The sequence below is a fragment of the Rattus rattus genome, chromosome 15, assembly GCF_011064425.1.
Source record: "Rattus rattus isolate New Zealand chromosome 15, Rrattus_CSIRO_v1, whole genome shotgun sequence".
Lineage (NCBI taxonomy): Eukaryota > Metazoa > Chordata > Mammalia > Rodentia > Muridae > Rattus > Rattus rattus.
In genome coordinates, this window is record NC_046168.1 from 75,312,091 (window position 1) to 75,433,139 (window position 121,049).

At 44.0% G+C, this 121,049-nt stretch overlaps 1 protein-coding gene across 2 annotated transcripts; it reads right to left on the reverse strand.

The window, feature by feature from the left end:
- Window positions 1–13,924: 13,924 nt before the first annotated feature.
- Window positions 13,925–112,277, reverse strand: Gramd2b (GRAM domain containing 2B). 2 transcript variants are annotated; one of them, XM_032885401.1, is made up of 14 exons: window positions 112,028–112,277; window positions 44,571–44,690; window positions 40,453–40,564; window positions 38,448–38,514; window positions 36,529–36,632; window positions 33,090–33,185; window positions 30,367–30,438; window positions 30,198–30,278; window positions 26,711–26,822; window positions 25,923–26,045; window positions 24,754–24,841; window positions 23,385–23,489; window positions 18,160–18,253; window positions 13,925–15,127 (listed from the first exon to the last, which is right to left on the reverse strand). In XM_032885401.1, the coding sequence occupies exons 1-14, from the start codon at window positions 112,147–112,149 to the stop codon at window positions 15,086–15,088; spliced, it is 1,338 nt and encodes a 445-aa protein (XP_032741292.1). In that variant the 5' UTR covers window positions 112,150–112,277; the 3' UTR covers window positions 13,925–15,085. The 2 variants fall into 2 exon arrangements, with proteins under 2 accessions (XP_032741292.1, XP_032741293.1); XM_032885402.1 differs by lacking the exon at window positions 112,028–112,277 and adding an exon at window positions 80,795–81,049.
- Window positions 112,278–121,049: the final 8,772 nt, after the last annotated feature.

Genomic DNA, 121,049 nt, shown 5'->3' on the forward strand with positions numbered 1-121,049 from the left:
CAAGTAGGACCATAGAAAGAATCAACAGAACCGAAAGTTGGTTCTTTGAGAAAATCAACAAGATAGATAAACCCTTAGCCAGACTAACGAGAGGACACAGAGAGTGTGTCCAAATTAGCAAAATCAGAAATGAAAAGGGAGACATAATTATAGAATCAGAGGAAATTCAAAAAATCATCAGATCATACTTCAAAAGCCTATATTCAACAAAACTTGAAAATCGGCAGCAAATGGACAATTTCCTAGAGAGATACCAGGTACCGAAGTTAAATCAGGAACAGATACACTATTTAAACAACCCCATAACTCCTAAAGAAATAGAAGCAGTCATTAAAGGTCTCCCAACCAAAAATATCCCAGGCCCAGATGGGTTCAGTGCAGAATTCTATCAGACCTTCATAGAAGACCTCATACCAATACTATACAAACTATTCCACAAATTGAAACAGATGGAGCACTACCGAATTCCTTCTATGAAGCCACAATTACTCTTATACCTAAACCACACAAAAACCCAACAAAGAAAGAGAATTTCAGACCAATTTCCCTTATGAATATCGACCCAAAAATACTCAATAAAATTCTGGCAAACCGAATCCAAGAGCACATCAAAACAATCATCCACCATGATCAAGTAGACTTCATCCCAGGCATACAGGGATGCTTTAATATACGGAAAACCATCAACGTAATCCATTATATAAACAAACTGAAAGAACAAAACCACATGATCATTTCATTAGATGCTGAGAAAGCATTTGACAAAATTCAACACCCCTTCATGATAAAAGTCCTGGAAAGAATAGGAATTCAAGGCCCATACCTAAACATAGTAAAAGCCATGTACAGCAAACCAGTAGCTAACATTAAACTAAATGGAGAGAAACTTGAAGCAATCCCACTAAAATCAGGGACTAGACAAGGCTGCCCACTCTCTCCCTACTTATTCAATATAGTTCTTGAAGTTCTAGCCAGAGCAATCAGACAACAAAAGGAATTCAAGGGGATACAGATTGGTAAAGAAGAAGTCAAAATATCATTATTTGCAGATGATATGATAGTATATTTAAGTGATCCCAAAAGTTCCACCAGAGAACTACTAAAGCTGATAAACAACTTCAGCAAAGTGGCTGGGTATAAAATTAACTTAAATAAATCAGTAGCCTTCCTCTACACAAAAGAGAAGCAAGCCGAGAAAGAAATTAGGGAAACAACACCCTTCATAATAGTCCCAAATAATATAAAATACTTCGGTGTGACTTTAACCAAGAAAGTGAAAGATCTGTATGATAAGAACTTCAAGACTCTGAAGAAAGAAATTGAAGAAGATCTCAGAAGATGGAAAGATCTCCCATGCTCCTGGATTGGCAGGATTAATATAGTAAAAATGGCCATTTTACCAAAAGTGATCTACAGACTCAATGCAATCCCCATCAAAATACCAATCCAGTTCTTCAGAGAGTTAGACAGAACAATTTGCAAATTCATCTGGAATAACAAAAAACCCAGGATAGCTAAAACTATCCTCAACAATAAAAGGACTTCTGGGGGAATCACTATCCTGAACTCAAGCAGTATTACAGAGCAATAGTGATAAAAACTGCATGGTATTGGTACAGAGACAGACAGATAGAGCAGTGGAATAGAACTGAAGACCCAGAAATGAACCCACACACCTATGGGCACTTGATTTTTGACAAAGGAGCCAAAACCATCCAATGGAAAAAGATAGCATTTTCAGCAAATGGTGCTGGTTCAACTGGAGGTCAACATGTAGAAGAATGCAGATCGATCCATGCTTATCTTCCTGTACAAAGCTTAAGTCCAAGTGGATCAAGGACCTCCACATCAAGCCAGATGCACTCAAACTAATAGAAGAAAGAGTGGGGAAGCATCTTGAACACATGGGCACTGGGGAAAATTTCCTGAACAAAACACCAATGGCTTATGCTCTAGGATCAAGAATCGACAAATGGGATCTCATAAAACTGCAAAGCTTCGTTGTTAGGACAGAATGACAACCAACAGATTGGGAAAAGATCTTTACCAATCCTACAACTGATAGAGGGCTCATATCCAAAATATACAAAGAATTCAAGAAGTTAGACCGCAGGGAGACAAATAACCCTATTAAAAAAATGGGGTTCAGAGCTAAACAAAGAATTCACAGATGAGGAATGCCGAATGGCTGAGAAACACCTAAAGAAATGTTCAACATCTTTAGTCATAAGGGAAATGCAAATCAAAACAACCCTGAGATTTCACCTCACACCAGTGAGAATGGCTAAGATCAAAAACTCAGGTGACAGCAAATTCTGGCGAGGATGTGGAGAAAGAGGAACACTCCTCCATTGTTGGTGGGATTGCAGACTGGTACAACCATTTTGGAAATCAGTCTGGACTCAGAAAATTGGACATTGAACTACCTGAGGACCTAGGTATACCTCTCTTGGGCATATACCCAAAAGATTCCCCAACATATAACAAAGACACGTGCCCCACTATGTTCATAGCAGCCTTATTTATAATAGCCAGAAGCTGGAAAGAATCCAGATACCCTTCAACAGAGGAATGGATACAGAAAATGTGGTACACCTACACAATGGAATATTTCTCAGGTATCAAAAACAATGACTTTATGAAATTCATAGGCAAATGGATGGAACTGGAAAATATCGTCCTGAGTGAGGTAACCCAATCACAGAAAAACACACATGGTATGCACTCATTGATAAGTGGCTATTAGCCCAAGTGCTTGAATTACCCTAGATGCACAGAACACATGAAACTCAAGAAGGATAACCAAAATGTGAATGCTTCACTCCTTCTTTAAAAGGGGAACAAGAAAACCCTTGGAAGGGAATAGGAGGCAATGTTTAGAACAGACACAGAAGGAACCCCCATTCAGAGCCTGCCCCACATGTGGCCCATACATATACAGCCACCAAACTAGATAAGATGGATGAAGCAAAGAAATGCAGGCCAACAGGAACCAGATATAGATCTCCTGAGAGACACAGCCAGAATACAGCAAATACAGAGGCGAATGCCAGCAGCAAACCACTGAACTAAGAACGGGACCCCCATTGAGGGAATCAGAGAAAGGACTGGAAGAGCTTGAAGGGGCTCGAGACCCCATATGAACAACAATGCCAAGCAACTAGAGCTTCCAGGGACTAAGCCACTACCCAAAGACTATACATGGACTGACCCTGGGCTCCAACTACATAGGTAGCAATGAATATCCTAGTAAGAGCACCAGTGGAAGGGGAAGCCCTTGGTCCTGCCAAGACTGAACCCCCAGTGAATGTGATTGTTGGGGGGAGGGCAGTAATGGGAGGAGGATGGGGAGGGGAACACCCACAGAGAAGGGGAGCGGGAGGTGTTAGGGGGATGTTGGCCTGGAAACCAGGAAGGGGAATAACAATCGAAATGTAAATAAGAAATACTCAAGTTAATAAAGATGGAAAAAAAAAGTAGTCCTTTGGGATTGAGTAAAAACCCATACACAGGGCCCTTTACTTAGAGGAAGAGATTCTTTTGTTGTTATTGTTGCTGGCTCTCCTGTCTAAAGTACAAACAGAAGGCAAAATCTAATCTGTATTAATAATAATATAATCAATTAAATTATAATACCTAAAAGCACTATAACGGTCTACTCTTGTTGCCTTTAGAATGTCATATGACTTTGTTTACCCAGAGCAGTGTAGTCTTCCACACGCTGGTGTGAATGTGCCTTTCTGTCTTGCAGTTGGTAGACAGGGGCTATGGGAGTGGGTGGGGGTGGGGGTCTTGCTTAGCCTCTCTTTCCAGGTAAACCAGAGGCATGGGACAGGGGGATGCTCACTTAGCCCCACACCTTTGGTCAGTTTCCAACTGACTCCTGCATGACCTCAGGACCGCCACATGTGCCAACCAGTGCTGGGATGTGGGCTACTGTTTCCACAGTGAGAGTCACCACAGCAGTCCTGCCAGGTCAGATTCTGTAGACTCAAGAGAAAAAAAAAATCAAACAGAAACCATTGTACTGTTTTGAGAGACAAGCTTGGCATATTTTAGTGGCAGGTTATTACCTAAAACAAACTGTGGGCTCATTCACTCATAGCGTGTCACTGCCCAGAACCTGCAGGAATCTTAGGGAAGATGAGTGATTTTTCAGGTTGGTTTACTGGAAGACTTTCTCTCATTTAATCTGAGAAAAGCGTGGCTCTCAACCCTAGTCAGGCTGGAATTCCCCACCTTTTTATGTCTTGGATCTAGGATGAAACTGCTGGCTTCCGCTACTGTCCCACGAGCTTAGAATAATCATGAGATACGTATGCATGTGTGGGCATCTGTGCACATGTGAGCCTTCGTGTGTGTCTGTGGTAATGGCCGTACAATTCTGTGCAAAATCAGGCCTGTCTAAGGTGTAAAGGTTTGGGACTATCGCACTTGGTCGTTGTTTTATGAAGTGATTATAAGAAAAAAAAAATAACTGGAGCTGAAGAGACAGCTCAGTGAGGAAAGGCCACTGAGCAAGAGGCCGCTGGGTCCAGTTCTTTCCTTTTTGTGCTAGGGTCTTATTATGTAGCCCTAGTTGGCCTGAGACTCTCAGTGTAGACCAGGTTGGCCTCAAACTCAGAGAGATCTATAAGCTTCTGTCTCCCCAAGCTATGGGATTAAAGTGTGAATTACCCCTCTGGGTAGGAAGAGTAGCTATCGCAGAATATCTTACAGCAGTGGTTCTCAATCTTCGTGATACTTCAAACCTTTAATACAGTTCTTCATGTTGTGGTGACCCCTCCCCAACCATAAATTATTTTCATTGCTAATTTTATAACTAATTTTGCTACTGTTGTGGATCATAATGTAAGTATCTGATATACAGGACATCTAATATGCAACCCCCAAGGGGCTTGTGACCCACAGGTTGAGAATTACTGTTTCAGTGGGTGAAGCCTGGCCCACATTCCACAGTTCAGCAGCAACAGCAGCCTTGGGCTTGGGATGACCCTGTATTATGGTATTACTGCAGTCAGTATCTTGTGGAATTTCCTTCAAGTCTTCAGAAGTGTGTCATTCTCCCCATTACAGTGGACACAATAAATACTTCCCAAGACAGAAAGCCTCCAAATCTCGACATTAGCAACTCACAGAAGAGAACTTTGAAGCCTGTAGGCTTAGATTTTTCTAATTCTACCTTATTTAGGGTTCTCAAATGCTTCAACCTCCCTTCTAGCTCACCAACTATAGGTAGGGGAGAAAGACGGTTAATAGGACAAGGGGGGTGAGCCTGTTTAGAAGTAGTTCTTTGGGGGCGATTCCAATCTTCATTGTCAGGGTATCAGCAGTCCAGTGAAAGAGCAAACACCAAACCTGAATCAGTAGCAGCTAGACCCGGCAGAAACTGCAACGGTCTACCAGATCCGCATGAGTCAGCAGAAGCCGTAAGGATCTCCTGAATACTACGAGAAGTTCTTTGGTGCCTTTCTCTGTTCGAAGTGAAGACCAGCGAAGACCAATGAAGTGTTGCATGGCAGTGTGGCAATACAAGGGCGTCCTCTCAGTTTGTGGGGTTCATTTTGCAATACAAAGGCATCCTCTCAGTTTGTGGGGTTCATTTTGCAATACAAGGGCGTCCTCTCAGCTTGTGGGGTTCCATTTCCTTTCCTTTTCAGATATCATGCACCTTCTCAAGCATCTGCTCCATCCCACCATCACATGCCCTCTCACATGTCTGTTTCAGCAAGACATCACATGTCCTCTCACAGAAAGCTTCCAGAAAAAAAAAATCCAAAGATACCAGAAATTTCCACTTCAGAAGCTAGAGATTTGGGGTCCTGGATCTGTGATCTTAACTTTTGAGATTATGTATTCCAGCTTCCACAACTCTGGGTTTGTGAATGTTGTTTTCTTCAGGGGTTTGGATTCGCAGGACTTGTGGGGGATGTTAAGGTCCTTTGGCTGGTCAGGATATCCAATCTAAATATACAGAATCATTTCTAATTTTGAGGTAAAGGATAAATGACAAATTTTCTTGGGGAAGGAAAAAATGTCCTCTACACTCTTAGTTTAGTAGTTTGCTGTGAATTAAACTGAGAAGAAAAACAAAAAGAGACAGTTCGAATAGGGAAAGGTGTTTGATTTTAACGATTTGCTTTTATTTTAAATTATGGGCGTGTGTGTGGGTGCGTAGCGTGTGAGTGCTGGTGCCTGTGGAGGGGGATTTCCTGGAGCTGGAATTATAAGCGAGTGTGAACATTCAGTGTAAGTGCTCGAGACTGGATTTGGGTGCTCTGCAAGGCAGACAGGTGCTCCTAACCACTGAGACGTCTGTCCAGCCCAGGGGTATACGATTTTATAGGTGTTAGTTTTATCACCCAAGAGCTGTTAAAAATCAGGCTGGCAGACCTTAGCTGGTAGGGGAAAATATAGATGTGCACCGCTAATCCAGTTTCTGTAGCTCTGTGAGTGGAGGAGAGGGCTTTGAGCATGCTAGGCAAGCCCTCTGATTGAGCCACGTAGCCAGCCTCAGATGGTGGCAAATTCACTGTAATTAGGCTGTGCTTTTTCCAGGGCGTGCATTAGGTCAGGAAAGCCGTGTGCTTGTGACACTCAGAAAGGCAGCCGCCATGTAAGAAATGAGTTAGCTGCTGGGCCTTCAAGTATTCCGACCCCGAAGAGACTTAGTTATCTTTGGTGACACCGGCTGTCGTTTGGCACTTTTCTGTCGCTTTGAAGAGACACCACGACCAAGGCAATTTGTAAAAAGAAGCACTTAATGGGGGGTTTGTGTACAGTTTCAGAGGTCGTCCCATGATTATCGTGGTGGGGTGCATGGTAGCAGGTAGGCAGGCATGGTGCTGGAGCAGTCGCTGAGAGCTTACATCTGATCCACACACAGGAGGCAGAGAGTGGGGAGGGAAAACTGACTGGGAATGGCTTGGACTCTTGAAACCTCAAAGTCCATCCCCCAAATGACATACCTCCTCCAACAAGACCATAGCTCCTAATCTCTGATGGTTTGTATAGGCTTGGGCCAGGGAGTGGCACTATTAGGAGGCGTGGCCTTGAAGTAGGTATGTCACTGTGGGCGTGGGCTCTAATACTCTAATCCTAGCTGCCTGGAAGCCAGTCTTCTAGCAGCCTTCAGATGAAGATGTAGAACTCTCAGCTCCTCCCGTACCATGCCTGCCTGGATGCTGCCATGTTCCTGCCTTGATGATAATGGACTGAACCTCTTGTAAGCCTGCCCCAATTAAATGTTGTCCTTATAAGAGTTGCCGTCGTCATGGTGTCTGTTCACAGCAGTAAAACCCCTATTGAGACACCAATCGTGAACCAAACATTCAACTATATATGAACCTATGGGACCAATCTCATGCAAACCACTGCAGACGCCAGGCATACTATTGGTACCCAATACAATTTTTTAAAAAAATATAATATTATTAAATACTAAATAATGGAATCTTTGGGAGATACCATATATTTCATAAGACCAAATTCATGAGATAAACAATTTGAATCTAAACGTTCCCTCACAGACTCATGTACTGACTGTTTTGTCCGCAGTGGGTGGAGGTAGTACACGTTTCTGGATGTGCGCCTCTGAAGCTTATGCCTGGTTGACAGTCACTTTCCTCCTGGCCATGAGGTGGACGGCCTCCAGCACATGCTCTTACCACCATGACGTTCTGTGTAAGGGGCCAGGAAACCATGGACTGGATCCTGTGCAGTGCTGAGCCCAATTACGTTTTCCCTGTGCAAGCTCTCAGGTTCTTGGGTCTGACACAGGGAAGAAGACAAAGGCTGTGCTCTTGCATTTTCTCACAGCCAGGATTTGAACAGCATAGGTACTCATGAGGACCAACTAACATCTGCACCAGGAGCGTCTCCAGACTTGAAAGGAAGCAGGATGGTCTAGTGTTAGTCCTATCAGCGGAGCCTGGCTGCCTGAACACCTTTCGTAACTCAGGCACTGTTTGTTTTTATTTAACTCCTTAACGTTTATCTTCACATGGGTGGACATCGTGCCTGGCATTTCTCTGAGCACCTGGAAAACCCGAGGCTAGAGAGGGCGTCGGACCTCCCGGTACTGGAGTTACAGATGGTTTGTGAGCGGCTGTGTGGGCAATGGGAATCAAATCCAGGCTGAGAGAGCAGCCAGATCTTGACCACTGAGCCATCTCTCCACCCGTCCAGCACCGTTTATGACTCTGGAAGCAGAGGATGGGGGTGGCGTGCTTTGTCCTTTATAAATGTCACGGTCTGATTCATTAAAGTTTACCCAAATGTCAGGAAGCGACCCATACATAGAAAGCCTGAAAGTGCCAGAACAAAAGATTATAAAAACATTGATTTCGAAATAGAAAACCTCATATTTTTTTCCAGGAAGAGCATGGATCTGGTTTTACACATCTACTTTAATAGCAGGTACGGCCATGTGCAGACATTTACCTGGCGGAGAACCAAGAAGAAAGCTGAGAGCTTTTCAGGCATCGCCCTCAGAGAGCAACAGTACATGCAGCTTCCCCAAAGACCCACTGTGGCCAAGTTCAGTGCCGTGTTTGCTGTAGCCGTGGAGTCCTCACGATTCATTCTTCTTCATCACCTCTTACCTAGACAGAATTCAGACCTCGGACCATTTCCAGATCCAAGTGGAAGCTCCAACACTCCAGGCACCTTCTCGCCTTCTTTGTCTGAGTCAGCCCAGGAGATGATAGCTCCACGACCTTTCTTCTTGAGGCTGTAGTTGAAGCAGAGATTCGATTCCCACCCACCATTCCGTGGCCCCTCGGAAGGGGAAGGGGGGTTTGTTTTCCATGTGACTTATGCCAAATGACTACCAAATTCTTATGTATTTACTCACTTTCATATCATGTTATTTTATTATTTTTTGTATGTGTTTATGTTATGTGTGTGTTGTGTATGTGTGTTTATGTGTGGTGTATGGTGTGTGTGTGTGTGTGTGCACAGTTGAGTCTGTGTGTGTAGTGTGGTGTAGAGGTTGGAGGTGAATGCTGAATGTCTTTCTTATTGAGACAGGCCTTTCATCGAGTCTGGAGCTCACTGATTCAGTGAAACTGGCCAACAGGCACCAGGGATCCATTAATTCTGCCTCCCCAGTGCCAGGATTATAGGATTATTACCATGTAGGTGCTAGGGATTCAACTGAGGTCCTAATGTTGTGAGGCAGCCAGTTGCTGACTAGGCCGCCATCCCAAGCCCACACTTGCTCTTTGGAATGACTAATTATTGCTGATACAAAAGCACAAAGAGGGTGAAGAGTTGAGCCACTCAGGCCGAGATATTTATATACTGTCAGATTCTTCCTTTTTTAAAAAAAATTATTCTTTGTGTGCATTGGTGTTTTGCTTGCATGTATGTGTGAGAGTGTTGGATCCTCTGAACTGGAGTTGCAGACAGTTGTGAGCTGCCATGTGGTGCTGGGAATTGAACCAGGGTCTCCTGGAACAGAGGGCAATGCTCTTAATCTCTGAACCATCTCTCCAGCTCCTGATGATAGGTCATCAGGTAAAGGCACCTGCAGCCACAGCTACTGTTGACCTGAGTTTACTCCCTGACACTTACATGGTAAAGAGAGAAGTGATGCCCACTTATTGTTCTCTGACCCCTGCCATGGCACATGTGTGTCTACACACACACACACACACACACACACACACACACACACACACACACACACACACACTATAATTAAAAACTTCACATGGAGACATGCACACTAAATGTGATTTTAAAACTCCACTCAAAAATCTATTTAGCCAGGCTGGAGAGATAGCTCAGCAGTTAAGAGCACTGAACACTCTTCCGGAGACCCAGGTTCAAATCTCAGCATCTACACTGCAGCACGTAACTGTAACTCCAAGATCTGACACCCTCGTACAGGCAAGACTCTAATGCACATAAAATAAAAATAATAAATTGTTTAAAAAAATCCGTTTCACATCTAGGGATGTGGGTCAGGTGGTAGAGTAAGTCTGGCACTCAGAACATTGCATAAAATGGATGTGGGAGTCACACATCTGTAATCCAGCACTCACAAGGTGGAAGCAGGAAATGAGGTGTTCGAGGTCAGCCCGAGCCAGCCTGTCTCAAAGTCCGTTTGCCCACAAGCCCATTTGGACAAAGGCAGGGAAGACCTGCCTGAGCTCGATTCCGTGGTGCAGGGTTAGAGGAAGTGGAGCTAGGAGGGAGCACCAGTATCTCGTCCCTCTTCCTGATGCACAGAGGGGTGCAAATCACCACGGACTGTAGCTTGAGAGGTTTCCCAAGACTCAAAAGGCTGTGTGTGCTCACAAAAATGCATGCACGTCTCCTATCAAGTGTGCTAATAGGATTCTGGTCACAGGGCAGCCTCTGAGCTTACACAGGGATCACATGACTGAATTTAGCACACTGATTTAAGACTGCATATTTTGTGTGGGTGATGACCGGGTGAAGTAGTTCATACAGTGATGGTGGGAATGTATATTAGGGACAATAGCCTATAGTTTTGTTCTTCGTAATATTTTTTACATTTTAATTTAAATTTAAGTGTGTGTGTGTGTGTGTGTGTGTGTGTGTGTGTGTGTGTACAGGTTCTCAAGAAGGCCAGGGGGTGTTAGATACTCTGAAGTTATAGGTGGTTGTAAGCTACCTGACACAGATGCTGTTAAGTCCTCTGAGAAAACAATATGTGTTCTTACCATGGACCCACCTCTCCAGTTCAGTTTTATAACTTCTTAAAAAGTCAAGCATATTATTGCCATGAGATGTAGCATTTCAATTCTTAGCTTTTTTTTTCAGGGAAAAAATGAAAATACATACCCATACAACCTTGTACTAGAATGGCTATAGTAGTTTTATTTATTTTTAAGAGATTGATTTTTATCTTTATTCCATATGTATGTGTGTTTGCCCACTTGTATCTATGTGCATTGCATGGTTACAGTGCTCATGGAGGCCAGAAGAGGGAGTTGTATCTCCCGGAACTGGAGTTACAGTTGTTGGCTGCCATGTGGGCACTGGGAACCACATTTGGGTCCTTTGCAAGAGCAGTAAGTGTTCCTTTTCTGTTGTTATTTGAGGCAAGGTTCTCTGGGTAGACCTGGCTGCTCTGAAACTCACTCTGTAGACACAAATATTCCCTTTTGTGGTCAAGGAACTGACTTCTACTCAGTGTTATGGCCTCAGACGTCTGGTCAGGTGTCTCGTACCTGGGGCAAGCAGCTTCTTGGAAGTTTGTTTGCTTCTTTATTCCTTTCTTCTGGGATCTTTATACACATAGACAGGAGAAGCTAAGAGTTCACTGTCATAGCGCTCAAATGAAGGAACAAAGGGCCAAGGCGATTCCTACAGGACCAGAGCCCGAGACTGCAGGATGGAAGCCTGAATATGGTTAGGGTCAAAGCTTCTTAGTCTCTCATTGTCAGATGACAGCATGGAGCAGGGACATGGAAACAGAAGCAGGGATTGCTACACTAATGTAAGTACACATAGCCGAGGAAGATCCAGAAACTGACAAGGCAATATTCTCAGGGCATATATGTAGCATTCCGAGACAGGAGGAAGACACTTCTACACTGTCTACAAGATGCTTAAAATAGGTAGACAGGGCTAGAGAGACAGCTCAGTGGTTCAGAGCACCTGCTGCTCTTACAAAGGCCCGGAGTTGGATTTCCAGGACCCCACGTTGGTTCACAGTCATCTGTAACTACATTTCCAAGCAATGTGCTGCCCTCTTGGTCTCTACAGGCGCCAGGCATATATGAGGTAAACACACATATATTCAGACAAAATAACTCACATATGAAATAGGAAAAATAACTCTTTAAAAAATTAGGTTGAGTGATGGTAGGACAGACGGATGCATGTGTCTCCATGTTGTATTTTCTCATACTTTTGTGTATTAAGGCCACTTTCAGAAATAGTTGTCAAAATGAGGCTTTCTGGCAAGATTCTTTTTTTTTTTAATTTATTTATTTTATGTGAGTACACTGTAGCTGTTTTCAGACATGCCAGACACACATGGCATCTGATCCCATTACAGATGCGGTTGCTGGGAATTGAACTCTTAACTGCTGAGCCATCTCTCCAGCCCCTTCTGGCAAGATTCTTAAAGACCTAAAGGGTAATAAGTTGTGTGATTTGTAAAGACCCATGTATATAGCAGCTTCATCTGCAGTCAAGAGTCACTGTATTTGTCATTATCACATGTAGAGCATTGGTGTGGTAGATTGTGCGTGTGTGTGTGTGTGTGTGTGTGTGTGTGTGTGTGTGTGTATGTGTACAGAAGGAAAAAAAAAGAAACTTCATTAAGTGGTTAGGAGCACACAAGATAAGAAAAACCACAACAGGAAAAAGTGGTTTTCAGTCTTTCTTCCCACACTAGAAAAGGCTTTGCATCTAGATACAGCAGAGATGGCCTGAAAACTCAGGAAACAACGTGCTGCATTAAGCTAGTATGGTGGCGGCATGTGCCTGAAACTCCTGAACCAGGGAAGCTGTGCTAGCGGATAAGTGCGAGGGCAGCCACAGAAGGCTTAAAAACAGCGCCTGAAGGGCGGCCAGGATGGCTCAGAGGGTAAAAGTGCTTGCTGCCAAACCTAATAACCTGGAATGATTCTGAGGACTCTTATGTTGAGAGACTCGACTTGTGCAAGTTGTCACCAGGTCTCCACACATCGCTCATCTTCACACAAAATATGTATGCTACCCCCTCCAAACAGAAAAAATGTAATAAAAATGGCGACGGCGGGGGCGGGGGGACGGGACTGTACATAAAAGGATATTCCGAGCTGGTGAGATGGCAGGGATTTCTAACAGGGAGCTTGTATGGTGGGCAAACGATGGCAAAATTCCACCACGTACTTTCCTTAGCAACTGTTCTCTCACTGGTTCAAGGAACATTCTTAGGGGCTGGATATGGTGTGTGCTTCTGATCCCAGGGCTTAGGAGGCAGAGGCAGGCAGATCTCCATGAGTTAGAGGATAGCCTGGTCTGGCAAGACAGTAAGACTGTCTTAAAAACAAACCAAACCAAACCAAACCAAAACAAAACAAAAAACCCCCCAAAAAACCAAACTAAACCAAACAAAAAACTATCCTTCCACACAAAAACTGACTTTAATCTGAGTATTGCTTTAAGATGGATTGCTAGATGGCAGAGCATTAATAGTGGAGCTGGTGAAATCCTCGTGGGTAAAAGTGCTTGCCGAGTATGCTGGGCAAGCCAAGTTTCATCCCAAGCAGCCATGGAACCGATACCGGAAAGCACGCACGCACGCACGCACGCGGGCGCATGCATAAAATTTAAAAAATGATCAAGGGCCAGGTGATGATGGTGCATACCTTAATCCCAGCGCTTGAGAGGCAGAGGCAGGTGGACCTGTGGGTTTGAGGCTAGCCTGGTCTACAGAGTGAGTTCTAGAGCGCCAAGGTTGCTCCACAGAGAAACCCTGTCTTGAACCCCCCCCCCCAAACCTCCAAAACCCATAGTATCTGTTATGAGGTAAACTGTGTGCCCAACAAAGCTGTGGGCTTTAGAGGTTCCACCAGCTTCACAATGACACTTTTTCCTTGGTATTTTCAGCCTCATTGATAAAAAACAGGGAAGAGGATGGCAAAGAATTATGTCTGAGGTCGAACACCTCTTAAAATCTCAAACCTAGGAATCAAACACTTGTCTACTAATTTCAAAGCTCATTTTCTTTCCTTGATAACATTATAATCGAAAAAGCCTTAAACTTTCTTTTGACTTATGAAATAAATACTCCGTGGTGGCGGCGGCGGTGGTGGCGTTGGCGTTGGTGGTGGCGGTGTTGGTGTTGGTGGCGGCAGCTGAGTATGAATGAAGCTGAAGATGCAGTATGAAGGTGAGGAGACGTAAAAACCACGGCAAGTCTCAGGTAAGAGAATTACAAACGCAGGAAACAGCGTTAACTAGGGTGCCTTAGGCAATGAGTATTTATTAAAAGCCGGGGGTGCACCAGGCACAGTTACCCAGTACGCAGACCAATACACAGGACACGACCAATCCGCTTATTAGCTTCTCTGATTAAACAAAATACATTTCATAGAAATGATTATAAAATGCATCGCAGATAGAATGTTTTATACTTACAGATCTTATGGTACCCTAAATCATTATTAATAAAAACCAGCCGACCCATACTGTAAGTAAAGTTAGCAGACCACCACTTACGCTTTATTGTAGGAGAAAGATATCCAATTACCATGCTGAAATGGGTTTTAGAGTCCAACACAGACATCCTGCTTCAAAGCTCCCACTGTACTTACAACCCCAGGAACGGGGCTTTCCTTCCCATATTAAATTACTAGGACAGCTTTGGGCTGAAAGATTAGTTTTGGTTTCAGAGCGAATCTGATTTAGTATTTCAGTGTCACACCTCAAAGATTCCTGACGGGAGGTTGGGGAGAATCACTCCAATTACGTACTAGTCAGGGGCGCAAGACAGCACAACACAGATGGGACATTTAATTCACTTTACCGGACATGCTCACCCAACCGAATTGGAAAATTTAAAGGCACAGATGAAAGAAACCAGAACATAAGAGTAGAAGGGAACACGAAAATAAAAACAAAACCACAAACGTGAAGGTGTCAGAAGCAAGCCTGCTCATGGGAGAGATTCGCCACCTTGTTGGAGGCTCGTGACTAATTCTCTATTTTGACCATTTTGAGTTTGTTGGTATACAATGTACCTCCCCTTAGGTCTGAAGGCTGATTGGGGTGGGTGAAGGCAGCAATGGCTGAGAAAGAGCTGAAAAGCGTGGAGTGCTGTGTTTACTGATGTTACCATAACCCAAGTGTTACAGTTGTCCTCCAGGACCTCGCTCACCTCCCGAGATGGGTCTGTTATCTTCAGGCAGCAGCAGAGACAAGGTCAACTTTTATTGCACGAAAGCAAACTCATTCCCCTCCCCCCCTTCCTGAGCTGGAGACCTCCAAGCGCAAACACATCTGGATTCTCAGCATCTTGCGCCTCTGGCCAGCAGGGGGCGCACAACAGACTCTCGAGAAGCACCTTCTTCAAGGGAGAACTTGAGGTATTATGTTGGCCCCAGCAGCTGGTCACTCAGTCCCCATTCTCAAGCAGCTTCTGTAAGTTGTTTTGTATCTTGAAACAATAAAAAGAGATGGTGTTATTATAAATAATATGTATCTTCCCCCCCTCCCCCCCGGAGCTGGGACCAGGGCGTTGCACTTACTAGTCAAGCGCTTTACCACTGAGCTAAATCCCCAACCCCAAATAATATGTATCTTAAGAGTGCATTTGCTATGGCCTGGAAATTCTGGGCATTATTCTGATTAGAATAAAAAGCTACTCGCAGGTTAAATTTAAATAAAGCTCTGCCCTGTGGCTTTAAGTAGATGTGTCATAATGTTTAACAATTGTACCACACATTCTTATGCATAATATCTACAGAGGGAGAGGGAGGGGGAAGGAGGAAGGGGAAGGAGGAGAGAGAGAGAGAGAGAGAGAGAGAGAGAGAGAGAGAGAGAGAGAGAGAGAGAGAGAAAGAAGGAGCAAGGCAAGCCAGTAAGCAGCAGTCCTTCTTTCTCTTCTTCAGTTCCTACCTTGCTTCCCTGGATGACAGGCAGTATCTTGTAAGTTATATTAAGCCCATTCCCACCTTTCCCACCACTGCAAGTTGCTTCCAGCCAGTGTTTTTTTAACAGAAGCAGAGAAGAAAACTAGGCACTGACCCAGCATCATTTTACCCATGAATATCATGCAGACAATGTAGTTAATTCTCAACTCTAGGTAGGATGTTGAGTGGCCAGTCCTGGCTGCCCAGCCTGACCACCTGATTCTGATCCCTGGAACCCATGATGGCTCCCACAGATTGTCCTCTGCCTCCTACATGTGTACGCACGCACACGCATGCAGGCACGCATAAAACAACAACAAAATCCAAAGAAATCTAAAAGCCTTGCCTATCCTGCATACCTTCTCCTTCATACCTGCCCTAACTCTCAGGAAAAAGGATTGGTTGGAAAAACAGGAGCAGAAAGGTTGAAAAGGAACTGAACTCACACCCATTCAAGTGATAGACACATTTACCATTGAGCCATCCCAAGCTCAAAACACCAATGTCTAAACTATGTAGACACACCTATGAAGACAGACAAGCCAGAAAGCAAAACCAGACAAAAGGGATAAATAAGCAAACAATAGCCCAGACCCCAGTGGTCAGTAAACATACAAAATGTTGACTTCTAGAAAACGTAAATAGAGCCATGGTGATGGGGGTGGGTGGGTGAAGATGCTGGCAGGTCAAGCTTTTTGACCTGGGATCTGTTCCTGGAACCCACTGAAGAAAAAACCGAGTCCCAAAGGCTGTTCAGGGGTGCGTGTATACCCCTCACACCCCATACTAATAAATAGAAAATAAAGAAAATTCATGAATTTCACAGTGTCAGATGGGCAGTCAGGACCAGCGAGGTGTGTCTGAAAGAGAATGTGGAGACATCTGAGGGCAGACCTCATGGCACTTGAGGTGGGAAGCAGCTGGGGGTTACCCCTGGGTTTGCTGTGAGGGTGACTGAAGGTGGGGTAACGACCATGAACATAAAGTGGATCGTCCGGGTTGGGGGATGGTCATGAGGTCAGACATGAGCATCTCTGATGGCAGAAAGGAGTTGCTGAGTCATGACTCTGGGTTTCCCACAGTAGATCATGGCTTTGTCATTCCCAGGCTGTGCCAGGCCACCGCTCAACAGCCTCGGGGAACATTTTGGCCCAAATCTCCTTTTTAACAGACTCCTTTCATTTCTAGCGGCCTCCCTCGCTGCCCAGCTGGACTGGGTTTGAGTCCCACAGGGTCAGGCCAACTGCCGATGGTACAGGCCAACATCCTTCTGTTTTCTGTTCCCTTTTTAAAGGGTGTGCTGTCCTGACAGGGCCTGGTGGGAGATGAGGAAGAGGCCAAAGCGTTCTGTGTGTTCCTGATACAAGGGACAAATTTACAAGTCAGAATGAGTAAAACTCCAGAACAAGAGTGTGTAGCTCTGGAGAGCGGCAGGTAAAGGATTAGTGTTAAGCCAAGGGAGCTGCTGGATGGGGAAGGATGGAAATATTTGAAAGGAGAAATAAATCTAAAAATCAGGTGGAATGGTTACCCCCTCCTCCTTCATCCACTTATCATCCTAATCTACGAAGGCTCTAGGCTAAGCACAGAGTTAGCCAGGGATGATCCTTTGGAGGGAGAAGCATGAGTATACTCTTAACCTGCAAAAGCAGATTTATTAACTAGATAGATAGATAGATAGATAGATAGATAGATAGATAGATAGATAGATAAAGGTTGAACTCACACCCGTTCAAGTGATAGACACATTTACCATTGAGCCATCCCAAGCAGAGGACTCCCTCCCCACCACCCCTCCCCCCTCAGCACAGGGTTTCTCTGTGTAGCCCTCGTTGTCTTGTAATTCGCTTTGTAGTCCAGGCTGGCCTCAAACTCAAGAGATCTTCCTGCCTCTGCCTCCCAAGAGCTGGGCTTATAAAGGCATGTGTCACCCACCCAGCTTTTTTTTTTTTTTTTTTTTTTTAAAGATTTTATCCTTTTTAAAAATTGTATATGCATTGGTACATATATAAATTTTGTATGCATATATGTCTGTGTGAGGATGTTGGATCCTCTGGATCTGGAATTACAGACAGTTGTGAGCTGTCATGTGGGTGCTGGGAGTTGAACCCATGTTCTCTGAAAGAGTAGTCAGGGTTTTTAACCACTGAGCCATCTCTCTAGCCTTAAGCAAGAAGACTTGGTTCAAATTCTGGGTCCCTAAACCTTCTGTCTCTGCCACCTTAAACAAGGTAATTTAAAACTTTATTCTCTCCTTTGAGCCAAGGTAGTAACAGGGATTAAACATGTTTTATGTGAGCTGGGTATTTACTCTGTGGCTACTCAGCAGTCTCTAGTTGACTCCCAAATGCATCTTTCCATGAATCTCAGTGTCACTGACCACTCACCAGTGGTCCCATGTCCAGCCAAGGACACAAACAATAGATCAATCTTATTGTTATTTTGCAGAAAATGAGATTAAATTCTGTTTCTTTATAGAAATAATAATAATAAAAAGGCCAGTAGCACTTGCAAGGAATGCCCAGATTGCTCCTGTACACAGGAAAAATCAACTTACCTTTTCTAATTTCACTATGTTAGCTGTAAGTTCTTGGCAGAGGACCTCCACATTTAACTGTACTTGTGATCCTAGGCTGGAGGGGGCTGTCTGGCTGTAAGGAAAAAGAGAAACCCCGTTCACAGCATGAATACAGGTTAAGTTTGAACAGAAAACTGGGCTAGGAGCAGGCTGGCCTCATTTTGCCTGTGACTGTCACAGAGGCACAGCAGTGATCCTCAGCTCTAGGCTGGGTGTTAGAGGCCAGTTCTGAGTTTAGTTGGACCTCTCTTCAGCTACTTTCCTTCAAGTACCTAGAGGTGCCTTGGCTTAAACTTGAAACGCAGACAACTGTTCTTAAGTACATGGTGCTCAGAGTCTTTGTTTAAGATCTTAACACTCTACATCCCTCACAGCAGCTACGTGTGCATGAAGGCCTGGTGGCCTCAGCCATGGGAGAAAGAGCCATTTATACTAGAGCGTTCAAAAAGAGTACCTACTCAGTTAAATTTCCACGCAGCCACGATCCCTCCCCACCCCTTCTTTCCTTAAGACTTGTCGTATAACAATACAACCAACCAGAGCTCCCAGGGACTAAACCACTATGCAAAGAGGACACATGGACAGACCCATGACACCAGCTACATATGTAGCAGAGGATGGCCTTATTGGGCACCAATGGGAGGAGAAGCCCTTGGTCCTGCAAAGGCTGGAATCCCCAGTGTAGGGGAATGTCAGGGTGGGGAGGTGGGAAGGGGTGAGTAGTAGGGGAGGGGTACAGGATAGGGGGCTTGTGATGGTTTGCATATGCTTGGCCCAGGGAGTGGCATTATTAGGTGTGGCCTTGTTGGAGGAAGTGTGTCACTGTGGGGGTGGGCTTGGAGACCCTCCTCCTAGCTGCCTGGAAATCAGTATCTGCAAGCAACCTTCAGATGTAGGCTCACAGCTCCTCCTGCACCATGCCTGCCTGGATGCCGCCATGCTCCTGCCTTGATGATAATGGAATGAACCTCTGAACCTGTAAGGCAGCCCCAATTAAATGTTGCCCTTTATAAAACTTTCATTAGTCATAGTGTCTGTTTACAGCAATAAAGTCTAAACTAAGACAAAGGCTTATGGACAGGAAACCGGGAAAGGGAATAACATTTGAGATGTAAATAAAAAATATCCAATAAAAATTATTATATAAAAAAAGACTTGTATAAATATGTAAATATAACTCTTTGTGTCAATTGACTGTTTATGGCTGGAATCCTCTACTGCAATACTGTACCAACTAATCCCATAGGAACTTTGGAGTAAGAACATTTTCCAGGAAGACAGTCAAATATTACTTCTCCATAGTCTGCGTCAGCTGTAGTTTTCTTGGTTGTGATTCTTTAAAATAATATTTATTTTTAAAAATGAATCTTTATTTTACATGAATGAGTATTTTGCATGCATATATGTCTGTGTATCATATGCATAAAGTGCTCTTGGGGGCCAGAAGAGAGTACATGGATGGTTGTGAGATGCCATGTAGGTGCTGGAAACCAAACCTAGGTCCTCTTGCAAGAGCAGCAGCCTTGGGGCTGAGAGATGGATGGCTCAGTGGTTAAGGGCATTGACTGACTACTGCTCTTCCAGAGGTCCTGAGTTCAATTCACAACCATCTGTAATGGGATCCAACACCCTCTTCTGGTGTGTCTGAAGACAGCAACAGTGTGCTCATATACATAAAATAAATAAATCTTTAAAAAAAGAGCAGCAGCTGTGCTTTTAACAGCTGAGCCACCTCTTCAGCCTCTCCTGTTAGGATTTAAATTCAGTGATTCAGTGTTTAGATCTCAATAACTGGTCCGATTTATTTTCTATCTGATTCATTTTTTTGAAACAGAGGCACTTAGAAAATCACTGATGACGACTTATATCATAAGAAAGCTGTTTTTTTTGGGGGGGGTTGGGGATTTGGCACAGTGGTAGGGCGCTTGCCTAGCAAGCGCAAGGTTCTGGGTTCGGTCCCCAGCTCCAAAAAAAAAAAAAAGCTGCTTTTTATGAACACATAGTATTGTTTATAAATCATTAATTCCTGGAAATAGGATGGCCATCCTTGAGTTTCTAGTTGAGGAGATTTGAGGCTCAGAGAACTGACTTAGGGAATTCTGAGGGACAGAGATATTCTCACCATCAGGCATGGAACCGGTGTAGAGGAGTAGGCTCCCAAGGAGCCTGTAACCTGCTGACAACACCAGCCAAATGGATGGGCTCCTCAGAGGGTGCAGAGTCAGGTTACACATGAGGATTTAGCTACCTGTCTCACTCTGAACAGAGGGCCAAAGGAAATCCAGGGTCTGGAATGACGTTGTATCAACAGTCCTATCTTTCACAGGCATCCTCTGACCTTATGTTGTATGTGGGGTGTGTGTGTGTGTGTGTGTGTGTGTGTGTGTGTTTCATTTTTCTATGCAGACTTTTTTTTTTAGATTGCATTTCTTCTTGGAATGAACTCACAAAGGGGAATGAACATTCTGTTTGTCAGAACTCCCCCTTCTGTATTACTAAGTTAATTATACAGTGGTAAAACATGAGGTATATTTTTCCAAGAGGATAGGCATTAACAGTCTACAATCATTTGGTCTCACCTCTAATACCAATAGAGAGTTGCGTTATCATTTTGAACATGGTGGAAGAGCAGGGGTAGGGTATATGGATCTGGGCTAAACTGTTGTTAGGATTCTGTATTTGCTTATTGGTTCAAATATGCACTTATGGCCCCCAAATGACCTGCATGTAGGCATACGCATAAGCCAAGGCCTGGAGGTAATTTACACAGTGAAGAAGGCCCTAGAATGAGATATGACACAGTATGGGCTGGAGAGATGGCTCAGCGGTTAAGAGCACTGACTGCTCTTCCAGAGGTTCTGAGTTCAATTCCCAGCAACCACATGGTGGCTCACAACCATCTGTAGTGGGATCCAATGCCCTCTTCTGGTGTGTCTGAGGACACCTACAGTGTACTCATATATAATAAATAAATCTTTAAAAAAAAAAGATATGACACAGTAGAAAGTACAGATTGCAGACGAGTATCATCAGTGTCACCAGGGAAGCCCCACTGCAGCCCGTTCCTTCAGGAACTCTGGGATGGGCCACGTGATCGGCTTTAAGCAGTTCTGTGGTGGACTCTGACATGCACTGAGGTATGAGAGGCCCTGGAGAACCAGGAATCCAGGTGCTCTGCAGTTTACAGATCTATGTTTGAACCCTGGAGTCATTATAAAATATAAGACATTAAGTATTCCAGAGTCTCACTTTTCTCAGTGATAGGAGTTGGAGAGATGGCTCAGCAGCAAAGGGTACTAGGGTCTGGGTGCATTTCCCAGTACCCACATGGTGGCTAGTAGCTATTTGTAACTCCAGTCCCAGGAAATCTGCCCCCCCCTTTGACTTCTGGTACACATACATGCATGCAGGCAGAACACTCATATACATAAAATGAATCTATAGGTTTTTTTTTTAAATGGAGTAATAGTTGTCTTATAAAGCTGTGGTAAAACATAATGAAGGAAATTCTGATTTATATATGTATGTATCCATTCTATTTTATTTATTTATATTTATTTTTTTGAGTAAGGGTCTCTATAGTTTTGGCTGTCCTGGAATCCATTATATAGACCAGGCTGTCCTTGAGCTTACAGAGACCCACCTGCCTCTGCCTCTCAAGTGCTGGGATTAAAGGTGTGAACCACAACACCAAGCTCAATATATATATATTGAATCCTCTAGAACTAGAGTACAGATGGTTTTGAGCAGCAATGTTGGGCTGAGAAGAGAATCCAGGTCCTCCGGAAGAGCAGCCAGTACTCTTAACCACTGGGACATCTCTCCAACCCTTGTATCCATTTTAATGGGGTCTCTAGCAAGTGGTTCTTCAAAAGGAATCTCTCTTGCTAAAAGCATGATTTCAGTCAATGTACAACAATTCTCATGAAGACAGACTTAAAGAATAAATGGGTTGGATAGATTTGATTAGGACAGGCATGTTGAAAGTTGTAGAGGAGTTTTAATTCAGTAACATGGTTGCTCTGGCAAGGGATCACATTCAAAGACCTTCTAGGTCTGTGGTGATCAGATAGAATGACTCATTTTTAATCTTTAATCCCTCTGACTGGAATACAGACATGCACTTAGTACATGTCTTTGATCTCAAACAAGGGAGTTAATTTGGTAACGTGACACATCAAAAAAAAAACCATCTTGAGAGAATGAGTCAGAGAGAGAGAGAGTGAGGGAGGGAGGGAGGGAGGGGGGAGAGAGGAGAGGAGAGAGAGAGAGAGAGAGAGAGAGAGAGAGAGAGAGAGAGAAAGAGGCCAGAGTTTTACTGGGATAATTTTATAGAGACAAGTTGGAGGTGAAGACAGAACAAGCCAGAGAATAGGAAGGAGTCATAAGATTAGAACAGATTGGCAGTTTGAGGCCAAGCAGAACAATTCAGTCAGAAGCCAAGAGAAGCCAGTTTGAATCAGTCAGCTTGGAGAGATGTTTGAGCCAGCACAGCTGAGTTGAACCAGCCAGCCAGAGCTCAGAAAGATCTAGAAAGGGTGAACATATTCAGCAGTAGGCTTCCCAGATGACATATCTGGCAAGTGAACGTTACATTTATGGAAAGTAATGAATGAGGCTAGTGTGATGGCTTATGCCTTTAGTCCCAGCACTCTAGAGGTAGGCAGATCTCTGTGATTTCAAGGTCAGCCTGGTATACATTGTGAATGGTAGGATAGCAAGGGCTATGTAGAGAGACCCTGTCTCAAAAAAAAAAAGTACAGAAGCAAATCTTTACAGACACACATTCAATTAGTTAGTAATCAGGAATATGGGCAAGGGTTCTGTAAATTAATTAATATAAATAAGTACATATGATGACATGTGCTGAATCTCTTTTTAAACAAATGTTTTAACTCATTACTATTTTCTAAAAATGAGCGTGAACAGTTTAAGGTCAAGGTCAGAACCACCGTCTTAGGATAATTAGGTGAACGACACAATATTCCGTATGTTTCTTGTAGTGTTGCTGGAGGCAGAACAGCAGCACAGGGGTCATGCAAGGTCAAGTCACTCATTTCTAGAACTCTTCTTCTGCTTTACCCAACCACTCAGTTAACTGATTGCCTCACACAGAACAAATTCATAGTGTTTACTGAGGAGGACTCTAAACTTAGGTCAACTGTCAAACTGATCTGAACAGTAGCATTGGAAGGCCATCTTACTCAGTACTGTGGGGATCCATGATGGACGTCAAGGACCCCAGGCGCTCCTCCAGAGTGTTAATCCTGTATCTCATGTAGAAGGTAGAGATGATCAAAGCACAGACACTAGAGAGGGGCAACGAGAAATTTCTATTATGTTAATAGCCAGGAACTGACACTTAAAAACAAGGAACTTGGAGTCATTTTTTCATTAATGGATATTTTCAGAAAGAACTAAATAAAGGATTAACAGACTTTAATATGGTTTAAGTGGAGGGGCTGGAGAGACGGCTCAGCAGTTAAAAGCATTTGCTGCTCTTCCAGAGGTCCTGAGATCGATTCCTAACACCAACAGGGTGGATCATGGCTACCTGTAATTTCAGAGGATCCAATGCCTTCTTCTAGCCTCCAAGGGCCCCAGGTGTGCACACACACAGACACACACACAGACACACACACAGACAAACACGCACACACAGTTAAGGCAAAGCATCCAAATAAAATTAAAAATAAAAAAATAATCAATTAAAAAAAAAAAGAGAAAAAAACAGATCAATGCATGTTACAAAATCTCACAGCAAGAAGACTTAAAATCCTGTCACAAGTTTCTCAAAGTACAGAAACGTGGCCATTCTTAAAGGATTGTTCAAAGCTAGACTCAAGCTGGATGTCTAGGCCAAAGCTCCCATCCTTTTTGGTATTCTCTTTGTCTTCCAGAAGCCTGGGCAAGATCAATAAACTTTGTTCCCTAGAGACTTGCAAATTCCCTGCTCTAATGGCGACCAGATGGGCATATGTATTTCCCTTGGGTATAAGAGACACCTCAGAACTAAACTGGGGGGGTTGGGGATTTAGCTCAGTGGTAGAGCGCTTGCCTAGCAAGTGCAAGGCCCTGGGTTCGGTCCCCAGCTGCGAAAAAAAGAAAAAAAAAAGAAAGAACTAAACTGGCTATTCTCAGAGCCAGCAATTGGTTATAGACTGGAAGCTGATGAAAAGTTAAAAAAGTCTGTGTCTGAGCTGTCACTAAAGATGGATGATATCTTGTAGAGATGAATGATGTCTTGGCTTCTGTTCAGAAGTTGAACAGACAGAAAAATAAGCAGAACAAAGACGTGTCAGGAGTTACTGACTGTCGCGAAGAACTTGGTTCTTGGGTCGATTCAGCACAATGGTTATAAAAAGGAACCTAAGATTAAGGGGGGGGAAGGGCAGGTGGGGGACAGGGGAGGGGGAGAATGTCCAAAAAAGAAATGAAAATTGCCAAGGAAAATATGTGGGGTTTTGTCAGCACAAGTGGGATTTACAATGGCTCTTGGCAATGAGAAAAGATTATTCATCTGTAAGACAGGATCGTTTGCATAAACCACTTATAGTAAACATAGCTACTTACATAATGGCATAGAATATAAGGATATGACGGAGAGTTGGACACTTCCGAGACTCCATTTTATGTAAAATCCCAATAGTTTCCGATTGACCTGTTGTGGAAACCAAAAGTAGCAATAATTTTAGCACCCCTGCATACGTCTTTCTCTTAGCACCATTTCAGCAGGGAAGAGTTACTTGAGGTTGGTTTATACCCACGGGGAGGAGAAAATATTCGTGGAGGCCTCCTTGTTGATATTTGAACCAGTAGGTTCATTTTGTTTTCAGGTTATCTCATCAAATACTAGATATTCGAGAGGCTTATTTCTGCCAAGTATTGTATTGGGGTCAGTGGAACAATGTAGCACCATCCTTGCTATTACTATTACTACTACTACTACTACTACTACTACTACTACTACTACTACTACTACTACTGCTACTACCACTACTACTACTACTGCTACTACTGCTATTACTACTACTACTGCTACTGCTACTGCTACTACTGCTACTGCTACTACTGCTACTACTACTACTACTACTACTACTACTACTACTACTGTTGTTAATAAATAAGAAACAAGTCAGTAACTTGGTTTTTATCACCAGCTTTTTGTTCATAGCACAAAGAAGAATGCATCAACTTCCATTTGTGGCCCCCAGCAAAGCCTAGAATCAGGTACTACTTATTGAATAAGTAAGTGGGATTTAACATTCAAAGACAATGTGGTGGTCTGAATAGGTGTGGCTCCATAAACTCATGCTTTCGAATGTCTGGCCCATGGGCTATGGCGCTTCTAGGAGGTGTGGCCTTGCTGGAGGAAGTGTCAGTGTTGGGGCTGGCTTTGAGGTCTCCTATGCTCAAGCTCCGCCCGGTGTAGAATACAGTGTCCTTCTGCTGCCTGTGGATTAAGATGTAGAACTCTTGGCTCCTCTAGCACCATGGCTGCCTGGGTGCTGCCATGCTTCCCAGCATGAAGTAAATAGACTAAGCCTCTGAACCTGTAAGCCATTCTTAATTAAACATTGTCCTTTATAGGAGTTGCCTCGGTCATGATGTCTCTTCACAGCAATGAAACCCTAACTAAGACAGACCAACAACAGGAAGGAAGGGAGGGACCATGAGAGGAATTGTGTGAAACGCTGGGGCTTTGAGCGTGTTACTAGCCCATCAATAACCCCAATCCTCACCATGGGCAGGCAGGATCTTGGCTTTTCCATCAGGCGCTCTGCTCCCGTGGGTATCTGTCCGAGGTGGTTTTGTTTCTCCCTTTGTGACATTCAGAACTGTCTGAGATTCGGTCACATGGAAGTCTGCTAAGGAAACGAGGCAAGGTCATTTTGGTCCCTGATATACTTAAAACTCATAGGATCCGCTACAAAACCCTTCATCTGCATATTGGCTATGTTGTGGCTCTCTCATGAGTGCCACGTGGCGCCTGGAGACTGGAACCCCACGTGCCCAGGAAAAGGACGCAAGCGTGCTGGGCTGGCATCCACAGACACACGCTGCCACTCCTACTGTTATTATTACTGACATAGGTGAGGACCCTTTAATACAGGTCCTCATGTTGTGCTGACCCCCAACCACAAAATCATTTTCCTTGCTACTTTTTAGCTACATACATATAATTCTATAAAACACAACTATAACTAATTTTGCCACTGTTATGCATTGCAATGTAAATATCTGGGTTTTCTGGTGACTGCTGTGAAAGGGTTGTTTGACCTCTAAAGGAGTCTTGGCCCACTGATTGAGAACCATTGACCTAAGTGATATCTGTTAAATATGGACGAAGGAGAGGATGGATTTCGCCATGGAGGCAACTCCCTTTCTTAGGATCCCTTTCCCCAGATTTCCTTTGCAACCATTAACTGGGAAGAGAAGGGTGGGCCTTGTTTCTGTTTTGAAGAGGGTGAGGGGAGGGTGTTTGTTTTGTAGGGCATAAAACTTTTATCAAAACGTAAGTTCCTCAGACCTCGCGAGTTCTCAGACTCTGGAGTCTGGGAGCCGGAACTGCTGTATCCTTCCAAGTCTTGCCTTCGTTGTTGAACCACTCCGTCCAGGTCTGAGAATTCATCATTGAAATCCTGAGGGGAGACAACGAGAGGAAGAAAACAGGCAGGCCTTTATAAACGCTAGTCCTCTTGCTTAGGGCTGACCCATAAAATATGGAAATGAAGCACGGGTTACCCCACATCACAGGATTTCCTAGCCTGGGAGTCTCTGGTGACAGAAACTGAGAGCCTCCTACATGGTTAGAGTTCTGTACACGAACAGCTCACAGCTTGTTTGAAACAAACATCTAGAGAAGAAGGTTGATGGCTGGCGACAGAGAAACTGCTTAGTGTGAGGCAGAGACGTCTCAGCGGACTGCGGCAGACAGCACAAGAGAAGGCTGGACAGACAGCTCAAGTCCACGTTCAAATATAGAAAAAAAGTATAGCAAATTATAATAAAAATGACATTGGACACAGGAAAGGAAAAAAAAAACCACCACTGCTGGAAAATTAAGACTGAGTAGAGAGAGTAGTCTTTTGAATTAGATCTGATCAGGGTCGACTGCGGTACAGAGGGTAGGAAGCAGACAGGAGTAAAGAACACAGGCGGAGAGAGGAGTTTTAATTTGTATTCCACTGGCTTCCCTGAGGTGCTAAGGAGGTGCATGGTGTTCCCAGCTGACCCTGGCAACGGCCGAATTACAGAATTAGACTGAGCTCTTAACAGTTTAGCTGCCAACTGAGGAAGGACCCTAATGGTAAACAAATGAGCAAGTTGTGTGCTTGAGTTTGCTGTCTTTGGGCCATCTCAACATTCATTTGCTTCCTTACAATGATTGATCGGGAAAAGAAAGTTGAAAATTTGATTGACTGATTCATATTTATTTTGTTTCTTTGAGCCACGATTTCCATCTATCTCAGGCTGGCCCCAAAGCCTCAGTGTAACTGAAGTCCTTTAACCTTGGACTCTCTGCCTCCCCCTCAGAGGTGTGTGCTTTCACGCCATATTTGTTTGGTCCTGGGGATGGAACCCAGGGCTTTGTGCACGCCGGGCTAGCACTCTACCAACTGAGCTACATCCCAGTCTGAAAAGTGAAAAAAACTTCAGTGTCTTCCACTTAATAATGATTTACTGGGGGCTGGAGAGATGGATGGCTTAGTGGTTAAGAGCACTGACTGCTCTTCCAGAGGTCCTGAGTTCAAATCCCAGCAACCACATGGTGGCTCACAACCATCTGTAATGGGATCTGATGCCCTCTTCTGGTGTGTCTGAAGATAGCTACAATGTACTCACTAAATAAATAAATAAATAAATAAATAAATAAATAAATAAATAAATAACCAACCAACCAAATCTTTAAAAAAAAAAAAAAAAAAAGAACACTGTCCTTAACTGTAGGACCTGGAAGGACCTGGGTTCAATTCCCATCATCCACATGATTCACAATTGTCTGTAATTCTAGTTCAGGAGATCTGACACCTTCACACAGAAATCCATGCAGGCAGAATACCAATACACATAAAATAAAAATAAATAACTAAAAAATGATCTACTAAATGCTTATCATGTATGGGGTAGTGTGTGAACCACCTTGCACACATGAATGCATTGACTCTCTCCCAGCCACATGGCAAGGCTAGCATTCCAGTGGATGGAAGGAGTGGGTCCGCGTGTAAGGAACTTCCCTGAGGAGAGACCCCAGCTGGGTGGCCTCAGATCAGAAACCACGTCCGTTGAATTCTAAGTATTGTATGTGCATTCTGGACTGCTCTGCCTTTCCCCTCCCAGTGCTAAATAGCTCATTATGATGGGTTTACTGGGATCAAAAATCTATCCTAACTCGAGAAGCTTCAGTAAACACACTAATGTCATACACAGCCTTTTGTGTTTGACTTTCTGTCTATCGTAATCATTCAAGGTCCATCTGTGTTGTAGCATGTTTCAGCCCCTCATTCTCTTTTTTCTGACGTTTCTTTTAATATTCCATTTGTGTACTACAGTGAAAACATTCCATTCATTAGTTGAAGAACATCAGGGTTTTCTCCTGTTTTGGGGCTGTTGTGAAAAATTCTGCTATAAACATTCTCTTCTGTCTTTTAGAGACAAAGTTTGGTTATGTATTCTAGTCTGGCCTTGAATTCCATGTGTAGCCCGGTCTGGCCTCAAAGTCAGAGCAATCCTCCTGTCTTAGCTCTCTAATACTGGAATTATAGGTGTGTGCCACCAAATCCAGATGAACCTTCTTGAGTTTTTATGTGAAGATATTTTAATTACACATTTCCCAAAGTGCAAAAGGAGATGCACAGATGTTCAGACTATCGGCTTGTGATTGACCCAAGGCAATCGCTGACCAACAGTCAGTGCGGGTCAATCTTTAATAGATATGATTAGATCTCTCTCTCTCTCTGAAAACCAAAGTCCTATTATAGGTACTCACTGTGCACCAATGAAATAGACCACAGGAGGTTTTCATTGTGGTCTACAAAGTCCAAGGGAATCATAATCTCTCCGCCTGCCACCTGGTCATAATAGCTGTGCCTAGTTATTTCTGAGTTTGCCTTATCTTTTCTAAGCTAAAGTCTCTGATGGTGAGAATTAATTTTAACTTTTTCCAGTTTTTGATAGTGTACACCAGTATAGTGCCATGAATAGGCCTTTGTGAGCTGAGTCATGGACGGCCTCAATAAGATTTATGAATCTCGTTAAAGGAGCACTGGTGCCTGGGACGTGGCTTAGTAGAGACCGCTTGGCTGGTGTGTATGAGGCTCTGGGTTTGACACCCCCGGCACCACACATACAAAACTGACAGGCAAACAAAGCGAGATCTTATGTATCTCCAATCTCACTATCACATTTCTTAGATTACTAGAAAACGTGTTAGTGGCCTTCAGTTCCCCTGCTTCTGCAGAGACAAGCTGTGCTCTGCAGCTGTCCCTCGACTACTCTGGTCATGAGCTCTTCCCAAGCCCTGGCTGTGGTGTGAGCACACGTAGCCCTGGCTTCATCCTTTGCTTGCACACCTTGATCATTATCTAAGTTGAGAGACCAGATCTTGGGTTCGAACTCCATCTCAGAGAACCTGTCCTAAGGCTGAACTCTCTAGCATCAGTTTCTAGATTATTCTCCAACGAACCTGAGTCTAACACCAGTTTCCAGGCTATTCCCCAATAAACCTGCACCTCCAGGTTACAAGCCCGCCCCTGGCACTTCCCTTCCTAACAACCACCAATCAGAAGGAAAACAGAAGCTATGTTTATGGTTTGGCTCCCCCTCGCTTGCTTGCCATTTCTTATAAAACCTTGTCCCACCGAGAGCTCGGGACTTCACCTTCCTTCCCTGCTACTTCACAGAAAGTGGTGTGGCCCAAGCTTGAGCTTAAATAAAGACCCTGGTGCAATTGCATCGGATTCGGCTCCTTGGTGGTCTTTTGGGGCTTGAGAATGAGGCACAACAAGGTGACTTACCAGAGGCAGAGAGGAAGGGCGATCTGCCCGGAAGCTATTTTCAGCAGAAGATGGGTTGGGACTGTTACCGACACTTGTGTTCTGAAATCAGGCACAGAATGAAAACCCAGGTCAACCACAGACCTTAATACCGAAGAAAGGCCGCACGGGATTCTGATGTCATACGCACCTCTAAGTGTCCGCAAATAGATTTTAGCAGTTTGTAGGTTGAGTCTCTGGACAGCAAGGAAACGAATATGTACTGGAAAATAAGATAGAACCAAGAGTTCAGAGCTCAAGTAGTTTTTGTGTTTTCTTATGAGTTTTCTATTACGTTTCGTGTGTGACACATGCACACACATGACGCAGTGTCCCTGTGGAAATCAGAGGACAACCCTTTCCAAGATGTGGTTCCTGAGGACTGGCCTCAGGACACCAGACTTTGATGCACATAAATGCCTTCTAAATGCCTTTGCCGACTAAGCATCCTTTCCTCCCCTAACTTTCATATTTGCAAATGACATAGACCATCACCTTAACTATAATGATTCATCTGAACATTCACATTTTATTTCATTTCTGGAATGAAGTAAGTATATATCCCTATGTGCCTTTTTCCCCTTTCTTTTGAGGCAGGGTGTCATGTGGCCCAGGCTGGCATCAAACTCACTGTGCAGCCAGAGATGGCCTTGAACTCTCGTCAGTTCTGCCTCTACTCCCAAATACAGAGATTATGGGTGTGCATCCCCATACCCAGTTATGTGATATTGGGGATGGAATCCAGGGGTTATGCTCCTAGGCAAGCGCTACCTACTGAGCCACATCTCCAGCCCCTCAGGTCCCGCTTATTATAGTAACCAAACCCCCAAATTCCACTTAAGTACAATAAAAAAATGGAGCGAAATGAAGGTTCCCAAAGGATGACATGGGTGTCCCTAAAGAGCATGATGGGATAGGATAGGGCAAGGCTGTGATACCAGCTGGGACCTCTAAAGTCTCCTCGCCTTTCCAGTATTTTGTGATTCCCGGAGGAGACCTGCTTCTCTGCTCTGACCTGCCTGTCTGCAAAGGACTTGCCCGCAGTTATCACAGGGTGGTTCTTTCTCATGACCCTTCCAGGTTCTTCCTTGTACTAATATGGAGATTACCCTCACCAGATGTTTGTTAGTTATGGTAAAAAACAAAACAAAAACCCCAACAATCAAAGCTGGACAAATATTTTGGAAACAAACGGCATATGGAAAGGTTTTTACTTCTGTGCAAATGGTACATCTACAAGATCTAAAATTTTTTTGGCTTTCTCAAGGTCTGTGCCACGGAATGCTCTCAGACCTCCTTTTCATGAGTTTGAAGGATCCCTGTCATTCGCCACCAAGAGAATGACACAGCCTCCAACTCGGCACCACTGCATTGCAGAGGAGTGGGCACCATGGGCTCCGGCGCTGGGCAGGTCTGGGTGCAAAGCCCAGCTCTGACACTTACTAGGGGATAATAATGGGAAACTGCTCATGGAGATAAATTAGAAAACATAAAGAAAGCACTTGATGTATACCTGGCAGAGAGTAAGTAAGTGCTTGATAGCAATTGTTTTTAAAATAATAAATAGCCATGTTCATTCATTTTCTAGTTTATCAGAATATCTATCTATCTATGTATCTATCTATGTATCTATCTATGTATCTATCTATGTATCTATCTATGTATCTATCTATGTATCTATCTATGTATCTATCTATCTATCTATCTATCTATCTATCTATCTATCCATCCATCCATCCATCCATCCATCCATCCATCCATCCATCCATCTATCCATCATCTGTCTATCTCACTATGTAGTTAGGGGGGCCTCACACCTATGATTCTCCTGAATTAGCTCCCATGTACAGAGATGACAGGTGTGCCCACGAGGCCAGAATAGCTGTTACTTTTTCTTCTCAGCTCTACTCAGTTATCTAGCATGGTTAGAAGTTTAAGGTAGCATCATTCTTTCACAAAGATAGCAGGTGAAACAAATGTCGAAATGGAAATGGTTCTGGGTGTGCATACTCAGGGTAGCCCAGTTCAGGAGTTACTCTGACACCTTGGTAAAGAATAGAGGCTGTGTGTGTGTGTGTGTGTGTGTGTGTGTGTGTGTGTGTGTGTGTGTGTGTGTGTAGGCCTGTAACGTATGGGACTGGGGGTCAAACTCAAGCTGTCAGGCTTCCACTGGCTTCTCTCCCTCTTTAGGTTTTTGAGACAAGGCATCTCTCTCTCACTCCCTCCACCCTTCTCTCTATAGTCCTGGAATTCTATATTTAGATCAGGCTAGCCTTGTACTCATAGAGATCTGTCTGCCTTTGCCTCCCAAGTGCTAGAATTAAAAATGTGTGCCACCACACCTGGCCTTAAACTTAGTTTTATCTGTTGTTGTTATTATTCTTATTGTTATTGAATGTGTGTGTGTGTGATGTATGTGTGGAGAGATGAGTGCTATAGTGCACACATGAACAGGTCAAAGCACAGCGTTTGGTAGGTAGTTCTCTTTTTCCACTGTGGGATCTGGTGACTGGATGCTGGTTGCTATAAGTTTGCATGGTTAGCACTTTTTATCCATGCACCATCTTGCCAGGCCCCTGGGATCTCTTTTTAATGGATTAAGTTCTTAGTGGTGTCATCTGGCTAGTGAGGGGAGCATTTTTAGCACACAGTAGGTTTCATGCATTTGGCAAACTTCGAGGGGCGGGGTTGTCCTACATCAATACATGCTTAACGATGTTTGCCTTCTGCGCTGCTCCTGTAAATTTACTGTTGAAATGCACCAAATTATAGCAACACCAATAACAACCAAACCTCAAAAGAACAAAAGCAAACAAAAGGGGCAGGAAAACAACAACAGGCAGAGCACAGGTGGTCCTTCTGTGCTGCACTCACCCTGTCTGTGACCGTCGCTATGATCAGGGCATTTGGCACCAGAAGGGCAGTTTTGGTTTTCTTGATCAAGGTCACCGAGAAGGCTGGGATAGAGATCTGAAAGAGAGCCAGCAAGTCAGCAGCAGCTAGACTTTACACACAGCACATCGAAGCTACATCTGGCTAAGGACACCACCAGCAGGTAAGTCCTCCAGGTTGCATGAAGAGGAGGGAACCTGGGAGTGAGAGGAACACATCACTGAACTGTTCAGACTGGGGGCTACAGGACACAGCTGGGAAGTTCTAGACATGATAACAGAACACAGCATTCACACTGATGTCCACAGATCCGAGCTCAGGGCTCCATGGAAACCTGGCGCTTACAACGTGTGCTCTGGACTTAGTTCCTGGGTTGAGCACATGTGGATGGGGAAAGCATACTGGACAGAAAGTCTTAATTAATCCTGAATCCAGTCCTGTTACTATTTACATGGCCTTCTCAGTCTGACGGGCAATCCACACAGTTTCTGCCTACTGATTTATAAGTGCAGACAGCCTTCTTACTAATGCTTAGATGTTTGGATTAAAGAAGGTAGGGTTTGGAGGATTGAGAATAAAAACATTTACCAAATTTCATCACTGTCTCATGATATCAGAATGCTCAACATTAAAAAAAACCCATCATTTATGCCTCAAATAAAACACAGCAACAGATTTAGTGGTTAAGAGTGCTGACTGCTCTCCCAGAGGTCCTGAGTTCAATTCCCAGCAACCACATGGTGGCTCACAACCATCTGTAATGGGATTGGATGTTCTCTTCTGGTGTGTCTGAAGACAGCTACAGTGTATTTATATATAATAAATAAATAAATACATCTTTTAAAAATTAGCAACAATGGTATTAATTCTTTATCAAGTGAGGCTGCCGTTTAATTATGGCGATCCTTTAAGGCTTGGAGATCAGATCATGAAATTTGTTTGGGAAGGTAACGTGGCTCATTCAAGATCCTGTACATCGGAGCTTAGAAACATCGGAATGGGAACTGCTCTGACCCCACCCGTTCACTGTATGATCTGCTATAAGAATAGATCAGACAACACAGAAAACAGTGACCACCACTGTTTGGCTTCTCCAAACAATCTCACATAAATGGTTTTTAAAAAAATGATTTGACTCGCTGCAGGGGAACACACGCTTATGTGAACATGTATTATTATCATTATTTTTTAAAGCTTCATACATTCTTAAAGAGGTCAGTGGGGAGAGGGGGGGCTTGCACTGCTTCTGTAAGTTTAAAGGAATGAAAACAAACATTTAATTTTTAATATTTGGGTCTGTGGGCTGGGTTTACCCACTGCTGAGCCGAGTTCTCTGAATAATGAGGGACTAATCTTGCTTCGACACTTCCCTAAAAGCTACTGTTTCAGAGACATTGCCAAGGGCAAGGGATGATTTTGAGGTTGGGATAACTTTGGAAAAAAGAACTTGGGATCTACTAAGGTAACAATGAGGTCGGAATGAGTCCAATCCGGTTTCTAAGACAGAAACACAGTGAAATACAAGGGGCAGCGCATTTAGGCTTTTCTGAGACACAGAAGACCCATAAGGCATTTTAATCATATATTCTGTGACTATAAAATTATAAGGGAATAACTTGTGAAGTGACGATAAAGTGACTTTTCGATGGGACTAGAAGGGACGTGTGGTAGTTCGACCAGCAACTGAAAATACCCCCGGCTGAAGTCCCTCACTCAATTAAGCAGCCCGTAACCTGTTTTCAGGGGAGACATTCAGAAAGGTCCCCCGAGAGCAAACTGGAAGGCATTAGTTTACAGAACATCATGTTGGACTGAGGTCTGTTGACCCATGAGGGAATTCTGTAAGATTTCTGAATCTTTCTTGACACCATCTTTGGGTGGGACGAAGGTTCAACAGTTCTTATTCTTTCTCCTGCTAATTTGAAGGTTAGATATCGCTCATACAAAAGAAACCCAAGTGTGTCCGTGCATTAAAAAGCTCATTTTACCTTCTTTTTGTCATTGGAGCATTGTTGAACCACCCTTAAATCACAGTAGCTTGAAGCTCACTCCCTGCCTTTGTGAACTCACACGTTATTAGAAAAGAAAATGCCTTTGTTCAGATTGTCGTTAAGATTTAGATTTCTTAGAGACACAGACTCACTCTGAATTTAGAACGGTGCTTAATCCCACTGAGAAGCAGGACCTGATCCCCTCCAGACCCCATGACCATCTTCTTACAATCCCGAAATCTAGCGCTCTGAGGCAAGACTACTCTGCTCTGTACTAATGCAGAGAATGCCTAAGAATAGCGTACGATAACCATATACAGAAAGCAACATGGAGTATGCTGCCCTCCAGAGCTGACGTCAGCCACTAGAGAATGTCCTTTGTGTTCGTTGATTGGTTCTTACAGGATTACCAGTGGCTTTGGGGAGAATGTTTAGATATAGTGGAATCACTTCAAAGAGTTCATAAATGGCTACTTCACAGGAAGGAAAACTGCTTATTCATCATCTCCAGGCATAGTCCCTGAGAACCACGGAGGCCGTGAAGAGAGGGAAGGTACTTCTCAGACCTCTGGCTGCCTCAATGAACTGTGCTATGAAACCATAGCAAGGACTGCCTTTCCCCTCTTTGTGTGACAGTTTCAGAAAGCGGAGCCCGGGGAAGCTGCCGCTTCCTTTGTCACTGACGCTGTTCTCAAGCTCTGGGTGTCTCACAGCTCAGCTCAAGCCTGTGTTTAATAGAGACCTAAAGGTAGCCACACCAGAGCACACTTGAGGATGTGAGGGTCTGACTTCTGCAGACGGAGCCTTGTACACTCGTGTTCCAGCTTCCTTGCGCTGGTGAGGATAAGACACTCACTCACAAACCTGTCATCCTAGTAATTGCTATGGATACAGCAAAATATGGGTAATTTTTTTCGGGGGGAGGTTGTTTGAAGCAGAGTCACATATAGTAAGTTAGGTTTGCCTGGAACTCACTTAGAGCCCAGCCTGCTGTCAAACTCCTGGCAGTCCTCTCGATAGGATTATAGAGCTGAGCTACCGCCCGGCCATGTGTTTTGGTTATTAATGAATGCCTCTGAAACTGACTAGGGCATATTTCCCAGAAACACACAGGAACAACTTTGGTGTCTCTGACGATGTGTGTGTAAAAGGGATTCAGACAGAAGGGTAGGGCAAGCACAGGGTGATGTGTATAAGGTAAGGAGTGATAAGTGTATAAGGTGGGGGGTGGGGTGGGGGTGGGGGTGGGGGTGGGGGTGGAGGAAGAAGCCTGCATCACCTGGAGGCATTTCGAGCAGTCAAATTTGGAAGCACAACTAAGGAAACTCCATATAAAATCAGACTCATGATGGAGATATTTATAAATACAGTTAATGTTAAGGCAATTTTTAATTTATGATATATAAAGAATACTGTGTAAACACACCAACCTTAGTGTCTTTTCCAAAGACCTTGGAATGAAAACAAATCCAGTTTTCCGACACAAAGAGCTTTCCTTGGTACAGAATTTCTTTCTGGAGAGCACAGGTAAAGCCTAAGAAACAGAGAGGTAGAACAGCCCGATTTAGAACAGTGGACTTAGCAAACCACTATTATTTCTGTGATCTCTATTTCAAATAAACACTGGCCTTTATCTCAGTTACTAAATATACACTCATATTCCATAGTTACACTGATAGTGACTGAGAGAGGCGAGCCTCTTCAGGGCCAACGCCTACATTGAATGCAACTTCAAAATGGCCTGTCTTGTTTTGCTGTTAATATTGTGTTTGTTTTTCCCTAGAACTTTTTAAAGAAAGCTTAGTATGGCCAGAGACAGTCTTGTCCACCATCTCTGTGTTACTGACTGTGCAGGCCTCCAAAACCTTCAGGTCTGCCACTTTAACGTTCAAACGTGTGCTCAGTGAGTTTGGGTGAAAGCACGCCCAGAAGTGTGTCTGCAGTCTTTTCTTTATGAACTATGACCTTAAAACGAGGATGCCCAGACACACGCCCACCTCCAAAATGACTTCCTGTAAGCATCATTCCCTAGAATAAAAGCCCTGGGCTTCCTTTCCTTTCTTTGATGGGGCATTGCTTTGGAACTAACTCCTGTGTTCTTTACCCTCTGCGAGTGAAATTGCTCTTCATTCTCTACTGTCCTGGCCCTCCATGCTTTTGCACTCACAGAGATATGTGATTGTTCCACACTTGGCTGCACCATCACCTCCTGAGCAGCTAGTTTTATTTTATTATTTTTTATTGACTTCTTTTTTAGATAAGGTATTGCTGCACAGCCTAGGCTAGCCTGGAATTAAAGAGTTAGACCTGGTTGGCCTCAGGCTTGACATCCTCCTGTTCTAGTCTCTCGAGGGTTGGGATTACAGGGGTACAACCACCAGACAGGGGGCTCAAGAGACATCCTTAGTAGAATAAAGTGATGGTGATTCAAAGTCTTAGAATAAGACTTACAATAGGAGTCAAAATGCGAGGCCAAGTCTACATTGCCCCCTCGAAACCAAGCTTGATGTTTTAGAAACCTCTCCGATCACCAACTGTGTGTCACCTGTGTGTGAATGAAAACGCTCTTCCCAGGATCCTAATGACTCACTGATGAAATACATGGTCTCACAAGGGGAAGATCACATGACCACGCCTTCTGCCAGGGGATCACAGTAGGAACCAACCTCTTGACTTATCAAGCACACACCGAGGGAGAGGCTAGAGCTGTGGGTCCAGGGATGAGCCGAGTGCTGACCTGGCCCACTGCGTTCTGCATAACTGGGCTTTCTTTTAGCCTCTTGTGGCAGCTTTTCCTGCCCTAGGCTCATTGTCCCAAATCTCGGGATGAATCATTCACAAACATTCCAGCATGATTGGAATGGCAAGGGGACCTTTGTGGAACCTCCCTGGCTGACTCTGCATCTCGAGAGCTGGCTATTCCTTCTGTCTAATGCTCTAAGGTCTTAGGGAAAGGCAAGCGTAGCTGGCATTACTGTCATGACATGACCTATCCCTTTCAGAAACCTTTTCATGGTGACCGAGTCCTTGAAATGTCCTTTCCTTCTCTCATACTGCTTAGACAACTAAAAAGAAGGCTTTTGAAAATATTATTTTGAAGTGTATGCATGTTTTGCCTGCATGTATGTCTGTGCACCACGTTCACGCCTAGTGACTTTGGAGGACAGAAGAGGGCATTGGTTCTTTGAGACTGGAGTTACAGACAGTTGTGTGATGCCACGTGACTGCTAGAATTAAAACCCAGGTCCTCTGGTACCGTTGAACCCTGTCTCCAGCTCTCTCAGCCAGCCATTTAAACACGTATCTTTAAAAACAACAACTGAACAGGTTTAACTTAAATAGGACTTACTTTGTCTCAAGGGCTCCTCAGTTGGGACATCAAGGAATAGCTTGTGAAAGTGCATGTTTGCCTTGTACTGCAGGAGGAACACAGGTTTCGACACCATCAATATTTTTTTAAACCATCACACATTTTTTTTTCTTTTTTTGGAGTTGGGGACCGAACCCAGGGCCTTGTGCTTGCTAGGCAAGCGCTCTACCACTGAGCTAAATCCCCAACCCCACCATCACACATTTTAACCCTCATTTAAACTGATCAATTTTCCAATTCGATCCTTCAGCGAGACCCAGGGGACACAGGGTCACATAGGTTCATGTTCCAACATCATTAACACCTTGCTGGGAGGTCAGCTGAGCATCTGATAGGGCAAAGGTCCCCTAATAAGGCAGGAGGTGACATTCGAAGGACTCTGGCCAAGGGAATGTGACAGTGACACACACCTAAGCACTGTGGGAAAGTTCAGGGCTCGGAAACTTTGCACTCAGATTACCCTGAACTTGAAGTCTGTGGTTCTACTTTGCTTTGCTGTGTGGTCATGCCCTCATCATTTAGCTTCTCCGGGCCTAGTTTCTTTTTTTCTGTGCCTGATGTCAAAAGAATTCTGTGCCTTAGAGGGATGCCCCGGTTTAGGGAAAGTAAACCATTGGGAGAGCCCAGGACAACTGTGGCCCATGAAAGCACATGAGGTCAGAGGCAGAAGAGCGGGGCTTACCATGCCAGGGCAGCACAAGGCCCAAGGTAATGCCCCATCCCAGGGTTAGGACACCGTGTATCAGGGATACTGTGGAACATGGCTGCACAGCGACTGAGAGACAGATCTAGGTCTTTTAGTGATAGAGGGATCAGCCTCTAGAATGCTTCTGAGAAAATATGTGGTAAAACAGCGGTTCTCAACGTTCCTAATGCTGAGACTCTTTAATATGGTTCCTCATGTTGTGAAGGCCCCAACCATAAAATTGTTTCTGTTGCTACTTCATAACTGTAATTTTGCTACCGTTAAGTATCTCAATGTAATTATCTGGTATGGAAGATGTCTGATATGTGACCCCAGGGAAATGGTCATTCAACCCACAAAGGGATTGGGACCCACAGGTTGAGAACCACTGTTCTGGAAAGCAGGCCTTACAGGGTGTGCTATCTGAACCAGGAGAGCTCTCAACAGCAAAACCAGCCCTTCTATTGGGTCAGGTCATCAAGATGGCAGACGGCTCTGACAAAGCCAGCCTGGGGTGGGGAGAGAGAGAGAGAGAGAGAGAGAGAGAGAGAGAGAGAGAGAGACAGACAGACACCCTATGGAGGGGTGCAAAAACAACCTTTATAAAACACCTTGTTAGGACAGCTGTGGAAATTAAAAATACTTAAATTTCATGTCTCTGCCAACTGTTTTATTTAGTTTTTGTTCAGTTCTTCACGTATTTAGGGGAGATGTGTATAATAACAACAATAACAACAGCAACAAACTTCAGAAAACTGGGGTCAGGGGTTTTGCTCAGTTGTACAGTGTGTCCTTGGCACAAGGGAGGACTTGGGTTCAACTCAAAGCAACAACCCCCAAAATAACCCCCAAACTCCCGAAAGCTGGCCCCAGTAAAGGTGTTGCACGACGTGGACCTGGATTTTGTTGCCTCTCTGGGTGTATTTAGCACAGAGCTGATGTGACTCCTGACCAGGTGTGACCTGTGTGTTCATAAGCCTTGCTTCTCTGTCTGTGTGCTGGGTACCTGACGAGACTGCATTATGGTGCGTGGATGCCACACTCCCCACGGTCTGTGAGATGTCAGACAAGTGCGTGACCGCCAGCCCCAGTTCCACAGCCAGGCACTCTGTCTCTCCATGTGTGCTGATGGGTCAGCTGTGGAATCTAACGGCGTCCATCTGTCCTTCTAAATAGTCTAAACCCCCTGTCTGCCTTGGCCCTGGTTAGTAGAAAGCTACATTTCTGGATTCCTCTTCTCCATCGGTTGCAATGTCCGCGCCACCCTCGCAGCCAATGCCCACTGCCGTCCCTCATTACCTGGCTGGAGGAGGAAGACTTTTTTCTTTCGGTCTTAGAGTCAGCCTTGCTTTCGGTTTTACAGTCATTCTTATCGCTCAACAAATTGGAGCCATCAAAACTGGATTTTGACCTGGGGAAATAGAACCCACGGAGATTATACAAGGGACGGTTTATGCTGCTCATTCTAAGTCCCCACCGTTGTGCCATGTCACGAGAAAGCTCGACACGTGTTTATCTCTTCTACATACTGATCGGTGCTCACTACACTCGGAGAGCATTTGCGAATCGCGTGATCGGGATGATCCCAGCAGGCCTCCGTGATGAACTGCAGAGCGGGCATTCGAGATGCGAGGATCATTATATCAGCCCCAAAGTGTTTTAATCAATACAAAGAGGAGTCCTTGAGGCCGATTACCAAATAAAATTACAGCTGTAGCTCAATCAGAGCATTAATATTTAATAAGAATTAACTAAGCGAGGCATGGTGCTAAAGGCCTTAGGCACACAAGACAGCCTTTATCTTTAGGGAGCTTGTGGGCATATGCATCAAACCTTTTTTTCCCACTTTCTTTTTGCTAAAGACAGTGCATGCTGGGCATGGTAGCACAGGGGAGGCTAAGGCATGAGGCCTTGTATAAAGTTCATTTTACATTGGCCTTCTGGTCCCGCTCTTGGTGCCTACGGGGAGTGAGAACAACACATTGAGAAGACCCAGGAAGCGTTACTGTGTAAGAAAGTGCTCCACCCACAGAGGACAGTGCTCCACACGGGAGCCCCTGTGCTGCTGTGCCTTTCCAGACCGTCAAAGGCAGTCTTGTTCTCCCTGTCTCCAGCTGCCCACAGTCTACACTTCTTCAAAAGATCTGCCTGTGGTTTGTTTTGTTTGTTTGTTTGTTAGTTTTGCAATTTGGTTGACAGGAATAAAGACATTTGAGGCCACCCTGGGCTACAATCCTTCAAAATAACAAGAGTGGGGTTTGGGAAGATGGCTTAGTGGGTAAAGAGTAGGTGCTACTCCAGTGTGAAGACCCAATCGTGGATCCCTGGGAGCCGCGTCTGTGTGTGTAACCTCAGCACTGGGCTGGGCATTGCCTGGGTTTATTGCTGCTGACTAGCTGAAAACAATGGGCTCCCTGTTCACTGAGAGACCCTGTTTCAAGGGAGTGAGATGGAGAGCCAACAGGATACCTGAGTCCTCCTCTGGTCTCTCCATGTGTACACATGGACTCAACCCTCTCCTAACCCCCATGCATACACAAGGCATAGTAGACACACACACACACACACACACACACACACACACACACACACACACACACACACAGAGAGAGAGAGAGAGAGAGAGAGAGAGAGAGAGAGAGAGAGAGGAGAGAGGCTGATAGTCACAGAGAAAGAGAGTATATGACTTAGCTGTTACAGAAGTTAGACTGATTAAAGACAACAGCAGAAGAGGAAACCACCAGAACAACATGATCTGCCTTTTCACTTATCATTTTACAATGCTGGAGATCCAGCCCAGGTTCTGGAGTTCAGCAGGGAGGGAGAGAGAGCTCTACCCTTAAGTGACCTCTCACCCCACAGCATGACTCCAACATTCAGGGCCCTAGAGAAGGGACAGGAGGAGAACAGGCCCTGGAGAAGAGAGACAGAACATCCAGCCTCGGAAGACAACGAAAGTCACGTGTGACAAAATAAGAAAAAGAAATAAAAACGAACATCTCTAAACCCAAGCCTTCCCTTCCCCTCACGGTTAAAGGCAGAATTCTAGAATTCTGGGATTCGATTGCAGGAGATCTTAAACCTGGCTCTCCGCCTCGGCAGATGAGTGAGTCTGCCCGCCTTCCACTCTGTGGCGGAGAGCAGCCATTTCCACATGGAGAGGATGTACGCGTTCTAGAGTTGGCGCACGAACGCGCTTCATAACTGTGCGGTTGCTTTACTGCTAGGGCTCGACACATCAGACAGCGTTCACACTTTTTAAACACCATTTGAAACCTTTACACTCGTGAAGCCTTTGATCTAAAGCAGGTTTGGAAGGAGTCTGAGGGAATTCAAATGCCACAGGGGACAGACATAGCGGAAGTGGGGAGACAGTAGGTGCTGGTTTCTCTGCTCTGAGAACAACTTAGGATGTCTTAGGGCTCTCCATCAGTTTATGATCCATAACACTGAAATCTCAGGAGAGGCACCTCTCAGTAGCTCTCTCTCTCTCTCTCTCTCTCTCTCTCTCTCTCTCTCTCTCTCTCTCTCTCTGGGTTAGCTAAGTACTTTCTGTGGGAATTCTGTAGATTATTATTTTTTGAAACTATGAGTTTATCTACCTATACTGGACTTCAAATGATAACTACTTTTATAAATGTTAAAAATAATAATGGTATGTAGATAGGTATGATGGTGACTGAGGCAGGAAGATCAAGATTTAAGGCCATCCTGAGGAATACAGTGAGTTTGGGGCAAGCCTTAGCTAAACAAAGCCTCGAATACAAACAATATCAACAAAACAATGCTGGATGGTGTGACACACACCTTCCGTCCCGGTGCTTGGGAAGAGGAGGCAAATGGATCTCCGTGAGTTCAAGGCTAGCCTGGACTACATAGTGAAATCCTGTCTCCAAAGAAACAACAAATAAGCACTAAGAAGACAAAATCCCCAAGCAAATAAAGTATGAATGGCAAGCATGGCTTCTGTTGATCCAACACATGCTAGTGGCATTACAAGGCAGATGTTCTGAAGGACTGCACAGTAGGCAAATGCGGTCCTCGCTCTGAGGGCTTGAACAGTGGCACAGACACTGCTCTGTGGAGCAAACGGGAAGCTTCTTTGCATAGTACCGATTTCTCTGTGTCTTCTCAGCCACGCTACTCTCACTTCCTATAGCTGCCCACAAGCAAGACCAAAGCCCAGTGCAAAATGAAAATGTACGGAAAAAAAAATGGTTAGGAGTTTCCAGACTGAGTGAGCAGACCAGAGCAGAGCCCTCTACGCCGTGCCAGGCAGCCATCCCCGTGGTTTCCCACAACTCCTACCCAGGCACGCAGAGTTCTCATTTGAAGCCTGGGCAAGTCAGAATGAACCCAAGTGTTTGCCAGGTGACTGCCTGGTCCGTCACAGCGAAAACTCTGCGAGAGCGCACACCTTGCACTCTTGTTGGGGGAGTCATTTAATGAGCAGGGTGGGATGTTCTGCTGGGAAAGGGCTATAGAAAAAAATGGTGAAAGATGAGACACCACCAACAAAGGTATACAGAGGTGACGGGAATAACTGAAAAAGAAAACCGGGGTGAGGAGTTATGACTCAGGCATTGATTTAGAGTGGAGAGCCAGGGAAGAAGGGAAACGCAGGATGTGATTAACTGTCTTCTGGTAGAGGTCAAAAGTGGGAGAAGGCAACGGTTCTAACAGTTCTAACAACGGGAAGGAGGTCACTCGCCCTTGCTGGAGAGTTCTAGAATCCACATTTAGGACTGGGGATGTAGCTCAGTGGTTGAGCAGTTGCCTAGCGTGTGTTCAGTTTGAAACCCCAGTACCAAAAAACAAAACAAAATGAAAACAACAACGACCAGACTCCTCTCGCATCTACTCTCCTGGCTGCAAGCATCTCTAAGTTCCTCCTTGGTAGCTTTTGTCTCTGAGAGTGATGGAGCCTACAGCTAAGTATTAAAAAAAAAAAAAAAAACCGACATCTCTCCTCCTACCTCACAACCAAACCAGGTCTCTTCTAAAGCCCCAGCCCCAGGTCATGGAGAGCTCAGCAGATCCCTGGGACATGTTCTCCTCTGTTCTTTCCTGTGGCTCTCAGGAAAGTGGGGGCCAGGTGTGCACGCCTGGAGGCTGAGCGGACACGGGTGCATTCTGTACTGAAAGGAGACCCCGTGGCTTCCTTGGTCAGCAGATCAATGTCTCCTCAAAGAGGCAGCCCTTCTGCAGAGGCTCGGGATCGGGAGCAATAGGTGCTGCTAGGAAGACATGGGAATACCACAGCAAAGACCAGGGCCGTGGTATTAAAGAAGAGCGCACCAGGCTTTCTTAGGGCAAGACTTGCCTACAGTTGAGCCACACTCTTAAAGACAACCACAAAACTAGCAACACCAGTGCTCTCTAAAGGCTGGAGAACAAAGAACCCACTGAAGACTCACCACAGACCGAGGCTTCTCTTCTGGTCCGGGGACTCGGCCTCCACAGATGAGGTAGGAGATTGGGCTGTTGGCGACTTGCTGAACCTCTTTCTGTCTTCCACGCCATTCTCAGCCTCTGAGCTGGAGAAGAGAGAAAACCGCTTCACTTTAAACATCCAGAGGGAGGTGGAAAAAGAAAAGAGGAAGTGGTCTCGAGTTCTGGAAAGAGGAATAATCTTCATTCTTCACTGGCAGCCTTTGTCCTTCTCAGACTCCATCCCCAAGGCTCTCTGTGCAATGGCAGTAGCTGCAGGCGACACCTGCTTCACTTGTAAATGTCTGGCCACTTAGAACTGCTCAGCTCTTGGTCTGTGCCTGTGGGTCCCAGCTGCTCAACCCTGGCCAGCCTAGGCGTGTGCTGTGCTGCAGATCACCTGGAGGCTGGGAGAGCCCCTGTGCGCAGGCGCGTGGTGGCTGGCACACATGGGTGGCCTCCTGCAGGTGCTGGGAACCCCCACCCTCTTTGTTTGCACTTCTCTTAAGTCACTTATCACCTTTTGTTGTAGCTTTGACGTCCAGTTTTCGGTTGTTGTTTTAACTACGCACTTCCCTAAGCAATTTACCAACTGTCATCTTTATAGCCACCAAGGCTAAGTAGGAATTATTACCTTCGTGTTATAGGTGGGAAATCTGAGGCTTTCACTGAACATCTTGCCCACAGAGCTCACATCTGAGTTCTGTCCCTCCATAAGGTGCTTGTAAACACATCCCTTTTCTAATTCACTCACTCACTCACTCCATCCATCCATCCATCCATCCATCCATCCATCCATCCATCCACCCATCCACCCATCCACCCATCCATCTTCTTTTCCTTTCTCCCACCCCAACTCAGCCATTTCTTCACCTCATTCAGCGCAAGAGTTCCAAGATGGGGAAGAATTGCATTCATCTTTACGAATTCATATTCATCCTCAACAGAGTCTAAGATGGCAATCAGCTCTGATCAATAGGCCATGAAGAAAACTAGACCTGACCTTGGGTGGGGGGCTTAAGAACGTTTGCTCACTGAACCACCAACAAATGGATGACTGCCAGGGCGGTGACTGTAGGAAGCAAGCATCGCGGTCGGCGGATAAAGACAGCACCGGATGCTTTTCAAGGTGGGACGTGAGGGAAGAAGGAAAACTGAGGGAGAACAAAGGTGGTATTCATGGTCCTGACCGGCTTTGATCTTAGCCTGTGCAGTAAAAACTCAGGAGAGACACCTCTGAGGCCTGAGAGCACTCCACGGAGGCTGAGCACACAAGCAGATAACAATAAAATGGCGGGGTTGTGCCGCATGAGATGGTTTTAGTCCTAATCTATCATTTGGTATTTCTACTTGGAGGTGAGCAGGCAGGAGCGTGCGGGTGGGCTCCCTGTGGGCGCTCACTAACCACGTTCCACAGTCTGTGGACCACGCCCAGGGGGAGTCATGTCCTGGTATTGAAATCAAGACCAAGCATATTTGACAAGGAGAACCAACCAATAATTCTAGAAATGGCTGCCGTTCTCACTTTATAGTTAGTGCTTCCCCTTTTTCTAAGGAGGTTAAGTACTGAAGGACAGAGGCCCGTCCTCTCCTCTGCTTTTCCTCAAGGTACACTGAAATGGCTTAGTACACATGGCACTGCATTGCATGACAAAGGATGCTTGGGAAAACTTTGAACTCTGGTGGCTCCGTCGTGGAGGCACCCACCTTCATCCCAGCACTTGGCAAGCAGAGGCAGGTCTATCTGTGAGTTTGAGGCCAGCCTGGTCTATACAGTTAAACAAAAAGCTTTGCTTTAAAATTATAAATAATAATAAGTACTTTATTACCTCAGGATCAATTTAATTGAGGTCTTAAAACCTATGCATTTTCTGTATATGACTGCTCTGTCTTCATGCACACGAGAGGGAGTCGGATCCCATTACAGATGGTTGTTAGGGAATTGAACTCAGGACCTCTGGAAGAGTACTCAGGGGCTCTTAACCGCTGAGCCATCTCTCTAGCCTCCCGTCTGTTCTCTCTGAACCCCTAAGATACCACACTTCATCCCCTTTTCAAGCTCAGCAGACAGAAACCCTCTGGGGGCTCTCCTTTCAAGGAGGGAGACCGATTGTGTGGCAGATGACTACATTCACTTAAAATACTCTTAAGTTTTACTCAGGGTCGGAGTGCCTCCTGAAGGCACAGCCATGGCTGTCTCGTATCGCACCGTTGCATAGATAGAGCTGTTCCTCCCAAGCGTCACTCGGAAGGATACTCAGAGTACTTGGCTCCTCGGAGATAGACGCGCCTTGCTCTGAGTGCCCAGTGAGTAGCTATAGAGGAGCCATCCTAAGATGGATTTCTGCCTCTCCTGGACATGACCTCACTTGGGAAGGCACTTTTGGACAGGGGAGGGTTCTGAGGGGTTCATCTCCCCTTGTCTGGGACTCTAGTTTAGCACTGGACTCTTCAGCACTCATCTCTAAACACCCATCCAAACAGTGATGTTCTGTGGAAAACACATCTCCATTCTCCTTGATTATGTGCCAGTCTGAGCACTGCTTCTAATTGACAGACAGACAGCCCTACTGGGGACACACTGGCTTCAAAGCGTTCTTTCTGCCTGGCCCCCTTCATGGACCTGATGGTTTCTTTCCTTCTTTTTTTTTTAAAGGATTTATTTGATTTTCAATTATGTGTGTGGGTATGTGCATGCGAGTGTAGGTGTCCCTAGAGGCCAGAGACATTGATTCTCTGGAGCTGCAGTTAAAGATGGTGAGGAACTGACTTCTGGTCCTCGGCCAGAGCACTCCATGATCTTAAGCTCTGAGCCATCTCCTGCTGGGTTCTTAACTCACCAGGTGCCCACTCTATGTCTTCCTCCATTCTCTTTCCTCCTGGTTCTTCCTTACTGCATTAGTACTCAAAGTTCCTTACAATTCGGGCACTTTCTGTTTTTTGTCCCTGGCACTCAGCTAAGCCTTTTATTCTACTGGTCATCTATACATTGATGGATGTGTGCATTGTCTCAAAGAGGAAGTTGAGTTCCATCCATGGGCCAATTCAGTTTCAGGGTGTTTCTTATTTAAAGGTTGCTGAGGTGTTTAAGGGAGCTAATTCCCAGCCAGCAACTTTCCTGCAGGTGCCTTTCACCTTGAAGGCCTTGTCAGCAAAAGACTAAAAGCCACAGGGAATCCAAACAGCGGAAGGCCCACCCTGCCATGCTTGAGGGAGTAGTGTGTGGGAGGACACCAAATGCTTTCCTAAGGCTCTCTGGGGGAATTCTGGGGAATTAGTGAAAATTTAGCTAAGTGGGTTTAACTTGATCATGAACATAAAACATCAAGGTCCGTTGTTGTTTCTAAATGAGAAGACAAACCGTTTTCCTGGACAAAGACTGAAAGGACCAGTTGGGAGATCCAATCAGTCTCCTTCAACAAGTATGTCTCAGAAAGGTCTTTATTAGAGGGGGCTCAGAATTTCCTAAGGGGAAGAGATTAGGATTCAGACCTAATCTGAGTACCAGAGAAGGAGTGGAAACTGCTAAAAACACAGGACTTATCCCCGCCTGCAGGTTTCGTCTTTCCTCATTTCCAACCCAAAGTAAGCATCAGGTCCAAGGCCTCAAAGACTTGCAGTAGGATTTTCAGATGTCTGGTTTACACAGACAAGCCTGCCCTCGCCTATCAAGAGACTGCATTTTACTACTAGCTGGGACAAGCTGGCTTTCACACAACTCCGCCACACATTGTTACACAATCCACAAATAAAAACAGGCTGGGCCGCCCTTCTCAGCAGGTTGATGTTTGTCATTTCCCCGACCTCATTAATCAATCTGTCAATGACTGAAATTCAGATTTCACAGGTTTTCAGAATTCAATTTCTTTGGTAGGGGCTAGTAGCATTTCTTCCGGTGACTGTCCCTGGTTGTTTAAAGGACATTCAACATTCCTTTCTCTGGGGAGCACATCTTACACTAGGCAGAAGCTGTGATTAAACTGCTTTTCAGGGGAATGAAATCAAGTACCTTCCTGTGGTTTAGTCCAGGAAGCTATGATCCTTTCTAATTATAGTGACGATTCCGTGTTAAATTAGTCTAAGTGAAGGCATTAAAATAATACATCACTGAACTTTCTTGTGCTGGTAAAGATTGGGGTAATTTTCCAGCCACCTCTTTTTAAAACCGTAGGCCTTTTCCCACCAAAGAGGATTATGCTGGCTAAGTTTCTGGAAATGGAACTATACCAGTCAAAGCCAGATCAGGAGCTGCCCTGTTGCCGAAGACTGAACCACTGGACTGGGGTCCTTTTAGACCCTTGTCTGACGTGCTGCCTGCAGCCTTGATGGGCAGATGAAAATTGGGCAGAACTGCATTACCTGGGAAGCAGAGTTCTCCTCTCGGGATGGATGAGGGTTCTGGGAATTGCTGGGTTACACCCTCTGTAAAAATTAGGCAGATGTTCTAGCTACCCAAAGGAGGAAGCAGAGTGTGGGTGATCAGCCCGGCAGAAGAGAAGATCTGAGAAGACACTATACTCTTTTTATGGCTGTCAGACGATTGAAAAGACAGTTCCTAAGGAGCTGGAATTTCCTGAAGAATCTCGCAGCAGCAGAAGAAAAAGGCTGGAGTCCATGCCAGACAGAGGAAGTACTTGCCTCCTAGAAAGAGATCTCGCATCGTTCCAACATGAGGCAGTCTTGCGGGAGAGCTTGGAGCTGAGTCAACAACAGTAGGATCACACCTCAACCAACACTGCCCAGTTAGGCTTACCTTTTGTCTTCTGTTTAAGCCCAGACCTCCTATTAGGACCTCAAAGATGGCCTGGAGTCTGGCTGGGGATGAGGTGTCTACCGGATCTCTTGATTTGCTCTTTTCCCCAAGGTGGTCACAATGAACTAATCTCTTTTCTCTGGTTTTCACCACTATGCATCTCTTTACTTGGAGTATTGAGAACAGTGGCTGAAACTATCTTGTTAGGGCTAACAGGGCCCAGTTTTTGACCTTAGCAACTCCAGAAACATGAGGTGTGCAAGTGTAGAAGTTGGTAGCAGACAGAAGGACAGCTGGAAGACCCTTCCGCTTCTCCAGTTTGGTAAGGGCAGGATATCTCAGTGTAGACAGACTGTAGACCAGCTGCCTCTGTTTACAGTTCTAACCTAGCATGTCTTTGCCTAGCTGAGCTTAAGTGTCTCCATTTCTACTTCAGAATGGATACTGTAAGCACCAATGCCATCTATATGTCTTTCTTGTCAGACTGCAAATGAGTATGCGCATACTCTTAATGTAAGGGACAGCATACTATTTTACACCTTGCCTTTTAAAAGTTTTAGTTGTTTTAAAGTGTGTGTGTGTGTGTGTGTGTGTGTGTGTGTGTGTGTGTGTGTGTGTGTGTTGAGAACATGAGTGCAGATGCCCACAGAAATTAGAAGAAGTTATCAGATACCCTGGAGCTGGAGTTTTACATAACTCTTAGTTGCCTGACATGGGTGCTGGGAATCTTTGTTAAGGGCAATAGGTGCTCTCAACCACAGAGCCATCTCTCTGCCCCGTAACTTTAAGAAAAGTACTCATTTACCTATTTATTTGTGTGTGTGTGTGTGTGTGTATGTGTGTGTGTGTGTGTGTGTGTGTGTGTGTGTGGTGTGTAGCTGGCAGTCAGAGGACAATTGTGGAACTTAGCTTTTCCCTTCTACTTATGAGCTGTCATGTCAGCTCAGCCAAAAATTTTAAATTTTGCTTTAAAAACAACAACGTAAGTATTGTATCTTGGTGTTCTTTCTTTATCTGTATGCATAGATTTTTCTCATTAGCCCCTCCCTGCCTCTTTCCCTCCCTCCCTTGCTTCTCTCCCTTTCTCTATTAAACAGTCTTGCTATGTGACCACATCTAGGCTTTGATTTGAGGTCTGCCTCAGCTTCCTGTGGTGTATGACAGTAGTCACCATGCTCAATCTCTTCATTCATTTTCACCGAGACAAGGTTTCCCTATTGTCTTAGTTAGGGTTTCCATTGCTGTAAAGAAACACCATGACCAAGGCAACTCTTATCAAGGACAACATTTAGCTGGGCCTGGCTTACAGGTTCAGAGATTTAGTCCTTTTTCACCATAGCAGGAAGCATGGCCTCATCCAGGCAGGCATGGCGCTGGAAGAACTAAGAGTTCTACATCTTCATCCAAAGGAAGCCAGGAGCAGACTGGCTGTTTCCCAGGCAACTAGGAGGAGGGTCTCAAAGCCCACCCTCACTGTGACACACTTCCTTCAACAGGGCCACTCCTCCTAATAATGCCACTCCCTGGGTCAAGCATATACCTGTATAGCCTTGGCTGTCCTGGAACTCACTCTGTAGACCAGGATAGCCTTGAACTCGGAGACTCACCTGCCTCTTCCTCCTGAGCGATGGGATTATATCTTTTTAATGATTACATAGAGTTCCATTGTAACAAATGAATTATAACAGAACCAGTTCCTTTTTGACAGTCATTTGGGTAGATTTTAAGTCTTTGCAAATACAAAGAACACTGCAAGTTCTGTCTTTATAATTGTGGTATATATGAATATATCTACAGGAGAGTATACATGCAACTCCAAGTTATGTCTCTATACTTGTGGTATGTATGAAATGCACCTATAGGGGAGAATATATGCAACTCCTGAGCTAGACACTATGAGGTTTATAAAGGTTATGGTAATTGCCATACTGCCTTGGTAAAGCTTCTGGCATGTACACCCACAAGACAGAGCCATACTTACTCATCCCTCTGAATGAAGCATCAAACTGTGTGCGTGTGTGTGTGCGTGTGTGTGCATGTGTGCGTGTGTGTGCATGTGTTTGCGTGTGTGTGTGCGTGTGTGTGTGTGTGTATTGAAAGTACATAGCAGAGTCCCTAATACATAGACTAAGATTAAAAACTTTAATAATGACTAATGTTAGGCTTTTTGATCTTTGCAAATATGAAGGATAAAACAAATCCCATTAAAACTTAATCTTTGGGGTTGAGGATTTAGCTCACTGGTAGAGCGCTTGCCTAGCAAGCGCAAGGCCCTGGGTTCGGTCCTCAGCTCTGAAAAAAAAAAGACTTAATCTTTATTATTTTACTTATTAATTTCTAAGGTAAGCATATAGAGGAATGGGCTTCATTATTGAGCTTCCTAGTGTGTGTGTCCTACATTATCCTTATTTGTCCCTCTCCACTGTCCTTTTAATGTCCCCTGCCCTCCTCTGGCTGGTCCCCACTCCTCTTTTGCTTTCATGACACAAGTATTCATATTCCAACATCTTGTCCCCTTGTCCTTAAGATTCTTTTCCCACTCATGATGACGTGCTAGATTTATGGCCTCAGACATTCATATAAACACACACATCCATATATATATAATTTCAAATCCAACTCCACATATGAGAGAAAACATGTTATTTATCTTTTGAAATAAATAATCTTGGGGCTGAGGGATTGATCAGCAACCAGCTAGTAGTCCTTGCTGCTCCTGAATTGATTGGACTTTGTTTCCAGCACCCACACTGGTGGCTGACAACCTCCGGTAACTACAGCTCCAAGAGGATTTGGTCTCTTTTGGTCTCCACAGGGTCTGAAAACACAACCGAACACACATGCACACATGCACACATGCACACACGCACACATGCACACACGCACACACGCACACACGCACACATGCACACATGCACACATGCACACATGCACACACGCACACATGCACACATGTACTTTTAACAACCCTTAAACATTTAGGAAAGTTAAGTGAATATTTGTGACCAGCCTGACAGTAAAATAAGCCATCAATGAAATAAATGCATCTCTTTTTTGATAGACTTATAAAGAAATAAATAGCACGCAGAGAAACTTCCCAAACAATGTTTTACTTCAGCAAAGGTGTCAATGACATCAGACAGGCTTCTAGTTCAAGATGCCAAAGAGGAAAGGAAATTACCTGTTTCTCCTTTTCCAAGGCCTTTAAAATGAATACTTCTCAAAGCCCTGATATAATAATGGTATAAAACCACCAAAAGAAGAATGATTTCATCAACATGTCTGAACAAGGAGATGCAGAAAAGTAAGAAACAATGTGCAACTTATGTAGCCCTCCCCCCGAACACCAGTGTCACTGGCTTGGACCAGAACAGAGACCTGCTTGTCAGACTGGGTACAGAAGGAGGAGTAGGCGAGAAGTTTCTGGAGACAGTAGATTAATTCAGGGTGTGCCTGTGAAGGATCTTTGACAGCTCTCCTCCACTGCCTATGCTCAGGCAGTCAAGAGCAGAAGAGGGGAAACATATCAGAAAGATCATCACCGAAAGATACTAAAACCTGAAATACAGGAAGCAAGGGTCCTAGGCCTGGAATGGGCCCCAAGCACACCCTCATCCTTCTGGGGACAGTCTTGTCCTCAAGCAGGGGTCACACTCTATCCACAGACAACAAAGATCTGGGACAGACTTGTCTAGTGTCTTTCTTGTATTTATTTTCCTCTCTGCCCAGTATTACAGCCTGAACCGGAGCTTAAGTATGCTATGTGAGTCCCGTCCTCAATTCTTCTTCATCTTGAGACAGGGTCTTGCTAAATTACAAAGGCTGCCCTTGAATTTGTAATTCTCCTGCCCCATTCTCCAGAGTACCTGGGTTTACAGGCTACTACACTTGACTGAGTCAAGTTAAGATTTATTTTTCCAGCCAGTAGTGGCATACACCTTTAATTCCAGTACTTGGGAGGCAGTACAGAAGGATCTTTGTGAGTTTGAGACCAGCCTGGTCTTCAGAGCAAGTTCCAGGATATCCTGGACTATACAGAGAAATCTTGTCTCAAAAACCAAACCAAAACAACAATAACAAACGCCCAAAACAAACAAAATACTTATTTCCTTTTTAATTGTGCATTCTCCTCACCCCCGCATGTGTCAATGTGCACATATGACTGCAGGTGCCTGTGAGGTTCAGAAGAGGGGGCTGGATTCCATGGAGCTGGAGTGATACTTCCTTGTGAGCCACCTGACGTGGGTACAGGGAACTGAATACAGGTCCTCTGGAAGGGTAGGACTTTAATAACATTTCCATTCCTCATTCTTAAATAAGAAATGTAAATGACATCAAGAGATGGCTAGATTTTGTAGGGGTGGGGAGAGAAACCTAAAGTCTGAAAGGAAGAAAGAAAGAACAAAAAGAAACAGTGCAAGCAAGCTGACTTTAGTGAACAGATGAAAACAAGACAAAAAGACTCAAAGCCTTGACAAGCTCGCCCTCAAAGAAAGAAGACGGAACCCTACCTCCATGAGACAACAATGGAACTAACAAAAACTCTCAGTTCAAAACCTGGTCATAGTTTGTAAGAAGTCTGTAAGATCCTTCAGGACCTGTCCTTCGACCTTTCAGGTCTCTCTGATGCTTACACACTCTAGCCAGCCATCCTGCCAATCCCCAGGGTGACCCTCTGCCTGGGCTGCTCCTCCAGGTGGACACCCTCCTCTTCAAGTCTTTACTAGTCAGTCACCTTCTCCGTGAAGCCTTATTATTAGCAAGAACTGGAAGACAGCATCAAGATAGAAAAAGTCAAAAGGAAATAAAAATTAAGATGTGTACGTCAGATCCTTTTGCATGAAATGAACATGGATTTCAAACAGAAGACATAATCAGTAACAATAACAACCAGAGAGAAAAAGAAAAGCTGGGTAAGGTGCATTAAAGAAGGAAATGGGAATCGTAAAAGCTGTGGCTATAGTCAGACCCGTATCTCAACAAAACAAAACAAAGACAGAAAAAGAAGCAGGGGGATCTATAGTTATACAATACAGAGTGCATATTAAAAATAAGCGGATTTCTTCTTATTGTGTGTAAGACCGAATGACACATTCTGTTCTTTCAAGTAGATGCTCTTATCGTCAAGCCCTGAGGAGTTAGCCTTTGTTGAGAATAATTTAATTTAGCTGTAAGTGACAGCTACCATGAAGCTGTGTGTAAGGAGTCAGAGTGTCGTCTAGGTGTCGTCGAGGTGTGTGGAGAACCAGAGAAGCAGCAGTGAGCTATGAGGCCTTGAGGCTTGACCTAGGTAAGCAGAGAGGAATGTCTCAGTCTTCATTTGATTGGCAGTGGGGATTACTGAGGATTAATTAATGAGGATTAGGTAGGAGGAATGACTTGAGTCTCTGGAACACTATACTGAACTTGAGCACTGTATTTACATCAGTGGGCCAAGATGGCACCCGTGGAGGTCGAAGACAAAGAAAATGGAGAAGTGAGTGGGAGATGAATTTGAGGGCAGGAAACAGACTGCACTGGGGAGGTAATCCTGAGGTAATGTTGAAATGGGGGAGAGGGGAGGAAAGTAATGAGAGAGACATCAGAGCGAGCCAAGGCCATTGGCTGAGGGGAGGACACACTGCAGAAGCTGTCCTCGCCTCCCAAGAGGAAACAACCTCTTCGGGAGGATTTTGTGAATCTGGCGTTAGCTATGACAGACAGATGTAGTCAATGGGTAGAAAACAGTATCTAAAAATAAAACAAAATCAAGAAAGCAACAATCAGAGGCGTGCACGATGCTGTGGGGGGTGGGAGGTAGCCGGTCTGGAACACTGGGTTGAGTGTAGGACACAGCCACGCAGTCTCCCAGGAGTCCTACAGAACTCCCTCTGTTCCAACTGATGTGGGAGAGGCTCTGTCCCTTCTCACCCAGCTTCACTCCCCATCCGTCTTCCTCAGATGGCGTGTCTCTCAAAGCCTCAGGCAGCTCACGCAACTACTCTGGTGTGTTTAATTTTCAGGATCCCTACTCTGGAAGTGACCGAAAAGCAGCTCATATTGAAAACAGACTCTCCTATTGAGAGCCAGCCTCTAGGAGCAGCACCCGGGAGTGAGGAACAGCCACAGCTGTGGTCGCCTCCACCCTAGGGTCACCCAGCATGATGTTCAGAGTCTGCTCTCTTCAAGGCTTCTAGGACAGCAGCCTGGTTCCTCCTCCTCAGGCTCTGCCTCTACTACATCACACCACAGCTTGGGAGTCAGCAACAGCCTTTCGCTGAGCCCCGGATGTCACCCAAGTCTCTCTCGGGTTCTCCATTCTCCATCTACTTTCCATCCCACCCCGCTGCTCTTCCTGCTATGGCCTCTTTCACCGCCCATTCTCCCTCCGCATACTGGTGCTTGGTTCTTCTAGGGCCCTCAGTGTGCTCTCTGCTCCTTCTAGGGGCCCCAGGACAGGTCCCATTAATTCCCCTTTAGCTATCAGCCTCCTTCTCTTTGTTCCCAATATCTGGTTGGCCGGACAGTGGATATAACAACCCAAGGACAAGAATCTACATTTTAAAGAAAGATTATCCTTGAATTTTGTGTTACGTGGCAACTTCCTTCTCAGTTGTGGGTGACAAGTCCCACTGGCCCCACTGAGGTAAGGGGAGAATAAAAAGCCAGTCTCTCCAGGCTTTCTTCTGATTAATTAGTATTATGCAAACTTCTTTTTCAAATAGTTATCAATTTGGTGAGTAATGATTTCAAACCATATGGAAATTTGAAAAACTGTCTTCATTATTAGTAGGAGCCACAGCAAGGAAAACCATTATCAAATGGAACAATTTCTTGGCAGCGGCAGTTTGAGGCCAAGCACAGCTGGAAATAACACGGAAAAGTAACAAGATTCTATATCAAGGAGGTAGCAGCTGACACGTCCAATTTCCAGGGAAGGTAGACCGATGCTTCTGACCGAGTTCTCTTGCTATCTGTGTCTTCTGCGTGGGAATAGTAGCTTGCATTGCTTAGTACCAACAAAATATACCACTTATATTTCAATTGTAAACCAGAGTGTAATCGTCTTAGTTGCAGGAATAGTACTGGTGGGCCTAAACAAGGTAGGTAGAGCAGGCTAGCCCCAAACTTGTAGCCATCATCCTACCTCTGCCTCCCACGCCCAACTCTTTTTCCCAGTTTTTGGAGGTTGTTCATTTACTAGAGATTGCCAAATATCAGAATAAACCACTTTTTATACACTTATATATTGGAGGACATGTATTTGATTAAGCTATGTTTAGGGGAAGATTGCCTTTTGAAATATAATAGGCCCATTAGTCAAGAAAAGCAGAGTGCATAAAATGAAGGGGGAAATGGGATAAAGTAAAATATAATATTAACAAACCTTCAGCTCTTAAACACTGTAAACGTCAGAAATATCAGACAAGATGGAAGATGGACAAGGTTGGTTAGAGGTTTCAGACATAGCTAAAAGCTGAGGCTTAAATTTTAGAAAGCATTAGGGTCTTTGGGAATATTCGGGGGGAAGGAACATAGGAAGAGTTTTAATAGGTGATTAAATCAAAATAGCCACTTGGAATTAAGCTGTTCTTGAATGGTAAGATGCAGAGTTTATACAAACCAGATTTGCTACAGGTCCCGTTTGTAAGCGAGCCAGTTGCTAAGAGCAGGGACAGCGGAGTGCAAAGGTAACTCGGTGATTTCATGAGGCTCTAAGGCCATACCTAAAAAGTTCATGTGAGAATTTGGTCTACACCAAAAGAAAGGGATCGTGAATTCATGATGAACAGCCAAATGCTTGCACTCGGACTTGGCGCATCCTGCACATAGGGGGAAGAACACACATGTGTGAGATGGGCTCCGGTCCCAGTCATATTAACTCCACTTAAATCTAAAATAATGTTAACCCCTCTTTTGGATTGTCAGAATTAAGCAGGGTTCATCAGAGTGGAGATGAATCTGGAACCTTCTCTTAAAGGAGAGAATATTGGCTCTCTCCTCCAGCCGAGCAAGATGCCCAAAGGAAAGAAGGCCAAGGGGAAGAAGGTGGCCCCGGCCCCCGCCGTGGTCAAGAAACAAGAGGCCAAAAAGGTGGTCAATCCTTTGTTTGAGAAAAGGCCTAAGAACTTCGGCATTGGGCAGGACATCCAGCCCAAAAGAGATCTCACGCGCTTCGTCAAATGGCCCCGCTACATCAGGCTGCAGCGGCAAAGAGCCATCCTCTATAAGCGGCTCAAAGTACCTCCTGCCATCAACCAGTTCACCCAGGCCCTGGACAGGCAAACAGCGACTCAGCTGCTTAAGCTTGCCCACAAGTACAGGCCAGAGACAAAGCAGGAGAAGAAGCAGAGGCTGCTGGCCCGCGCTGAGAAGAAAGCTGCTGGCAAAGGGGACGTCCCAACTAAGAGACCCCCTGTCCTCCCGAGCAGCGGTCAATACAGTCACCACTTTGGTGGAGAACAAGAAGGCTCAGCTGGTGGTGATTGCCCATGATGTAGACCCCATTGAGCTGGTGGTTTTCCTGCCTGCCCTGTGTCGAAGATGGGGTGCCCTACTGTATCATCAAGGAAAGGCCAGGCTGGGGCGCCTGGTCCACAGGAAGACGTGCACCACTGTTGCCTCACACAGGTGAACTCGGAAGACAAGGGTGCTCTGGCTAAGCTGGTGGAAGCTATTAGGACCAATTACAATGACAGATATGACGAGATCCGCCGCCACTGGGGAGGCAACGTCCTGGGTCCTAAGTCTGTGGCTCGCATTGCCAAGCTGGAAAAGGCAAAGGCTAAAGAACTCGCCACTAAGCTGGGTTAAATGTACACTTAAGTTTTCTGTACATAAATATAATTACAAAGTTAAAAAAAAAAAAAAGGAGAGAATATTGAAATACAAGACCAGGAAGTTGGGGGCATCAGCAAAAGTCATAGAAGGCTGAAAGGATTGCAAGAGAAAATCAAAGACCAGCTGTCCCAGGAGTGCTGAAGCAGGGGAATGCCCGAGGAGGGATCTGTGGCTAAGAACTGGTCATATGCTGCTGCCGTTTCCCTTGAGTATGGATGAGGGTGAAGTGGGCAGAGTTCTGATTTTAGGTCAATAACAGGTTCCCCGACCTAAGACGACATCGTCGCTTACAATCATGACCCTGCTGGGTTTGGTACCCTTCCTGAGAGCAATGTCTGTAATCCTACAGTCTACCTGTTTGTGCTTTCACAAAACTCCTGGTCTCTGTTGAGACCTTGACTCCTTATACAGCCCAGGTTGTGCTTGAACTCATGATGCCCCTGCCTTAGCCTTCCCAGTGTTGGGAATCACACGCGCACACCACAACGCCCTGCTCTATGTACAATTCTTTTGTTGAAATGCAAACCCCCAAATCTGAAAGTGAGGAGGTACAGTCTTTGGGAGGTGACTAGTTAAGAGAGTGCGACCCTCACAAATGAGACAACGGTTCTACTAAGGAACAGTCCACAAAGTGTACCCAAACCAGTTTCCTCCTCCAGGGAAAGAATGAATGAGGCCCAGGTGGGAATTCAGAAAGAAAAGAGAATGGGGCTGAGACACCACAGACAGAGCCACTAAAACACTTTATGTGCAGAGCATCCCCTCAGGCTAAAATACATTCTTTCAAGTCTCTCGCTGAGACCTTTGTGAAATTAAATCCATGACAACATTTAAACCTGGGCAGAGCATGGGTAGGAGGGCAGAATGTAAAAATACACATTATTTGTCTGGAAGAGAATATTTTACCTATTAATGCAGCCAAAGCATTTGAAGTTTAAATAGACACTCAAAAGCAGGACCGCTAGATAGGAGCAGGCAGAGTCTGCAGGGACAAATGTTTGCTTTTGTTCTGAGGGCTGCCTCTCTCCCCATGGAGCCCAGCTGCCCTGTCCTGACCTTAGCCTGTGGGAGTGGACATCTGGACCTGAAGCACAGGAGGGGAAAACTGCTCTCTGGGAGGTGGCTTCTCAACACGCAATCTCTAAGAACTAAGGCCTCCTGCCCTTTAATTCCTATGACTCTGTCTCTCTGTTTCCTGCAGGGAAATAAAACAAACACTCAAAGACCAAAAATACGCGATCACTCTAGCTGAACTGAAGGGTACCAAATCCAAAACAGCTCCAGAGTGTTCCAGGAGCCCCCGAGGCTTTGCTCCCTGTTCCCTCAGCCCCCCCCCCCCAACCTGCTGTTACTGTTTCCTGTCTCCGTGTTCTGATCTCCTACTTCCGTCAGTTAGTCGGCGGGTATCTGAGGGAAGCATAGTGTGTTCACCACCCAGGAATTTCCCAGAGTCAGGTTCATCTTACGGCACATGACACCAGATAATCAACGCAGCATGGGAGGGGACGGTGCCATGAGGAAACGTACTGTGTATAAAGACTATGTATGCATTATTAAAACACAGGACGCCTTTTCTAACAGCCAGTCAGGTGTGGAAGCACCTGCTTGCAGTTCCGGCTGCTTGGCGGTTTGAAGCAGGAAAATCACTTGAGCTCGGGAGTCTGGCCCGCCTGGCTGAGACCCAGTTAAGATAAAATAAAACAAAATAACTAACCTGAGTCAACTTTTAGAAAAATTACTGTCAGTTCTTAAAAACAAGATATCTATACATTAGCGAAAACAGTTTTCTTCAAAAGGCTTTGGTTTAAACCGAACTAGATACTCAAGGGGGAAAAAAAGCAATTCATTCTACTCCTATAAAAAAAATAATAAGTACTCGCTCGCCTTCAACCCCAGGACCCAGGGGACAGAGGCAGGCAGATCTCTGTGCGTTTGAGACTACCCTGGTCTACATAGTGAGTTCCAGGACAGCCAGAACTACATAGTAAGACCCTGTCTCAAAAATAAAAAACAAACAAGCATACAAAAAAGAAAAAGAAAAAGAAATGTAAGACAGTATAGTTTTCGGGCTCTCAAGTTGTAAGGGAAGTTTCAAAAGTTTAGTTACATTTTTTTAACTATATAAAAAAGTGAATATCTCTCACTTGCTTTTGGTTTTCCTAGAAATTTATTGCCATACATTGTACATATTAATATCAACAATAATTCTATGTTTTACTTAATTTATTAAAGCAATAATATTTAAATGCTCTATTAACATTGTTACAAATTTTGAATATATTAAGACACGGAAAAGGCATAACTAATGACAGCTCTGTATTACTGTGGGGAAACAGGTGTCTGCTTCAATATCTTAAATACAATCACCACACATAACAAAAGAATTAGATTTAATTCTAATTCTTTATTTGCATGTGTGTGTGTGTGTCTGTCTGTCTGTCTGATCGCATCGTCCCCCTGCCTCCAAAGCTCGTGCAGTTCTCTGCTGCCATTAGGCTGCAGCTGTAATGAGGACAGCAGGAAGTGCTGTGCAAACTGACACTTGGACTCCTGGCTTTGAAGCCTAAATACATTTATATGAAGTTGCCTCTGCTTCAAGGTCTCCTGAGAGATTGCTATTTTTTTTTAATTTAGCTCTCGTTGGGGTCACACCCTAACTTCTCAAGCTTTCTGGATCCTGAGGACTGATGGAAGATCCCTTCCATCTTTGTCTCCCCTTCTCACACCCCTATGGAAACGTTGGCCACGGAAATATCATCACTTTAGTACTTGATTTAAAAGTTACAAGTGGGCTACTGCTTTGTCTTTTCCTGCCTGGGCTGTCCATCAGCCTCTGAAAGGTAGTGTCCTGGTCCTGTCGCGTCTGTGTAACCTGCAAAGCTGTAGAGTCATTTGCCTCAAGAAGTGCACGGCCCCTAAAGTCCAGGCTATCTGATTTCTGGCCCATAGCCCTTTCCTGGCCACTCACTGTCATCCGCAGGAGTGAGGAAGGGGTGGATTTCATTTGGAATTTCCTGGGTTTAGCAATATCAGCATAGGAAGGGCAAAGATATTTTCTGTGGGGAGACGGCTCCTGCTCTGAGTATGGGACTAGTGGGGGCGAGTCACAAGGAGCCAACACCTGCTCTCCACTTCTTTCAGGCTGGGATCAGACATGAGGAGCCCAGAAAATTGATGGGTAAGGAAGCTCGCCTTCGCTGAGGAAACTTCCCCAGCCTTTCCCTATAACTGGGTGAAAGGTAGTGGAATCAGTCTGGTGACTAAAGCCAGGTGATCTTACCACTTTGCTGGGTGGGGCCATCTGATCACCCTATGGACTTTGAGTGGAAAGGGCAATGTTCAGCTACTGTGGGCTGCAGGAAACTAGAATCAAAAAGGTAGATTTTCTTCCTTTATTCCTTTTTGGTCATGGAGAAAGCCGCAGAGAGCAATTTCTCCATGATCCATGGCTGCCTAAGCAGAGCCTAAGGCAGTTTCTGGGCGTGTCATCTTCACAAGGATGCTTATCATATTTCAGAGTCTTATTAAGGGGTGGGGATTGCATATAACCAGGCCCACAGACTGTGTCACACTGGCATGGCCCTGGCTGTTCTTTGTTAAGTTTTCCTCCGAGTTAGAGAGCAGATTTCTAAAAAGGCTTTTCAGAGGCTATGAACCGTCCATCTGATTGGAGAAGCCAGGTGCCACAGCTGAGAGACCGGTGGCAATGGAGTTAGTTCGCTGGAAAAACCCAGGCTGGCCTACTTTTTGAGGTTACTAATAAATTGACATCATCGTGAGGTCATAATAGAAGGCAATCGTTCAAGAAAGAGGAAAAGCTATAGACTCTGGAGCTGAGCCTGCTTCATCAGGATCCCTGCCAACTGCTCCCACTTCCTATTTATTTTGAAACCAATCCCCCACCTTATTTTTTCATCTGGGGCTACTACAGCATGTAGCTGGAAGGTAGTTTCTCTATAACCAGCAATGGGGCTGGGTGATGGAACAGAGGATAAAGTGCTTGCTGTCCTAGGGCCAGAGGTTGGATCCCTAAAACCCAAGTAAATGTTGGGTGGGTACGATTGGCCGGCTGTGACCCCAGAAGACAGAGAAAGGACAACTCCAGAGCAAGCCAGAGGCATAGATTTGCTGCATCTGTGAAGTCTGGGTTAATAAGGCGGAGAACAATTGGGGAAGATTCTCAGTATCCAACTCAGGTCTCCACAGATGTATAGGCAAGCCCCACACATGGGAACACACATACATATATGCGTGTACACCCTGACCCCCCAACACATGCAAAGCAAGTAAGTAAAACCCAACAGCAAAACCACAGTGCTGGTCTGAAAAGAGATTAGAAACTGCCTGTGATATTTTTCTTTCCTTCCTTCCTTCCTTCCTTCCTTCCTTCCTTCCTTCCTTCCTTCCTTCCTTCCCTTTCTTCCTTCCTTTCTTTCTTTCTTTCTTTCTTTCTTTCTTCTTTCTTTCTTTCTTTCTTTCTTTCTTTCTTTCTTTCTTTCTTTCTTTCTTTCTTTCTTTCTCTCTTTCTTTTTCTTTGTTTCTTTCTCCAAGACAGGCTTTCTCTGTGTGTCCCTGGCTGTCCTGGAACTCACTCTGTAGATCAGAATATCCTCCAACTCAGAGATTCTCCTGTCTCTGCCTCCTGAGCACTCCGATTAAAGGTGTGTGTCACCACTATCTGGCTGCAGATAGTCATTTCAATAGAGTTAAATCCAGATTTTTTTAAAGGATGGTATACTAATGCTGTGCTGGGACCAATGGACTTGAGTATCTTTAGACACACAAGTAGGCACTGGGTACCAATATGAAATTTGAGGGTCATATTTCCTCACTACTCCACAGAGCTGCTGTCAGGGGCCAGAGACCCTATCCCAGAGGATAAAGTGCTTGCTCTTTGAGGATCAGAGTTTGGATCCTCAGAACCCAGTGCTGGGTGGGTGTGGCTGGTCAGCTGTAACCCTGGAAGGCCGAGAAAGGAAAGAGGAAGAAACAGAAATGCTACTGCCTACTCTAACATCTGGGCCAGATTAAGCTTTTTTGGAGGTAAAACAAGAGGTTCTAAGTACACGGGTCAACATGAATTGAGTCGTAACTATAAACAATATATCAAAGAACATGGAGTATCACGATGCTAGGCTGGAAGATGGAGCTATACACAATGCTACAGCTGCTCCTTGTCCTGTGCCAAAGGGACAGTGGTGAAAGAAACCCAAGCAGCAGTAGACATCAATCTATCAACACTTGATCTGAGCGAGCCAGCAGGCTGGGCTGGTTACCAAGTCTGTTTGGGCTTCTGCATAGATGCTCTCATCTGCCTCTGACATTGCAGGGTTAGGTCAGACCTCCTGAACACAGTCCCACACCCATCTGAAGAATTGGCAGTATGTGGGTTTCAAACGAAACCTGGAGGTCTAGGTGCAAAAGCTCAGCTCTCTAGGGAATTTGTATCTTCAGAATTGATGAGCGTAAACACATGTCTCAGTTGAGACCTGTCCTCTTGTCCTTGTCAATCAAACACAGAATGGTGTTTATAATAAATAGCCCCTATGCAACCACAGTGCCCAATCTCTCCCTGAACGGCGTCAACCAGTGGATACCAACGAGGCGGGCTATCTTAGAAAAGGCAGAACCAAGATACTTTGTAACCTGGAGAGCCAGACTGTTTTTAAGGGAGGTATTTGCATAGTATGGTTTCAGCAAAAAGCAGGAGATAAAGAAGGGCTTCTCTGGATTGTCCTTGAATCTTCCTATCAGTTACCTCTTTGTCTCCAGATCCCCACCCCTCATGCAAATTGCCCCACTAACATTTCTTAGGAATTATCTTAGAAAAAAAAGATAGGTCAGGATCATGTATGGGATAGTGTGCCCATAGGGAGTCAAACGACCTCCGTGTCCTTTGTAGATCATTTTATGTTTGTAGTACCACAGCATGAATATATAAAGTGGGGTCTCCATTACAGCGGAGAGAAGGCCAGTGTTATTGGGGAGACAGCCGTGGTACAGTAGTCCCCTGGTGCTCAGAGGATATATGTTTTGAAACTGCTAATAGATAATTTAAAGCTGCAGATGAGAGAGACCAGATATTTTGAGTTCAGACTCCATCTTAGAAAACTTGACCTAAGGTTGAACTCAAGTTAATTAATAGGCCAGTACCTAGCACCAGTTTCCAGGCTGCTCCCCAACAAGACCTGTGTCTAGCACCAGTTTCTAGGTTATTCCTCCACAAATCTTCAGGTTACAAGCCCACCCCTGACACTTCACCGCCTAAAAACACCAATCAGGAGGAAAGCAGAAGTTAAGTTTATGGTTTGGTTTCCAGCACCAGCCAATTATGTTAAAGGTCATAATGTCCCCACCCCTCCTTCCCCAATCAGATGTGTACCAGGCTAGATATCCCCTTCTTGCCTCTATAAATGCTTGCCTAAAACTAGACTCAGGGCTCCACCTTTCTGCTATGTCAGGGTGGGTGGGGAACCCAAGCTTGAGCTTGAATAAAGAGACCCTAATACAACTGCATAGGAATCAGCTCCTTGGTGGTTTTTTGGGGTTCATGAAGATTTCATGCCACAACATGGACAGCATTTGATTTCTCTGTGTACTATGTTTTCCCTATACCTACATGTGACCCAGTTTAATTTATAAACTCGGCACAATAGAAATGGAAATAACTACTAAAAATAGGTTGCATCAAGACACCAGTGTCATTGTTCTTGTAGTTTGGGGCCCAGTGTAAGAGTCTTCTGCACTTTGTCACTCTGATGTCGTCACAGTAGCCACAGGGCTACTGAAGTGACTAACAGGTGGATGACGTATACTACTTGGATGTCCCGGAAGAGGTGTCTGCTTGGGAAAGGGTGCACAGCTGGAAGAGTTCACCTTGTTACTCAGGACTGTGTACCATGAAAAATGTACCCATTGTTTACTTCTGGAATTTTCCATTTAATATTTCAGATTGTAACTGAAATTTCAGAAAAGGACGACTATCACATTGTATACAAAAGTTACCATCTGCACTGTGAGAGCAGTGGGCAACTGGGCCAAAGTGTCTTTGAAGAGCAGGAAAGAAAGAGGGAATGAGTGGGAGACCAGGAGGAGTGTAGATTTTGCCTGGGAGGAGGGAGCTGTTATTTTTATCTAATTGATGGAACTCCAGTACAGCAAAGAAATGCAGATAGAAACAATACTTAGTAAAACTATAGCTGGGAATATAAATAAGGCTGAAGAATTTTTTTCCTCTTCTCTTAAGGGTTATTTCATGTGAGCTGGGACTGCACAGTAAACTGCCTCTGAACTCAAAGGACACTTTCTATGTCAGAGTCACTTGGTGCCAGGGGTCTGTGAAAACGCACTTCTTAGTTCTACTCCGTACATCTGGCAACCCAGGGCCAAGCAGGGCCAAGCAGGGCCAAGCAGGGCCAAGCAGGGCCAAGCAGGAAGAGTGTTACTGTGCTTCTTTTATGCGGAAGCCTTGAGGGTGGCTGGAGACAATGGCAAACATCTCTACAAACCAGCATTAAGGCAAAAGCAATCCCCATGGCCTTGAATGGGGAACACTGTCTTCGGGAGCGAAGTTTCTGTCACCATATATGTTCAAAATAATGCACCTCATTTGGCTTTCCGATGAGAGGTACATTACTGGTGATTGGTGTTTGGTTTTTCTTTTCACTATGACCCATGGTTGCCAAAGTCTCGTAGATGGTAATGTTTTGAAAATACTCTTTAAAAAGGGGATACGAACTCAATGACTTTGATGCCAGCATCATTTTGGAGGCCTATCTGCACACACCTCTTCCTTCAATTTATATTTTAACTCGTTGGAGGAAAGCTGGTTTTTATTTTTTATTTTTTCTTGGCTCTTGGCAACCAGAAAACTTACTGCACTCAGCTGTGGCTTGGCTAGTTCACTTGAGTTTAAAACACACTATATAGGTTGCGTGGTGGGGGTGCGCACCTTTAATCCCAGCACTCAGGGGGCAAAGGCAGGAAGATCTCTGTGACTCTGGTCTATAGTCTGGTCTACAAAATGATTTACAGGGCAGCCAGGGCTATATAGAAAAACCCTGTCTTGAAAAACCAAAGCCAAACAAAACACCATGTACTAAAGCTTATCCTCTATTCAACTGGTATGTTGGGAAAGCCAGACATCCGCCCATCACTCTTAACCTAGCTGCGCTTACTTTCCTTATTGCCCTTGTTCTGTGACATACTTTCCTTATGAACTTGACACCTGGGTCCTTCAGTGTTTGGGTGGCAGCCCATCACCCTGTCACCTCTGTGTGACATCACAGAAATCACTTCCCATCACTAGGGTTCAGATTGCACCCTGTGGTGATCCTCCATCAACATGATGCCTCTAAACACCTCAACTGTTTGCCTGTGATCATGGTCTCAACCCCTCGCTGCTCTCACCTTCTGTGTGTTAACCCTCAGAGGCAGACCCCTGTCCTTGACCGTTCTGTGTGTTTTCTGTCCAGGATGCCTTCTGAACTTGGCTTACTTTCTAAGGTAGCTTGGATTACCTATGAGGTCAAGTCGTGCCACTCCTGACACCCACTCAGCACACCGTGTTCCTGCTGATTAGCGCAGGCGAGAGTTCACGTCATAATCCCTGGGGCTGGAGAAATGGCTCAATGGTTAAAGAGTACGGAATGCTCTTCCAGAGGTCCCGAGCTCAGTTCCTAGCAAACCATATGGTGGCTCACAACCATCTATAGGGGGATCTGATGCCCTCTTCTGCTGTTTCTGAAGAGAGGAACAGGGTACTCATATACATAACATAAGTAAATTCTTTTAAAAAAGTCATAATCCCTGTATTCCTCATAGGTAGAAGGGGAAAAAATCTAGTCCTGACTGTGGATTAGGTCTTTCCTGCCCAGTGAGCAGTCAGTACTTCCCTGTCATCCTCTCCTTCCATACCCCAAGCTCAAGTCCCAACCACGCATCTCACTACCCAACCACGACTGGCTCATGTCTCAGGGTCAGTGGTTCTCAACCTTCCTAATGCCGAGACCCTTCAATACAGCTCCTTATGATGTGGTGATCCCCCCACCCATGAAATCATTCTCATTGCTACTTCATTACTGCAATTTTGCTACCGTTATGAATGGTAATGTAAAATACTTTCAGAGAGAGAGGGTCTTTGAGGGGGTCTCGACCCACAGGTTGAGAACCAGTGCTCTAGGTGACGGGGCCATCTTAGGACTAAGAAAGGGAAGCCTGAGGTTCGAGGACAACAGCCGTGTGTCTTCTCCTAACCCACAGTTGCTCTATCAGCACCAAGGGCATCTGTTCACTCCTCCTGCTTCAGAAGGTAAGGTCTCTCTCTAAATCATGTCCAAGGCCATCCCTGACACCCCATGGTGTGTTCTTCAAGTTATGGGTTATATACTTTCTCTTCTGCCCTGGTTTACTGGCTCACAAGTGTAGCTGGTGATCTTCTCCTTCCTTCACCTCTCTGTCCTGCCTCCTGAAGCTGCAGACTATCTATACATGCTGACCCCACTTCCCTCCTTTTCCATCGCCCACAGCATGAAAGCTTGGACCGTAGGCCTATCGTTTCTCTCTCAGGTGAGTTTTCTATCCCTAAATGACAAGGGATATCTTCTGTAGTCTTGGGCATTTGGATACCTGGTCCCCAGTTGGCCGTGTTGTTTAGGGAGGGTTAAGGTGGTACATCTTGGGGGCGGCTTTGCTTGCTTCCACTTTGCTCTCTCTGCTTTGTGCTTTCCAGCTCCCCTTTCATGAAATCTAATCCTTCCTTTTGTAAATTGCCTTGATCATGGTGTCTTGTCACAGCCACGGAAAAGTGAGCGATACATCATCACTTTGGAATCTCTTTTCCTTGTTTGCTGTTTTCATAAAGCCAGTGCATTTTGTTTTGTTTGATTACCTGTTTGTTGGTGTTTTCTGCTTTGCTGTTTATTCCCCTGTACTTTTGTGGCCTCTGCCAACATATGCATGCCAACCTCCACATGCCAACACAGGCTTGCTCCTCTTTCTAGTTCCTACTCTGATTCATTCAAAAAGTCCAACTTGATTTTAACCTCCACCTGAAGGTTGGCAAATCCCAAATCTATCTTCTGGCTCTAACATCCATCACACTGAATTTTTATAAACAGGAACTCACATCTTTACTTTCTATGCTTTGTGGAGTTATATAAAAGTACCATCATCTATTCTACCCTCCTTTGGGAAGGAAAAGTCTTCCTTCCTCCATCAATCCAATCCATCACTCTTTTATGAGGTACTATGCACACACACACACACACACACACACACACACACACACACACAATTCTTCAGCCATAAGAAGAATGAAAGTCTGTCATTTACAACAACATGGATTAGCACTGGAGACTTTTATGTGCAGAAAGACACAATACTTAACTCAGGTCAAATCTAAAAAGTTCATCAAAGAACCTAAGGGAATAGTGGCTGTTACCAGAGGTTGGAGAGATCAGGGAAGAGGAAGGAATAGAGAAGGTTGGCGGTCCTTCAATACGAAGTTACAGCTAGAGACACGTGAGAAGATCTGGTATCCTAATGTAATAGTACAGTGACTACAGAGAATAAGAATGAGCTACATTTTCAAAATGCTAGAAGAAAAATTCTAAACGTTTACAGATATACTTATGTTTACCTTAAAAGTTTACCTTCTTTTATATGTATGAGTGTGTGCCTGCATGAATGTCTGTGTACCACATGGGTACAATACCCAAGAAGGCCAGAAGAGGGTGTCAGATGCCTTGGAGGTAGGGTTACAGCTCCACTGATCTGGAGATCACCGTGTTCAACCTGATTTAAGGATTATACAAAGTACATGTATACTGAAACATCACATGCTATGCTGCAATACATATGTTTTATGGATATTAAAAATTTAATAAATTTAGCTTACAATTTATATTGATTTCTGCCTTAATGCTCTTGCAGACTGGGTCTATAACATACTATACTGCCTAACAATATTAGTTCTTTAAAAACAGTCAATTGCTGATGCAAATGTTTTAAAGACCACAAGTAAACTAAACACAAGTATAATGATCAAATGGACAGCTGTGAATGGATCCATACTATTTCCCAAGTTTCACTTCTGAGGAAAGAGCTTCTTCATCTTGTTCTGTATTCCTCAGACTCCACGAACAATTATTTTCAGCGTACTGGAAATGCTCGAGGCACTGCCGACAACGAACTTGGTCCTGACTTGTTTTATAGGCTCATTTAGGCGTTTCCGCCACGACACCATGGCAACAAGGGGTCATGGGAACACAAGTGAAAGCTGATCCGGAGTTACAGAGCGTAGGGCAGTCTAGCTTTGTGCCAGCGGGAGTCCCTTCTTAAACACGTGTGAGTTTACTTAAGGGAAGAAATACAAGGATTAATAAAGATGCAGGCAAGTAAAGATCTTCATATTAAAAAAAAAAAGCTGGTTCCTGTTTGTTCAGGCTAATAGAATTCTCTACACAAAGGCACCAAAGAGTTCTAAGTAGGTCAGTTTCTTCAAAGACCAGTACTCCTTAGGCTGGCAAGGCTCTAATGAGCCAGGCCATTCCTCTATTAAGTAGGAAACTGAAGGCCAGAGGAGAATGGTTCCTCTTAAGTGTCAAAGTGTTGGCTGCAGAGCCAAAGTTGGATGCAAAGCAAAGGTCAAAGCAGGGAAGGGAACGCAGGCTAACAGGGCTCCAGGTTCGCTTCCCATTCTCCCTGCTCAGGGGACCCCTAAGTGCACATCAAAAATATACATTCGAGGGAACAGTAAGAAGGCTCAGTGGGTAAAGATGCTTGCTACCAAGCCTGTATGACATGAGTTCAAATCCAGAGGCCCCACATGATGGAATGAGAGAACCGAGTCCTACAAATTTTCCTCTGACATCCACAAGTGCTATAATATGTACATGTGCTTGTGAGTGCACATCTCTCTCTCTCTCTCTCTCTCTCTCTCTCTCTCTCTCTCGGATTATATTATTATTCTGGTCATTTATTTCGTGTGTGAGTGTTTTGCCTGCTGGTATGTCTGTGCACCATATGCCTGCCTGGCACCCACAGAGGTTAGAAGGTGCAGGATCCCTGGAAATTAGAGTTGCAGATAGTTGTGGGGCACCATTTGGGTGCTGGGAACTGAACACAGGGCCTCTGCTAGAGAAGCAGGTGCTCTTAGCTGCTGAGCCACCTCCCTGAGCCCGGAGCCCAGCAACTGGCTGGTTCCAGAGACTCTGTCTCTCCCTCCCCAACACCGGCATCCCAGGTCTACTCTGCGACACTTGGTGTCCATGTGAGTGCGGTTATCTGAACTCAGGTCTCCCTACTTGGGTTTCTACTGCTGTGCAGAGACGCCATGACCACAGCGACTCTCATAAAGGCAAACATTTGATTGGGGCTGGCTTATAGGTTCAGAGGTTTAGTCCACTAGCACCATGGCGGGAAACATGGCGGCATGCAGGCAGACATGGTCCTAGAGAAGGAGCTGACAGATCTACATCCAGACGGACATACACCAGGAAGAGAGAACAACACTGGGCTTGGCTTGAGCATCTGAAACCTCAAAGCCCACGAACAGTGGCACATTTTCCCCAACAAGACCACACCTCCTAAGAGTGTCACTCCCTAGAAACCTATGCGGACCACAAAGGTTCTCATGAGCTTTAGGGCATGAACAATGGATCCAGGACAAATGGATACATCACCAAGCCCCTAGAAATGATGCTAAGGCTCTATCAGCACTTATCAGAGTGTTGCCAAAGCAATGAAAACCATTTTAGGACTGAGTAGCAATCATAAAAATTTACTGTTTTCGGGAGGACAGTAAGCAGTAATTCTAGATCTGGATATGCAGAAATTGTTGTGAGTGTTGCCAGAAACTGTCTTGCTATTTTTGTAGTCACTGCTTTTGATCTTACTTACAGAAAGGTTTAAAGGTATTTAAATGGTTCTTGTCCCTTTATTCACCAAAATTGGCTTCAAACAACTTCAGGCTGTTTCCAAAACTCGAATTCGCTCTCAAAAGTAAAGGACTTGCCAACCCTGTGGCTATTCAATCAGGCTTGGAAAGTAACACTGCAAGAGGGAATTTCAAAAGATCTTGGGAAGCTGCAGCATTCTTGGTCAAGTTCTTGGGTTCCGTTGGTGTCTGTTTTAAAACAGATGATATTCACATGCCCTCCAAACAAACCAGTCACAGCCCTCTACAGAAACATTCCAGATTGGTGCACGAAGAAGCAAACTAAGGGATTTATTTATTTTGTTGAGATAGGAACTCATTAGGTAGCCCTGGCTGTCCTGGAACTTGCTACATAAACCAGGCTGGCCTTGAAGTCACAGATATCTGACTGGCTCTTCCTCTGGAGTGCTGGGCTTAAAGGTGTATGCCACTATGCCTAGCTTCAATTATGGGAGCTCAAATAGGGGATTTATGCATAATTGACATGTGCGTCATAAAGTAAAGCAGCAACAGAAACATACTCCCTTCTGTCAGGACAGAGTGCAGGCAGATCTCTGTGAGTTGGGCTAGCCTGGTCTAAGAGGGACCAGGGAGTTCCAAGACACCCAAGGTTATTAGAGAGACTCTGTCTCAAGAACAAAAACCAAACGAAAGAGAATGAACTGAAGTCTGGACTGCTCGGCTGGGAGCCTCTCCTCCCACTGAGCTCAGAACATCTACTAGCTAAGAGCATGACGCAGTTGCGGTCTGCTGCTTTTGGAACAGTGCAGTCACTGTAGGTAAATAACTATGTTGCAAAGAAACTCGGAAAGAGTGGGATAGGAGAGTAATGCCTGCCACTTACTAAGCTCTGCTCTTCAGACAGTGAAAGACTTTCATCTGGTCATATGCCACATAACAGTGTTTTGGTCCATGAAATACTGTATGTATACTGCAGTGGCCCGTAAGGCTATAAAGGATCTGGAGGGCTCTGGAGATGTCTCGGTTATAGCACTTGCGCTCAAACACAAGGTCTGGAGTTCAGATCCTCAGAACACACGGAAATGCTGGGAAAGCATGGTGGCCAGCCTGTAACTCCAGCCTCGGAGGGCAGAGACAGATGCCCTAGAAGACTAGCAATATTAGTGAGCTCTGGGTTTCACAGAGACCTGCCTGTTAGATAAGACGGAAGGATGATTGGTGAGGTTGATTCCAGACATCAACTTTGAACCTCCAAATGCTTGGGGCACCCATGTAGGTGTGCACCCACTCACCAGCGTTCACACACTCAAAAATATGCACAACACACACCCAACATGAGAATGGGAAAAGGAGGGAAATGTTATAATGAATTAAAATAATTCCTATTGAATAATTAAAATAATTCTACAACATCACAGCATTATAACATGGTATTGTGATATGCTATATGTTTATGGTGATGATGTCGGTGCAAAGAAATTAATTTAGAGCCAACTGTATAAAGACAGAGCAATACTATTATAAGGCACATACTATTTGATAATGAAAACAAAGTTTAAAATAATATTTACTGTTATGCTCTTTATTCTCTCCAAATTTACTCTCTATTAAAAAAAGATTACTGTCAAGATGACAGGTTACATTTTCTGTGTTCAGCAAGTCCCTAGATTGCATCACTTTCTCTTGTGCTGAATTGAATCTCTTACTGTCTCCTTCGCCAAGGCCCCAAGGGGCAACAGATTAGACCATTACAAGAACAACCAAGTGGCCTTAGTGTACAGCAGTCTGGTACAAGTACAGTCTCTGATGTTTCCCCCAAGGTGGAGTTGCCCGACAGTCCGCTTCTCCCAATGAGCTCCCACCAAGGCACAACACAAGACTGTTACGTCCATTTGAAATTCAACATTCTTGGTTCTGACCTGGCATGACAGTCGACTAAAAACATTTGCTTTATTCTATTAGAAGACGTGGGATATGCCTGAGGTTATGCAAAGGGATCAATCAGAAAGGCATCGGAGCACCTTCCATTGGATTTAAGACGAGCAGAAAACTTGGCAGGTCAAGGCTGAGGATTCACGAGAGGAAGGCTCAATGCCAGGAATCAGGGGTGTGAGGACCAGGTGTCCTGGGTAAGAGCACAGGGCGGCGGGTGTCATAAAAACCAATCGTTACTATTGAAAGAAGTTGGATGTCCCGAACGAGGCACAGGTGCATTTCTGTGTAGAAAATAGGAAACCAAAAACCTTCAAAGACTCCTCAGGGCCACAGAACAGAGGTAGTTGTATGCTCCTGGGAGAATTTAAACCTTCTGACTTCTGACAATTTACTTACTATGTGCTACATCTTTCTTCCAACCTCTCCTCATCGTATATTCCGGACCCTCGGCAATGACCAACAGAGCTACAGTTTCTGAACCACTGAGCAACATTAGCCCTAGGCCAAGTGCACTTACGATCTCCACTTAAACTTTAAAGTGAGTTGATAGAACACAGGTGACTCACCGAGACTCAGCCCTTTGCAGATTGTGGAACTGGGCTTCTTAATGTCCCTTGCTCAAGATCCCGAAAATCCCGACAGAAAGAAGCTGTGATACAAACTCACTCACCCTCACTTTGGCTGACAGACTATTAAAACTGAGCGCAAAGCGATGGAATTTCCTTGGAATCTCGGACTGGCAGGTTTCTGAGCACCAGGGCAGACATGAGGAGACCTTGTCTCCCAGAAAGATGTTCAGTTTTCAGATCAGCATGCAGGAGACAATGGCTGGTGAGCCCTCAGGGGTCAGTAATGAATAGGGTCCCCTTTGACCCAGATAGCTTAGTTATGCAGAGCTCTGAACCTCCTGCACTTGGGGGAGAGCTGGGGTCCTTTATCTCTCTTCCCACGGTGGCGCATCTCCCTTTCTTGGCTTTTCACTCTCAGCCCGGCTTACTGAGGAGGGCTGGCTGAGCCTGGCTTGTCAGCTCTGCCAATCAATAGGCTCTGATCCTAATTGAAGTAACAATTCTTTGTTCTCACACCCTTCCCCCAGCAAGAAATGCAAACCAGGGTATACAAGCATGCAAAACTGGCCTACAAATAAAAGTTATTGATCATAAAGCATAAGGAAACGTACTTTAAGACAGTTTTATTATAATTTTACTATTTCTTTTTTTTTTTTTTGGTTCTTTTTTTCGGAGCTGGGGACCGAACCCAGAGCCTTAATTTTACTATTTCTTAATGATGATTGTGCTCCACTGTTTTAATATAAAGAATTAAGTTCTTATTGAATATTTGACATAAATACTACAAGTTGAGGAACATCTTTTAGAGTTGATAGACATTTTGACTTAGTAATCATCAATGCAGAGAATGTTCCCTGGCATAAATTCAGCAGAAGTATGTTTGGGAGCATTTCAGACATTGTTGGAAATGCTCTTTAATCCTGAACCGAATTTTGCTTAACATGCATTGCCCTTAGAGGCCAGAAGAGGGCGTCAGTTCCTCCGGGAACTGAAGCTTCCATATGGGTGCCGGGAATCTGAACACAAGGCCTCCGACAGCGCAGCCAGCGCTCTTGATACCTGGGCCATCTCTCCAGCTTGTTAATATATGCTTTTCTTTTCAGTGAAACTCAAGTCAGCAATTTAAAAATCAAGTATTCTAACATTACAATTCAAAGATGCACTGATGTGATACATGCCAGGCAACAATGATAGGAAAATATTAAAAAGTCTCTGCTTTTCATAATGGAAGCATTATGTTACTTTAAGAGCAAAAACTTCACGCAGCGGAAACACCACACTTCGTAGCAATACCAGTCTCGGATCTGAGCTGGCGTTCCAGGCAGTGTTCGTTGGCATGGTGCGGTGAGAACAACACGTAACACTACATACAAAGTATGTGCGCTCTGTGCTCACAACGAGGGCGGCAGAGAAACCCACACTGTAACACAGCGAGGAACACCTCAGGTTCATTACGTGCTTGATTTTGAAATAACTCTGGCCATTTCTTTCAGAAACCTGTGACTGTTGCCAATTGTTTTCGAATCCCACATTCAGTAATTTGTTCCATATGTCCATTGTGCCCCACAGGGTAAAAAGCCAGGCTCCCGGAGGCAGGAAATCCCAGATCCCAGCCCTGGTTCCCTGGAGCCTGAGTCCCTAAGCACCTTCTACACCATCTGGATAGACCTGCAATTTCTTGCTATACTAATCCGGCCGTAGAGCTGGTTTGGCTCATTATGGATATTTTCAAACATTTTCAAACCAGAACACTTGTATCTTTATCATTCCCATGTCTCCACCACTGAACGGCTGTACTGGAGCACACTTTTGTACTTTTTTAAATATACTATAATGTTTAACTCTGACTCCGATGCTTATACTAGCAACTGGACTGGGGGTGTCGAATTTGGTGGAGATGAACACACCCACACAGACAGACACACAAAATGCACATGTATGTGGGCAGAAGAGTTAGAGATAATAGGTTCTTGCACTGCGTGGGAACTCTCAAAGGTCAAGAACAGGCACGAAAGAACTAAGGGTAACTTGGTTAGAGGCTGCCTTTCTTCTCTTGTTTCGAGTTCGAGGCTACTTCCTCACTGTTTACCTTGACACTAATGAGCCACACCCAAGTATTATCTTAGGTAGCTTTCAAAAGGTTAACAGGTTCATGAGGTAGCCCAGAGGGTAAGCCCGATGTCAACTCTCATGAGCTTGTTGATCCAGGACCCAGAGAAACTCTGAAACTCTGGAAGGTTTCCATCTCTCTCTCTCTCTCTCTCTCTCTCTCTCTCTCTCTCTCTCTCTCTCTCTCTCTCTCTCACATACACACACACACATATCTCACAACCATCTGTAACTCCATTTTTAGGGAGTCTGAGGTCCTCTTTTGGCCTCTGAAAGCCCAAAGTTGTAAGTGAAGAAAAATTTGAGTTAATTTCTAGAGATAAAAGAGAAGAGAAAAGTAAATAAATAAGAAGCAGAGGTGAGGAGAGGGTGCCAGACGGAGATAACTCAACTCCTATTTCTTCTTCATATGAGTCTCTTTTAGTTTTACAAGAATATTTTTACAATTTAATTTCTCTAGTATTATTTCTAGCTGGGCCTCAAAGAGGCTACTCACGTAGGCTTTTGCTCAGCTAACATTACCTCTAGTGTTTAATTAGTAGTTTAAAAGTATTTATTTTATGAGTTTGAGTGTCTTGTTTGCATGCATGAAATTGTACTGTGTGTGTGTAAGGTGCCTGTGGAGATCAGAAGAGGGCGTCCATCAGACTTTTTGGGACTGGAGTTATGGTTGTGAGGTACCATGCAGGTGCTGGGAACCAAACCTGCGTCCTCTGCAAGAGCAGCCAGTGCTCTTAACCACTGAGAGATCTCTCCAGCCTCCTTAATCAATATTTTAAAGATTTATTTATTTATTTTATGCATATGAATACACTGTAGCTGTCTTCAGACACACCAGAAGAGGGCATTGGATCCCCATTACAGATGGTTGTGAGCCACTATGTGATTGCTGGGAATTGAACTCAGGACCTCTGGAAGAGCAGTCAGTGCTCTTAACCGATAAGCCATCTCTCCAGCCCCTTAGTCAATATTTTAAAATGACTAATTAATTATCATTACATATATTTATGGGCATATATTGCATATAAACACATTTAAAACATGGAATGAGTAAATCAAACTAACATATTTAACATCTCACCTAACATTTTTAAAGGATGAGACATTTGATACTGTCCTGCTTTGAAATACATAATTATTTTAGTCCCTTTAGTTACCCTTCTACCTAACATATCTCACATGTATTCTTGTCATCTATTTGAAATGCTTTCCTCTTTATTACAAGTTACACTCAGTGTGTGTGTGTGTGTGTGTGTGTGTGTGTGTGTGTGTGAGTGTGTGTGAGTGTGAGTGTGGTGTGTGCCCCACACACATGTATGGAGGCCAGAGGGCAACTTCTGGAAGTCAGTCATCTTGTTCTGCTACGTGGGACTCAGGAATCAAACCCAGCTTGTCAGCTGACTGACGCTCTGAGCCATCCTGTCAGCCCTGAAACTCTGTGGTCTGAGCACTCCCACTCCTTCCCACTTCATACTCAGGCAAACTATCATCCTGCTCCTATGACGTCAGGCAGTATTTGTCATTCCAAGCCTGATTAATTTCACTTCACCTAATGTCTTCTTGGTTTATTCATGTCCTAAATCTCAGGACTTCCTTCTCCCCTTGACGTCAAATGACACCCCCATACCACATTCTCTACTGTGCAGATCGATTATATTTTCTTCATCTCTTCATTCACTAATGGGTAAAGGCTCATTCTATAGCTTTGCTATTGTGAATAATTCTGGGATGAGCATGGGGGTGCTACATGTTACCTCTTTAATACAGGTCTGCTGGTGTGACTGGCTCACTAAAAATAGTGACTAGTACTAGAAAAGGAGGTTGAGACGGTCTGTGTGTGTCCAGAATTAGAGGGACCTCAAACACTGGCAGAAGACTCTGTGTTTTAGAGGAGGCTATGAAGAGACACTCTGGTGTATAAATTCTGGAGCAAGGACCAGGGACAAATCACCATCCGGTGTTTATCTCTTGAGAGATACTGGCTTGAATCTGAGCTGCTTTTGTATTAATCCTTCTCAGCCTCTCAGAGCTTCAATGTTTTTATTTGTACAGTGGAGATACAATGTTGCCTGTCTCCCCCTATGTGCAAGGGAATGTGAAGTTTTGAGCATCTTCCCTCTCACATAGCAAGCATTCTTAACAATGCCAACTATTATTAAGAGGGGGGCTGGTTCTGGTGGCTGCAGTTACGGTCCCATTCTAATTTTTTTTCTTTTTTTCTTTTTTTTTCCGGAGCTGGGGACCGAACCCAGGGCCTTGAGCTTGCTAGGCAAGCGCTCTACCACTGAGCTAAATCCCCAACCCCTACGGTCCCATTCTAATACTTCCCATCCATGTTTACTGAGACACCTGGAAATCCACAAACCCTTATGTTTGTAAGCATAAACATCTGGCAAGCTAAAAGCTTTCCACGTGACATTCTCACGCTGGTACACTCACAACAGCATTCCCTCTTTAGGTACCTCTTATCCTGACACCAGAGGAAGGGTCAAAGAGCTCAAAAGAAAATGTAGATGGAAGCGAATGTGATTTTGGCAGGCTTAGACAATTCTACCTTGTAGGGAAAAACAAGTTAGCAAATTTTGCAACAGTTTACCAAAGACAGCAATAGGCATATATCATAGCTACAGGGATCGGTTAGAGATGAAACTTTGTATGGTATCTTGTCCGTTTAATGTGGCAATGGCCACATTTGTACCTAGGCCATCCCACAGTTCTTTCAGGTTCCTGAAGGACAGATGCAGAAACACATTTCTCCTTGAACTGACCACTAGGATTGTACAAGTAGGTACTGCAGTATTTGTTGAACTGAAACCAACTTGTGAAATGGATGATTCCAAATGAAAGAATGTATCAGAGCTATGGGCGTCAGTATCTCTCCCTTACGTCAAGCTTTGAAGGAACAAAACTTGTATCAATAGGACACAAGGATTCCAAAGCTTGACAGCTGTTGGGTAGACTTGAGTCATCCTTCTTTCTATAATTGGAAGTAGATTACTTGGGTCTTAGAGTAGGAGTTTCAAGACCCTGGTTGTCTAGTCCTGCTTCTGACCCTCAGAGCTGCAGTCACAGACACTGTCTATAACACGGTAAAAGCACTAACCATGCTGAGTCTTCTTCAGAAAAATAAAGTATGTAGAAAGAAGACGAAGAGCAAAGGAAACTGGTATTATTTAAAAGGCAATCTTTTTCTTAGATGTTTTTGTCTTTTGAGCCAGGGTCTTTCTATGTAACCCTGATTGTCCTGGAACTTGTTATGTAGATGAGATTGGCCTTAAACTCATAAAGAGTGTCCTGCTTCTGCCTCTCACCTGCTAGGATTGAAGGCGTGTGCCATCATACCCGGTCATAGATCTGAATTATTGTTATAGAGTTGGATTTTATTCGGCGGTAAGAAAAAAAATGTTTTTATGGGAGTTTTACTTCTGGCAACACTTTCCCTTCCTTATAACGAGTGGGAAAAACACCACTTCTCGACCTTTGGGTAAGACCAAGTGAACGATGAAGAACATTAGCTTTAGATGCCAGACACTGGACAGCAAAGAGCTGTCAGAGGGCCAGAGACCCAGGAGAGAGTATGGTCACAGCCTTGAAAGCACGGATCAAAGCAACTGACGAGTATCTTCTTCCCACCTTTCCATGTAAACTCAACTGACAGTGGTTCTCACCCTTCCTAGTGCTGAGAGCCTTTAATACAGTTCCTCAGGTTGGGGTGAACCCAACCACAAAATTATTGTGTTGCTACTTCATAACTGTAATTTTGCTACAGTTAAGAATCAGAATGTAAATATCTGTTTTCTCATTGTTTTAGGCCACCTCTATGAAAGGGTCCTTGGACCCCTAAATGAGTGATGACCCACAGGTTGAGAAATGTTAGAGTCTGGAGTCTTGTATGCAAGCCTCATGTGAAACAAAGCAGTGACCCACAAGCAAAACAATAACAAAATGGAACAATGGTAATAGAGACTGAGCCTTTACTATTAGAAATCGCCACTGAGAGGAGTATCAATAAAACATTGTAGGCTCTCTAACAACTTAATACCATGAAAGAAAACCAGGCTTATTTAGGTAGTGATTGTGCCATGGGTTAATGTTTCAGTGACGTGGACAGAGCAAATCAGCAATTAGTCAAAGATTTTTTTCTTTTAAAAAAGAAGAACAAGAATAACAATTGTTTAAAAACTACACCTCTGGGCTATTAAGCACGCTCAAAGTAGCACAAGAAAGAAGAGAGTTTCCTTATAGGAGTAAGGTGATGGGAAAATTTGTTTTCCGTTTGAAGAGTTTATAGGTCAGATAATGGGAAAATCTAATAGACACATAAATGCTTTAAGAGGACAGACACAGCCATGTTTAAAGTGTTTGTCTTAGTATATATCTCAGTGTTCCTCCACAACACTGTAAATGGCGGTGGTGGTGGTGGTGGTGGTGTTATGTGTGTGTGTGTAAGGGCACAGACTTTGAGGGAAAGATAAAGCACACTTGTTTCCAACTCCTCTCATAAGTAGAAACAGTGGGGAGAACCAACCACGAGCTCTGAATCAAATAAAATACACATTATTGCGAAAGCAATCAACAGATGACATCCAATAACCAAAGACGCCTGGATTTCCCCAGATGTCATTCAGAAATAGAAGCACTGAAGCAAAGTTTTGCACGGACTTTGACATGACTCCAAGATTGGAGGAGTTTCCCTAAATCTCCTTGGGAATTAGAAAACATCAACTATAATTTCAGATCCAATAATTCTCATCACCACCGGATTTCAGGATAGACAATGCATTCTTCAGTGAGGAGAGGAAGGGAGGCGACAGGAAGGAAGAACGGGAAAGAAAGAGCTGGAGACGAAGGGAGAGAGGGAGGGACAGACGGACACAGACACAGACACAGACACAGACAGACAGAGAAAGAGAGAGAGAAAGAAGGAGGGAGGGAGGGAGAAAGGAAAGAGAGAGAGAGAGAGAGAGAGAGAGAGAGAGAGAGAGAGAGAGAGAGAGAGAGAGAGAGAGAATGATTAAGATATGTATAAGGGCTGTTTCTACAGAAGTTCAGAAAGCCTTTCCCATCAGAACACAGGCTAACAATTCGGTCTGGGCGCGTAGCGTCCGTCCAGCAGAGGTCACTTACTGGGCCGGGCCAACTTTGCCTTCTCTCTTGGTGAGCACTTTGGCTGGCTTGGCGTCCTCCACCTCTTGCTGGAGCTCAGTCATCAGGGCCGCGTCCCGGGAGTACCCCAGGACTCGGCTCCCTATTCGGGGCTCCCGGCTCCCTGTTCTCCTGCACCCTAACGCTGCGCATCCAGGCAGCTGAGCTCCCGGGCCGCCAACATGGACACGTTGGAGCCAGTGCGATTGGTCCGAGCTGGGCTGGGAGAGCCCAGAGGGAGGGAAGGGGAGGGTCGAAGCAAAGTGACAGCCTTTTTCCCCAACCCAGGAGACAGAGGAGGAGCAAATGGAAACCTGTTGAACTCGTCTTTCTGGGAGAGGACGCTAATTGGCCAAGCAGTTGAAACATTTGCCTAACAAGACACAACACTGTAGCCGCCTGCTGTTCTAGGTCCCCTCTCTCTTTCTCTTCTACCCAGTAGGTAATAGGGGCGGGGGTGGGATAGGGGAGTAAGCAAGGGGTAGCAGCGGGCTGCAGTGCAGGAAGTGGCGCGCACTGAGTGGTGATGGCTCACACCAGTGCCCTACCGGCCGGTCCACTTCCTCGCCAAAATCTGGCACACAGAGTCTTGACTCACTGAAGACCGCCGCCTCTCGGTGCTAACAATAAGAGCCCCTCAGTTTGTGAGGTAGGAACAAAGGGAAAAAGTATTCACCTAGCTGATTCCTTCTAGTTCTTCAGTGGGAAAGAGACGGGAGAGGCAGTGAACCAATCATCAAAACTTCCTTAGCAATTTTGGCGGGGTGTGGTTCGGCCGAATAATAATCCATTACCACGTATACATCTCCCATAGTAGAGGTTGTGTTTTTATTTATCCATGGATGGACATTTTGGGGGCGCACCCCCCCCCCCGCTGTTCTGATTGCTGCTGCTATGAACCCGTGTCCAACTCTGTTCAACTCCCTGCTTCCGTTCCTTTGGTTGCTTATCTAAAAGTAGACTTGCTCGGTCACGTGGTGCTCTGTGTTTAACTTTATGCAAACCATGATCAGGCTGTTTTGTTGCAGGAGTACGGTGAGTATTCTGGGTAGTCAGCTCAGCTGAGTTAAAGGGCGCTAAAATATTCATTCTTCAGTATCTCTGACTAGAACTTCTGTAAGTGAGGCAGAACTGGGGAAGTAAAGCAGTATAGCAGTAAAGTACCAGAAGGAGTAAATAACCTGCGTTATTTTACTTGCTAAGTTTTTAATTACATCACCAAACAGCTAATTTGTTTTTTCTTCTAGCAATTGTCTTTTCTAATCGTTTAAACTCTATTATAAAAATTGCAAATATATAACAGCACACACAAAAAGTAATCAGAGCCAAAATCTATACAATTCAGTAAGCATCTCTACAGATAGAACTGGCATGCTGGCTGGGGGTTAGTGGTGCATGCCCTTAGTCCCAGCGCTCAGGAGGCAGAAGCAGACAGAGCTGAGTTCCGGGCCAGCCTGGTCTACAGAGCAAGTTCCAGGCTAGCTAGGGACCCTGTCTTGAACAAAGAATTGGCATTTGGAACAGTAGCTCGGAAACTCCGCATTCCACTTTACACATTCAGTGTGCAATATGTTTTTTTTTTTTTTTTTTTTTTTTTTTTTTTTTTCGGAGCTGGGGACCAACCCAGGGCCTTGCGCTTCCTAGGTAAGTGCTCTACCACTGAGCTAAATCCCCAGCCCCAATATGTTTTATGCTCTTATCTGCCACCAAAACCAAGAGACTCCCGACAGAGCTAGAAGACACGCAACTCCCTCTTCTTTGTGTCCTTCCTCCTGTACTCAGTCTTTCGCCATCTCCTAATGCAAACTTCCTTGTTCTCTTCTCCTGTTATACTGTATCCACATGTACATTTGTTTACACACTCGCCAATATTATTCCCTTAATCCCAGATGAGAGAGAACGTGTAGTTTCTTTTTTTCTGAGATTGTATGTCTTTGCTTAATTTTGTACATTCTTACGTCATCCATTTTTCTACAATTTTTAAACTTCATTTTCCTTTAGAACTGAATAGTGTGTGTATATATATATTATTTTTATGATTCATTAATCCATTAATGGACAATGAGGTTGATTCCAATTCTTTGCTACAGCAAATAAGGCAGCAATTATCAGGAGATGCAAATGTCTCTGAGGTAAGGTATGGGTAAGGCACTATCTGAACATGTCCCCAGGAGAGCAATTGTGGTCATGTGGTATTCCTACTTCTAAATTTTTTTGAGAAATCTCCAAATTGATTTCCACAATGGTTTTATTAATTTGCACCCCCACCACCAATGAATAAGGGTTCTCATTGAATTACTGTACAATAAAATCAAGCACAGTATATAAAACATAGCCTCAGTCAAGCAATAGTAGAGAGACAGAAGATATGGCTTAAGATGTGTTTTTGACTTTGCTCTGACTTTTTGCTGATAAGAAACTCATTACTTTCCTTCTTTCAGGCTTCAGGAAAGCTAAATTCTTTTCTAATATCAAAGAAGAATTCTAACCATAGCTTTTCCAGTTACTGAAAAAACTTTGGTAGAAAATCTGAACTCCTCATGTATGTATGTATGTATGTATGTATGTATGTATGTATGTATGTAAGTATGTATCTATTTATTGGGAGGTAGATGCGTCAAGTCCTTTAGAATATTGGTCAAATGTTGACGTTTACTTAGATTGGTCAGATATACTGCACATCTGTCACAAGCCCAAGGGCAGAGTTCAAAGAATGAGTTAGGAAATTGAAGTAGAGATGTGGTTGCGGTATGCAGATGGTTACCTAACTCACAGTATGTAGCAGGGTGTACATTTATTAGTCAGTATGACTGTGCATTAACTGATTTTGTAGGCTGGCGAGGCCACTCGAGGGCTGATGATACATTTCAGAAGATGCCTGTGAGTTTTCAAGAGGAAAACTGGAGACTCTGTAATAACTCACCCATGCCCAGTATACATGATCAAACTATCCCAGAAACACTTTTCAGCCCATTGCTGTTTTCAGTTTCAGTTAGTTATCAGAAGGGGAGGGGGTTGGGAAGACTTTGCCAGAGTTAAGAAAAAAGCTGTGCAGTAACACTGGAGAGTGTCCTTCTCAGGCTTAAAGGAAAACTGTAAGAATCGAAGTTGAGAAATATTACTGGAGGCTAGTCACTTTTGAACACTTTATATTAAATAGGAAAGTCTGGTAGATACACTCTTTACAGTAGAAGAGTAGACCTTGGAAGCACCTGCTGTAGAACTTTAAAAATAACAAGACGCAGGGTAGTGCCCCCTTTGGGCTGGTGGTCCTGGGTTCTATAAGAAATCCAGCTGAGCAAGTCAGGGGGAGCAATCCAGTAAGCAGCACTCCTCCATAGCCTCTGCATCAGTTCCTGCCTCCAAATTCCTGCCCTGTTTAAGTTCCTGTCCTAACTTCCTTCAATGATCAACAGTGATATGGAAGTGTAAGCCAAATAAATAAATCCTTTCTTCCTAAAAAAAAAAAAAAAAAAAAAAAAAAGAGAAAGAAAGAAATGAAATACAATAAAATCAAAACAAAAGAATGCTTTTTGAACCATTATTTCCCAATGCAGATAACAGTGTATACTGGGACACTGAACCACTTGAGCTTTCTGCCTAGAGATGAAACAACCACATTTACTATTGTGTTGAGAGGAAAGGGCAGAGAAGTATAAATCCTAGGCCCAGAGGATAGGTAGTTCAACACACTGGTCCCATGAGAACAGAAGAGGCCAGGCAAAATCTTTCTCATTTCAATGTTCTTTAAGTTCTGAAGAATTTAACTTACTTTTTGTTTTTAAAGGCAGGATCTAGACCCAGCTAGCCTTGAACTCCTACCACATCCGGCTTGGGTGTGATGTAGAAAACTGGACTCCAGAGCTTGGTGCATGCCAGGCAATCACTGTATCAACTGAAGTACACCTTGTCCCTCCTTTCAGTTCTCCTCAAGAATGAGAGAAACAGTGATGCCACATGCTATGGCTTAGATGAGTGTTCCCGGAGCCCATCTGTTAAAAGCACATCGCCCAGCTCATGGTAGGATCAGAGAGGGGGTAAATCCTTAGGCATGGGACCTAACAGGATGAAATTAGGTCCCTGGGATGGGGTGTAGTCTCAAAATATCATGACCTGGCTCTTTCTAATTTCTTTCTTTTGCTTTCCAGCCACCAGAAGGTAAGCAGCTTTCTCTGGCATACTCCCCCACCACACTACATTGCCTCTTCACAACTTCCAAAATAACGAGCGACCAGTACAACTGATTGTGAACTGAAATCTTCAATACTGTGAGCCAAGATTCATCTTTCCTTTTCTGTAAGTTGATTATCTTGGTTATTTTGTTATAGTAATGAGAAGCTAGCATACTACCTAAACAATAAATTAAAGTCCACCTCATATTTTAAAAGACATGCCCGTCATCTAAATGGTAAATGTTATTGACCATGGCATGTGATGTGGAAGGCATTTAAGGTCATCCACACTGGCTTTCTGGTGGAATCCAGGCCCTTAGGTCTAGCAATGGGAGGACCTGGTATTTGAACTTAGTTCTTCTAAAGAAGGTCTTAGGTCTTGCTAACTTCTTTTCTTATTTTCTAATGCATATTTAGGTATGGGTGTAGATATATATTGAGAATTTCATACATGCCTATGATAGTTTGTATATGCTTGGCCCAGGGAGTGGCACTATTAGAAGGTATGGCCCTATTGGAGTAGGTGTGTCTCTGTGGGTGGGCTTTAAGACCCCCATCCTAGCTGCCTGGAAGCCAGTATTCTGCTAGTAGCCTTCAAATGAAGATGTAGAACTCTCAGCTCCTCTTGCACCATGCCTGCCTGGATGCTGCTATGCTCCCACTTTGATGATAATGGATTGAACCTATAAGCCAGCCCCAATTAAATGTTGTCCTTATAGGAGTTGCTTTGGCCATAGTGTCTGTTCACAGCAGTAAAACCCTAACTAAGAAAATGTCTAATGTTTTGACTAAATTCATTCTCATTCCACCCCCTGTAGCTCTTCTCCTATCCCTCTCCACTGTTCCTTTCCAACAAAGTGTGTGTGTGTGTGTGTGTGTGTGTGTGTGTGTGTGTGTGTGTTTAAAAACCCTATCAGTCTATTTAATGTTGCTCGTGTGCATGGCTGCAGAGCCGTGGGTGGATGCATCCCTAAAGGAAACTAATCTTTCCCCAACAACCATCACTTGCCAATAACTCCTCAACTACCCATGGGACATCATCCCTGTTCCTTCCCTGGTCCATGCTGGGATTTTCTCTGGCTTGATCTTGTGCAAATCTCATACATGTAGTCCCAGGTGTGAATTCATGTGTGCAACCGCCCCATCATGTCAATCCAATACCATTTTGCTGCTGGCCCACTACTCTGACTCTTAGAATCTTTCTGTCACTGTGATTCCTGAGCCCTAGAGGAAAGGGATGTAATATAGATGTCCTATTCGGAACTGAGCACTCCATAGTCTCGTATCCTCGGTATGGCGACCAGTTTTCGGGCCTTGGTATTGGTTGTCCTCTATTGCAAAAAGAAGCTTCTCTATTGAGGATTGAGAGACACACTTATCTACGGGTATAAAGACAAGAACTTAGGGGAAGGTTGTTACTATGCCCGTCTAGAACAGTAGTTGTATTAGGTTTCCCCCAAGGACTTATGACCTGGATAGTCATAAGTTGTTGGCCCAGTTAACAGTACCAGGCACCCACTCCGTCACTTGTTCGGTGCCAATTTCTTAACACTCCGTCGGTGTAGTCACTTCTGCGTCAGTTAGATTCTTTTCTGGGATCTGCCTCACATATTTGTACTTTGTCTTCATTCTTACCGGAGGGAAATGGGAAACCGTTGCCTACCACACATTAAACAAAACTTAAAGATCAAACCTCCATTGCTATTAAAAGACGAGTCTGATCTTCAGGGAGGTTAGTGGCCCAACAATAATAACAGAAACAACAACAACAAAACAGTGCTCCCTAGAAGATGAAGATCCGATTTTTTAGTCTTTGGGGGTGGGGTGTCTTGTAGGATTATAGAAGGCCGAATAATGCCAAACACATTGTCGATGGCAAAGGATAAATGCTATGTTGGAGTGTCCCAGCAGGGACTCACAAGTGTGAATACAATATGTGTAGAAACAACTTGTCCAAATGCAGAGAATAACTGACCCCAGGGTACCCAACCCAAACTGCCATGCCTACCATGCAACCCCTGCATCTATGGTTCAGGGAATGTTGTGAAAGAGGAAGAAGAAAGACTATAAGTACCAAAGGACTAGGATGTCTCCTGCATGCATGACCGGAAAGCTGCCCCTATTAAATCTCTACAATATAATTGCCTGAACAAGTCTTGCCCAACGATAACTGAGCTGACACGTGTCTTAGTCAGTGTTTCTGTTGCTGTGAAGAGACACCATGACCATGGCAACTATTATAAAGGAAAACATTTCATTGGGGCTGGCCTGTAGGTTCCGAGGTTTGACCCATTATCATCATGGTGGAAAGTGTAGCGGCATGTAGGCAGACATGGTCCTGGAGAAGGAGTTGAGAGTTTTACATCTGGATTCAAGGTCATCAGAAAAGAGATACATTGGGCCTGTCCTGAGCATCTGAAACCTCAAAGCCTACCTCCAGTGACATATGTCCTCCAACAAAGCCACACCTACTCCAACAAGGCCATACCTTCTAAGAGTGCCACTCTCTGGTGACCAAACATTCCAATTTATTAGTCTATGGGGGTTATTCCTATTTAAGCCGCCACAATATGTCAGTGTGGATGGAAGAAATTTCCCATGCATAGATGAAGAGCTGCAGACAATCAGAGAGGGAGAGTCAGTCTTCTGCAGGGATAATTGCCTTTATAGGTTATCTAATCCCAAGTGACCAGCCCTAAACACACATGTATATGAGCAACCGGAAATGGTCTCAGTAATTAGAAGATTCCAGTTGTTTTATAACTAATCATCTGAAACTGTAGGGGTTCCAAGAGTAATTTATTATTATCTCTTATAGTTCTATGAGTTGACTATACTCAGATGGATGTGTACCACTCTTTTGGGTACAGTAACATGGAGCCCATGGATGGAATCATTAGAAGACTCATCAAGCTAGATATGCAAGATGCATTTTCATTGGAAGAACTGGCTTTTTAGTTGGACAGGCCAACTGGGCTGAGGGCCAGCAGGACATTCCGGTTTCCCCCTGTGATATTCTACTGAGTGGGCGAGCTGTGGCTTCCTTACATATAACATCGAGATCTTGGTATACTTGGGTTTTTGTTGTTACTTTGTTTTGTTTTGTTCTTTGACTTGTTGGGACCATATGTCCTGCAAAACAAGGTTGAATCTACATCCTATTGTCCAGTGTGACATCACTGGACATTATGCAACTTTAGGTATGTTGGATTGTATTCATTAAAGGTGAGCTGCAGACTGACCTAGATTCAGGATATAAATACCAGGAGCTGGGTTACCAGGGAAAGTCATTAAAGACCACCTGCCACAGAGTAGCCTTCAGAACTTTCTTGCTGGGCCTGTGAGTTAACAGACATTTCTAACAGCACTGTTTTAAACATATGAGATTTGAAAGTGAGCAAAAGGATAAAACCCAACTTGTTATCAGTCCTACATTCTAGACGTAGAACCCAAAATTTGATAAGTACAACCAGCCCTCTGTATTCACATATTCTGTAGCCTCAGATGTAACTAATTGTAGGTCAGAATGTAGATGCACCTACAGTGGTGTCATCTACACTGAGCATGTGTGGAGATGTTCCTCACTTGTATGACAATTATTTACACAGAATTTCCATGATAGTGTTAGAGAGAGTAAATGACTAGAGATTAAGTGCAGCTTTTATACCAGTTTTTGTTCAGGACTTGAGCCTTATTGGCTTTTGATGTTAGAAACTGTCCTTGAAGGATGCTGAGGGACCACTGTATCTGAGAGGCACCATTTCTCAATGAAGAAGAGAATCAAAGTAAAAGGCACTGTATCAGTTCAATGCGTAAGAAATACAAAGACAACGAAACAGAGAAGAGTAGATGGGGAGGGAGACATGTTTACATAGGATGATCAAGAAAGCCCCACCCAGAGGTGATGGCTCAGCTGAGTTTTGAAGGACAAGACAGAGGAAGTCCATGAAGATCTGGATGCAAAGAGAGCCAGCAGAAGGGAAGAGGCAGAAACCCCAAGACGGTGTCTTAGTTAAAGTTTCCATTGCTGTGAACAGACACCATGACCGAGGAAACCCTTATAAAGGACAACCTTTAATTGGGGATAACTTACAGATTCAGAGGTTCAGAACATCGTCATCACGGCAGAAATCACGGCAGTGTTCAGCTGGCATGGTGCAGGAGGAGCTAAGAGTTCTACACCTTGTTCCAATGGGAACCGGAAGACTTACTTCCAGGCAGGTAGGAGGTCCAAAAGCCCCCCCCCCCCAGTGACACTTCCTCCAACAAGGCCATACCTCCCAAATGATGCTATTCCTTGGGCCAAGCATATTTAAATCACTACAGACTGGCTGTTGAGCTTGGCACATTCTAGACATAGCAAAAGGCTGCACCTCTCTTGTGTGCCTGCTTTAGGGAGGGAGATAGCTGATGTCTCATACAGGTAATGAGTTTTCTGTCTGTTTTTTTCCATCATTTCTCATCCTCAAGAACAGACACCCCCCCCCCAAACAAGGACCCTATTTGCTGTATTCACCACTGTATCCGAAAGTGTTGGTTCATGGGAGATGCTCAATAAATATTTGTCAAGTGAATGACTTATTGAGTAACCCTTTATAACCACTGATGCTCAACCACACTCCTTAGAATAGAATTCTCACTGACCTACGAAATTTGAACACTGGTATTTTTTCCCCTACTTCACGGGGGGGGGGAAAGGATTGAATGAAAAAGAAATATATAATAGAGAATTTCTCCTCACAACTTAAAAAGAAAACCACGGGCTCATTCTATGTCTCACTTCTCTGCTAGTCGAGGACACGTATCCCCTCAACGGAACAGGAGAGTCCAAGACTTGCAGATGCCCTAGCCCACAGGTCACTGTTTATAGCACAGAGATACAAGGCAGAGCTGTGGAGTCTAGAAACACCCACATCGCCTCTTCTTGTCCTTGTCTTGTCATGGTGCCTTCAGTCATGGGCCTGGCCTTCCGGCTGCCATCTTTTGGCAGGTTCTGCCTTTCTCCTGTGCAGCACTTGACATCTTGTCCTGGAGCAGCGATCATTTAATTATCTCTAGACTTTGTTCCTTCTATCACGTACATTTTATGGCTCGCTCGGACTTTATTCATTCCCTCTTTATACCTTCATCGTTCTTTGTGACAAATCCTACTGGGGTTCTCTCCTCGCCCCATTCTCTCAGCTGTGCTCGACTACTTGTCTTGAAATGCTAGTTCACAGGAATTAAGTTAGCCCAGCAGAAAGATGCAGAAGCCTGACAGAAGGGTAGTTGAGAAATAGAAAACCTCTGTTCTCTTGTCAGTTAGCTACAGATTTCCTTTGGGCTTTGGCTCAGTCTTAAAGATAGGCCCCTCGTTTGAGGGAAATTGTGCCCAGTCTCCTCTCTTTTCCCCCTCTCTTCGCTCTGTTTCCTTCCTTCCAACAGTTTTTTTTTGGGGGGGGAGGATGGGGGATAATCACTTTATGGGCCAGGTCATATTCTGGGTGACAGAGCTATATACACAAACAGGTAGCATGCTTGCTGTAAGTGAATTTACAATTTTGTGGGAGAGCATGTCCACAGACAGACATTTACCAAGCATGTATCCATAGACTGGTTTCAGAACTAGATGCTTGGTACTAAGAACTGCCATGGTGTCAAAGACTGGAGGGAGAAGGGGGGCGGCAGAAGGAGGGGTGCGGCCCAGTCATTCCTATTCTCCTGTTGTGGGTCACAGGAGCAACCTCCCCTCCCCCACATCTGCATAACGTTTTAGAACTGGTCCTCCTCTGGAAGTCAGGAGAACTGGGCTTCAGTCCAAGCCCTGTGCTTTGTGTTGGAATGTGAGTCTATTAATGGAGCGCAGAATGGAAGGCCCTCGCTGCCTTAAGGGTAGCGCTGGCTAGAGCAACAGCCTCCTTGCTGCTTCAACACAATCTAAGCACCGTGGAAGGGGAGATGACGTGATTTTTGTGTGAACCAATTTCAAAACAATTCAAGTTTCCTGAGGGTAATTATTACAATCCTCTCATCTGAGAAGATGGGGCCTTTGTCTTCTTTTAGCAAGGCTCTGTGCTTTGAAGTAGTTATTACTTAAAACAAAAACAAAAACAAAAACAAACAATCCAGATGGAATCAGTGCGTTTCTCTGTGTGTTAAGGTCATAGATGAATTAAAATCAGAATTTAAATGTAATTTTTTAATATCATAACCAAATAAATTAGCTAAGAACTAATCTTATTCCGTATCAGCTGATAGGCAATAGTCTGTCAACCAAGACGTGGACCACGAGGAGAGTCCTTGGGATGCTTAGTGCTATAAACTTTAAGAGTGTAGAGCAGATCTGCAGTGGAGATCTGATGGCGGCTGCTGGTATCATCTTGGCTTCTCTCTTATCCCAGATGGTGCCATAGTGTTTGTTTATTTTTGCCCTTGGATGTTCAGGGGGCTGGGGGTGGGGCAGCGATTGTTTGTGGTGTCCTTTCAGTAGACAGCTCACACGGCTGAACTCCAGCAGGAGCAGCTAAGAGTTGTGGCAGTCAGAGCCCGGACCAGGGGTAGAATGAAAGTCAGACTGACCGAGACTCTACATAAATTCTACTGCCTTGGATGGATGACTTACTTATTCTCGGTCTCACTTTCCTCATTTGTGGGGCCCCTGGGACTGGGACTAGCAGCTGCATTTACTTCCTTAGAGCCATTAAGGAATTTTAAAAGATCACTGTATTGTGAACAGTATGCCGGACACACACTAAGTGTCAGATTGTCCATAACTATTAACTGTCATTATTACATTATGGATCAAAGAACTGCTTTTAACAAGTCAGGAATGTGGCTGTCCCTTAGCTCATCAATAGTATTTAAAGCTAACCCACAGTACAGAGGGGATTAATGTCAACATGATGGAGGAGGCTACATGAGAGGCGACCCATGCCATCCTCTCAGTATTCAATCATATTCAGGCTGATTTATTCATGTCAGAAGTTAAGGCCATGTCCTCAGGTTAGATGTTTACACATATTTAACGTGTTAAATCTCTGCTCTGCTCTCTAATAAGTCTTCTTGCTCCACAGATAAGAAAAGATAGTTAAGAAAAGATCGTTCTTAACACAAAAGCTTTAGCTCAACCAAGTAAAAGTGTTATTTGAATTAGAGTTAATCAGTATTAACTTAATTAACAATCAATTAATTAACCTAATAATAATTAACTTAATTAATTAACTCTTATGAAGATTTATGGCAGCTCTGATTTGCTGGGGACAATCCTGATACACTCCTATATCTGGCCATCTTACAACACAGTTCCATTTCATTTCCTAAAGAGTGACTCTGCCTTATTCTGTAGTACAGGCTGGCCTCAAACCTACAAATGCCTTTCAGGTGACCAGATTCAGGTTATGGGCGTGTGGTCCTCCACCCACCTTTAACCTTCAGTGGTGGCCATACCAGCTGTTTTACGTGGGCATCCCGTTAACCAGTCTGCCTCTCTGGCCAGGGGCTGCTCTCCGTCCATCAGTCGCTGTATTTCCAACATCTATTAAATGACTTGAAAGTTGGCAGCAGGTGGAGGTGAGAACAAATGTATTCAGTTATCCCAATTGCTGGGCTAGCCCAAGCTCAGACTTCACTCACAGGAAGCCCGGGAATGCCCTTAAGTATGGAGTTGGAAGCTCCCAATCCAATCGGAAGCATGGGCCTGACAAATTCAGTCTTGTTACTTATCTTGACTTTGTTAAACACGGAGCAAGTACGTTTTGTGGCTCACCGAGGCACATCGTATGACGTTGCAAACAGTCTGCTTCCTTCAGATGTTTCCTGAACTGTTTTGCTCTAGGGAGAAAGGATTTGAAGGCTCCTTCTTCTAAGCCCCGAGCTCTGGCTTTTAGTTTAATCGCTCAGGGAATCCATTTCTTAGAGTCTTGGCTATCTAAGGACTACTAAGTGTCCACAGGATTAGCTCTGCTATGAGGAAATCATAGCACAGGCCAGAAATGGCAGCGAGATCAGCTAGGGACACTTTAGTTTCTCATTTTCCATCTGTGCCATTTTATCTATTTCAAAGGATGAAGAGAAGGCTTGGCTTAAGGGTTGGTGAGGAGCTCTTAGATTAGTTCTGAAAATGTTCTTATGGTTTTTGATTGCGAGCCTAGCCTATAACGACTGAGCCATCTCTCCTGCTTCTGAAAAGTGTTCTAAACATCGATCTTGTTGCTAAGTTACCTGCTTGTATAGATTGAACAAGTTCATGGAATATTTCAATGTATGGAAGATCCCTTTCAATTTTAGCATTTTTTTAAAGCCCCAATTGTCCTTGGTCAAAAATGGCTTTTAAAAAAGTGTGTACCATTAGTAAAGTAACAGACGAACTAAAACAACTTACACTAAATTGTTAATCTCTTTTTGTCTCTAGTCTGAGGATAAATGTCTCATTGTCTCTGCTTTACTGAATATTTGATGGTAAACTTCAGGGTGGACAAAGGAGTTCTTGGTCGGGACTTTCTTAATTGCTATTCTTCATTCTTCTTTTCATGCATTGTATTGTAAAATGTGTGACTCTGCCATGGAAACCTAGGGGATATCTGCTGAGAACGTCTTAGGTCACATAAATCCTGGTTTATTAATAGTGTGGATTGTTACTTTTTGTTTGAGTGGGTATTTCAAAGGTTAGTTGAGGGGCAGAACCAAAGGGCTCAAGAAATGCAAGTAGGCTCTGTAACATACAACATGCTGTATGCAGATTAGAACCTTAGATTCTTTATTTTACTTTGTTTCTACTCCAAGAGGTCTTTAGGTAACGCTCAGCTGGCTGTGACTGGTTTACTAGATATGGGTCATTTGGAGACGGAGATTTCACAAGAAAAAGAAGATGAGGCAGTGAGAGTGAAACTAACGGAGGGCTTCTGATAGGTTAAGCATCCTGTGACGGACATCTCATTGTGCCAATAAGAAACGAAGACTAGTCAGAGTGCCAGGGGTGGGCTACTTCTCTCTGAGTTGTTGGGCGCGGACAATGTTTGAACTTTGTTTCTCTGTGTAGCCCTGCCTATCCCGGAACTTGCTTTGTAGACCAGGCTGGCTTTGAACTTACAGAGGTCCTCCAGCCTCTGACTCCATCTTGAGCACTGGGACCGAAGGTGTGCGTCATCGCCACCAGCTATGTTTTTGAAATTTTCAGTGTCAAATTTCTTTTTTAATCAGAACACTTAGTTTAAGGTGACAAGTGTCAATCATTTTGAAAATGAATCAATGTATCAGTCATGAAAAGAAATTACGTATTTTGTATTTGTGTCAAATGTACTTTCAAAAACAGGGATGCTTTTAAGACTGTCTTGGCTTCACCGGGATATATTTCATATGCTACAAAGTTCACCCTTTTAAAGTGTGCTCTTTGTGGCTGGATACTGGCTTAGTGGTTAAGAACGCTTGCTGTTCTAGAAGATAAACGTTTTTTCCCCTAACACCCATGCCAAGCATCTAACAGCTATACCTCTAACTTAGGTCCAGGGAATCCAACACCTTCTTCTGACCCCCCCACCGCCACGGGCACCCACATACTTGTGCCAGACTCTCACATGCACATACAGAAATATACACATGAACATAAGAAAAATATTAGAAAGTAAAGCGTACGTTTCTATGGTTATTATATCACTAGACAAAATTGGGCAAGTATCACCAGTACCTAACCCTAGCGCGTGCCTCCTCTCCACAAACAAAATCAAAAGCAGAAACCCAAAACTCAAAACTCCAGAAACCCAAACTCCATATCTATTAGTCATCAGTCCTATACCTTAGGAAGACTGTCTGCTTTCTGCCACTACAGATTTCCCTATGTTGGGGCATTTTATTTAAGTGGAATCCTGTGGTCTTTTGTAACCAGCCTTTTCCATCTATGTTGTAGCGTTCGGTAGTATTTCATTCTTTACTAAGGTCAAATGATATCCCAATCCCATTGGTAGTCTATTTTACTTGATTGTTATATGATGGGTGTTTGTAATACTGTATCTGTGCCGGTGTCAGCCGTGTCATTGGCGCAGGTTTCCTTCCAGCTTTGCTGAGGAGATTTAAATGATGGATAACAGAAGCAGGTTTCCCCGTGGACATGTGTAAGTTTGAGGAATCATGTCATAACTCTATGTCCGGCTTTCTGAAGAACTTGTCAACCTGCTTTGTTCAAAGAGGTTGTACAGTTGTACATTCTCAACAACAATAAAGGACCCCAATTTCTCTCTGTGCCCGACCCTACATGTTAGTACCTGCCCTTTCATGTATAGCCATGCCAGTGGACATGACATGATACCATTGTGGTATTAGTTTTTATGTCTTAGTGACAAGTGATTTTTTAGTACAATATTTCACTTTATAATGTACTCATATGTTTTGTTTGGTGAAATATCTCTTTAATGTTTTGCTCACTTTAAAAAAAGACTTGTTTTTATTATTGTGTGTGTGTGTGTGTGTGTGTGTGTGTGTGTGTGTGTGTGTGTGTATGTGCCTGCCACATGTGTGCATGCCCATGGGGGCCAGAAGAGGCTATAAAATTCCCAAGCACTGGAGTTATAAGCAGTTGTCAGTCACGCAGCATGGGCATTGGAAACAGGACTCAGGTCTTCTGGAAACTTAGCACGCCGTTCTCAACTGCTAAGCCATCTCTCTGGCTTTCCCTTTGCTGTTCCTCCTCCCCCACCTTTGAGACAGGGTTTCTCTGTGCAGTCCTGGCTGTCCTGGAACTTGCTCTGTAGACCAGGCTGGCCTTGAACTTACAGATCTGCCTGCCTCTGCCTCCTGAGTGCTGGGATGGTAGGTGTGCCTGACTTGCAATGCTTATTTTTAAGTATGCTATCTTTTCACTTTTGAATAGTAAGAATTCATAATACCAGACCATCAACATATTCATGCTTTGTAAATATTTTCTTCCCCCTCTGTGTATCTTCTCTCACTGTCCTGGTGGTGTAGTATGTTTGATTCTTTAATTAATATACCAGTCTTTAATTAATCCCTTACTTTAGGAGGGCTACATACTTTAGCCCAGTTCTGCTTCTTCATAAGGAGGGCACTACAGATGGTTTCGAGCCTAACTCTTCTCTTAGTGTTTGTGTGCCTATTCCCCAGCTTCCTATCTGGACAGTAGCTTCCCTTTATCACAATAAAGTTATTGTGATGCTTGGATTAGCTCTAGGGTGAGAGCCAAGAGGAAGACTGCTCGCAGGAGACTGCTCAGAAATGGTAAGTTGCTAACGTTTTTTATTAAGAGACAGAGGGACCGGATCTAATGAGGCATCACCTAGCAGGTAGATTGTCCCTCTGTCTCTCAGTGCATTCTGATTGGCTGCTGAAACTCCATGGCTATTCACCAGCAAACTCGATAGGCACATAGTAATTGTGATTTTATTTCCTTTGATCTCAATGATTGACAAGTCTTTGGGGTCTAAGAAATCATAGGTTAAAAATAAACTCATATTGGTAAAAGTGAACATTTTATCCCGATGTGGTTTTACTCTCATTAATTAGTGGCTATTTATGTAATTGCATGGAAAAATAGTAGACAAAGCTTCCTCTTTGTCAATTGGATATGGGACTGTAAGAAAGGTCACTTGATAATGCAGTTAAATATTTGCCATGCTGTGCAGCATTACCTCAGGACTATCATGTGGAAGAAAAAACAGAAAGGGAAGCAGGCGAGGGCCAGTCTGTCATTGTTGCTGTCTTTATCATTATATATAAAATTCTATTATTATTCTATTTTATGTGCATGGGTACTTTTCTTGCATGGATGTCTGTATACCATGTGCATGCAGTACCCACAGAGGCCAGAAGAGGACACTGGGTCGCTGATGGCTGGAGTCATAGATGGTTGTGAGCCACCGTGTGGACTCTAGGGATTGAATCTGGAACCACTAAAATACTAGCCAGTGCTCTTAGCCGCTGAGCCAACACTCTAGCTTTGTTTTATTATTATAAACCCAGATCTGGTGAAAGTTCAAAGTCAAATGATCTTAGTTCAGCCTACTCCTAGAGGCAGGAACTCTAGTAAATGTGGAGGTAGCATTCAACAGAGATGTGTCTCTCTCTCTCTCTCTCTCTCTCTCTCTCTCTCTCTCTCTCTCTCTCAACAATTAGACATAAAATCTTATGTCATTATAAAGTCTGATGACCCAAATTCCATCTCCAGAACTCATGTGGTAAAAGGAGAGAACAGAATCCTACAAGTTGTCTTCTGATCCCCACAGGAATCATGAATGCCACACACAGTGCATGTCCCTTTTCCCACACAATAAAAACTCCTATCACTCCTTGGCCTTTGGATAAGATTGCTTACTAAAATCAAAACTCTTGGGCTGAAGAGATGGTTCAGCCATTAGAGGCTAGGCTCAATAGTTAACACACAAATATATTTCTCAGTTCTGAACCGTTATCAATTAAAGATGGGAACTGAAATAAAATTATATGTGTCAGTGCTGAAGCTATTTAAACATCTTTTGGGAAACAATCCCTCTGCTGTGAGATAGTCACTAAGGGAAGTGACAGAGGGTTCTCTCTCTCTCTCTCTCTCTCTGTGTGTGTGTGTGTGTGTGTGTGTGTGTGTGTGTGTTTAGTTTTTCTTGTCTTAATTTCAATCCCTAAATCTATCTAGGGAATCCTTTAAGGAAAGGAAAGGAAGCAGTTGGGTGCATGTGGGGATTTTACAAAGACGAATGCCATAATCTCTTCCATCAAAACAGGCAACGATTTCACACATGATGGGGAAGCAACATGAGACGGAGATAATCATGTTCATCCTAACCCAGGCTAATGAAGCGACTTGTGACCCAAGACCCTGTTGACTTTTGTCAACTTTGCAGATTTGTTTGGGAGACTTGCGATCTGGGGACCTTAAAGAATGAGGCAGACTACAGTCAACTGCTGTAGTCAACGCTACTTCTGTTTCAGCACACACCGATACAGGAGTGACACAAAAAGCAGTGATCCAAGGAAAGTTGATGGAGTTCAGAAAAAAACATGCAAGTAAATAAATGTCAGTAAGCACATCACATATAAATATGAGCAGAGCAGCCTTTCCCAGAAGTTTCTCAGAACAGATGGCTTGAAACAATTGCCTGGCACGTACTAGAGAGATTATATGTGAGAAAGCATGGAAGACCAGAGGCCATGTCCAGATTTATGGTCCACTGGGGACAGCTCCCAGCACATCCTTTTACCCGATAGTCATGTTCTGACTCTTCCAAAAAGAGTACACATGTCTTATAAATTGAATGCAAATGTTGGTCTCAGGAGGCATGAAAATCGTGTCCAAGACCCATTCAGGGGACAAAATGCACCAGAGGTAAAAGGCCCTTTGCCTTTTCTCTTAGAACTTCTCTCTCAGTTCCCCAAGGCCTTGTCCACCACAAGTCCTTCTTTTGGCTGTGTTCTGACACTCCCCTCCCCTTTTAAAGCAAGAACAGCCAGCTCGGTAGATAAAGCCGAGTGTTCTCAGGCATTCATTCTTGTGTGGGGTCATTGACATCCTACGAGAAGCGTGAAAAGCACACATGGTAAACTTAGCCGCAAGAGCACACTGTGGGTGTTCTGTTTAAGCTCCACCCCCACAGCTTCCTGGCAGCAGCCAGGTATGCTCCGCCCCACAGTTGCCTGGCAACAGCCAGCTGTGCCTGACACTATAAAAGGGACTGCTTGCCCCCTCCTCCCTCTCTTACTCTCTCTTATCCTCTCTTACCCCTCTTACTCTTTGTTCTTCTCTGTTCTTGCCCCCATACTCCTCTCCACGTGCCCATGGCCAGCCGCCTTTCCTCTCCTACTCTTCTCTCATTAAACCTTCCACGTGGAACCATGGTGTCTTAGTGTTTTCTGTCCGGGCACGGGCCGAGATTCAAAACCCTAACACACACTATACGTGATTCTTTACTTCCAGAAATGGGGATTGGGGCCTTGTAAGGCATCAGCAATTCCTTTTGCTATTCCTTGTCCTGAGATTCCAGGCAACTAACTTAGAAAATGTCCGAAAATTTTATTCTGATATCTAGCGGTCTAGTTCTTTATAGGATGGGATAATGTCCACGGGTAGGGCTGAGCATCCCGAAAATGCTGGGAAGCTCGAGTAATAGGCTCCCCTTGGGGCAACTCAATAAAAGTAAATAGGGCAACAGCAAGAGTATCATGGGAAGTAAACGCTCCCTTTTTTGATTTTAAAAGGTGTTTCTTAAAGGATGAACGTCAACCAGAGGAGTTTTAAATAGTGCTTCTCATGTAGGCTAGGTAGCTCTCTAAGAATATCACGGGGAGGGTGATTTGTAACCCCTTTGTCTCCAAAGCAAACAAGAACACAGAGTCACTTCGATGAGACGAGGACCCAGCCGTCCTGCTGAAAAGTCTGTGCTTTTAGCTGCTGCTCTGGGTTACTTGCGGGTTCAGATGGGAATTTCAGGGGCGTGACTTTTAGATTTCCAGAAGCTTTAGCATTTCAAACTCCTGAGGGATAGGGATGTAAAACAGTGATGGGGTCCTTGTCTTGCGTGGGCCAGGCTCTAGGTTTCATCCTCAGCACCAATAAAACAATACCAAGCACAGTATCAACAATGACAACACCTTCAGGACTGGAGGCTGGTGACTTTAATTCACAAATGGCGGGGGAAGCAGTCCCGTGAGTCACATTTCAACAGCTTTGTTTTGGATTTAAGCAAGTTGTGGGGTAGGGTTTATGATTTACTTTAAAGTAAAATAATTCCACATCAAGGAAATATGGGAGTGAGCAGGAGAGATGAAGGATAGGAGATGGGGGGACAGAGACAAGGGGGGATAGGGGATGTGGGGGATAAGAGACAGGGAGCTGAACAAGAGACACGGGAAAGACATGGAGGAGAACAAGAGACGTGGAGGGCAGGGGACATGGAAGGATCAGGCAGAGGGGGGAAGAGGAGACTGGTGGGTGGGAAATATGGCGGAACAAAAGACATGCGGCGGGAGGAATTTGGAGATTTATGTTAATAGTGTGATTTTTCACATGACTTCTGGCTGCGTCTGTGTTGGCCACAGAGACTGGAGGTCCTGGAGGCGGAGCTGGGTCCTTAGCCATCTAGTTACTTGAGTAAGATCTGCTTTCAACAGACTTTCTTCTATGTGCAGAGTGTGCTGGGGGAACTGTGTCCTTCACCACCTCCCCTCCCTCCCAACCAGGAACTCTAGGGGGCGAAATATTCCTTTGTTTCTATGTGAATTTCCAATCTCTCACTACCTCAGAATCACAGCAGATAGCATTGGAATAGTTGTTATATCACACACACACACACACACACACACACACACACACACACACACAGTTCATAAGTTACAAAACCAGTTGTACACCAGGCAGTGGTCCTCACATAAGTGCCCATCCCTGCCAAGAGATGCTACTATGCTTTCGTGACAGTTTAGAATCATTACCCGCCACATTTCCTATCTCACGCTTCCCCAAAGCACTCAGAGCACCTGTCACCTCTCTCTTACATAAATGGTCCCTGACAGGTTTCGGTTTTATGTGTCTTCCACTTAATGATCCTATTAAAGACATTTGTGTTCATTCCACAGAAACCATACTTTCGAAGTGTGTGTGTGTGTGTGTGTGTGTGTGTTGTGCGTATGTTTGTATTTTCACATGTGTGCATTTTGTATCTGTGTATGTGGGGGTCAGAGGTCAGTCTCCAATGTCTCATTCCTCAGAGGCTGTCCACCTTGGTTTTTGGGATAGGGTCTCACTGGGACCTAGGGCTGACCAATTTAGAGAGGCTGGCTTGCTGACTAACTCCACAGATCTCTCCAGCAACAAGAGACTACTACTCATGCCACTCCTCCTCCTCCTCCTCCTCCTCCTCCTCCTCCTCCTCCCTCCTCCTCCTTGTCATCATCATCATCATCATCATCATCATCATCATCATCATCATCATCATCGTCTGAGGGCTAGAAATAAAGCTCAGATCCACCACCCTTGGGTTTGAGTGGCAGGAACTTTTCGGAATGTTGACTGTTTTCCTGGGGTATGGTATATGGGATGATCAGTGAGAATTTCTGTGTGCCGTGACAGGTCGACTGATTAGAACAGCAGTGATGTGGAGAGGTTGGAATGTTGCAGGCCCAGGGCTAATTACCTTATCACAGCTAGCTTTAGCACCCTGAACAGGCATTTGTCCACCTCTGTGTGGGAACTAACATCCTGTGACTAATAGATTAAAACCCTTCTTGGAATCTATTAATTTATCAAACAATGAGCTTCCACCAACCCCAAAGCTATGAACGTAACCAGAGAGCGTCTGAGGCCTATAGAGAAACATCTCCCGTCTTCCTGTAACACCTCTGATGTTCCCACCCATGTTTAATGTTTAAACTTGCCTTGACTTATGACTTTCCTTGTTCTAGAAAAGTATAAAACTTCATGAAACTGCTTCCACCTTGAAACACGGGATTTAGGTTAACCTAAATCTGTGTTCCTGGGCTGAGGTCACTCAAAATGCCTCTGGAATAAACTCATATTGCCTTTAAGAAAAGAGCTGTGATTTTGTTTGCGTAGGCAGGAATCATAATTTAGATTGGGGTTTTGGGAAGTAAATCTATCAGGAGCTGAGGCATATCTGTCTCCTGAAAACGTGCAGAATTGCTTGGCAGTCAGTTTCGGGTCAGGAATCCCAGATTTCTCTTTAAAAACAATATGGTGGCCATTTCTGATGGTCTCTTCTGGGACTTTAAAAACTATCCTAGGTGAGACCATTGAATTCTGACAATAGTGGGATGATTTGATTCCAAGCCAATGAAGTGAAGCTGGCTAGGATGGGTCCATTAGGGTATTCGCTCCCTTAGCTAATTTTGTTTCTCTTGGTTCTATTTCCTTACATAGGTAAAAATGCAGGCGACTTGTCACTTCCCTTCCTTATCTAAGCAACGAAGGGAATAGCTATAATCTAGGGGCTCTCAACCTCCCGAAAGCTACAACACCTTAATATGGTTGTGGTGAGCCCAACCATAAAATTTTTCTGTCGCTACTTCGTAGCTATAATTTTGCTTCTGCTATGAGTAGTAATGTGTTTTCTGAAGGTCTTAGGTGACCTGTGTGGAAGGGTCACCGAAGGGGTCTCGACCCATTGGTTGAGAGCCACTGCTGTAATCCAGCGGGTACACTGAAAAATGATCAAGTTTATGGACGCATTCCCAAGCATAAGCCACATTGCACACACAAGAGACAGTCATTTGTGCTGGGCTCTCTGCGAGCACACGTTCATCTGGTACATGTTTCTGGCAATGATCCCCAAAGGCCCACAAACGTGCTCCCTGCTTCGTACTCCACAGGGTTGCAGAGGAAGTGACTCCTAGAAGTTCACTACAATTCTCCTCGCCTGCTTTTGCTTTTGTTAAACACACATATTAAATAACTATCAAACGAACAGAGACGAAATCACATAAACACATCGGATATTTTTAAAAATCTCCTGACAAAGTAAGGGTTTTTAAGTTGAATTAATCCATGTGGGTTTAAACTTTAAAGAAGGGCCAAAAATTAGAGCATAGGCGATTAGATCATGCTTTTCCTTTAAAAAGAAGTTTTCAATGATCTGCAAGTTTTAATAGAGTGAAAGTTTCTCAAACCCTTTTCAAAATTTGGCTTTCTTATACTTTTTCATTTTTCTGCCAAAAAAATTGAAAGCCCGATAACAGAAGTGACTTCCCAGCCAGCGTGACTTCCTTATGGTGGTCAATCTGGCCAAACCACATCTGTTCCTTAACTTAGCACTATCCAGTGTGTGGCCAGTGTCTGACTCTACCCACACAAGAGCACAGATAAGCCTTGTGCACAGGGCTGGCCAGTTATATTTAGACACAGATGCAGCCTTTGAGGGTCTGGGGGTTATGCAGCTTTAAGTTTTTCTGTAAGAAGCATCATGACTAAAATTTAGGTATAAAGGTATATATATATATATATATATATATATATATATAAAATGGAATGAGGAAAAAAATCAAAATCAAATTATCAACTTGAAGAAGGCAACAGATTCTATAACATCTCCAAATCTATAAAGTAGTCCTCATTCAGCTTGAGGATTACTTAGTTACCAGACGGAATCTATGAAATATTTTTACAGTTTGTGTCCGTAGTTTTTTCAAAGTTAAATCTGTCATCATAAATGCTAATCGACATGACGCACAGATATCAAGAATGTGTTTGTATTCTTTGAGGGCAGTCCTCCACTCCCAAGTAGGAATTTTGACAAACTATTGTGTGCAGTTACCCTACAAAAACAAAAACAAGTCTTAGTTGTGTCATCTGAGTCTCGCCTTTATGGTCTCCCAGAGGTGACTGAGCAATCGTAAAAATGGTGTCTGTCATTTCGGATGTACACATCTGATGATGGGAAGGACTTAACCAAAGCCTAGCTTCTGGCTCCATGCATTTCAAATCTTTCTCTTCTCCTACTCATAGGCCTGATTTACAGCACCTATAGGGAACATTCATATTACAGTATTATCAGTGGCCTGCATCCCTGTGCCACTAAGCAGGGTAAATTGGCTTAGTAAGTAGCGTGAATATTCCTGAACCCCAGGTGGTCAGCAAGGTCTAATGTGCACCCAGAGATAAAGGTGAATTGCAAAAATACATTCCACAAACTCCCAGCGAAATGAGTGTCCAGACAGCATTCCCTAGATCAGAATGTCAATGATGCCCTTGGCTATTCAACCAGAGGGGAAAATTAGCAGAGAAGGATAACAGTCAGAGCTGCGGTTAGAACTGTGCGAGTGTGTGAGAGAGCACCTCACTACAAACTCCAGGGAACCTGGAATGAAAGTGAGGCAGAAGGTTAAGCTATGCTAGCTTGATAAAAAGCAAGCAGACAGACAGACAGACAGATGGACAGACAGCCATGCCCCAGTGCAATGCATTGTGAAAACCGGGCCTCAGGAAAGTCCCCCAGAAGTTGGACAAGGCCTTTTCGGAAGGTGTATCTTGAGAACCTGTTCTGTGCTTTGCGGCTGTGGGGGACTGTGTGTTGGTGTTGGGTGAGAGGTTCTCTCTCTCTTGGCAAGGATAGCTGCTAAAAGTCTCAGGAACAGTCGTCAGGCATGGCTGGTCCTCTCTCCTGCATTCTGGCACAGCTCTGCCTCATTCTTGACCTGTAGGGTTAACATCAGGGACCCAGTATGTGTCTCTAAAGCCCACAGTGGGCCTTACACTTAAGTGCCGATGAATAACTTTCTCCCTGGTCTCACTGCCAATCTGCACCATGAGTCTTCCAAGATTGCTTGATCCAATAAAAAAGTTCTTGATTTTTCTACTCGCCGAATGACTAAGTTAACTAATTAATATATACTCACTAAATCAAATTAATTTAATAAGTGAATTTAAAAAAAGAAATTAAGAGGAAAAGAACATGGCTGCTTCTGGGTAGGGTGAATGAGAAAGTTTATTATAGATATGTGGGAGAGCACAGGCCCAGGAGGGGACACCTGGGAAAGTCCAGACTGCACTGTGCCATGTGAGGAGAGGGGACAGGGAGGGACCGAGGGGAACCAGGTGTAGCATCCGGGAGGCCCAAAGGCCCAAAGAGGGCAGGTAACCAAAATGGTTGGATTATACAGGGAAGGGCAGTCCAGCCCCCTGAGTTTGAGAGTCAAGGGTAAGGAAGCAGGGTGTGTCATCCAGGAGGGCCCTGTAACAAGTAGGGTCAGAGGGATGCAGGGAGAACCTGGTGGCAAGGTCCTGCTTTGATACATTAAATAAGACACCTCAGCCATTTGTCCCAGGTCTGAAACCTAACAAAAATATAAATTCTGATTTGATTATTAAGTTGAATTAATTTAGCTATTAATTTGCCAAAACTTTCCCCAATTAAATGTACATGAAGTTGTAGCAATTCTACAATACAAGAAATGCTGTATTTCCTATGAGGTTGTCTAGTGGCCTGCATACTTCAGCAAATGGTGACTTTTGTGGTTTTGACATAGTGTGGTTACTCTTCATATACGTGTCAAAGATTTTAAATGAGGGTCTTAATGGAAGCTAAGGAAGTGCTCAGTAACTTTTATAGCTCCTTGGAAAACCTAAATTAGAAGGGTATTTTTTTTAGCCTGAAAAAGATAAGTACCGAGATGATAAAGAATCTCCTTTAAAATCGGAAACAAGAATGTCTGAAATGACTGCTTACATGCAGCATCCTGATATTGTTTCTTGCTTGTGTAATAAATAAAAAAAAATAATAACAATAAAGATAAGAAGGGAGGAGTGGGGGGATGGCTCATTGTGTGAGAACATTAAAGACCCGAGTTTGAATCTCAGCCTACAGATACAAAGCCAGGCATAGGCTACAACACACCTTTAGTTCTAGCCCTTGGCAGGTGGATCATCAGAATTCATCAGAGACAGGTTATCTCTGAGTTCAAGGCCAGCCTGATCTACAGAGAGAGTATCGAGGGCTACACGGAGAAACTTTGTCTTGAAACACCAAACCAAATCAAACCAAACCAAACCCAAATCTAGGCATGGTCACTACGGTAGTTTGAATGTGCTTGGCTCAGGGAGTGGCACTATTTGGAGGTGTGGCCTTGTTGGAATAGGTGTGGCCTTGCTGGAGGAAGTGTGTCACTGTGGGTGTGGGCTTTAAGACCCTCCTCCTAGCTGCCTGGGCCAGTCTTCTCCTAGGGTCCTTCATATGAAAATGCAGAACTCTCATCTCCTCCAGCCTGGACGATGCCAGGCTCCCGCCTTGATGATAATGGACTGAACCTGTAAGCCAGTCCCAATTAAATGTCTGTTCGCAGCAGTAAAACCCTAACTAAGACAGCCACACATGCGTATAACCTCAGTACTATGTGGGCAGAGAGAGGAGGATTGCTAGGCCTTCCTGGATGCCAGTCTAGTTCCCAGATAAGTGAAAGACCCCATCTTAAGGGAGTAGAGTAGATAAGGTATAGTACACCAGACCCCTCCCCCCCAACACACATGGTAAAAAGAAATATATTAACATTCTTAATGATTTTATTATCTACAAAGGAAACATTTTAAAGCCTATAAATTATAAAAACTAATAAAAGGATGTTGAATAAGATTGACTTAGATGTGCCCAAACACACATGAACACAATTGCACTTACACACACACATAACACATGCATACACATGCAAAAACCCTTCAGTCATTCTAGAAACCTAAATACATTTCTATACAACATTAACAAAGTAATGGCAAGAAAATGTCTTTTCAACAGCAGCATAGAATCCAAGCACCTAGAAATAAGTATAATAAATGATCTATAAGAGTTTTGTGTGGGGGCTGGGGATTTAGCTCAGTGGTAGAGCCCTTACCTTGGAAGCGCAAGGCCCTGGGTTCGATCCCCAGCCCCGAGGGGAAAAAAAAAAAAAAAAAAGAGTTTTGTGTGGAATGTTTTAAAATTTTGTCGATGGTCATTACAGATGACCTAAGTAAATGGAGAGAGATACACCATGTCTATAAATATGGGTATTTATGCTGTAAAGATGTCAAATTTCCTTAAATTGAGCAATTGGTTCAATATCATTTCAATTAAAAATAGAAGTCAATCCCAAGGCTTACTAGATTAACTATGCTCTTGCATTACCAGATTTTTTTTTTACTGTAATGTGATAAAATTTTTTAGGATGTATGCCAGTCTGACTTTTCAAATAAGGCACAAGAAGAAAAGCTAATCAAGAAATAATGTAGAACAATTCAGTATCTAAATAAAACACTTTTTTCCCCCAAGATAGGGTTTCTCTGTGTAGCCCTGGCTGTAGACCAGGCTGGTCTTAAACTCACAGAGATCTGCCTGCCCCTGACTACTGAGTGCTGGGACTAAAGTTATGCACCACCACCACCTGGCCTAAATAAAAATTCTAATTCTGTTAATACCAGGAAACAAAGATATTTCAAATGTAAGAAGAATCCTACCTTAAAAGGAAACATTAAACAAACAAACAAACAAACAAACAAGCATTGTTGTAAGGTCTTCATTACAGAAAACCACAACCAATTACAATATGAATTGTGGAACTTAGTTCCAATGGCTACATCTACAAAACTCTCCCTCACCTAAGGCACAGGCAGCATTTGGGGAAGGGAGCCAAAAGACAGAGAGAGACAGAGGATCAGGGAGTTTGCTGTGAGACGGTTTCCTAGTAATGTCTGAAGCTACACCAGCAAGACTACCCAAACATGAACTGAACAAGAGTGATATCAATACGCGAGCTAAAGTGGACGGGGGGGAAGACCGTGGGGCCTCGACCCTGTTCAAAGACAACTAAAAGCAACTAAGAAATGCTGAGAATGGAGGAAATAGTCTCCCCCAGTGAAGAGCTCTCAATTAGTTATGCAAAACCAAATGGTTAGCCCTGAAAACACACATACAAGTAATGTTATACAGACTGATATATATATATATCAGTATATATACACATATATATCAGTATATATATATCAGTATATATATACATATATATATATATATATGGATATAATAACAATTAATGCAAAAGGAGGCTATAAACTCGAAAGAGTGCAAGTTGGGGTATGAGGGAGGGTATTGAGGGAAGAAAAAGGAGGAAGAATGATGTAATTATATTATAATCTCAAAGAATAAAAAAAGTAATGGAAAAATAAAGTCTTGGACATAGTGTGAAAAGACAAATTTGAATGAAACAAAAAAAAAATGTTACAACACCTGCAACTGACAAAAACCTTTTACTATGCAGAGTATTTAAAAACTGTCAACAAGGGCTGGAGAGATGGCTCAGTGGTTAAGAGCACTGACTGTTCTTCCAGAGGTCCTGAGTTCAATTCCCAGCAACCACATGGTGGCTCACAACCATCTGTAATGGGATCCGATGCCCTCTTCTGGTGTGTCTGAAGACAGTGATGGTGTACTCACATACATGAAATAAATAAATTAAAAAAAGCAAAACAAAAACAAACTGTCAACAAGAAGAGAAAGATAGTGACCTCATTATCCCTAAAGAAGATGTTAAACATGCCTGGCAGCCATGTTGAAGTGATATTCCTTTTCTTTTTATGAATGAGAAGCTCACATTAAACCTGCACCTGATGCCATATCCTAGCTTCTAAATTGGGGAAACCGTGAAATGAAGACATTCAAATGCCATGGAGCACCACGCTGGCTGTAGTGTAACAGCACAATACATTGGAGAACAATTGATACCAATGAACAAGTTGTTAATAGTGTTCACGACCTGTGACGAGCATAACAATCTTCTCCTGAGTGTGTACCCCTGCGGCGCTGAAGCTTAGTGCCCCAGGAGACATCAGTCTCCTGATGCTTGTATTAGCAATGACATTAGAAATAACGCTCATCTGAACTGAAATCACTTCATACTCTCCTCTCCTCAGGGCATCTGCTCATACTTGGAATACAGTGCTAACCTTCAAACCTTCTTCCTTTCTGCCATGTACTTCTCTTCCTAGATTCCTTAAGATTTCGGCCTTACTTAGGGGTATTATTGCTGTGATGAAACACCATGACCAAAAGCTACTTGAGGAGGAGAGTGTTTATTTCATTTGTACTTTCTTTCTTTTTTGTTTTTTAAAGATTCATTTATTTATTATACATAAGTACACTATAGCTGTCTTCAGACACACCAGAAGAGGGCATCAGATCTCATTACAGATGGTTGTGAGCCACCATGTGGTTACTGGGATTTGAACTCAGGACCTCTGGAAGAGCACTCAGTGCTCTTAACCACTGAGCCATCTCTCCAGCCCTCATTTTCACTTTCATATAACAGTTCATCATCAAAAGCAGATAGGGTAGGAAACCAATCAGGTCAGGAACCTGGTGGCAGGAGCTGATGCAGAGGCCATGGAGAGGTGCTGCTTGTTCCACTTGGCTTTCTCAGTCTGCTTTTTTGTAGAATCTAGGGCCTTGGTTCCAGGGATAGCACAATGGGCTGGGTCCTCCCACATCAATCATTAATTAAAAAAAATGCTCTACAGGCTTGCCCACAGCCTGATCTTATGGAGACATTTTCTTAACTGAGGCTCCTTTCTCTCAGGTGACTCTAGCCTGTATTAAGTTGATATAAAACTAGACAGCACAATCTCCCTCCTCTGGTATGTGCTTCTTTCCATATTGTTCATGATTGGCTCTTTCCATTGGGGTTGGTATCACGTCCTTGGGGGAGCTTTTTACCACTTCACTTAAATTAAAATTCCCTGATTCATTTTTTCTCTCAGCTTTGACTTGTTTTCTGTTAAAAACACTGATTTTAAATTATGCATTTATGTATATATGCATAGATCTATCTGTTTTTTCCTTTATTTTGTTTTCTTTTTGCAGGCTTCCAATGTTAAACATCATCTCCATGAAGCTAAGGAGTACCCTTCTCTTCCTCATGATTGTATCCTCTCCACATAGTCTGGCCTACAATAGTTACTCAATAAAGCTTTACTGAATGGTATGCTTGAATAAAAATAGTGCATGGATTCTATCTGTTTTCTATTCAAGGTAGTTGATCTGAGTGTAAGCTTTATCAGCTCTAGTTCATGTAAATGAACGTGTAAATGAAACTTATTCACCTGATATAATTGTCTTGGAGGCTGACTGCTGAATAAGCTCACCTTTTCTAGCTCTTTCTGAACTCTGGCTGGCTGGTTCAACCCAACTGTTCTGGCTCAAACTCTGCTACAAGCTGACTGATTCAATCTGGCCTCTCTTGGCCTCTCACTGAATTGCTCTGCTTGGCCTCAAACTAACACTGGCTATTTGTTTTAATCTTTTGGCTCCTTCTTATTTTCTGGCTTCAACTGCCTTTGTAGTTTTTCCTGCACTGAATTGCATGAACTGATGAATGAACTCAATTCCACTGCACTGAACTCACTGCACTGCATTCACTGCACTGTACTCACTGCACTGACTCCCAACTCACTGAACTGACACACTGACTCCCCAGGGAAGCCTGTACTCTCTCTGTGCTGCTCTTACATAGACTCTTTTCTGTCTGTTCTCATGAGAATTGGGCATATTCTATCACCGACTCATTCTGTCAAATCTTTCTCTGATTTGTCACTTTGTCTGCCCCTCAATTAGATGCCATTATTAAACATGTCTGCTTCCTTCTATAAACTAACCTTTAAGAATTAAAGGTATATACTAAGGGTGTGTCTGTATTCCAGCCTGATCATACTGTAATCCAGGGCATGTCTGCTTTCTGGCCAGATCATATAGACCTAGAAGGCATTTGGATGTGATCTCTTGCCGGAGCAGCTATGTTGCTGGATTAAAATTTCTCTATAGGAAGAATGATAGGATACAAAACAGCCATACCTACAAAAATGTCTTATATATAGTAGAATGTAGAAGATGTGTTTACTTGTTTATTTTATATCTGAAAAATTTAACTAATGTGTGACTGAACAGTTGTTCAAAGTACTTTCAGTAATTTTATACACAAAACACCAGGCTCTTTTAAGTAGACTAACGGTTCTTCAAAGTCTAAGATATTTGGAGGTATTTGTTAATGTATTTTAGATTGTTTACAATACACATTTAAAAATAGCACTCATAAATACTAAAATGGAGAGCTGACATTAAAACTATGTAGGGGACATAGATCTGGGTCCTTCCAGAAAGATGGGGACATTTAGATTTGGGCACACTTTTTTTTGGTAAGTATTTTATTTTTATTTTACAATCATGCATATGTGTGTGTAGGGATTTGTACATACAACATCAGTGCCCGTGAACACCAGAAGAAGGCAGCAGATTCCCTGGGGCTGGAATTACAGGGAGCTGCAAAGCTCTAGATATAGATGCTGGGAACAGACCACCAGTCTTCTGCAAGATTAGCAAGTGATCTTAACTGCTCAGCCATTTCTGCATTTCTTTTTGTTCTACTTTTCTTTAAATTAAAAATCGTACTCATTATGTTTTCTTAAACCACAGCTATTAATATATTTTTGTTTGCTAATGCACCTCGTTTTTCCTCTTTATTTTTGCATGCCAAAGAAGGGCTTGGATGGTTGTTCAACAGTCGGTCTAAGGAGGCAGCATTTGAAAGACCTTTGAAACGCTACAAAACATGAATACACGCAGCAGGGATTTTACATTTCGCTTTTTAAAAAAAGTTATTTAATTTTATTTTCTGTGCATGAGTGTTTTGCCTGCTTGCCTATTTTTGTACCACAGATATACAGTGTCCAAGAAGGAGAAGAGGGTGTCAGATTCCCTGGTGTTGGAGTTACAGACAATTCTGAGCTATCATGTGGGTTCCGGGATCTGAACCCAGGTCCTCTGCAAGAGATGCTGGTGCTCTCTTAACTGATGAGCCATCCCTCCAGCTCAGAGTTTTACATTTTCAGTCACTCAACTAGCCACTGATGATGGGTGGAAAAATTAAGCTAACAACATGGAAACGTATGAAAGAATTATTGAAACTAAATTAACAAGGAATTGAGCTTTCATTAGTAATATGTAATTACACAGTATCGGAGCAGCTTGTTGATATTAAACACAGCTAAAAAGGGACACATCCCGACTGTGGTCAAAGGTTCTGTAAGTCACTGTACAGTAAAGACCTGAACCAGAGCACATAGTGTGCTTTAGTATTTAATTAGAAAGGCAAAAAGAGGGCAATTGTCTGAATGTTTTAAGAACTACTACTTAAATAGCGTCTTAATAATAAGCCAGGGAAGTCTGACACCATAGTAGGTTTCTGTTTTGCCTAACTCCACTCCCTGAAAACCTACAGTAAGTCAAGAACTGAGGAGATTCCCAGTGTCTAGTTTTAGATATAAAAAGTGTATGGAAGAAAAATAAAAGATTAGCTTAATGGTGGCAAAACACACACACACACACACACACACACACACACACACACACACACACACACAACTTTAATTTTTTTTCTCAGTTCATATCAGTTCTCTCTCCACACCTTCCAAAGGATGCCTGGCCTATGAAGTCTCTTTCCCCTGGCCCAGTGCTCCTCCAAGGAACTGAGTTCAGAGATCCCTAAGGGCCGCCTGCCAGGTGGCTGGGGGTGGCCTGGGGAACACAATGGAAGGCCGGGTTGTACCTACCTGAGAAACACGGAGCTTGGGCTGTCAGTGGAACTGTGTGAGGCCCCAGCACTGCTCTTCGGGGTGCTGGGAATCTCGAACTTGAACACCTCGTCACTGGAGGAAATCGGTTTCTTCACCATTCTGATCTCGGCCACCACCACTTCAAGACGTCAGCTCAGAAACTCATTTCTAGATCTCTCAAATAAAGTGAAAATGGTTGTGTCTCAGCTCGTCACAGTGCCTGCCATGCAGGAAGTTCCTACCTGACTCTGATCAAGCCCGGGGAAAATTTTTTTTTTAGTTAATGAGTAACCTATCAGTATGACACAGCAGGGTTCTCATCCCACTGACATTTGCTCTGAAAGAGAAACAGGCATGTTTGGGGAATTCAGCTCTGACACTTTGGTAATGTGAACACTGCTGAATCTTAGGTGGAAAAAAACCTATGGAAAAATAAACAGTTTAACCAAAACACAGACAGAGGAGCAGAGCCGGCTGCAGGTGGGCATTGAAAACAGGATGACTTTGCTAACAGCCCGAGCCTGCCAGGCAGGGTGAGGAATATAGATGTATTCTTTCTCCACACATACAGGAAGTAATCCTCATCGGTATGCCTGGGATGTTTAAAGGTTCGTGAGCCGTGGTCCTCAGGACCTGAAGGGACCTGGAATGTTGATGAATGTGACGAGGCAAAGTCAACAGGATCCAAGCCCTCTGACTGTATATTCTGCCGAGTTATGGCTGGCCACAGCCTTTAACAAAGCCTCAAGAGCAAAGACACTAAGAAGCAAGCGTTTGGGTCTCATCTCTGTTACTTGCTGACTGGGCAATTCATATGGCCCCTGCCCTCCTGGGCATGGTGTCTATCTCTACCTCACAGGTTTAGAAGATAATTACATGGAAGAATGCCCATGGTGATTTGTAACTAAGCATGGGCAGATAGACGTTGTACTCAAACCCAGGAAGTCCAGAGAAGAAAATTCTTTATGTGATAGTATTCAACCATTGAGGTTCATGTGATGAAAAACACTGGACTCCTCCCCACCTCCACCTCCTGGTGTTTCTACAGCAAGGAAGGTTTGCACCAGAGGAGTTAGGGCTCTTTTCTTGTGGTTTTTGTGATTAGTCAGTGACAGCGAGGAAAGTACAGATCTGGAATGCAGACGGCAGCACAGGCGGGAAATCAAACCTTCAGCCTTGGCCTCATCTCCACTCTGCAGATAACCAGCCGGGGGCAGGTTTGCTGGCTGCCCCACTGTCTGGAGGTACACTCTGGAAATTAGACAATGTGTGCATGTTGCAGGGGGACTTTCCTGGTACCCAGTAGGGTGACCTGTTTATTTTTGTCTGACTGGGACTTTTCTGTTTTTAAGTCTGAATGTCATGTCTCCTAAGAATCAACCATTGCTGGGCAAATTGTGACTGGTGGCCATGCTAGTGTCCTGGGCCGAGACTTTGATGGTGTCTTGGACCCAGCTATCTCCTTGCGCTTCCTGATGAGGCATAGTCTATGTCCTGTTTTGTTGCTTTTCTTTCTTTCTTTCTTTTTTTTTTTTTTTTGGTATTTCCATTGTGTTGAAAATCACATTGCAGAGCCATGGCATAAAAGTTAAGTTATACTAGAGTCGCATGAACTTGATCATCATGGCTCTTAGAAAAGCATCTATTCCCATGATATCTTCTACCCTTTGTTAAGGAAAGTCTGCTTGGCCCAGATAGTCACTACCAGTATTGTGTAGGATGTTCCTTCTCTCCCACAGGTATGGATTTTAGCCAGAAGCAATGTTTAACTCAGAATGAAACGTCTTTAAAGGAGAATGTTCTGGTGTCATAGCTTTCCCTAGGAAAACTTTCCTAGTACTTGATTAACTAAACACGTGTCTATGGCAAAGCTCTTCGCTGGCCTGCAGGCTTCCCTGCATCCCTGCCTGCTCTGTGGTTCATTCTCATGATCTGCATTTCAGTGTAAAGTCTTGGTCTAGACGACATTCAAAGTCTTCTCAGCCTCTTTGTGTAGACACCACAGAGTAAAATTTGACTCTAAGTAGCTTTTTTATTCTTCAATCAAACAAGGTCCATAGTTCCGATAACTTGGCATTGTGCAATGACTATAATCATGTTTATTTGAACCCAAGCGTTCTGAAGTCCACGTCTGAAGAAGTAATTTGCCCTCTGCTGCTAGGCTAGATTTGAGGTGGGGACTCTATGACTGTTTAATCTTGCCTCCTCTTCCTTCTCTCCCCCGTCCTCTCTAGGGGTGTAGGGTTTGGCTATCAAGGCATACAATTAAATTAAAAACAGAAAAACAGTTTCAAAACAGCTTTCTAGAGGCATGGAATATCAATTTCTATTTGTAAGGGAGTGTTTCTTCTGTGCTTAAGCAAAGTTAGAAAGGAGACTCATCTGTGAGCTAGTCTGTCTTGGCTAATATGAACGGCAGTGAAAGAGGAAGCATGTGCTTTTAACTGCTGGGCCATTTTCTCCAGCCCCAACTGTGATTTTTGACTAATTTTTCACTAATTTTGAGTAGATTCACACATAGCACAATTAAAAAGTATGGTTTCTTTTTCTCGCAGACCCAATCTCACAAGCAGAACCAAGAATCTGTGGCCTCCAAATGCCTCCATTCATGGTAACGGTTCCATCAAGAAGCTGGTATTGCTCCAGGCTAACTTGTGGGCAGCATTCCATGACCAAAAGTCCCTTTTGGTGTCTTTAAAATCTTCTGTTTTATGGTTTCTATGATAAAGATTAGAGATGGGGTTAATTTATCTCTTGACGTACCTGCCTTTCTGCTGTACCCACCAATGTATTTTAAACTTGCCTCAACTCATGACTTTTTTTTGATCTGTAAAACTATAAAATGTCATGAGATTGCTTCCTCGTTGGAACAAGGAGTTTTGGGTAACCCAAATCTGTGATCCGGGACCATGGACATTCAGACTGTCTCCAGGGCAAACTATCTTTGAAAGGATGCAGGGAGAAGAAAGACATTGGCCTTGACAATGTAGGAATACATAACTCTCTACAGAAGTCATGACAGTAGAAGGAATTTTGCCCCCAGAAAGATTAGCAAATTAACCTTCCAACTGCAGGAAACAGAACACACTTGAAGCAACCTTTCCATTGTGCATTTGGTCTTTGTGACAGAAAGAAAAGAGACTTGAAGCTGGGGCTCTTCTGGAAGGCAGACACTATTCCTAACCATAAGCTTGTCCTGGGTGAACTCTTTAGAAGAGTCTTGGCTACAGTTGACTGAGAAGTTCAACCGAAGCAGGGTTGCCTTTAAAATACCTAACTAACGCTATGGGTTTCTGTGATGGTTTGAATATGCTTGGCCCAGGGAGTGGCACTATTAAGAGGTGTGGCCTTCTTACAGCAGCAGGGAGCTCACTTGGCAATTGTCTCACTCGGGAGCAGCCCTGCACTGGGTGCTTCACACAGTCAATTCCATATTGGCTGTACAGGCCAGACTGCCTAGATACACCTGGCCCTACAACCCAGGACAGCTAAGTGGTGCAGGGAGCAGGCCACTGCCCTTCACATCTCTCAACCCTTCGTGGGTTGCGAGCAGCACCCTGGGCTGAGCACATCAGGCCAGAGAGGCCAGCAGGCAGGCTTTGAGTCCTCAGTGAGCACCAAACCATCTGCCTATCCTGAGGATCCCTCCTTTAGGGCCTGGGGACACTCCACTTAGAGACACAGGGCCTGCCTGTGAAGAAATCCTGCGAAGATTCTCGCGGGAACTTGGACCTTTGAGAGCTTTCACTGACTTGGACCCTTCCACCTGCCCTTCAGGAACTGTGTATCATTTGAGAAATGACAGACATTTAGAGTTCAATCAGCAAAGGGAGCTTGATTAGCCTACAGACACCCTCGTCCCTTTTTGGACAATGTCCCGTATGCCAACTGAGTGTTGAACTGCCCGTGTAAGGCACGGGAGCTCGCGAACCTTTGACATGCTGTTCCTGGGATCAAGCTCCAGTCCTTGTCCATGCTAGTTCCCCAGAGCCCCAGCTGTACAGCCCTTTCTGGACACTGGGAAGTCTGGGCCCTTTTCTCTCAGTTGGAACTGCCATTCTTTCTTTCTGCTGAGCCCTGAGGCACCTCCTCGATTCCAGACCTTACCTCAGGTTAGCAAGCTAGACTGGTGTGTTGGTGAACATAGAACACAGCTCCCTGTTCAGTAGACTTACTCTCTGACGGAGTCAAGCCATTCAGGACTCGAAATCTATGACCTGTTAAGAGTGTTATCCATTGATCAAAATGTGAATGCTTCACTCCTTCTTTAAAAGGGGAACAAGAATACCCTTGGCAGGGAATAGAGAGGCAAAGATTAAAACAGACACAGAAGGAACACCCATTCATAGCCTGCCCCACATGTGGCCCATACATATACAGCCATCCAATTAGACAAGATGGATGAAGCAAAGAAGTGCAGGCCGACAGGAGCCGGATGTAGATCTCTCCTGAGAGACACAGCCAGAATACAGCAAACACAGAGGCGAATGCCAGCAGCAAACCACTGAACTGAGAATAGGACCCCCGTTGAAGGAATCAGAGAAAGAACTGGAAGAGCTTGAAGGGGCTCGAGACCCCATATGTACAACAATGCCAAGCAACCAGAGCTTCCAGGGACTAAGCCACTACCTAAAGACTATACATGGACTGACCCTGGACTCTGACCTCATAAGTAGCAATGAATATCCTAGTAAGAGCACCAGTGGAAGGGGAAGCCCTGGGTCCTGCTAAGACTGAACCCCCAGTGAACTAGATTGTTGGGGGGAGGGTGACAATGGGAGGAGGATGGGGAGGGGAACACCCATAAAGAAGGGGAGGGGGGAGGGGGATGTTTGCCTGGAAACCGGGAAAGGGAATAACACTCGAAATGTATATAAGAAATACTCAAGTTAATAAAAAAAAAAAAAAAGAATAAAATTAGTAATCCAACCCCCCCCCCAAAAAGTAGAGTGTTATCCATTTTTACTTTCTCTCTTTGTTGAATCCTGTCTTGTAATGCTTCATCATGGTTTTTACCTTTTTAAATAAAGATTTAATTGGTCTACAAAAAAAAAGAGGTGTGGCCTTGTTGGAATAGGCATGGCCTTGTTGGAGGAAGTGTGTCATTGTGGGCGTGAGCTTTAAGACCCTCATTCTAGCTCCCTAGAAGCCAGTCTTCTCCTAGTGGCTTTCAGATGAAGAGGCAGAAATCTCAGCTCCTCCTGCACCATGTCTGCCTTGACAATGCCATGCTCCCACCTTGGTGGTACTGGACTGAACCTCTGACCCTGTAAGCCAGCCCCGATTAAATGTTATCCTTGTAAGAGTTGTCTTGGTCATGAGGTCTGTTCACAGCAGTAAAACCCTACCTAATGACAGCTTCCTTACTCTTTTTGTAGCTGTCTGCTGGTATGACCTCCATGCTACCTTAGCTCCAGAAACATGGCGCTCGTTCCTTCTCTTCTCCATTGCTTGCCTGCCCTGGAGCTTTCCAGTTTAACTCTAACACACTGTCCTTAATCTTCTGTTTGACTCTGTTCTTTGCCCTTGTGTTTCTGTTTGTTCCCATCCTCTAATTCTTTCATTAACAAGATTAAAAACTTCAAAGGAGAACCCTGATTTCACTAGTATCATCTGTTGGGACTCTCCCAGATTTCCAGGAACACTTATTTTCTGCCTTTTCATGGATAAAAACAATGACCTAGTTCTTGTACCCCTAGATGCTTCATGATCCTTAATACCCATGTAACAGGAATGATGTCATGTGCTCGCAACTCTGTCTAGTACCAGGGGGTGGGATGGAAGGAAGCAGGTTCCACGGGCTTGATGGCCAGTCAGTCTAGTCAGGGCTGTGAACTTTGAGACTGTCTCAAAGATAACGTGGAGAGTGGCAGAACAAGATCTCCAAAGTTGACTTCTAATCTCACCCTCACACACATGTATACATATATGCATACAAGAGATACACACACACACACACACACACACACACACACCATTTGCCATTCATTTTTATCATTCCATTATTGTGATTGACTAACACATTTCATATTTACCAATGATATGTTAATAAGCTCGTTTTCCAGAAAACAAAGCTCTACTGTGTTGTGGTGGATGATTTCCACTGTGTAAATTCTCCCACGTGGCTGATTCCAGCACGACACCTTCATGGCTCAGTGACAGCAAGTCCTTGTGATTCTGCACAAACTGACTGACTCCCTGACCACAGACAGACACTTTGACATCGGAGTCTGGGTGCTGTGTGAAGCACCCCCATCTATCCCCGGGACACTAGATTTACAAAGCCTTTGTTCTTTGATTTAATTAGCATTACCAGCAGATAGATTGCACAGCATCTATTGCATACTCTGCCTTTGGCTATATATAAGTTGGTAATTATTTTTAGAGATATGATTATTTGTACCTCTATAGGGGCATTTTTTTGGTGATATCATTAGAGTAAGATATAACATAAAAGTTACAATTTTCAAGTTAATAGGTTAGTGGTATTATTTATAAAACAAATGTATACTTATTTATTGTTCTGAAAACACATAAAACATATAGAAGAAATTAAACATTGTCTGTACCCCATTTCCCCGAGAAAATTATTATTCATATTAGAGTGTCATCAAATTTATATTTCAGTCCCAAAGTTCGACATAGTAGTTTGGTAATCTTTAAAGTATCCAACATGACTAAATATAGTTGAGAGTCCTTATCAAAAGAGAGTAATTAAAAATATGGCTTCTTGGCTCCTTCCTTACCAGAGGCCAAGGGCAGTAGAGATGACGTTAATATCAATGGACCATCTTATGACACAGATCTGTGTTCACAAATGGCTATGATGGTTTCGAGATGACTCTAGGAACTCGATGCCTAGGAACTAGTACGGACTTCACAATGCATCCAGTTAAGATAGCTCATGTTAGAGAAGGCTCATCTCAGTGGGGAGGGGATGATGACCTCTCAAGCTCACAGGAATAGTCATAAGCGAGACTAGTACCACCTCCAGGTGTCCCTTAATTTCTGACTTGACTATCTGGATGCTTTCTGTACTGTGGGACTGTGTAGAACGACTCCTCCTTAAGACACTCTGGATAGAATCCCTTCAGGGCCAACCCAACTCCATTTGTTGTTTTTCCTTTCGTTTCTTTTTGTTTTCCGCTGTGTAGTCTAGCCTGGCTTTGAGCTGCTGACCCTCCTGCCAGCCCTCCCAACTGTTGGGACAACAGATCTGTATCACCTCACTAGCATCTCATACAGAGGGTATGACCGTATGTGTCCCTGTCCACCTGTCCGTCTGTCTGTCTATCTATTTGTCTGTGTATTTCTACATTTTACTTTCAGACATTAGCTGTCAGAGGCTTTGTCATCAATTATATGCTATTTTTTTCTTAATTTTAGATATTTCTCCTTATATTTTAAGTTGGCTTCTGGGGCCAGTACATATTTTGTTTTTAAAAACGTGTTTGAAATTTTTTTTTTGGTTCTTTTTTTTTGAGCTGGGGACGAACCCAGGGCCTTAAGCTTCTAGCAAGCGCTCTACCATGTTTAAATCCCCCAACCCTTGAATTTTTTTTTTTTATTAACTCAGAATATTTCTTATATACATTTAGTGTTATTCCCTCCCAGTTTCGGGCAAACATCCCCTCCCCTCCCCCTTCCTTATGGGTGTTCCCCTCCCACCCTCCCCCATTGCCGCCCTCCCCCAACAGTCTAGTTCACTGGGGTTCAGTATGCAGGACCCAGGGCTTCCCCCTTCCACTGGGTGTGCTCTTACTAGGATATTCATTGCTACCCTGAGGTCAGAGTCCAGGGTCAGTCCATGTATAGTCTTTAGGTGATGGCTTAGTCCTGGAAGCTCTGGTTGCTTGGCATTGTTGTACATATGGGGTCTCGAGCCTTCAAGCTCTTCAGTTCTTTCTCTGATTCCTTCAGCGGGGGGTCCTATTCTCAGTTCAGTGGTTTGCTGCTGGCATTCGCCTCTGTATTTGCTGTATTCTGGCTGTGTCTCTCAGGGGCGATCTACACTTCTGCACTTCTTTGCTTCATCCATCTTGTCTAATTGGGTGGCTGTATATATATGGGCCACATGTGGGGCAGGCTCTGAATGGGTGTTCCTTCAGTCTCTGTTTTAATCTTTGCCTCTCTTTTCCCTGCCAAGGGTATTCTTATTCCCCTTTTAAAGAAGGAGTGAAGCATTCACATTTTGATCATCCGTCTTGAGTTTCATTTGTTCTAGGCATCTAGAGTAATGCAAGCATTTGGGCTAATAGCCCCGTATCAATGAGTGCATACCATGTATGTCTTTCTGTGATTGGGTTAGCTCACTCAGGATGATATTTTCCAGTTCAACCATTTGCCTCACAATTTCATAAAAGTCGTTGTTTTTTGATAGCTGAGTAATATTCCATTGTGTAGATGTACCACATTTTCTGTATCCATTCCTCTGTTGAAAGGGCATCTGGGTTCTTTCCAGCTTCTGGCTATTATAAATAAGGCTGCGATGAACATAGTGGAGCCGCGTGTCTTTTTATATGTTGGGCATCTTTTGGGTATATGCCCAAGAGAGGTATAGCTGGATCCTCAGGCAGTTCAATGTCCAATTTTCTGAGAACCTCAGACTGATTTCAGAATGGTTGTACCAGTCTGCAATCCACAACAATGGAGGGTATTCCTCTTTCTCCCATCCTGCCAGCATTTGCTGTCACCTGAGTTTTTGATCTTAGCCATTCTCACTGGTGAGGTGAAATCTCAGAGGTTGTTTTGATTGCATTTTCACCCATGACTAAAGATGTTGAACATTTCTGAGGTGTTTCCTCAGCCATTAAGCATTCCTCAGCTGTAAATTCTTTGTTGACTCTAGGCCTTTTGGCCAGGTTATTTGTTCCCTGGGTCTCTTCTTGAGTTCTTTGCCTTATTTTGGATATAAGGCCTCTATCTGTTGTAGAAGTTGGTAAAGTCTTCCAATCTGTTGGTTTGTTTGTCCTAACCACAGTGTCGCTTTGCACTAGAAACTTTGCAGTTTTTATGAGAT

Excerpts from the sequence above, each read along its gene's own strand:
- Gramd2b (XM_032885401.1), bottom strand. The coding sequence starts at position 112,149 with ATGGTGAAGAAACCGATTTCCTCCAGTGACGAGGTGTTCAAGTTCGAG. Across the intron at positions 30,279-30,366 it reads CTATTTGCGGACACTTAGAG|AACACAAGTGTCGGTAACAG; the intron begins GTGCGTATGACA and ends GCCTGATTTCAG. Across the intron at positions 15,128-18,159 it reads ACATAGTGAAATTAGAAAAG|ATACAAAACAACTTACAGAA; the intron begins GTAAGTTGATTT and ends TATTGTTTCAAG.